The following is a 134391-nucleotide window of genomic DNA, read 5'->3' as shown; positions in this document are numbered from 1 at the left end:
CAGACAGAATAGTAAATGGTGGTCTGACAACACACAGGTAACCTATTCTTCTCCCGTCATTAGAAAGGGATAAACTTTCAGGTTCTTGGGTCTCAGAACTAAGACGAGTTAGTGATGATTGGCCCCTCTGTCTTTGGCCCAGGGGTCTTAAGTGCGCTTACCTGACCTATGACCCATAAGCCGTAGCCCACCACCTGCTCAGGTGAAACTGCCTGGAAGAAAATGTGCATTACGTTTGTTGGTAAAGTGCTAATTACTTCCCTAATTGAGTTGGAGTTGGTATAAGTATAATGACGGTCACTGGTTGACAACTATGATAGTTGTACATAATAGAAGGATGGGTCTTGATAGCCGGAGGTTTCACCACATCTGTCTACTTTTGTTTATCACTAGGACCTGAGGGGTTTACTGCAATGTAGGATCAATAAGTTAGCAAGCTAACTTGCATACATTTTCTGAAAAAAACGTTTTATATTTAAAAAAAGAGGAGCTTGAAATGGGTAGGGTCTAATTGACTCAACAACCAGAAACACATACCTAAGTTTAATGAACCAGAAAACCAATAGTTATTTCTAGTTGTTTATCAAAGTTAGCTGGCTAACTCGTTGATCCTGCTTTGTAGTGTTGCCCTCTGGAGGGGCCAAGTTTTATTGATTTGGTTAACCCGTTTTCTCCTTCTCCCTTGTTTTCTCTGGCCTTTTCCTTACCCCACCTGTAATGCTTAGTGTTATTGCTTAATTGACTGGCACAATGTTAATTTTCGACACCCCCAGTCAGTGTATTATAGGGACACAACCCTGTTTCATTTATCAACACTGAAAAAGATGGGCCTATGAACGTTAGAAAGTACTAATTTTAATACTGTGTATTGAATATAAGCCAGGAAGGATGTGTTTACTCAGGCCTCCCAATTCCGATCTTTTGCCCAATTATTTGCAAAACGTCATAATTGGGCTGCCTGTTTAAATGCAGCCAAAGTGTGTCTGAATCTAAATTTGTTCACTTTATTTTGTGTTTCACACAGTGAACATCATTTCATTGATCAAATGAATACAAACCTTCTTACAGCAAAAGAGGTAGGTAGTATAATACCTGTTACCAATTTTCCGTGAGCGCCTCTGGTGCAGTTTTAGGGGTTAAAGTGCCTTGCTCAAGGGCAAACCAATAAAAGATATCATCGAGGATACTGATTATGTTTCTTGTCCATTTATTGTCTATGTGCTTGTTTGTTGTACAGTACATTTGGAAAGTATTCAGACCCCTTCACTTTTTCCACATTTTGTTACATTACAGCCTTATTCTAAAATGTATCAAATATATATTTTTCCTAATCAATCTACACACAATTCTCCATAATGACAAATTGAATGTTTTCAAATCTATTAAAAATAAAAAACAAAAATAGCTTAATTACATAAGTATTCAGACCCTTTGCTATGAGACTCGAAATTGATTTGGAAAGGCACACACCTGTCTATATAAGGTCCCACTGTTGACAGTGCATGTCAGAGCAAAAACCAAGCCATGAGGTCGAACAAATTATCCGTAGAGCTCCGAGACAGGATTGTATCAAGGCACAGATCTGTAAGGAAGGGCACCAAAAACATTCTGCAGCTTTGAAGGTCCCCAAGAACACAGTGGGCTCCATCATTCTTAAATGGAAGAAGATTGGGACCACCAAGACTCTTCCTAGAGCTGGCCGACTGGCCAAACAGCAATCGGGGGAGAAGGGCCTTGGTCAGAGAGATGACCAAGAACCCGATGGTCACTCTGACAGAGCTCCAGAGTTCCTCTGTGGAGATGGGAGAACCTTCCAGAAGGACATCTATCTCTACAGCTCTCCACCAATCAGGCCTTTATTGTAGAGTGGCCAGACGGAAGCCACTCCTCAGTAAAAGGCACATGACAGACCGCTTAGAGTTTGCCAAAAGGCATCTAAAGACTCTCAGACCATGAGAAACAAGATTCTTTGGTCTGATGAAACCAAGATTTAACTATTTGGTTTGAATGCCAAGCGTCACGTCTGGAGGAAACCTGGCACCATCCTTACGGTGAAGAATGGTGGTGGCAGCATCACGCTGTGAGGATGTTTTTCAGCGGCAGGAACTTGAAGACTAGTCAGGATGGAGGGAAAGATGAACAGAGCAAAGTACAGAGAGATCCTTGATGAAAACTTGCTCCAGAGCGCTCAGGATCTCAGACTGGGGTGAAGGTTGATCTTCCAACAGGACAACGAACCTAAGCACACAGCCAAGACAACACAGGTGTGGCTTCGGGACAAGTCTCTGAATGTCCTTGAGGGGCCCAGCCAGAGGCCGGACTTGAACCCGATTGAACATTTCTGGAGAAACCTGAAAATAGCTCCCCATCCAACCTGACAGAGCTTGAGAGGATCTGCAAAGGTGCTTTAACAAAGTAAAGGGTCTGAATACTTATGTTAATGTGATTTAAAAAAATCTTTGTCGTTATGGGGTATTGTGTGTAGATTGATGAGGGGAATTTTTTGTTGTTGAATAAGGCTGTAATGTAACAAAATTTGGAAAAAGTCAAGGGGTCTGAATACTTCCCGAATGCACTGTATGTGTGAAGCCCCACTATATCACTTCTATAATTGTCCTAAGGGGGGAAATTAAGTTGTTTGAATTTAATTTAAATGATGCCAGATACTGAAATACCTATAACATTGATTCAATTTTCTCAACCACATCAAGAGAGACCTCTGGAAAGGCTGGCGCCAAGACATGTGTGTTAACATCTGTCCCCCAATTAACCTGTGAATGAATTCAAACTACTTAAAGGTTCAGATGACCAGAACACTCACTGACAGAGGCATAGCTCCAGATCCCCTTAAAACAGGTTGGCATAGTGCCACTCTTCAGCTATAGTCTAGTCCTCACATTCCACTTTCTCCACACACACCTTATCCACTGTGATCTCCCTGGCCTGACACACATTCACCCCCACTTGTTTTGTCCATCCATTCCTATTTTAAAGAGTGTTTTTTCCCCCTGGGCTGGAACTATACTTCTGTTTAAGTGTTTCAACAGCACCCTCAACTCTCTGAGCCAGTAAAGCTGCTGCCCCAAGACCGAATACAATCTAACCTTCGCTCTAAATGAAGGTTTAAGCCTAGTGGGTGGCGGGCCGACCGTGCTAACGAAGGGATCTTTTGATTGACGAAGAGACAGAGGGAGGAGAGGTTAAAGTGATGGCTTATGCCAGGACGGAGCGGTGCCAAAGCGATCTAATGGCCATGCCATCCATCTGTCTGTATGTCAGATACATGCCATGATAAATATAGTGAGGGGTATGAAAAGAGCTGGCAATTAGATCACAACAATGGAACATGGAACAAACCCGGGCAGGACAGGCTATATAGGCAGGTTAACTCTGCTCCCGGCGGACCTCAGACTGCAGGCTTTTGTTCCAGCTCTTAAATACCGGATTAGACTGATCATGATCTTCATTTTAGGCCATGATTAAATTGAAGACCATCATTGATTAATTCAATCAGGTGTTGATGCTGAGCTAGAACAAAACTCTGCACACACTGCGGCTGGCCCTCCTGGACCAGAGTTGCCCTCTTATAGAACTAAAACTACATTTGACAGGACAAATCTAATTTCTCTTCTTCCAGGAGAGACCATTTTCTCTCCCCCGCCTTCTATTAAGCCTGTTGTTGTTTTTAGTATGATTGTACTAAATACTTCTTGCCAGGTTTACAGGATATGAGTTGATTGACGGTATCCTCTGAATAAAATAGCATTAAACTTAATTTGAGCCCTCTCAATATAAAGCTAATGATGTTTTGTTTAAGTAGTTTAAAAAGCTCCCATTTGCTCTTCTTGGCATATTGAATTGTGGTCATAACACATCACCTAGAAAATAGAGTACAATTATGAATATCTATCTACACATAGTAGTAGGCAAAATAGTCACCATACATACTTGCATTGGTGTATCTCTACGATGGAATATGCATTGTGTGTATGTAAGTTCTTAAGTGTGTTTAAATGTATGCTGTGTGATTTGGTTGAATAAGAGTATCAGTCCAAACAGGTCTACTGGTACATAATGTACATACTCTCCTTGTGGGGACCTGAGAATAAATATGTTTGTCTCCATCTACAGTTCACTGTAGAAACTGTCCCAAAATAAGAGCACAGCAAGCGGGAATGGTCAGAGAGACTGAAAATACTACAACTGCTGGAAGTGTGCCTACTTGAAATGTAAAGCGCAATGGATCACAGTTTGTGACAAGCAATCAATATTTCAATTCCATCTAAATTACTTACATTACTAGTACACCTCGAAACATTTCCAAACTTGAAAGAGCCCGAAGAGGCTCTTCACACAAGGAAACATACATTTTCAAAATAATTATAAGAAAAAGATTGACTGTAAGACCACACAAGAGATGTCAAATCACATCCACCAATAGCATCCATGTAACAGATGAGCATTATTAAAGAAATGTTTCGACATTACTAGTTTGTAATATTTTACCTGTATTTAACTAGGAAAGTCAGTTAAGAACAAATTCTTATGTTCAATGACGGTTTACGAATAGTAGATTAACTGCCTTGTTCAGGGGCAGAACAACAGATTTTTACCTTGTCAGCTCAGGGATTCGATCTTGCAAACTTTCAGTTACAAGTCCAATGCTCTAACCACTAGTGTAAGAGCTGTCGCTCTCCTCATCCTCAGATGAGGTGAGGAGAGAAGGATCTTCTGACCAAAATGCGGAGTCTGGGAAATATGCCATCTTTATTATAAATTACAAACGATGCAGATGGCAACACGAAAACTAAACAAAACACTTTCAAACTACAAAATAACAAAACGACATAGAACGAAAACCTGAACATAAACTTACATAACTGAAACGTAAACTCACGAACAGGCAACAGACGACATCGAAACAAAACGAACAGCCAAACAGTCCCGTTTGTGAATATACATCGAATAACGACACGAAGACATCACAAGAGACAATCACCCACAAACACACAGTGATAATGCCCTACCTAAATATGACTCTTGATTAGAGGAAAATGCAAACCACCTGCCTCTAATCAAGAGCCATACCAGGCACACCGAAACCAACATAGAAACAGATAACATAGACTGCCCACCCAAAACACATGCCCTGACCATAAACACATAAAAAACAACATAAAACAGGTCAGGACTGTTACAGTACCCCCCCCTCAAGATGCGCACGCCGGGCGCACAAGCACAAAGTCCAGGGGAGGGTCCGGGTGGGCAGTTGACCACGGTGGTGGTTCCGGCTCAGGACGCTGTCCCCATACCACCATAGTCACTCCCCTCTTCTTTCTACCCCTTCTAATGCCCACCCTAACACTACCTTCCCCTAAATAAACAGCTAGCACCAGGACAAGGGGCAGCACCGGGACAAGGGGTAGCACCGGGACAAGGGGCAGCACCAGAACAAGGGGCAGCACCAGGATAAGGACCATCACTGGGACAAGGGGCAGCACCGGGACAAGGGGCAGCACCGGGACAAGGGGCAGCACCGGGACAAGGGGCAGCACCGGGACAAGGGGCAGCACCGGGACAAGGGGCAGCACCGGGACAAGGGGCAGCACCGGGACAAGGGGCAACACCGGGACAAGGGGCAGATCCCGGCTGAAGGACTCTGGCAGGTCCTGTTTGGACGGCTCTGGCAGGTCCATGCTGGCTGACGGCTCTCTACGCTCATGGCAGGCTGACGGCTCTTGACGCTCATGGCAGGCTGACGGCTCTCGACGCTCATGGCAGGCTGACGGCTCTCGACGCTCATGGCAGGCTGACGGCTCTCGACGCTCATGTCGCTCTGACGGCTCTGGCTGCTCATGGCTCTCTGACGGCTCTGGCTGCTCATGGCTCACTGACGGCTCTGGCTGCTCATGGCTCTTTGACGGCTCTGGCTGCTCATGGCTCTTTGACGGCTCTGGCTGCTCATGGCTCTCTGACGGCTCTGGCTGCTCATGGCTCGCTGGCGGCTCTGGCAGATCCTGTCTGGTTGGCGGCTCTGGCAGATCCTGTCTGGTTGGCGGCTCTGGCAGATCCTGTCTGGTTGGCGGCTCTGGCAGATCCTGTCTGGTTGGCGGCTCTGGCAGATCCTGTCTGGTTGGCGGCTCTGGCAGATCCTGTCTGGCTGACGGCTCTAGCGGCTCCTGTCTGGCTGACGGCTCTAGCGGCTCCTGTCTGGCGGATGGCTCTGTAGGCTCATGGCAGACGGGCGGCTTTGCAGGCTCATGGCAGACGGGCGGCTTTGCAGGCTCATGGCAGACGGATGGCTCAGACGGCGCTGGGGAGACGGATGGCTCAGATGGCGCTGGGGAGACGGATGGCTCAGATGGCGCTGGGGAGACGGATGGCTCAGATGGCGCTGGGGAGACGGATGGCTCAGATGGCGCTGGGGAGACGGATGGCTCTGTAGGGAGGAGAAGGAGAGACAGCCTGGTGCGTGGTCTAGGCACCGGCTGCGCTGGAGAGGAGGAAACAGCAGGAGAGAGAACCCGGAGAGACAGCCTGGTACGGGGGGCTGCCACCGGAGGACTGGTACATGGAGGTGGCACCGGATATACCGGACCGTGAAGGAGGACACGTGCTCTTGAGCACCGAGCCTCCCCAACCCTACCAGGTTGAATGAACCCCGTAGCCCTGCCAGTGCGGCGAGGTGGAATAGCCCGCACTGGGCTATGCAGGCGAACCGGGGACACCACCTGTAAGGCTGGTGCCATGTACACCGGCCCGAGGAGACGTACTGGAGACCAGCTACGTTGGACCGGCTTCATGGCACCCGGCTCGATGCCCAACCTAGCCCTCCCAGTGCGGCAAGGTGGAATAGCCCGCACTGGGCTAAGCACGCGTACTGGGGACACCGTGCGCTTTACCGCATAACACGGTGTCTTACCAGTACGACGCCTACTACCTCCACGGTAAGCACGGGGAGTTGGCTCGGGTATCCTACCCGGCTTTACCACACTCCTCGTGTGCCCCCCCCCAAGAAATTTTTGGGTCTTACTCACGGGCTCCCAACCGCGTCGTCGCGCTGCCTCCTCATACCAGCGCTCCTGGGCTGTGGCTGCCCTCTTCTCCTCCTTAGGACGGCGATATTCCCCTGGTTGAGCCCAAGGTCCTCTACCGTCCAATATCTCCTCCCAAGTCCAGAAATCCTTATTGCTCCGTCGAGCATTCCCATACCGCTTGGTCTCTGTATTTTGGTGGGTGATTCTGTAAGAGCTGTCGCTCTCCTCATCCTCAGATGAGGTGAGGAGAGAAGGATCTTCTGACCAAAATGCGGAGTCTGGGAAATATGCCATCTTTATTATAAATTACAAACGATGCAGATGGCAACACGAAAACTAAACAAAACACTTTCAAACTACAAAATAACAAAACGACATAGAACGAAAACCTGAACATAAACTTACATAACTGAAACGTAAACTCACGAACAGGCAACAGACGACATCGAAACAAAACGAACAGCCAAACAGTCCCGTTTGTGAATATACATCGAATAACGACACGAAGACATCACAAGAGACAATCACCCACAAACACACAGTGATAATGCCCTACCTAAATATGACTCTTGATTAGAGGAAAATGCAAACCACCTGCCTCTAATCAAGAGCCATACCAGGCACACCGAAACCAACATAGAAACAGATAACATAGACTGCCCACCCAAAACACATGCCCTGACCATAAACACATAAAAAACAACATAAAACAGGTCAGGACTGTTACAACTAGGCTACCTGCCGCCCCTATACAGGGGACATTACATGTTAGGTGAGTGCAGTCAACCCTATGGCATAAAACACTGCTATAATTACCCATCAAACACTAATACTGCTGGACTCAAGTCTCAGAAGAAAATGTAAAATACTGCACTAGAACAAGAACTATTGGAGTGGTTCAATGTGAGGGGAGATCGGGGGTAATTGATCCATGTCTGGCATCCATCCACCAACGTGAAGATGGAAAGCCTATTGAAAGAAGAGAACGAGAGGTTACAGATCAATTGCATGTCATTATTTTACATGTTGCAGAGTAGATGCATCCCAATTAGCATGTCTTGGCATGTATTTATTTTATTTAACCTTACTTTTAACAGGGAATCATGCTGTCTCTTTCACAGATGAGCCCTATACTGTATGTATAATTTAAAATATGTTTGAGCCTATAACCCATAATTTAAGTCCCGATAAGTAACTAACCTGCTTTTATGGAAAGTCACGGCCCTAAGGTCCCTGGGGCGATGGATATGCATCTTGCGGCTGAGGGTGCGGGCCAATCGGTCAACAGTGGTGCCAATGTGGCCCAGCTCTTTGCTGGAGGCAAGGCCGTCAATGTTGCCGCTGTACCACTGCACCCAGAGACATGAGCATGAACAGTGCCCCTGTGTACACCAGGAGATCCCCAAAGTCTCTGCTATTGATATCCAGAGGGACCAAATCAAATCAAATCAAATGTATTTATATAGCCCTTCGTACATCAGCTGATATCTCAAAGTGCTGTACAGAAACCCAGCCTAAAACCCCAAACAGCAAGCAATGCAGGTGTAGAAGCACAGTGGCTAGGAAAAACTCCCTAGAAAGGCCAAAACCTAGGAAGAAACCTAGAGAGGAACCAGGCTATGAGGGGTGGCCAGTCCTCTTCTGGCTGTGCCGGGTGGAGATTATAACAGAACATGGCCAAGATGTTCAAATGTTCATAAATGACCAGCGTGGTCAAATAATAATAATCACAGTAGTTGTCGAGGGTGCAACAAGTCAGCACCTCAGGAGTAAATGTCAGTTGGCTTTTCATAGCCGATCATTAAGAGTATCTCTACCGCTTCTGCTGTCTCTAGATAGTTGAAAACAGCAGGTCTGGGACAGGTAGCACGTCCGGTGAACAGGTCAGGGTTCCATAGCCGCAGGCAGAACAGTTGAAACTGGAGCAGCAGCACGGCCAGGTGGACTGGGGACAGCAAGGAGTCATCATGCCAGGTAGTCCTGAGGCATGGTCCTAGGGCTCAGGTCCTCCAAGAGAAAGAAAGTGAGAATTAGAGAGAGCATACTTAAATTCACACAGGACACCGGATAAAACAGGAGAAGTACTCCAGATATAACAGACTGACCCTTGCCCCCTGACACATAAACTACTGCAGCATAAATACTGGAGGCTGAGACAGGAGGGGTCAGAAGACGCTGTGGCCCCATCCGATGATACCCCCGGACAGGGCCAAACAGGCAGGATATAACCCCACCCACTTTGCCAAACCACAGCCCCCACACCACTAGAGGGATATCTTCAACCACCAACTTACCATCCTGAGACAAGGCCGAGTATAGCCCACAAAGATCTCCGCCAAGGCACACCCCAAGGGGGGGCGCCAACCCAGACAGGAAGATCATGTCAGTGACTCAACCCACTCAAGTGACGCACCCCTCCTAGGGACGGCATGGAAGAGCACCAGTAAGCCAGTGACTCAGCCCCTGTAATAGGGTTAGAGGCAGAGAATCCCAGTGGAGAGAGGGAAACCGGCCAGGCAGAGACAGCAAGGGCGGTTCGTTGCTCCAGAGCCTTTCCGTTCACCTTCACACTCCTGGGCAGACTACACTCAATCATATGACCTACTGAAGAGATGAGTCTTCAGTAAAGACTTAAAGGTTGAGACAGAGTTTGCGTCTCTCACATGGGTAGACAGACCATTCCATAAAAAAAGACTCCCACCAGCAAGGCGGCATCACCCAGCAAGTCCATCAGCACAAGTCCTTTTACAGTGGGACAGGCCATTACAGAGCCTCATGGTCACACCTGAATGAGCTAGGGAATCAGAAATCTGCCACAATTTTTTTTTAAATAAATGCTAATATGAAATATGATATAATTTATCATCTACATGAGTGGGAAATAAAAGTGGTTGGTATTAGGTAACAAAAATGTAAACACAATGTTTGTATGTTATAAACAGGAATCCACAGGGCAAAAACTGGTTTAATCAACGTTGTTTCCACTTCATTTCAACCCAAAAAGTATATGTAATGAAGTCGAATCAACGTGGAAAACTGTTTAGAATTGCAAAATGTAATCAAAGTAAGAGAATTTCGTATTTTTTTCACCCAACAACCCAAATCCAACGAGTGTGAAATTCTTGGTTGAATTCACATTGAATTCTCGTTAGTTGACAACTCAACCAAATGTAAATCAAAAAGGTGCCCTGTGTGAAGGTACTATTTTCTAATCCCAGCATATCTAAACTAATTAGATTTTCACTCCAAAGCAACAAAGAAAATAGTAAAGCTAGGCAGAATATATTGTTAAACATGCTTTTGAATGTCGTAGACTGACATTTAGTTGCGCTTTATCATGTTTTACACGTTTGTTTTTAAATTGCCCAGGTGACACTGATGTCGACTCCGACACCTTTTAATGTCGTTATTTATTAGAACAAATTATTTTCTATCTGGCCAAGTTTTGTATTCTCCCGGAATTGTCGAATTCAAACCCATCTTAAATTTATTTTTGTGTTTTCTCAAAAACGATTTTATCCCCTCCCACAATCTCACCTGAGCTCCTCCCACACACAGTATGCAAAGATTGTATGAAATTATTATCATGGTAGGCTATAATATGCAAATGTAGTAGTTGATGTAGGTTATTTGAAGACACGATGAAGTAGGTATTAGATTAGTTTCACTGTAATTATTATACATTCTCATTAGCCATCGAAGAGGAAGTCCGAAGCGTTACACCCCCTACGCAGTAATTACGCACGTGGCTCGATTAGAAAAGCTGTTGAATTCACTCCATTTCACCTGATGGGAAGCGGATGGTTATTAACTTGCTTATTAACTTACGTCTCGTTTGAAGAACGGGGTAACAACTAATACAAACCATTCACTGACATTTCATGCTAAAACATCAGTTGTTTTTACCTGTATTCGTATTGCATTCTACATTGATTAGCTACATTTCAATTTCGGAGCAGGTGAACTTACTAGATACCACTTATATGGCGAAATCGCATTGGGGGTACCTTAATTGTTTTACAGCTGGTGACATCACCGTCTCGACGGACTAATGGCTGTTTTAACACTTTTCTTAACGTATGATCCACGATGGTGCTTATTATAATGTTACAATGTTGCCATATGTATTACAGATTTGCAGAACAGCACTCAACCCACGAAGGATGACTGATCGGACAAGCACGAGGAATGCAACGGGTACTTTCATTTGTCCTCCTCCGAATAGGCTTTATTGTTATTTTACAAAATTACTGCATTTACTTTGCAAATGTTTAAAAGCAGAATTAGCTTACTCAATGCCCTTCCATTTAAACAGTATATTTATCAAATGTTTATTATTTGTCACTCATGTGTCACTACCATTGACTGTTGTCCCTAAAGGTCTGTATAATGTTGTGGATGAATATGAAGTCTCCTTCCCCTTTGAGGAGAACCAGGGCCGGTCTGCCTATCTGAACCAGAGTGAGCAGATTTTGGAAGGTACATTTGGGCATAATACCAGTCAGATAGATATATTTTTTGTGTGTGTGTGGGGGGGGGGGGGTATTGGTTAACAACCAGGCTTCTGTATTAACCATTTTACCTGTCTCATACAGAATATTAGTAAGTTAAGCAACCCTTTATAAATGTGTTCTCCTATCATGACAATGTCAGATAGTTCAGGGCTACTCAAACCCGAGCAACGTGATCTACAGTTTATTGATTGTCACTAATTGGACAGACATTCCATTCACCTGGAGGGTGGAGGTAATTAAATTACCATCCCTCATGAATAGTGCCCTGCATAATCACCTCTTGATACCTTATTAGTCAACTAAATGAATAATGTAATTATGGTGTCATAAGTCAGGTGGTCAATAACTTATCAGGGCCTACCCATGTATGACCAATGCCTCAAACAGTCAAATAATGACTTGCACCCTTCCAGAGGCGGCTTCTGAAATGCCTCCGCACTACAGCCCGTTCATGCTGATCACCAACCTGCGCACCCACCTTTGTGTGTCCCTGGAGAAGAATTCGTGGCTGCAGAAGCGCATCGAGGACCTGGAGGAGGAACGCAACTTCCTGCGCTGCCAGCTGGAACGCTTTGTCTCCTCCATGAGGACGCCGGAGAGCAACCGTAAAGACTGGGGTGTTGGTGGTGGGGAGCACTTTTCTACTGACTTCCCACTGGGCACAGATGTCATTTCAGCATCTATTCCAGGTTGGTTCAATGTAATTTCATTGAACAACGTGGAAACAACATTGATTCAACCAGTGTGTGCCCAGTGGGTTAGTACTTGACTGTACATTCTATTGAAGCACTGTTTCTTATCTGGTCACACTTTCTATTTAGTGCACTGTTTGGAAACATAATACAAGTTAATACACAACTATATAAGCTGATACATGGAGAGAGGTGAAATTGAGGTAGAGGGGGAAAAATAATTTCAAAATTGGAACTCGTTTAAAAATCGATTATCCTCTCCCCTCTATTAGATGTTTATCCCGAATCCCAACACACTAGTCTGAACTACACTACTCTGAAACCTCCACCAGAGAGAGCTCCAAGCCCTCCTCCTTCGCCCATGACCACCAGGTCTGGAATGCTACGGAAACACGTCCAGAGCCAACCTCACACATGTAGCAGCAGAGTACCTGGTGAGAGGGAAGCAGAATAGAATTTGGGTGGGATGGCTTTTTAGGAGTGGGAGAGTCATACGGCTTAAGCTAGGCTGTAGTGTCAACCGTCATCTAGTGTCTTGAAGTTTACAAGGATACATTTTGTCACTGCAACCCCCCCCCCCCCCCCCCCTAGTAAAACAGGAGGTGCGTGTGATCGAAGAAGATAAGTACTTTGAGGAAGACGGTTATATGGAGGAAGAGGAAGTGGAAGAGGAGGACGATTCATCGGACGAGAAGATGTCCAAGAAAAGGGGATCCAAGAATGGTGGGGAGCCAAGAATGAAAATGAGACGGGTTTTCCGGATTACTCGGGGCAAGGAAAGACAAAGAGGTAATCAAGTCAGTTTATTTCTATGTTATTTCCTATGTCTGGTGCATTTCTGCTGCATCATAATATTCAATTGTATGTTGGAAAAAATTGTTTCCTTATCACACTTTTGGGGGAAATTCCTATCAACTGCTAACTAAAATGGCTCCTCTCCTTCAGTGAAAGACCCTGACGGTGTGCTCCATCGGTACCAGAAGATCCTCCTCACCTACCAGCGCCTGAGGAGCATGTCCAAGGCCTTCCAGGTCCACCGGGTGGACCGCAACACTATGGCCTCCACATCCCCCATCGCCGAGCTGCTGCTGGTAGCCCCAGAGAAGGTGGCCGAGGTGGGCGAGTTTGAGTCTTCCAAGGAGAAGCTCCTGGACTACGCCCGTCGCTGCTACAAGGCCCTGGACGAGCCCATGCACGCCAAAGTGGCAGCCATGAAGAAGAACCACCTGCTTCTGCCCATCTCCTACAGGTTCAGAAACTAATGGAAGGTCCTTTCCTCCTATAAGATTAGACATGGAGGGAAGGTAGACTGAAAAGTTATTGACCTTAATGGGGAGTCGCATACCTAAGGCTTCGTTAAGAACCATTTGGCTCTAGCTTCCGATTATTATAATTTTTTTTGTATTTATTTTTTTACCTCTTCTCTTGAAGTATCTTATTCATTGTGTTTGAATCATCTTCTGAAGGGCTAATTGCAGGATTACTGCATTGGGGGCACCAAGAGTAGTTTTTTGTTGTTGAGCGAGAGATATGTTTACCCATCTTTTTTTATTGCAAGGAAAGAGATGGAATTTGTGTAAAAGGTTGTAGTCTGTCACTGTATTCACTTTTGTGACGTAGCCTATTACAGCAGTTACATAGAAAAATAATGTTGGCTCCATCCTGCTGTTCATGGTAATTGGATGAAGTTTTTATAGTCTTTGATTCATGGCTATCTTTCATTGTCAGGTGGCACAGCAGAATGATGATCTGCGGTGTGAGTTTCTGCATGATTCATGAATGGTAGAAGCACTGGCATACTGCAGACACTGTATTCCTTCCTTTGAGAGCCCTGCTAGTTTTTGTAGATGACTGCCATTCAGGGAAATATTTTCTACAAGTTTGCGGAGTCCAAATTAATGGAAAATGTGAAGAATTTGAGCATACATCAAATGTTGTTTTGATGGTAAAGACAGTTAATGGACAGGCACACCGTTCTGAGCCGTGGGTTTAAAGAAACTCCACCTGTACATGTTTATTTGTTTTCATTGTTGAACCATTTGTTAATACCTGATCCACAGCTACAATATTATTTTGTTAATTTATGTATTTATTGACATTTTCTTTCCACATTTCGATAGTATATTGAGTTCAGTGAAAGCAGTGTAACCCATCTGCTGTACAATAAAAAAACATTGTTTGCGCAAAATGCAGTTATGCGTTTTAGTAGTTGGTATCTGTCTTCCTAGATAATACATTTAAGAAATATGTCTGTCTTTTTAACTGGCCTCTGTTCCGCACAATGCCTCTGTTCCGCACACACTAGAGCAGTATTATTCCATGCCGACAGAGGGCGTCCTAATTTCCTGTCTCCAGTCTTGATTCAAACAAGCTGTGTTTATTTGTAGCCTTGGTAGCTAAACTAACAAGATAAGTCATCTAATCTAGGCCTAAAATGTCGGATTTTGATGAATTCGAGAGATTGTTGACTGAAAATAAGAAAGGTGAGTGTTGCCCATTCATCCTATAGTAAAGGTTAATTTGACCGGCTAGCTCTTAGAGATTATTATAGCGAGCTAGCATAACAGTAGCTCGCTGTCACTACATTGCTGTCAGCTAGCTGCTTGCACTAGGCCTATGATTTGTTAACCAAAACAATATTAATTTATGACACATACAGACTCACTTGCTGGCACGTCTGCTCGCAATGTACGACAAAGGGCACTGATTGACCCGCTAGCCATCACAGAATAGCTAGTTACATCTGCCTGATTAGTGTTTTTTTTTTCTTTCCGGGAGAGAATTTAAAGAAATGTGGGACCTGTCCATGACTTCTGCTCTTATTAACTGCACCACGCTCACCATCAGTTATCTTAAATAAAGGGTACTATACCAGGACACGTTTATGCAATGTAGAATCAGGGAATAGTGTTACAGATATGCCTACAGATGTGCTTTCTCTGCATGTTGACAGCGTGAATGGCAATTGCCTTTTAACTCTAACGTTAGCTATAACAGGAGTAGTAGTATATACTTGTGCATATTACTTTTTTTTAAGCAGTATACATAAGGATTTTTCTCTCCTGCTGCAACTAAGGGATCCTGTGACTTTGTCACTGTGACTCTCCCCTGCTCGCCGCCTCTTCCTCCCTCTTTCCCCCTTCAGAGCGGGACAAGGAGAATCGGCATGGGTGGCGTACTTCGTCCCGCAGTCTCAGCCGAGAGAGGAAGAAGAGGTGCCGGGAAAGCAGGAAGAGCAGGGAAAGCCGCAGCGACAGCAAGGAACGCCGTCGACACAGGCGCAGGTGGATACTGTACAAGTATTTGAAATGAGTTGCACTTCCATTTTGTGTGAATAGCTTTCTGTGGATCATTGACTGGTTTCAACTATTTCTTTCCCCACCTTTATGCAAGCATTAACAAAACACCCTTGTTTTAACTGTTATTTCAGCATACAGACTCAAAAACAATCCCAAGAGACTGCTGTGAGGTACAGTATTACAGCAGACAGTGACGTGCATGACACTATAAAAGTTGAACTGCTAATTATGAGTCAGCTGTCCATCTGTTAGTTAAGTAATATACTTGGTGGTTGTTGAGTGTTCTAATGTTAGAATGGTTCTTAATACAAACAAGGTCAAGGTAAGGGGAGACGACTTGGATCTATAATGGTCAGAGGCTTGCTTTGAAATCGGGGCTTATATTATGGTAAATGTCTGATGTTTAAACCATATACAAATGGGAGCATGTAGATGCCAGGTAGATAGTTATAACACATTGCTCTTCGAACTCTATCAATCCAAAATGTATTTTTATATCCCATTGATTCCCATACTTTTGTGCTATCCATTAACCTCCGTCCACACGGTCTCTGCATTGCAAGGCTATATGTCCATCTCTCCTGTCCCCTCCTGTCTCTCTCCTACAGTCGCTCTCCAGCTCTGCACAGAGAGAAGAAGAAGAAAGTGAGGAAGTACTGGGATGTCCCGGCACCAGGCTTCGAGCATATCACTCCCCTGCAGTACAAGGCTATGCAGGGTCAGTTTGTCAGTACTTGTCAGCACTCACTATAATAGTGTCACATCATGGTCCGTATTATTTTTGCTCAAAAGCAAAGGCTGTTAATGCGATTTTGTATGAAAATATTAAACTCAGTCCCTCTCACTTAATACGTACACAGTTGAAGTCGGAAGTTTACATACACCTTAGCCAAATACATTTCAACTCAGTTTTTCACAATTCCTGACATTTAATCTGAGTAAAAATTCCCTGTCTTAGGTCAGTTAGGATCACCACTTTATTTTAAGAATGTGAAATGTCAGAATAATAGAGTGATTTATTTCAGTTTTTATTTATTTCATCACATTCCCAGTGGGTCAGAAGTTTACATACACTCAATTAGTATGTGGTAGCATTGCCTTTAAATAGTTCAACTTGGGTCAAACGTTTTGGGCAGCCTTCCACAAGCTTCCCACAATAAGTTGGGTGAATTTTGGCCCATTCCTCCTGACAGAGCTGGTGTAACTGAGTCAGGTTTGTAGGCCTCCTTGCTCTCACACGCTTTTTCAGTTCTGCCCACAAATGTTCTATAGGATTGAGGTCAGGGCTTTGTGATGGCCAATACCTTGACTTTGTTGTCCTTAAGCCATTTTGCCACAACTTTGTAAGTATGCTTGGGGTCATTGTCCATTTGGAAGACCCATTTGCGACCAAGCTTTAACTTCCTGACTGATGTCTTGAGCTGTTGCTTCAATGTATCAACATCATTTTTCTTCCACATGATGCCATCTATTTTGTGAAGTGCACCAGTCCCTCCTGCAGCAAATCACCCCCGCAACATGATGCTGCCACCTCGTGCTTCACGGTTGGGATGGTGTTCTTCGGTTTGCAAGCCTCCCCCTTTTTCCTCCAAACATAACGATGGTCATTATGGCCAAACAGTTCTATTTTTGTTTCATCAGACCAGAGGACATTCCTCCAAAAAGTATGATCTTTGTCCCCATGTGCAGTTGCAACCCGCAGTCTGGCTTTTTTATGGCGATTTTGGAGCAGTGGCTTCTTCCTTGCTGAGCGGCCTTTCAGGTTATGTTGATATAGGACTTGTTTTACTGTGGCTATAGATACTTTTGTACCTGTTTCCTCCAGCATCTTCACAAGGTCCTTTGCTGTTGTTCTGGGATTGATTTGCACTTTTTGCACCAAAGTACGTTCATCTCTAGGAGACAGAATGCGTCTCTTTCCTGAGCGTTATGACGGCTGCGTAGTCCCATGGTGTTTATACTTTTGTACTATTGTTTGTACAAATGAACGTGGTACCTTCAGGCATTTGGAAATTGCTCCCAAGGATGAACCAGACTTGTGTAGGTCTACAATTTTTTTTCTGAGGTCTTGGTTGATTTCTTTAGATTTTCCCATGATGTCAAGCAAAGAGGCACTGAGTTTGAAGGTAGGCCTTGAAATATATCCACAGGTACACCTCCAATTGACCCAAATGATGTCAATTAGCCTATCAGAAGCTTCTAAAGCCATGACATAATTTTCTGGAATTTTCCAAGCTGTTTAAAGGCACAGTCAACTTAGTGTATGTAAACTTCTGACCCACTGGAATTGTGATACAGTGAATTTATAGGTGAAATAATCTGTCTGTAAACAATTGTTGGAAAAATTACTTGTGTCAAGCTTGTGGAGTGGTAGAAAATGAGTTTTTTAATGACTCCAACCTAAGTGTATGTAAACATCCGACTTCAACTGTACATAAATACAATGTATTTGGAAAGTATTCAGACCCCGTTGCCTTTTTCCACATTTTGTTATGTTACAGCCATATCCTAAAATTGATTACATGTAATTTAAGAAAATCCTTATCAATCTACACACAATAATACCCCATAATGACAAAGCGAAAACAGGTTTTTAGACATTTGCAAGTTTATTAAAAATTTAAAACAGAAATACCTTATTTACATAAGTATTCAGACCCTTTTCTATGGGACTCAAAATTTAGCTCAGGTGCATCCTGTTTCCATTGATCATCCTTGAGATGTTTCTACAACTTGATTGGAGTCCACCTGTGGTAAATTCAATTGATTGGACATTATTTGGAAAGGCACACACTATGTAAGGTCCCACAGTTGACAGTGCATGTCAGAGCAAAAACCATGCCATTAGGTCAAAGGAATTGTCTGTTGAGGTCTGAGACAGGATTGTGTCGAGGCACAGATCTGGGGAAGGGTACCAAAACATTTCTACAGCAGTGAAGGACCCCAAGAACACAGTGGCCTCCATCATTCTTAAATGGAAGAAGTTTGGAACCACCTCAGACTGGGGCGAAGGTTCACCTTCCAACTGGAAAACGACCCTAAGCACACAGCAAAGCCAATGCAGGAGTGGCTTCGGTACAAGTCTCTCAACCTGAGCTTGAGAGGATCTGCATAGAAGAATGGGAGAAACTCCCCAAATACAGGTGTGCCAAGCTTGTAGTGTCATACCCAAGAAGACTCGAGGCTGTAATTGTTGCCAAAGGTGCTTCAACAATGTACTGAGTAAAGGGTCTGAATATTTATGTAAATGTTATATTTTATTTGTTATTTAAAAAATATATATATTTGCCAACATTTAAAAAAATATTTTTTTACTTTGTCATTATGGGGTATTGTGTGTAGGTTGATGAGGAGAAAAAATAAGGTTGTAACGTTACAAATTGTGGTAAAAGGGAAGGGGTCTGAGTACTTTACGAATGCACTGTATATAGTCATACATACACTGAGTGTACAAAACATTAAGAACACCTTCTTAATATTGTGTCCCCCCCCCCCCCCCCCCCAAATGTCCTTTGGGTGGTGGACCATTCTTGATATACACGGGAAACTGTTGAGCGAAAAACCCACCAGCGTTGCAGTTCTCGACCCAAACCGCTGCGCCTCGAACCTATTGTCATGCCCCGTTCAAAGGCACTTAAATCTTGTGTCTTGCCCACTTCACCCTCTAAATGGCACACAATCCATGTCTCAAGGCTTAAACGTTTCTTTAATCTGTCACCTCCCCTTCATCTACTCTTTGACTTCAATAAGGGATCACAGCTTTCACCTGGAGTCCCTTGGTCAGCCTGTGTCATGGAAAGAGCAGGTGTTGAGTTTTTCTTCTCCGTTAGACTCATATCTAACTTGAGTCCATGTTCCTCTCTCAGCTGCTGGCCAGATCCCAGCCACGGCCCTGCTGCCCACCATGATAACTCCAGAGGGGCTGCCCCCCGCCCCCACCTCTGTACCAGTGGTGGGCAGCCAAATGACCAGGCAGGCCAGGAGGCTCTACGTAGGCAACATACCGTTTGGCATCATAGAGGTAGGTAATGGGGAAACTGCTACCCTTTCTACACTACTGAGCAGAGCCAAGCTGAGCTGTACTGTGCTGGCCTGGTTAAGCATTCAACATAGTTGCAGTACGGTTTGGGTTGGCATGATGGTGTGAAAAGGTTATATAATTCACATGAAGCAGACTGATGTTTTTTCCCCACCGATCTTTACTAATGACTTGCCACTGGCTCTGAGTGAAGCCTGTCTCTCTGTATATGCTGATGACTATACACATCAGCTACCATAGCAAGTGAAGTCAATGCAACACTTGACAAATAGCTGCAGTCTGCCCTAAAGAACACAACCAGATTTATCAATTTCAGATCCAGTTACTGATTGCATATATTATTGCATATATTATTTACCCAATCTAATGTACAGTTGAGGTCGGTTTACATACACCTTAGCCAAATTAAATTTATACTCAGTTTCACGTTCCTGACATTTAATCCTAGTAAAAATTCCCTTTCTTAGGTCAGTTAGGATCACCACTTTATTTTAGGATTGTGAAATGTCAGGATAATAGTAGAGAGAAGGATTTATTTCAGCTTTTATTTATTTCATCACATTCCCAGTGGGTCAGAAGTTTACATACACTCAATTAGTATTTGGTAGCATTAAATTGTTTAACTTGGGTCAAACGTTTCGGGTAGCCTTCCACAAGCTTCGCACAATAAGTTGGGTCAATTTTGGCCCATTCCTCCTGACAGAGCTGGTGTAACTGAGTTAGGTTTGTTGGCCTCCTTGCTCGCACACGCTTTTTCAGTTCTGCCCACAAATTTTCGATAGGATTGAGGTCAGGACTTTGTGATGGCCACTCCAATACCTTGACTTTGTAGTCCTTATGCCATTTTGCCACAACTTTGGAAGTATGCTTGGGGTCATTGTCCATTTGGAAGACCCATTTGCGACCAAGCTTTAACTTCCTGACTGATGTCTTGAGATGTTGCTTCAATATATCCACATAATTGTCCTGCCTCATGATGCCATCTATTTTGTGAAGTGCACCAGTCCCTCCTGCAGCAAAGCACCCCCACAACATGATGTTGCCACCCCTGTGCTTCACGGTTGGGAAGGTGTTCTTCGGCTTGCAAGCCTCCCCCATTTTCCTCCAAACATAACGATGGGCATCATGGCCAAAAAGTTATATTTTTGTTTCATCAGACCAGAGGACATTTCTCCAAAAGTACGCTCGTTGTTCCCATGTGCAGTTGCAAACCGTATTTTGGCTTTTTATATAGAGGTTTTGGAGCAGTGGCTTCTTCCTTGCTGAGTGGCCTTTCAGGTTATGTCGATATAGGACTTGTTTTACTGTGGATATAGATACTTTTGTACCTGTTTCCTCCAGCATCTTCACAAGGTCCTTTGCTGTTGTCCTGGGATTGATTTGTACTTTTCACACCAAAGTACATTCATCTTTAGGAGACAGAACGTGTCTCCCTCCTGAGCGGTATGACGTCTGCGTGGTCCCATGGTGTTTATACTTGTGTACTATTGTTTGTACAGATGAACGTGGTACCTTCAGGCGTTTGGAAATTGCTCCAAAGGATTAACCAGATTTGTGGAGGTCTACAATTTTTTTTCTGAGGTCTTGGCTGATTTCTTTGGATTTTCCCATGATGTCAAGCAAAGAGGCACTGAGTTTGAAGGTAGTCCTTGAAATACATCCACAGGTACACCTCCAATTGATTCAAATGATGTCAATTAGCCATCAGAAGCTTCTAAAACCATGATATAATTTTCTCGAATTTTCCAAGCTGTTTAAAGGCACAGTCAATATTAGTGTATGTAAACTTCTGACCCACTGGAATTGTGATACAGTGAATTATAAGTGAAATAATCTGTCTGTACATTTTTTTGAAAAAGTACTTGTCATGCATAAAGTAGATGTCTTAACCGACTTGCCAAAACTATAGTTTGTTAACAAGAAATGTTAGAGTGGTTGAAGAATGAGTTTTAATGACTCCAACGTAAGTGTATGTAAACTTCCGACTTCAACTGTAGCCTAACAAAAATATAAAAGCAACATGTAAAGTCTTGGTCCCATGTTGCATGAGCTGAATTAAAATATCCCTAACATTTTCCATATGCACAAAAAACTTATTTCTCTAAAATGTTGTACACAAATGTGTTGACATCCCTGTTAGTGAGCATTCTTCTTTGTCACAATAATCCATCCACCTGACTGACAGGTGTGGCATATCAAGAAGCTGATTTTAAACAGCATGATAATTACACAGGTGCACCTAAAAGGCCACTCTAAAATGTGCAGTTTTGTCATACAACACAATGCCACAGATGTCTCAAGTTTTGAGGGAGCATGCAATTGGCATGCTGATTGCAGGAGTGTCCACCAGAGCTGTTGACAGAGAATAGAAGGTTAATTTCTCTATCATAAGCCGCCTCCAACATCGTTTTTAGAGAATTTGGCAGTACCTCCAACCGCAAATCACGTGTAACCACGTCCGCCCAAGACCTTCACATCCGGCTTCTTTACCTGCGCGATTGTCTGAGACCAGCCACACGGAAAGCTGATGAAACTGTGGGTTTGCACAACTGAAGAATTTCAGCACTTTAAGAAACCGTCTAGGGGATCTCATCTTAGTACTCGTCGTCCTCACCAGGGTCTTGACCTGACTGCGGTTTGGTGTTGTAACCGACTTCAGTGGGCAAATGCTCACCTTTGATGGCCACTGGCACGATGGAGAAGTATGCACTTCACGGATGAATCCCGGTTTCAACTGTACCAGGCAGATGGTAGACAGCTTGTATGGCGTTGTATGGGCGATGTCAATGTTGTGACCAGTGTGCCCCATGGTGGGGTTATGGTATAGGCAGGCATAAGCTACGGACAAAGAAACACAATTGCATTTTATCGATGGCAATTTGAATGCACAGATACCGTGACAAGATCCTGAGGCCCATTGTCGAGCCATTCATCCGCCGCCATCACCTCATGTTTCAGCATGATAATGCACGGGCCCACGTCAGAAGGATCAGTACACAATTGCTGGAAGCTGAAAATGTCCCAGGTCTTCCATGGCCTGCATACTCACCAGACATGTCACCCATTGAGCATGTTTGGGATGGCTTTTGTTTTTAAAGGTATCTGTGACCAACCGATGCATGTCTGTATTCCTAGTCATGTGAAATCCATAGATTAGAGCCTAATCAATTTATTTCAATTAGCTGATTTCCTTTAATGAACTGTAACTCTGTAAAATCTTTGAAATTGTTGCGTTTGTTCAGTGTAGCTGATCGGACATAAGGCCTAAAATACAGTTAAAGACTAACGCCTGTGGTGGCATATTTCTGCTTTACCAAATGAGGAGAATTACAAACTACACACCAGTCAGAGTTATACTTAAACTACATCTTTAATAATAATAAGCTTTGCAATAGCATTTGACTTTCAACAATTCACTATTTCTAATGAACCGTTGAGAAGTACCACCAGAAAAGTACAAAAATCTTTTATAGCCAAGATTACACCCCTCTCAACTTACACTGACGAATCACAGATCTTAGGAACAGTTCACAAAGAAATACTTTTTCTTGAGAAAGGAGTATCCCTTAGCCAGATAACATTTGCTATAAATTATCATTCAGTTTGGCCCCTCAGACGAGGTTCTAATCTTGTTCCTTGTACTTCATAGTACAAAAACACCAACTCATCCAATGGCATATATCAATTATCAACTCTAAATACTCTAGATACTCCATCTCAAGTAAACCCCACTCCTGGACAAGCTCACTGAGGGGAGTGAGCCTCCAGGTCATAAACTATCCCAGGATAAGTGTAAGATCAGAGAGAACATACAATGTTTCCAGACACTGCCATACACCTCCCCCCTATGGGAAAAGGACTGTGACTGGCGCACAGACATTGTGGAGACAAGTAATTGGTTCCCCATTAATCACGCCATTCCTTCACATGGTTTAAGAATAGGTAAAGACACATTCACATATGAAGACAATGTTCCATTCTGTCCTCTTCCCTTCCTGATATTCTGCATAGCACCAGGGACATGTGAAAGACAAGCCTGACCTCTCCCCTCTCTGGGCCCCAGGTGACTGAGCCCCAGCTTAGGGGTGCAACTGTGTGCAACTGCCAACACTATAGTCCAAAAGGATACATTCTAATGACAAGTATCTCACATAAGCATATTATGCAAATAAAACATCTTAATTATCTATGTTACCCAACTAATTCTGATTCATCCGCCACACACCTCAACCCTATGTGATATGGTTAAAAATAACTGCATTTCATCATCACTACTGTGTCATAGAAGGCTCTCGACCAGGCTGATTCTGTGTATTTCTGCCTTCCCCACTGAAAAACGTATAAGTGGTCGTCCATGTTGTGTCAATAGGAGGCAATGATGGATTTCTTCAATGCCCAGATGTGCCTTGGCGGACTCACCCAGGCCCCTGGCAACCCTGTTCTAGCTGTACAGATAAACCAGGACAAGAACTTTGCCTTCCTCGAGGTGTGTGCTCAACTAAAGTGTATTTAGTATAAACGTGAAATGGCATAAAATACATGTAGATCATGGATGGCAGTTATTAGCTAACTTGCATTGCCCGCTAACAGTTGCCGTCCTGAGTGCTGAAGTATCGTTGAGTTCTGCATGCTTCTGCAATAGCACGTCATAATGTTGACCTTCTCTCTACCTGTTCCTCTTCCAGTTCCGCTCAGTGGACGAAACGACCCAGGCCATGGCCTTTGACGGCATCATCTTCCAGGGTCAGAGCCTGAAGATCAGACGGCCTCACGACTACCAGCCCCTGCCCGGCATGAGTGAGAGCCCCAGTGTCTATGTACCAGGTGGGTCTTTCAAAAGATTGTTGACCCAGTTGAATCCTCTGATTTTCAATCAAAAATGTCTCAAGCCTATTTCTCACTGTTGCTTGGATTAGGAGTGGTTTCGACCGTGGTGCCAGACTCAGCCCACAAACTCTTCATCGGTGGCTTGCCAAATTACCTTAATGATGATCAGGTCAGTCCTTTCTAACTTATTCAAGTCCTTCTTTCCAAGTCTCTAGAATGATCAATACATTTCGTACTACTGTTTATTTTTGTCAATCATCAAGGTCGAGAATTAATTTGTTTTAGTTCAGACAATATTACTGATAGAGCAATCCATCCCCTCATATTATTTTGTTATTTGTTTGTGTTTTCCTGTCCCCCCCCCCCTCCCCCCCAGGTAAAAGAGCTATTGACCTCCTTTGGTCCTCTGAAGGCCTTCAACCTGGTCAAAGACAGCGCCACAGCCCTCTCCAAGGGCTACGCCTTCTGTGAATATGTGGACGTCAATTTGAACGACCAGGTCAGCGTCAGATATTGCACCTGTATTGCTGTGTGCAATATGTTTCTTGTTATAGATATGAGGTTAACATAAGGCCACAGACTGTTGGGCTGCATGTCAATAGTGCAACGTGGCTACCCTGTCTGTCTTTAATCCGCACTGATCTGATATACCTGGCCAGGTGAAAGCCAATCTCATAGTAGTCGTTTTCCATATTGCTGTCACCCGTCCAGCCTTAGCAGATCAGCGATGTTGAAGGAAAGGAGATGTGGATAGGAAACTAATTTTGACTATTGTGATGCATCCCTCTGTTCTAACTCTGTTTGCTGTCTCAGGCAATTGCAGGGTTGAATGGGATGCAGCTGGGGGACAAGAAGCTCCTGGTCCAGAGAGCCAGTGTTGGGGCCAAGAACGCAGCTCTGGTGAGTAGCAGAGATGATAGACTACAAGTAGAGGCACACTTTACAACTGGGTGCTGTTCAAAAGGAGCAAACGGTAGAAAACGTTTTGAAATGGAAGACGGAATGAGGGAAAAATGTGTGAGTAAGGCACAAAACGTGGGAAAACATGAGTGTGCAAAGCTGTCGTCAAGGCAAAGGGTGGCTACTTTGGTTACTACATGATTCTATATGTGTTATTTCATAGTTTCGATGTCTTCACTATTATTCTACAATGTAGAAAATAGTAAAAAATTAAGAAAAACCCTTGAATGATTCGGTGTCCAAACTTTTGGACTGGTACTGTAAATACACACACACACGCGCACATACAGTGCATTCAATTGAGTGGACATGATTGGGAAAGGCACACAAGCCATGAGGTCGAAGGAATTTTCCGTAGAGCTCCGAGACAGGATTGTCGAGGCACAGATCTGGGGAAGGGTACCAAAAAATGTCTGCAGCATTGAAGGTCCCCAAGAACACAGTGGCCTCCATCATTCTTAAATTGAAGGAGTTTGGAACCACCAAGACTCTTCCTAGAGCCGTCCGCCCGGCCAAACTGAGCAACCAGGGGAGAAGGGCGTTGGTCAGGGAGGGGATCAAGAAAACGATGGTCACTGACAAAGCTCCAGAGTTCCTCTGTGGTGATGGGAGAACCTTCCAGAAGGACAACCATCTCTGCAGCACTCCACCAATCTGGCCTTTATGGTAGTGGCCAGATGGAAGCCACTTCTCAATAAAAGGCACATTACAGCCCACTTGGAGTTTGTCAAAAGGCAACTAAAGGACTCTGACCATGAGAAACAATATTCTCTGGTATGATGAAACCAAGATTGAATTCTTTGGCCTGAATGCGAAGCGTCACATCTGGAGGAAAACTGGTACCATCCCTACGTTGAAGCATGGTGGTGGCAGCATCATGTTGTGGGATGTTTTTCAGAGGCAGGGACTGGGAGGACTAGTCAGGATCGAGGGAAAGATGAACGGAGTACAGAGTACAGAGAGATCCTTGATGAAAGCCTGCTCCAGAGCGCTCAGGACTTCAGACTGGGCAAAGGTTCACCTTCCAACAGGACAACTACCCTAAGCACACAGCCAAGACAATGCAGAAGTGGCTTTGGGACAAGTCTCTGAATGTCCTTGAGTGGCCCAGCCAGAGCCCGGACTTGAACCCGATCGAACATCTCTGAAGAGACATCTTGCATAGCAAGATGGCGCCAACAGACATAGCAGCTCTGCTTCTAGCTCCTAAACAACTTTGCAGTATTTTGTTTTTTTTATGTATTATTTCTTACATTATTAGCCCAGAAATGGTTTTGTGTTATTACATACAGCCGGAAATAACTTTTTGATATCATAGCGGCGGTAACTTTCCAGCATTATGACCAGAAATACAACTTTCCTAAATTGGATCCTTTGTTCGTACCCCCCAGAGACTGCTTCAAGTCGCCGCCGGTGGAGAAGAGGTAATTAGAGTGGACTTCTAGTCCGACTCAGGAGGCGGGTACACCATCCACTGCTTCTGAGTATATTACTTGCTAATGTTCAGTGTATGCCCTCAATGAACGACACTGGACTCAAAGCAAATTTGAGGAAAATGCTACCGAAGTTCTATCAACACATTGACTGTAGTACTAGTTTAGGGAAAACACTAGATCACTGCTACTCGCCTTTTCGAGATGCCTACAAGGCCCTCCCTCCGCCCTCCCTTCGGCAAATCAGATCATGACTCGATTTTGCTCATCCCTTCCTATAGGCAGAAACTCAAACGGGAAGTACCCGTGCGAAGGTCTATTCAATGCTGGTCTGACCAATCGGAATCCATGTTAAAAGATTGTTCTGATCACATGGACTGGGATATTTTCTGGGTAGCCTCTGAGAATAAAATGTACACTTACACAGTGACTGAGTTAATCAGGAAGTGCATAGGGGATGTTGTTCCAACGGTGACTATTAAAACCTACCCAAACCAGAAATTGTGGATAGATGCGAACCACAGCATTTAACCATGGCAAGGTAACTGGGAATATGGTTGAATACAAACCATGTAGTTTTTCTCTCTTTAAGGCAATCAAACAGGCAAAACATCCGTTCCGAGACAGTGGAGCCACAATTCAATGGCTCAGACACGAGATGTGTGTGGCAGGGTCACAGACAATCACGGATTACGGACAATGATGTCTTGCTTCCAGGTGAGCTAAACACCTTCTTCGCCCGCTTTGAGGATAATACAGTGCCACTGACGCGGCCCGCTCCCAAGGACCGTGTGCTCTCGTTCTCCGTGGCCGATGTGAGGAAGACATTTAAGCGTGTTAACACTTGCAAGGCTTCCGGCCCAGACGACATCCCTAGCAATCTGTCCTTATCCCAGTTTGCTGTCCCCACTTGCTTCAAAATGTCCACCGTACCCAAAAAGGCAAAGGTAACTGAACTAAATGACTATCGCCCCGTAGCACTCACTTCTGTCACCATGAAGTGCTTTGAGACGCTAGTTAAGGATCATATCACCTCTACCTTACCTGACACCCTAGACCCACTTCAATTTGCTTACCGCCCCAATAGATCCACAGACGATGCAATCGCCATTGCACTGCACACTGCCCTATCCCATTTGGACAAGAGGAATACCTACGTCAGAATGCTGTTCATTGACTATTAACACGACTCGGGATAAGACCCAGATGCAGACACAGGAGGCAGACCGTTTGAATTTGATGTTTATTACAAAACAGGGGGCAGGGTAACGGCAGGTCCAGGGCAGGCAGAGGTCAGTAATCCAAGACCGCACAATAAGGGACAGAACGGCAGGCAGAATGGTCAGAACCGGGAGGATAGGAAAACATAAACTACAGATACTGGAAAACGGGAGAACATTCTGACAAGACCAGAAGAACTGGCAAAAGACAAACAGAAAACACAGGTATAAGTACATGGGAGACAACTGGTGGGGGGTGGAGACAAGCACAAGACAGGTGAAACAGATCATGGTGTGACAACTATAGCCCAGCGTCACAAAAGTACCCTCCAAGCTCATTAAGCTCGGGGCCCTAGATTTGAACCCCGCCCTGTGCAACTGCGTCCTGGATTTCCTGACAGGCCACCCCCAGGTTGAGACGGTAGGAAACAACACGTCCACTTCGCTGATCATCAACAGAGGGGCCCCACAAAGGTGCGTGCTTAGCCCCCTCCTGTACTCCCTGTTCACCCATGACTGCGTGGCCACGCACTACTCCAACTCAATCATCAAGTTTGTAGATGACACAACAGTAGTAGGCTTGATTACCAACAATGACGAGACAGCCCACAGGGAGGAGGTGAGGATCCTGGCAGAGTAGGGCCAGGAAAATAACCTTTCTCAACGTCAACAAAACAATGGAGCTGATTGTGGATTTCAGGAAACAGCAGAGGGAGCACCCCCCTATCCACATCGATGGGACAGCAGTAGAGAAGGTGGAAAGCTTCAAGTTCCTCTGCGTACACATCACTGACAATCTGAAATGGTCCACCCACACAGACAGTGTGGTGAAGAAGGCGCAACCGCACCTCTTAAACCTCAGGAGGCTGAAGAAATTCAGCTTGGTACCTAAGACCCTCAGAAACATTTACCGATGCACAATTCAGGCACACTGCCTGCCCTCCAGGACACCTACAGCATCAGATGACACAGGAAGACCAAAAAGATCATCAAGGACATCAATCACCAGAGCCACTGCCTGTTCACCCCGCTACCATCCAGAAGGCGAGGTCAGTACAGGTGCATCAAAGCTAGGAACGAGAGACTGAAAAACAGCTTCTATCTCAAAGCCATCTGACTGTTAAATAGCCATCACTAGCCGGGTACCACCCGGTTACTCAACCCTGCACGTTAGAGCCTGCTGCCCTATATACAGTGGGGAGAACAAGTATTTGATACACTGACGATTTTGCAGGTTTTCCTACTTACAAAGTATGTAGAGGTCTGTAATTTTTATCATAGGTACACTTCAACTGTGCGAGACGGATTCTAAAACAAAAATCCAGAAAATCACATTGTATGATTTTTAAGTAATTAATTTGCATTTTATTGCATGACATAAGTATTTGATCACCTACCAACCAGTAAGAATTCCGGCTCTCACAGACCTGTTAGTTTTTCTTTAAGAAGCCCTCCTGTTCTCCACTCATTACCTGTATTAACTGCACCTGTTTGAACTTGTTACCTGTATAAAAGACACCTGTCCACACACTCAATCAAACAGACTCCAACCTCTCCACAATGGCCAAGACCAGAGAGCTGTGTAAGGACATCAGGGATAAAATTGTAGACCTGCACAAGGCTGGGTGGGCTACAGGACATTAGGCAAGCAGCTTGGTGAGAAGGCAACAACTGTTGGCGCAATTATTAGAAAATGGAAGAAGCTCAAGATGACGGTCAATCACCCTCGGTCTGGGGCTCCATGCAAGATCTCACCTCGTGGGGCATCAATGATCATGAGGAAGGTGAGGGATCAGCCCAGAACTACATGGCAGAACCTGGTCAATGACCTGGAGAGAGCTGGGACCACAGTCTCAAAGAAAACCATTAGTAACACACTACGCCGTCATGGATTAAAATCCTGCAGCGCACGCAAGGTCCCCATGCTCAAGCCAGCGCATGTCCAGGCCCGTCTGAAGTTTGCCAATGATCATTTGGATGATCCAGAGGAGGAATGGGAGAAGGTCATGTGGTCTGATGAAACAAAAATATAACTTTTTGGTCTAAACTCCACTCGCCGTGTTTGGAGGATGCCAAGACGCATGAAAGCTGTGATTGAAAATCAGGGTTATTTCACCAAATATTGATTTCTGAACTCTTAAGATAAAACATTAGTATTGGGTTGAATATGAACTTATTTTCTTTGCATTATTCAAGGTCTGACAACACTTTTTTGTTATTTTGACTAGTTGTCATTTCCTGCAAATAAATGCTCTAAATGACAATATTTGTATTTGGAATTTGGGAGAAATGGTGTCAGTAGTTCATAGAAAAAAACAAAAATGTTAATTTTACCCAAACACATACCAAAAATAGTAAACCAGAGAAACTTAATATTTTGCAGTGGTCTCTTAATTTTTTCCAGAGCTGTATGTATATATATAAAAAAAAAATGCGTTGGGGGGGCGACTGACCTAGAACATCAAGCTTTGTTTCAAAACTTAATGAGGACAATCCAGAGCTGACTACGGATTGACTAAGCATATGCACAACTGCAAAGTAGACGCATTATTATTACAAAAACAAATTGGCAATTGAACAATGTTTTAAAAAATTCTTACGTTTTCTAAAAGTGCTCATGTTCTTTCAACCTTCCCAATCGCCAACCCCTCTCCCCACCCTTCCCCCATCAGACAGGTATGAACCAGACCCCGGTGACCCTCCAGGTGCCAGGCCTGATGCCCACCTCCATGGCTTCGCTGGGTGGCCTACCCACTGAGGTCCTCTGCCTGATGAACATGGTGGCTGTTGAGGAGCTGCTGGATGACGAGGAGTACGAGGAGATCGTGGAGGACGTCCGGGATGAGTGCGGCAAGTACGGACAGGTGAAGAGCATTGAGATCCCCCGGCCTGTGGATGGCCTGGAGATCCCAGGCACTGGGAAGGTGAGATGAGCAAGGGGAGGGGTAAAGGAGTACCTGGGTGTTAAGATGGGAGGGGATGAGGGGTCATGATGCATGGGGGAGTTTGTTGAGAGTTTGTGTGGTGTGCATTCTGAAATTGTACAGTTTTAAAGTGAATCCGTTCAGGTTAAATTATTGAATTCCCTGGTCTACCGAGTGGCGCATAGGTCTAAGGCACTGCATCGCAGTGTTGCGGCGTCACTACAGCCTTGGGTTCGATCCCAGGCTGTGTCATTACCGGCCTTGACCCGGAGTCCCATAGGGCAGCGCTCAATTGGCCCAGCGACGTCTGGGTTAGGGGAGGGTTTGGCTCATCACGCTCTAGTGACTCCTTGTGGTGGGCGCCTGCAGGCTGACTTCAGTAGTCAGTTAAACGGTGTTTCCTCTGACACATTGTTGGAGCTGGCTTCCGGGTTAAGCGAGCGGGTGTTAAGAAGCGCTGTTAGGCGGGTCATGTTTCGGAGGACGCATTACTTGACCTTCGCCTCTCCCGAGCCCATTGGGGAGTTGCAGCGATGAGACAAGATTGTAATCACGAAATTGGGGGGAAAAAGGGGGTAAACAATGTTTGAATAAAAAATGTAATTCATTGAAGAAATTTGCCTTTCACCTCCCATCAAACAAGCATTTCATAACACTTTTGCCTAGGCTTTAGATAAGTTTCCAATGCAATAATTCCTTTGTGTATGTGTAAAGATTTATCATAGTTGATTGCTGTAGAATTACATTTAACATGGTTGTCTGAGCCATTCTGTATGGAACATTCACCTACTCTCCTATCCTTTTCTTTCCCTCTCTCAGATCTTTGTGGAGTTCATGACGCTGTTTGACTCCCAGAAGGCCATGCAGGCGCTGACAGGCAGGAAGTTTGCCAACAGGGTGGTGGTGACCAAGTACTGTGACCCAGACGCTTACCACCGCCGAGACTTCTGGTAGACCTGAGAACCAGAGAGAGGGAGAGAAGCAGAGTTTTATGTAATGATATGAATATTTATGAGCATCACAACACTCCCAACTTGCTTTTTTTTTTTTAAAGAGACAAAGTTTGAATTTAGCTACTAGAGAGGCAGACTGGAAGACTTGTTACAAAGATTATTCCTATATTGTATTATAAGAATGAGAGGTACATTTTGTACAGCAAACTGGGTCTGGCCAGTGGCTAATATGTATTTATTTGGAGTATTTATTTATTAATTTATCACTTTGATATAATGAGTAACAGAGGCCTATTGAAGTTAATTTAAGGCCACTTATCAGCAGAATTGGTCAAATTCTGACTTTTCTCCTATTAATCAAGTTCAATCACGATTTTAACCATTTTGTTTTGTCCATACCTGAGCCAGGTATTTGTTTTATGTTCTAGCTCTCCCCCCAATTTTCAGAACATCAATGCCACTTATTGTGAAGTCAGCACTGACTTAAGTCTGAGGGGACCTTCAAGTATTGTAAGTGTCTTTGTGTACATTTAACTTAGCATCACCGCCCTCTTTTGATAACAAAATGTCTGAAAATGATGCAATGTGACTGTCTCAGTGGGCAACCCCCATTCCACAGAAAACAATGAGACCTCCAAAATGGCAACTGCATTGATATACAGGCCAGTATATTAACAGGAAGTACCTGCTGAACCAGGCCAGATCCAGAGCCTGTAATAGAAGGCTCTCGACCATGCTGATGCTATGACACAGCGGTGATGATGAAATGCAGAGTTTTATTAACCATATCTGATAGGGTTGTATGTGTTAAGTCTTTAACTGTATTTTAGGCCTTACTATATGTCCAACCAGCTACATTAGATTGGATGCACTGCATATATTATTCACCCAATCAGAGGTACTGTAACTAGATACATTTGGGTCGTGTTCATTAGGGCATACCATAGCAAAATGTTTTGCGACTGAAAAAATAAACATGCATTTCTTATTGTACAAGTTCAGGTAGTTCAGATCCCTCCCCGTATCAGTCCGTTTTCTTCAGTTTGGTACCTAATGAACACGACCCTGAACTCTCCCCTTCCACAGCTTCCCTCTCTCTCTCTCTCTCTCTCTCTCTCTCTCTCTCTCTCTCTCTCTCTCTCTCCTCAGACAAACTGCTGTACAGCCCGAAAGAGTTATCACTGCCCTGCCTCGACCCTTGGTTGGTTTTGTAAAACAACATTGACACAATGTTATTTAATGTTATTTATTTCACTGTAAAATCATATCTGCTCTTTTTTGTAGTACGTTTTGCCTCAAAGTGATAACTTTAGGACCAAAAAAGGATGTGGATATGCACCTGTGAGGCTTTCTGGTGGATGACATGGATTCAGGTTCATGACAGGCAATAAAATAGAAAAGTCAAGATAATTTGCAGGCGTGGGTGGGCCCTATTAAAATGATGTGAAGAGTTCAATTACATACCCCTTTGTTCCACTTCTACTCCTCTTTCTTATTCAATTGCTTTCGATTTTCTCTTTACAACAAGGATGACACTTGGAAGAACCTGTCTGCAATTATTTTCCTTTCTATTCCCATCCCTAAGACTTCCCGTTGCTTCGAGTTTCATAATGGACTTTTATTTTGGCAGGTTTGCGTTTCAAATGCTGTAGTCTCCTGAGGATCTTTTAGATGATTTGCATTACCAAAGCTTCTCCACGTCTGAGATTGTTTGTGTTCCTAAACAGGTTGAACGATTATGTAAGAGAATGGCTTTGATTCTGTCCACATACTGTCAACAGGTTAGCAGGTGAGAATTTTTGCACTCCGTCACTTCCCTCTACATTGTAAGGTTGTTTACAGAAGGTCTGACTGATCTCATTAAAACATATTTAATGTACTCTGATGTCTGTCTGATCTCTGTTTAATGTCTACAGGATATTGAATCAGAATTTGAGTGTGCGTGTGGCTCGTCCTTGGTATTTTATGGAGCCAACTATCTGAGATCTGCTCCAAGGCGGAATATTTCTGATGGTGGATGGAAAAGGGGTAATAGAACATTTCTATTACGTGTTCCCAAATGGGTTAAGGCTTGAATCGGTCGGTCTTTAATTTCACAGTGCCTCCCAGTAGGGTTGGGAAAAAAAGACAATGCCAGCCCAGAGTTCTATTCAGTGAGTTTTGATAACTACACTGAACAAAAAATATAAACGCAACATGTAAAGGGTTGGTCGCATGTTTCATGAGTTGAAATAAAAGATCCCAGAAATGTTTCCTATGCACAAAAATGTGCACCTTGTGCTGGGGACAATAAAAGGCCACTCTAAAATGTGCAGTTTTGTCACACAACACAATGCCATAGCTGTCAAGTTTTGAGGGAGTGATCAATTGACATGCTGACTGCAGGAATGTCCACCAGAGCTGCTGCCAGAGAATTTAATGATTTTCTCAACCATAAGCCGCCTCAAGTCATTTTTGAGAATTTGGCAGTATGTCCAACCGGCCTCATAACCACAGACCACGTGTATGGCGTCGTGTGGGCGAGCGGTTTAGTGATGTCAACGTTGTGAACAGAGTGCCCCATGGTGGCGGTATGCGCAGGCATAAGCTACAGACAACGAACACAATTGCATTTTATCGATGGCAATTTGAATGCACAGAGATACCGTGACAAGATCCTGAGGCCCATTGTTGTGCCATTCGTTCCCCGCCATCACCTCAGGTTTCAGCATGAAAGTGCACGGCCCAATGTCGCATGGCTCTCGTCCACAATTCCTGGAAGCTGAAAATGTTCCAATTCTTCCATGGCCAGCATACTCACCAGACATGTCACCCATTGAGCATGTTTAAGATGATATGGATAGACATGTATGACAGCTTATTCCAGTTCCTGCCAATATCCAGCAAGTTCGCACATCCGTTGAAGAGTGGGACAAAATTCCACAGGCCACAATCAACAGCCTGATCAACTTTATGCGAAGGAGATGTGTCACGCTGAATGAGGCAAATGGTAAATACTGACTGGTTTTCTGGTCTACAAATGGTAAATACTGACTGGTTTTCTGGTCTACGCCCCTAGCTTTTTTTAAGGTATGCATATCCGTATTCCCAGTAATGTGAAATCTATAGATTAGGGCCTAATGAATTTATTTCAATTGACTGATTTCCTTATATGAACTGTAACTCAGTAAAATCTTTGAAATTGTTGCATTTATATTTTTGTTAAGTGTATATATTGTAAATAAGAATTTGTTCTTAACTGTCTTGCCTAGTTAAATAAAGGTACTTTTTTAAAATTTTAGTTAAGATGTTGTCATCAATCTAATTTCAGTCAAATGTATTTGTCACATGCGCCGAATACAACAGGTGTAGTAGACCTTAAAGTGAAATGCTTACTTACAAGCCCTTAACCAACAATGCAGTTTTAACAATGTAGGCCATTTGATTAATGAAAGACAGCATTTCATTATTTCGTATTGCACTGCAATTAATAATATACATGTCAGTCTACACTTGGACTATTACAGCTCATATTATCAATAGGTTTTCTGTCAGCTCAGTTTACTATCATGTTGTTTTCTTGACATTTTCTGGTCAGTGGTTAGGGACAGGAACCAAAACATGAAGGGGGTGAGGTGTTCTGAGAACTCATGTTTACCTTTCACCTTTCAAAGTTAACCAATCATTGTGCGACTTGTGCGGAAGTGGGAAACCTGTCCCTCCAGACTCCAGAGTGACAGGCAGTCTAGCCAATGGAAGGCGTAGAATTAGGGTGAGGATCGAATCGCTTGCAAGGGAGGCGGTCCTCCAGTCCATCAGTGCAACAGCAGAGGAGGTGTTCCTGGTAGCCATCTTGGATGTGCGGAGTGATTGTTTGGCGAAAATAATTAATATAATTTTGAAAAATAGCGTGAGGACTTAGGCAAATACGATTTAAAAGAGTGGTGTCAACTAAGAACAGAAAAGATAAATCGGAAAATCCAGGTAAATAAATTGTACGCTAAAACAGATCTAGTTATGTGCCATTATCTTCTCCCTTCCAATGTCTCACTAATATCTTAGCTGGTGGTTATCCACTAGCTGGCTATCAGCTACAGAGCCAAATTGACATGGGTTCGCCTGATATATTTTCCAAGGAAATTCATACATTTTGCTATAATGCACGGCAATTATGTAGCCGACAAGTTCTTGTTACTCAGGTGTTGAAGTGGTATACTTGTTTGCTTGTCTCTGACAAATAGAAACAGCTTATAAAGTCATTAGCTATGTTGCTTGTAAACATTTAATGTTTCTTTATTACTGCTCACTTTTTAATTAGCGATCGTTGCCCCCAAGCCAGATATGGAGACTAGTCTAGCTGGCTTGCTGGATCTGTTGAGAAAGTCTAGTGTCGGTAACATTTGTTAAATACATGGTCAAAACTCACTGGCTGAAGTGATGGTAAAATGACCTTATCAAACGGTGGTTGCGTGGACGTGAAAAATTGTTGCAAAAAGTATTAAGTGATGCTCAGCGAGTAACCTGCCATGCGCGTTACATTGTGGAATTCACGTGAACCGTCAATGTCAAATTATCCAGACCAGACTGCACTCAGTGGCTACAATGTTTCAAGTTTTCATGTAGGCAGGCTAGCAAGTTACATCAGTTAGCTGCAATCTACTACCACTTGTGATATTTACTCTTGTATTATAGTATTAATTGACAGAAAAAATACTTTAGCTAACATTTTAGTTAACATTTTCCAGTGGTGGAAAGTACCCAATTGTCATACTTGAGTAAAAATAAAGATACCCTAATAAAAAATGACTCAAGTAAAAGTCACCCAGTAAAATACTACTTGAGTAAAAGTCTCAGAGTATTTGGTTTTGAATATACTTAAGTAACAAAAGTAAATATAGAAGTACAGACGAACACATTTTCATTTTTTATTTATTTACAGATAGCCAGAGGCTCATCCTTTACAAATTAAGCATGTGTTTAGTGAGTCAGTAGGGTTGACCAGGGATGTTCTCTTGATAAGTGTGTGAATTTTACAATTTTCCTGTTCGGCTAAGCATTCAAAACGAGTACTTTTGGGTGTCAGGGAAAATGTATGGAGTAAAAAGTCAAAGTAAAAATTGTCAAGAATATAAATAGTGAAGTACAGATACCACAAAAATACTTAAGTAAACATACTTTCAAGTACTACTTAAGTACTTTACACCACTGACATTTTCTCAAGAAACATGGTTAATGTTTATTTATGTTGAGACATTGAGTATTTAAAAGATTTCTAAATTCAAAACTTCAGGCTAGTTCTTTACAGTACTTTAAATATCAATGTTTCTCTTATGCCCCCCTTGAAAAGTCACTTTCCCAGAATGGTCAGAAATGCCTTGTTGAATGAATCATGTCTAAACCCAATTACATGCACCATTCTACCAGGAATTTACTGTGTGTGTGAGAGGTCAACAAGTCAGACTGTCAACTATGGTCTATCCACTACTCCTTAATAACTATAAGAAACTTTATGATACAATGTATTTTTTTTAATTGAACCTTTATTTAACTAACCTTTAAGTATTTAACTAATGTAATGGTGATGCCTCCAGGGTAGTAAATTATTGAGCTGAGTATGTCTCGTTCAAAATGCTTTTTAATGTCATTAGCTTGAGATGAAAGTGTAATACTGTACCATTTAGAAATGAATCCAAACTTTTTTCTGCGTGCTGGCAGTTTTGAAGTGGTAGCCTAATGTGAAAACCATGTAGCTGCACCATGCATGCTCTCACGATACATCTTCATCACATCGAGCTGTGACAAACATTCTCCCCAGGTGGAAAGCTGGGTTGTATTCATTAGGCATCAAGTGGTAGAAAGCGAAATGAAACAGGCAGCAACTACCTGAACATGTCCAATAACAAACGCTCGTTTTCATTTTCTGTTGCTAAACATTTTGCTATGATGTGCCTGTGCTGTAATGAATACAACCCAGGGTTTCACACTGCTGACTTCACTGGACTTGGCTGCCGAGCTAAAATGCTATGAAAAAGTAATGTAGCGTAAAAAGGTTGCCAGAGATTACGGTTATCACACCTGTTATTTTCCTCTACAGTGAAAGAAGGCATGAAGACAGCATCCTAGTCAACAGTCATGGCTGATAAAAGGAAACTTCAAGGTGAGGTTACCAAATGGTCGACCAGATGGTACCCCTGCCAATGATCCACAACCCAGTCCATCACTATATTCCCTCCCTTTTCTCTATGAAGCATGTCTATCCAACAGATGGAATGTCACTTAATTTCTCTATCCATTCATGATGTAGAGATTGTCAAATTGTCCTGCACGGAATATGATCGCAATAAGAGAAGTGCTGCACTCTATTACTGAAAAGGGTTGTGACCTGTGAAACCAAAAATAAGAAGCCAGAAGCCAGGCTTGTGCAAGGCTGCACAAGGCCAAAGTCAGACTTAGTCTGCAGAGACAACCTTCTTAAATTAAGACTATATACCATACCCTGTTGCCAGTGCCCGTGGTGTTGCATTTTTAAACAGGTTTGTGGTGACACATTTAGGTTTTACTGCATGTATCTTTGATAAGGCTGCCAGCCACAGTTGTAAAAGCAGTGCTGCTTATGGGGAGAGGGAGAGCTCCGCATTTTGACTTTACATTATTCATCCTGATGTGATGCGTGTTGAAGGATTTTTTTTAAACCACGGCTCTTTCCAAAACATCCCTGTTATTCTATGCCCTTCCCCAGGTGAAATAGATCGATGTTTGAAAAAAGTAACAGAAGGCGTGGAACAGTTTGAAGACATTTGGCAAAAGGTAACATGCAGGGAGGGTGGTGGTTCGTACAGCTTGAAATCAAAATGGATTAAATGTATGTTTTTTTTTCTCACCCTGTCTACACACAATACCCCATAATGACAAAGTGAAAGTGTGTTTTATTTGCACATTTATTGAAAATTAAATACAGAAATATACATTTACGTAAGTATTCACACCCCTCAGTCAATACTTTGTAGAAGCACCTTTGGCAGCGATTACAGCTGTGAGTCTTTCTGGGTAAGTCTCTAAGAGCTTTCCACACCTGGATTGTGCAACATTTGCCCATTTATTATTTTCAAAATTCTTCAGGCTCTGTCAAATCGGTTGATGATCATTGCTAGACAATCATTTTCAGGTCTTGCCATAGATTTAAGTAAATGCTGTAACTCGCCCACCCCGGAACATTCACTGTCTTCTTGGTAAGCGACTCCAGTGTATATTTGGCCTTGTGTTTTAGGTTATTGTCCTGCTAAAAGGTGAATTAATCTCCCAGTGTCTGGTGGTAAGCAGACTGACCTACATTTGAAGTCGGAAGTTTACATGCACTTACGTTGGAGTCATTAAAACTTGTTTTTCAACAACTCCACAAATTTGTTGTTAACAAACTTTAGTTTTGGCAAGTCGGTTAGGACATCTACTTTGTGCATGACAAGTAATTTTTCCAACAATTGTTTACAGACAGATTATTTCACTTATAATTCACTGTATCACAATTCCAGTGGGTCAGAAGTTTACATACACTAAGTTGACTGTGCCGTTAAACGGCGTGGAAAATTCCAGAAAATGATGTCATGGCTTTAGAAGCTTCTGTCAAATTATGTCAAGTAGCCTGAGTCAATCGGAGGTGTACCTGTGGATGTATTCCAAGGCCTACCTTCAAACTCAGTGCCTCTTTGCTTGACATCATGGGAAAATCTAAAGAAATCAGCCAAAAAATTGTAGACCTCCACAAGTCTGGTTCATCCTTGGGAGAAATTTCCAAACGCCTGAAGGTACTACTTTCATCTGTACAAACAATAGTACGCAAGTATAAACACCATGGGACCACGCAGCCGCCATATCGCTCAGGAAGGAGACGTGTTCTGTCTCCTAGAGATGAACGTACTTTGGTGTGAAAAGTACAAATCAATCCCAGGACAACAGCAAAGGACCTTGTGAAGATGCTGGAGGAAACAGGTACAAAAGTATCTATATCCACAGTAAAACGAGTCCTATATCGACATAACCTGAAAGGCCGCTCAGCAAGGAAGAAGCCACTGCTCCAAAACCGCCATAAAAAAGCCAGACTACGGTTTGCAACTGCACATGGGGACAAAGATTGTACTTTTTGAAGAAATGTCCTCTGGTCTGATGAAACAAAAATAGAACTGTTTGGCCACAATGACCATCGTTATGTTTGGAGGAAAAAGGGGGTGCTTGCCTACAAACCTGACTCAGTTACACCAGCTCTGTCAGGAGGAATAGGCTAAAATTCCCCCAAATTATTGTGGGAAGCTTGTGGAAGGCTACCCGAAACGTTTGACAGTAAGTAAATTGTTTAAAAGGCAATGCTACCAAATACTAATTGAGTGTGTAAACTTCTGACCCACTGGGAATGTGATGAAAGATATAAAAGAGTAAATAAATCATTCTTTCTTGTATTATTCTGACATTTCACATTCTTAAAATAAGGTAGTGATCCTAACTGACCGAGGACAGGGAATTTTTACTAAGATTTAAATGTCAGGAATTGTGAAAAACTGAGTTTAAATTTATTTGGCTAAGGTGTATGTAAACTTCCGACTTCAACTGTATGTTTTCCTCTAGAAATTTGCTTGTGCTTCTCTCCATTCCTTTTCTTTTTTATCCTGAAAAACTCCTCAGTTCTTAACGATTACAAGCATACCCATAACGTGATGCAGCCACCACTAAGCTTGAAAATATAGAGTGGTACTCAGTAATGTGTTGTATTTATCCCAAACATAACACTTTGTATTCAGGACCAAAAGTTAATTGCTTTACACATTTTTTTGCAGTATTACTTTAGTGGCTTGTTGCAAACAGGATGCATGTTTTGAAGAAAAAAATATTCTGTACATGCTTCCATTTCACTCTGTCAATTAGGTTAGTATTGTGGAGTAACTACAATGTTCTTGATCCATCCTAAGTTTTCTCCTTTCACAGCCATTAAACTCTATAACTGTTTTAAAGTCACCATTGGCCACATGGTGAAATCTCTGCGCGGCTTCCTTCCTCTACGGAAAACGAGTTAGGAAGGACGCCGGTATCTTTGTAGTGACTGGGTGTATTGATACACCATCCGAGGTGAAATAACTTCACCTTGCTCAAAGGGATATTCAATATCTGCTTTTCCCCCCTTACCCATCTTCCAATAGATGCCCTAATTTGCGAGGCATTGGAAAACCTCTGAGGTTTGTGGTTGAATCTGTGGTTGAAATTCACTACTTGACTGAGGGACCTTACAGATAAGATGTGTGGGGTACAGAGATGAGGTAGTCATTCAAAAAATCCTGTTAAACACTATTATCGCACACAAACTAAGTCCATGCAACCTATTGTGACTTGTTAAGCACATTTTTACTCCTGAACTTATTTAGGCTTGCCACAACAGAAGGGGTTGAATACTTAGACTCAAGACATTTCAGCTTTTCATTTTTAATTCATTTGTAAAAAATGATGGGGTATTGTGTGTAGGCCAATTTTAATCCTTTTTAAAATTCAGGCTGTAGCACAACAAAATGTGGAAAAAGTCAAGGGGGGTGTGAATACTTTCTGAAGGCACTGTATGCAAGTTCAGTGCTACCGCCCTAACACTGGTTGTTGGAACGTTTTGTGCTGACCTTAGGAAGGTCCACCAAAATGATTCACGTGTAACATCCGTTGGGTAAGCAGGGGTCTTCGATACGGCATCACACGTTGATTGGTGGGGTTGTAGCCTTTCCTATTCACGGCCGTGGGGATGGAGAGGAGACCCATTGTTCGTGTGTTCCGCACAGCCGAAGAAGAACAAGGTTTAAAGGCACACGCCTGAGTTTGTGTTTCGGCCCATTGGCACTTGGTTCTGTTGAAAGTTGAGGGATGAAACTGGAGGGGAATGTAGGCCAATCACTCAAATTTCTAGGCGGAGGCTGAGCTACGGTTGCTAGGACTGACAGTCCATGATACGCTAGTTTTAGACGTATTTTGAAGCTATAGGCTACATGGTTTACGTTGTTTACTAAGACTATATGCAACATGTTTGGGAAAAGATACTGATTGTCTGAGTGTACTCTATGACTGTACCCCTCCAAACCACAGCTTCACAATGCAGCCAACGCTAACCAGAAGGAGAAGTATGAAGCCGACCTCAAGAAAGAGATTAAAAAACTACAGGTGGGACACCGACAACCCTATGACTCTTAACTGTTATGTGGCTTGAGGGCACATGGTTTTGCGATGTTCCTCAAATGTTTGTTTACTAGTGTTATATGGTTACGCCTGACCACAGGTAGGGGGGTTTGTACACATGCGAGAGGGCATCTATGTGCTGATGATTAAATATGAGGGTCAGCTATCCTTAAAACCAAGTGAAAGTGTCTGTGTGTGCATTTTTGTTTGTTTCTTAACTTGGCCATGTGGACATATCCTACCCCAAGCCAAGCTTGCTTACGTGTGTGCGTGTCAACCATACTTGACTTCAGGGCAAGCCACCGCATGCCTTCACTAAGAGAACTTATCTCTTTCTTTCTCCATTTGTTCCTCTCCTTCACCTTCATCCCCCAGCGTCTTCGAGACCAGATCAAGACGTGGGTGGCCTCCAACGAGATTAAAGACAAAAGGCAGCTAGTGGAGAATCGCAAACTGATTGAGACGGTGAGTGTGTGGAACACGTTCATTAGCGGCGTACTGACGAAACAATTGGTATAAAACACCTGTGGTTAGCAGGGCTTACCAAGCCACATAGTGCACTGAGGTTATTCAGACAGCTTCAACAACAGCACCTGCTAACACAATGAGATGGATGGGTCATCTTAGCCTATGGATCTTAATAGGGTTTTTATCGAGGGTCTCGTATCTAAGTGTGAGCATCTGTGTGATTTTGGTTGACCTGAAACATGGTGCTACCAAGCCAAAGATACATGGGATAATGGTGAAAAGGACACTTGGAATATCAAGACTCTTGATGCGACTTTTGTATTGTGGTGATTGGCCAATACAAATGCAGAAACAAACAATGGTGACTTTTGCTAATATTATCTTTGTTAGTATTCATGTCAAAGTATTCATTGTGAATACCATTATCTCTGTTAGCAGTAAGGTTTAAATCAGGTGTAGGCAACTAGATTCAGCCGGGGGAGTTTTGTTGGAGCTGATTGGCGTGAGGGGGCAGAACATAATTTGTACACTGCAAATTGACCACAACTAAGCCCGAAAATATTTAAAAATAACAATTATTTCATACCTTGATTACATTGCGACATGATCACATATCTCTTTTTTTTTGTGGCAATACAGATTTAGTTAATGTAACAACATTTTTGCTTTGCCGGGCCAGATAAAAATCACTCACTAGCCAAAACCGCCTGCTGCAGACCCCTGGTCTATATTGAGTCTACTGCAGTTCTTTAATCATCTGCTTTTCACACCTGTGGCACTGTTCTTACCTAAGGACAATTAGAATGTATGCCAAACAAAAACCATTGGTTTCCAAGTTTAACAAAGCATACACCTCTATGCACAAGGACTACTTCGAACAATTTCCACTGAAAAATGTATAAACTAATTTAGTGGAAGAGTCAGGATGCCAACTTTGATAATGGATTCACCGTTAAAATCTCAGGTTTCTATGCGACCAATTTTTCTAAAATCTCATAAATATCTGCTCCGAATTAAAATGAAAATATGTCTGCAGAAAGAATGGAGTGTCAGCTATGGCATGGTATCTTGAGTTTTGAAAAATCGATTTTTGTTATTGAACTACAGTAAGTGAAATGGCTTTACACCCGGCAATGGAATTACATCATAGGTCCCTGATCTGTACGACACGGAAATGCATAATTATGGATATTCTCATGTTTCACAAGTTTGGACATCGCAGCAGAGCACAGTGCAGTAGAGCAGAGTTCAGTACAATATACTGTACACTACTTTTCTTTACTGTACTTATTGTACTGTACTCGCTGTACTATACTGTCCAAACTTGTGAAACGTGCGTCTTTGATAGGTTCAGATTTGGTCCGGTCCGTCTGTAGATGTCAAGGCTAGGGTGGACTGATCAAATTTCAAATACTTTTCAATGCTCATGGACACCCAGTGTTGGTCGGCGCTCAGTGGGTGAGGATGCTGGTTAAAGTAAATGGAAAGAGGGGGGCTTATGGGTAGGTGTCAGTAAGAGCTGGGATAGGTGACTTTAAGCTGCAGAGTGAGAGAGAGAGAGGGTGAGGAGTTGTCCAGAGTTAGACTGTTTTAACACTCTTGGTTTGACCACCAAACAGAAAGACAAAGAAAACCGTTATGAGCTGAACATAACAATTCCGTTACTGATTTTGGGGTAATTCCGTTACCAAGTTTTAACCACTTAATTCAGAAACAATTGATATCAGTAAAATCACTTTAACGAATAATTGGTAGGTCTACCATTACTTGTTACTTCTGTGAACTTTCATTATCCTCCCGCATGGGAAGGAATATTAGAAAATATCTTAAAGAAATGTGAGTTTTTGGTAACTGAATTAAAAGGCACCAGGCAATATTTCTTAAACTTACAGAAGCCTAACAAGTGTTGATATTAGTTGGCAAGGGTCTTTACTTCAACATTGTGTTATCATTTGTAATACCTTTTAAGACTTTCTGGTAGATATTTTCTAAGAGCCCTTTTCCATCTGTTTATCCAGAAATCAAAGCCTTTACTTATTCCAAATTTGTAAGTTGGAAAATGGTTAAAATGTATCTATGCCTTCATTTCCCCAAAATATAGACTCTTGGCTTTCATTTGACACCCAATTTAATATGCTCCTATACAGGGTTGGGGTCAATTTAATTTTAATTCCCGTCAATTCAGAAAGTAAACACATGCAATTTGAAATGTTCCTAATTGAAATGTATTGAAGAGAATTGGAATTTCAGTGTACTTCCTGAATTGACTCCAACCCTGCTATGAATTTCACATTGGTGCTCATGGGTCCTTTGACGAAAATGCATCGAAGCATAATGTGCTTCCATTTTATTGCTGTCCCCCCCCCAGGCTGGCGCTCAACTTCTAGACTCGGACAATATCGGCGTTGCTTTAACAAGGGACGAAAACTAAACTGATCATTGTTAGTGAAATCTATGGCATCACCATAGCCCAACGTATGGTCCGCAGATATGAGTAACAAAGGAAGTTGCTCCATAGCACTTATTGAAGACTGATTGTCTTGTTCGTCCCTCAGTATTTGAGATGTATTGTAGTTTTGAGGTTAGGGTCCTAGGAACTTAGGATAATTTGGCGACACCTGGCAGCTTGCCACTTTGTCTGTGTTCCAAATGGCATTAGGGTACAGTTTAGGACGCAGCGTTTAGGTTTCAGGTCCGCAGAACCCTACACTGATCAAGGATTCAGCAGTCCACGCCAGTGCTGAGGCAGAATAAAAACCCCAGCGGAGACTCCATCCACAAACACGACCCCCCCCTCTCAGGAGAACAATTAGCCACATCAGCACTAAAAAGCATTTAGCATATACTCACCGCTCTGCTAAGCATTCACAGGCTTCATGCCAGGGCTTTAATTTAGCTTCTTGTTATGCTGTTAACAGATTAACACAGGGGGACTATCAATCTTATGTACAAAGGTGCTGCTGGGATGCTCGTGTGGACGACGCATATTACTACACTTACAGGGGCAGCTGACTTCTAGGGCAATGCATTGAAACAGTGTTGCGCGTTAAAAAAAAAAGACGCTGCATAGTCAATCCGACATCTGTATTGGCCGTGCAGCATTCGCAGGGATAAGGCCTCTGCAGAAGTCAGGGCATTCATACTTCTTGCGCTTCACGGAGCAGAGCTGTTGTCAAGGAAGTGAGTTTGTGTTTATACAGGACCGACCGTCCCCCACCGACCGTCAACCAATCCTGTCAATGCGGAGCTATACGGAGCCCTCTGTATTGTTAAAAGAATTCGGGAGGCGCATGGTGATGCGGTACGGAGCTCGATTTGGCCTCCGCATGCCTCTAGAGGCTCCGCGATTGCGTCACACCCTCCGTAGGGAGCCACTGACCACATCTTTGGATCAAGCATCAATTGGCTTTTAGGCTGGGTTTACACGCCTCCAAGCATTCTCCTCTGGCATGCATCAAAATCTCGGTGAACTCTGTTGCGTGTGGAAGTCAGAGGTTGTGGAGTCTCTACTGAGAACACCTAGGAGAGCGTAGACAGCGTTACTAGTCAAGGAAGCACACACAGGTGTCTCAACTTAGTAATCACTGGCCTGATTGGGAGATGTGTACACCTGCAACAGTCATCCTGAACCGTTATATTGGATGGCTTTAATTGGTGAGGTCTCAATCTCCACCAACAGTGCCCAGCAGGTACACGTTCAGTAGGTCTGAAAAGGCGAGGTATTATCTGAACTTGACCAATTAAAAAAAAAAAAAAAAAAAAAACACTCCCTTTCATTTACCGCTAAAAAACTTTTTTGAAATGTTTTGCTATGGCGCGTCCTAATGCCCTTATATGACCCTTCATTGATTGGCAGCTAGTCCAATGATTTGACATGAGCAGTTGGCTCTGGCATAGCTAGCATATGGTCAAAAGAGAACCTGTCATCTGTAGTGATTTATAAACCAATTCCTGCTCTCTCCCCTTTTAGCAAATGGAGCGGTTCAAGATCGTGGAGCGAGAGACCAAGACGAAGGCGTACTCGAAAGAGGGGCTGGGCCTGGCACAGAAGGTGGACCCGGCCCAAAGGGAGAAAGAGGAGGTCGGCAATTGGCTAACGGTGAGCACTACTTTTGATTGAAAACCTTTACCCCAAAGGGAATTTGTTTCACACATGAGCACATTTCAATAATGTGGTCTGATGACATGACAATAATGACTTAGCGATTTCGTCATGCATGCTAGGCCTTTCAAAGTAGATTGGGGGAAAAATGTGCATTTACTTTTGTTTCACTGCATAGTTTCTAGGGCTGGGACGATACCAGTATCGCACATTTTTTTCCATGGCAAAAATGAAAACACGAAGCAGACGGAAGTCTTTGGTCCTTTAAAAACCTGCTGTATGTAAAATATTGTGTGCTTTAGCTTGGAAAATTATGTTTGTTTCCAACATTAGGGCTGTTTTCGAAAGTTAATAACCGCTTCGTGTTTTGTTTCCTTGCCACGGTACTAAAGTGTATCGCAATACTGGTATCGTCCCAGTCCTAATAGTTTCACCTATGAAATAGGTTATTATGCAGTGTGGTCCATACAGATTGTGGTTGTGGTGTGATTATGGCTGTTGTGTTGGTGTAAATCATGAATGACCTCTTGTGTCTCTCCCCTGTCGCCCATCAGAATACAATAGACACTCTGAACATGCAGGTGGACCAGTTTGAGAGCGAAGTGGAGTCCCTCTCAGTCCAGACTCGAAAGAAGAAGGGCGACAAAGAGGTCAATAGTCTTTTTGCCGCGCCATATGGCTATCTTCTCTACTTCCTCTTTCTCTCCCTGTTTCCTTCCGTACTACTTGAATCTTTTCTCTTCAGATGCTGTCATTCTAACTCCAAATTCATCTCTTACCCTATATGTCTCTCTTTATTTTCTCGGCACGCTGCATTACCCAATGCACCAAATGTAAAGTAGGTACCATCTACTTTACCATCTATGTGTTCCACTTCCATGCCTCTACACATACATATAGTAGATTTGAGATGTGTTAGCCCAAACATACAGTGAGTTTTAAGCACGGACTTACACCCGCATCTCTGCTATAGAAACAGGACCGCATCGAAGAGCTGAAGTGCTTCATCGAGAAGCACCGGTACCACATCCGGATGCTGGAGACCATCCTGCGCATGCTGGACAACGACACCTTGCCGGTGGACTCCATCCGCAAGATCAAGGACGACGTGGAGTACTACATGGACTCGTCGCAGGACCCCGACTTCGAGGAGAACGAGTTCCTCTACGACGACCTGGATCTGGAGGAGCTCCGTAAGTGCTGCTTCATCGTGGTGTTGTCGCGACACTCAGTATCGCGCTACTGATACGACAAAAGTATCACGGCAAGGAAACATAACAGGGAGCAGACTGAATTTCCTGAGGAAGCAATCCTGATGTAGGAAAGAGTCACCCAAAAGTCCCAACATGTGTTTATTTCCTACACTATAGCGCACATTGTTTTCCCTAAAGCCGGTTCTTAAAGAACCATGGCGTATCGGAAGTATCGATGCTGTGTCGAGACATCACTACTTGTGTGTTTATTCCTGAATATTGCGTTTGTACTGCGTATCTTAGACTGCATGTGGAGGATGTATAGCCTCAAATGGATGATAGCTTGGTTATTTAAAAAAAAAAATGGTGTGTAGATCAGCTTTGACATTGGAGATAGTGGCTTCTATCAATGTAATTGTCTGCATAGCTTGGTTATTACAATACTGTAAATTCTATCATTTCTGTTCCTGTTGTCTCTGTATAACTGCCCACTTAACTTTTTCCATGTGCAACTTTTTGTTTTTATGTAGCTACCTCTCCGTCTGTCTCCCCCCATCCATCTCTTGTCTCTCTAGCCGGGTCGCTGGTGGCCACGTCCCCGCCGGGCCAATCGCTCCTGGACGACGATCTCTTCCATCAGATCTCCAGCGGCACGCCTACCTCCACCACTTCCTCCTCGCCCATCCCTCCCTCGCCCGCAGCTTACACTACGGTGAGGGAACGCCCCGCTACTTCTCACTCTACAGCCTCCATTGTATCCCCTACTTGCTCTCCCATTCTTTAGAACCACCCACTCTCAGTCTGTAATTAGGTCTTGTGAATGTTCCTGGGTTGGAGTGGGTGCTCAGTGGTCCCTCGCTCTCAGATCAGAGGGGGTTTGGAGCAACGAGGATGAAAGCGAGAGGATTATGATGTTGACGTTTGATTTGAAGTTTGTGTTGAGCCTTAATATGAACAGCACTTGTATGAATTTTGGTACAAAACATAGCATGCGATTCAACATGTTTTGCGTTGAATTAGAACAGATGGTCGTGGCTGAGTGCTTATAGGAGGTATTTCTTTGTCCCCCCCCCCCCAGGAGAACTCTGAAGATGACAAGAAAAGGGGACGTTCGACAGACAGTGAAGTCGGTCAGGTAAGATGAATTCCGATGGGAACAGTGCTGTGTATGAGCCACTTGCATTGATTTGGGTCTATGGTCTTAAAAATCTCACAACTTTCCATCTATATATTTTCAGCTGTGCTGCACCAGGAGTGGTTTTGAAGTAATGCCTTTTATAACATTTCAGTCGCCTGTCAAGAACGGCAACCCCTCTTCGTCGTTGTCCTCCTCCTCCTCTTCATCCTCCTCCTCTTCATCCTCTGCCTCCTCGGGAGCCTCCTCATCCTCGCTGGCGACCATCGCCGGGGGTTGCCTGCCTGTCACTGGGGGCAACAGCCTCCTGGGCAACATGGGGGGTCTCCTCTCCAACTCTGGCAGCTACAGAGACGCTACCCAGCAACAGCAGCTGCAGCAGCATTACCAAACCCAGGCCAGAAACTCAGTCATCTCCTCCAACACACCCTCCAACTCCAACCCGTCGAACAACATCCTCCTCCCCAGCCCCTCCGCTTCCTCACCCGCCAACTCTAGCACGACCCTCCCCCCACTCACGCCCAACACCCAGTTGCATGCTCCGTCAAGGCCTTCACCGTCCTCCAGCTTGGGGCTCGGGTTGGGCTTGGGCCTTGGTAAAGGCGGCATTATAGGGTCACCGGCCGTCAGCCAGATGTCGGGCCTTGGCTTGTCGGGGATGCCGGCATCCCTAAACACCATGGCCGGGCTCCTGGCGGGCTCAACTTCGGCCCCCTACGCCACGGCAGCAGCAGGCTCCGGAACCATCGGAAGCCCCCTAGCAGGGAAAAGCGGCTGCAGTAGCAGCCCTAACTCCAGCACAGTGGGACCGGTGGGCGGGAACACTGTCGGCGACAGATCCACGGGCCTGTTGGGCTCTGCGCCCGGTGCAATTGGTGTCAGCGGTGGGATCCTCAGCCTAAGCGGCCTTGGCTCAGGGCAGTTGGCGGTCCAGGGCCTTCCCCTGGTGGCCCCCAGTCCCATAGGAGGCATGTCCCCTGGAAGCAGCCTGGGAGCCATAGGAAGCATTGGAGGGAACTCTGGTTCAGGTTCAAGCAGTAGCGTGGGCATGGGAGGAGGAAGCTCGTCAATCACAAGGCCACCCAGTGGACAGAAGCAGAATGGTAGCACTAGTAAGCTTGAATTACTATCCACTTATATTGTTGTTGATTGGTTGTATCCACCCATGCCCTTATTTGGGTATTTGTTTTGTTCCATAGTAGTTGTTCAACCCAGCATTGGGTTATACAGATAAGGTAGAGCAAACCAAATGTATATCACCTATCTATGTATTATCAGAGTTCTGATTCCGTTTGTAAGCCTCCCTCTCAATCTCCTCTGTCCCAGGTTATAGTGCTGTAGTAGCAGACAGCACACCTGATTCCGCCCTCAACAGTGCCAGCCAATTACAAAGCAGCCAGCCCTCGTCTTTGACCTCCACCACCAATCAGCCGTGAGTCAAATATAATAAAAAATGTCCTATAGTATCTTGGATTGTGACTCTCACTGTACAATGTGTATGGTCAGAATTAGTCAAACGTAAAAGCACATCAACCAATGTCTCTCCTCTCTCCCACCCTCCCAGTAAAGACAGTGGCCCCAGCCTCTTAGGGCCCATGACTCTTCCCACCAGCTCTCCCTCGCCCTCCTACAGCGAGAGTAAACTTCCAGGCAGCGGTATGCTCAACGGGCCACTCTCCTACACACAGACCTCTGAAAGCAAGGTGAGGGAAAACACAGGTAGCTTCATGTAGTAATTGCCTTGCCCTGAGCCATTACAGGGAGATCTTCTTGGGACTCAACCTGAAGCAAGATTTCCTGATCTCTCACCCAGTCGTTCTAACCTCTTTCCTCTCTTTCAGCCCCAGGAGCCTCTGAGCACTCTAAAGTCTATGGCAGAACGAGCGGCACTGGGCTCAGGAATGGAGGGAGAGATGCTCCCTCTGCACCTCACCACAGGTAAGCAACCGACTGGACGAGAAGGCTCAAAATTGGGCCATGGGGGATCCGTCTTGGAATGAGACCAGTTTGTATTTGTTATAGATCCCCATTAGCTGCTGACTTTCTGGTGTCCAGCAAAATAAAGGCAGTGTTATATACCATTTTAAAAACACTACAATACATTTCACAACACTTTGAGTGCCCTCAGACCACTACTCTACTACCACATATCTTCAACACAAAATCCTTGTGTGTGTGTATGTTATTTTGTGTGTATGCGTGTGCCTGTGCCTGTGTCTCTCTTCGCAGTCCCTGCTGTTTCATAAGATGTTTAAAAAATAAAATAAAATCTGATTCTACTGCTTGCATGTGTTACTTGTTGTGGAATAGAGTTCCATGTAGTGCTGTGAAAGCCTCCCATAGTCTTTTCCAGTGTATGTGACAATAAAGCAACTTTTTTGGGGGGGGGGGTTTTCACACCAGACTCTCCTTTTTATAACAATTTTTCCCCCTCTCTCTGTGGCTTCAGACATTTTCCCCAGCACTACATTGCCCCCGGGGCCTCCCTCGGCTCCCCAGCAGCCCTCGCTTTCAGAGGTCAGCATCCCCCCATCGCTGGGCGTGTGCCCACTCGGGCCTGTGCCCCTGTCCAAAGACCAGCTGTACCAGCAGGCCATGCAGGAATCGGCATGGACGCACATGCCTCACCCCTCCGACTCGGAGAGGATCAGGTACGAACCGAGCCGCAATCTGAAAAAGGTCTCCAGGGTTGAATCTCAAGTCTTCTTGCTTCCCTCTCACATTTTTCGCAAAGCGAGAGGACATGAGGTATCAAGGAAAATACTTTTGAGATTCACCCCAGGTCTACATTTGGGTAATTTCTTTATTATTGCTTTTGAGACTATAGGCGTGTAGATTTTTCCTCAGCATTACTCCATGTATTAATCCCCTATTGTGACTGTTTTGGTCCTCCAGGCAGTACCTGATGAGGAACCCATGTCCCACCCTGCCTTTCCACCACCAGGTGCCACCCCCCCACTCCGACTCTGTAGAGTTCTACCAGAGACTGTCCACAGAGACACTGTTCTTCATCTTCTACTACCTAGAGGTGTGTGTGCGTCTGACAAAACAAGCTTGACTGTGTGACTGAGACGCTGATCATTTCTATGGTTTTACTTTTGAAGATGGCGGTCTGCGTCTTTTCAATCTTCAGGCCCAAGCCATGTCATGTTTTGGATATGATTGTGCACTTAATAGTAACAGATTCCCTTCTGGGTTCTTTCCGCAGGGCACTAAGGCCCAGTATCTGGCAGCCAAGGCCTTGAAGAAGCAGTCGTGGCGGTTCCACACCAAGTACATGATGTGGTTCCAGAGGCACGAGGAGCCCAAGACCATCACAGATGAGTTTGAGCAGGTGAGTTTGGTGCCCCTCCACACACAGCTCCTTGGACCGCAACCTGGGTCGTGTTCATTTGGACACCAAACGGAAGAAAGCGGGTTGAAAATGGGAGCGATTACCTAGACTTGACCAATAATAAACACTTATTTTCATTTTCCGTTGCAAAATGTTTAAATGTTATCCGTTGCATGCTCCGTTAAAATGTAGTTTTCTTTGAAGATTGGTCAGAATTTTGTCTTTGTGATTTGTTGTTTTACTTTTTGTGCGCTAACATTACTGTGCTTTTCCCAATGTATTTTAAAGGGGACGTACATTTACTTTGACTACGAGAAGTGGGGACAACGGAAGAAGGAGGGATTCACGTTTGAGTACAGGTACCTTGAGGACCGAGACCTCCAGTGACATAAGGCAGAGGAGGAGAATGAAAGAAGGGTGGACTACCGTCGACATTCCTGGATTGAACTCAACACACTGGGAAGAGGAACGGATGCAGACGCCAGACTGAGCCAGTCTTAGCAGAGCATAATGCATTTGGAGCTTCTCCCTCTTTGCCCTGCGAAGCCACACCCCCTACAGTGATAAACCCCTCCCTCTTTCCCATAAGGCAGTTTTGATTTAGATTGAAGCTTTTTATCTCTTACCTGAACTGGATCCCTTTTTATATATATATATTTTATGTTTGGTTGATAACACACTCCTTTATTATTATTTTTACTCACCTACCACTCATTTGAGAGAACCAAAGATGATTGGTCAAATCTGTTTTAATTCCCAGCAGTATGGCAGTCCAATTTTAAAAAAGAAAAAGGAAAAAAAAGTGACAAGATGAAGCGAGAGGCCAATCAAATGAGCCCTTGGGGGATGGTGGGTCAGAGGGGGGTGGGTCCAAAGCCTAAAGCAGTTCACAGCAGTCCGAGGTCATTGCTGGGTTGTACACAAGCTAAAGACTAGAGGGGAAACGGTAGCATTTCCATGTTACAATAAGGGCTTTTTGGGGTGACTCCATGTTTTAGCCCTAATGAATAGACTCTTCATGGTCACCAGCCCACCCTAATGTTAAACTAATAGCTTCCTCTTGGGTACACCCAGCATTGACCAGACTGCCATAAAGACTGCTATAATAAAATATGGTAACCCAGCCCTCCTCCATCCCTCCATTCATTCTTATCCCAAGTTACAGCATTACGTTTATATTGCTGTGGTCAACAGCAACAGAAACCACACCAGCACTTAAGCGTCTCGTCTGTAGAGTATGTTTACAAGTGTTTTAACCCGAGAGGTGGGCTTTTACAATAAACTCGACCGCCCTAGTAATAACAATTCATTATTTTTGTTCCTGCCACTTTGATGATAATGTACAAATCAGTTGTGATTGCACTTCCAAAATTTACTTTAACCTCCAGGTAGATATTTCCTTTTCTCAGGAAGTGTTTGATGGATCATTGTGTGAGGAAATATACCAGTTCAGGAGCTCCATTGCAGCACAAAAACCCCACAGAGATCAGACCGACATCGCAGGCAATTTTTTGGTCCACCCCAATAGGGCTTTCTATCCCTTTTAATGGCCATTTGTTTAATTTCAGGCTTTAAAAAAATAAAAAAATAATAATATCCTCCAATGTTTGGAGTGCAATCTTAAATTTGTCATTTTCGTTTGCCTGTGTATGTCATCTCAGAGATGGAAAGCATTTCAATCCGAAAGTGAGACCCTGTTTTTTTTTTAAAGAAAATAACTTGTCAGGGTACCATTTACTGACAAGCCTGCTGTTTTTAATGTTACCTTTACCTATTTGGCAAGCGGAAGGGAAGTCATCCAGAGCTGACATGTGAATCTCTCCCCCTCTGAAAGGGTGTTGTATAGACTGTCCTTTTCATCCTTTTTGATTGTCGTCGTCGTCTTCTGGAAAGCATGATCAATGACACTTGCAAAGTGGAGCTGAGAAAATTAAGTAAATATGAAGCATAACCATGAATAAAGGATTGTAAAATATTAATAAAATAATTACTTTTCAGAAGTATTGTTTTTTTTAGTCATTGATAAAGCTTCTGGGATATTTTAAAGCAGACGTGTATAATGCATTATTACTTGTTATAATAGTGTTACAGTATTACTACAGTAATACAGTTCCTTTTGTATTACAATACACATTTTTAGGACCACACATAGTTGGTCCAATAGGTGTACTGAACGCTATGATATTTACATTTACCACGTGCAGTGTATGCAGGGCCAGTCTCCCAAGAGAGCCTCGGCAGCCGTCTTGGGAGACTGGGGGCGGAAACATAGGCGCTCAATGGAGCAATGTAAATACAATGAAACAGAGGGGGCAGCCGAATGGTTGACATGGTAACATTTGACTTAAAACCCTGGTATGATACGGTTATAATGCATTAAAAGACTTGTCATAAGTGTGCACGGGTTCCACTCTTACGTTGTAAGCAATACACGTGGTCACACCTTTAAACGGATTACGCCTCTACGACTCAATGTAATATTCATGGGATAGTTCTACCGTTTTTTGGAAGTGACTGGTGCTTTTTTAAACTTGAGTAGAGTACTCTATTCTACAGAGAGGATAGGTGTCTACCGAGGTAACAATAGAAGCAGTTACCTGCTGTTCCAGATTTAGGAACACTGCGTGCTGATGCTAGGTTTAGGCACTTAACTCACGCTGCTCTAGGATATGCATGGCATATGCACTAATAAGCAGCGTGAAAAGGCTTGCAGCAAGTCTGTACGAACAAGCTCTTTAATGGGGAAATCTGCAGTTGCTACATTTGTACTTGTACAATCTACCCATTGATTATTGAAGAATTCAACTTATAAATGTTTCATGAGGTTAGTTCTGCCTTACACCATCCGAACCCAAAATACAAGCTTGTTTTACTCCAATGTTTGTAAGCAATTAATTGTAAACAAACACTACAGTGCATTCGGAAAGTATTCAGACCCCATGACTTTTTCCACATTTTGTTACGTTACATTCTAAATGTATGTATATATTTTATAATCCCTCATCAATCTACACACAACACCCCATAATGATAAAGCAAAAACAAGTTTTTAGATATGTTGGCAATAAAAAATAGTGAAATATCACGTTTACATAAGTATTCAGACCCTTTGGTCAGTACTTTGCTAATGCACCTTTGGCATTGATTACAGCCTCGAGTCTTCCTGGGTATGACGCTACAAGCTTCGCACATCTGTATTTGGGGAGTTTCTCCCATTCTTCTCTGCAGATCCTCTCAAGCTCTGTCAGGTTGGATGGGGAGTGTCACTGCACAGCTATTTTCAAGTATCTCCAGAGATGTTCGATCGGGTTCAAGTCCGGGCTCTGGCTGGGCAACTCAAGGACATTCATAATTTTCCCGAAGTCACTCCGGCGTTGTCTTGGCTGTGTGCTTTGGGTCGTTGTTCTGTTGGAAGGTGAACCTTAGCCCCAGTCTGAGGTCCTGAGCACTCTGGAGCAGGCTTTCATCAAGAATCTCTCTGTACTTTGCTCCGTTCATCTTTCCCTCGATCCTGACAAGTCTCCCAGTCCCTGCCGCTGAAAAACATATCTCCACAGCATGATGCTGCCACCACCATGCTTCACCGTAGGGATGGTGCCAGGTTTCCTCCAGACGTGCCGCTTGGCCATAGAGTTCAGGCCAAAGAGTTCAATCTTGGTTTCATCAGACCATAGAATCTTATTTCCCATGGTCTGAGAGTCCTTAGGTGCCTTTTGGCAAACTCCAAGTGGGCTTAGTCCTGCAGAGGTGGTTGTCCTTCTGGAAGGTTCTCCCATCTCCACAGAGGAACTCTAGAGCTCTATCAGAGTGACCATCGGGTTCTTGGTCACCTCCCTGACCAAGGCCCTTCTCCCCTGATTGCTCAGTTTGGCAGGGCGGCCAGCTCTCGAAAGAGTCTTGGTGATTCAAAACGTATCCGATTTAAGAATGATGGAGGCCACTGTGTTCTTGGGGGCCTTCAATGCAGCAGATTTTTTTGTACACTTTTTTTGTACACTGCCTTGACACAATCCTGTCTCTGAGCTCTACGGACAATTCCTTCAACCTCATGGCTTGTTTTTTTTCTCTGACATGCACTGTCAACTATCGGAACTTATATGGACAGGTGTGTGCCTTACCCAATCAATTGACTTTACCACAGGTGGACTCCAATAAAGTTGTACAAACATCAAGGATGATCAATGGAAACAGGATGCACCTGAGCTAAATTTCAAGTCTCATAGCAAAGGATCTGAATACTTATGTAAATAAGGTATTTCAGTTTTTTACTTTTAATAAATGTGCAAACATTTAAAAAAACTGTTTCCTGTTTGTCATTATGGGGTGTTAGGTGTATATTGATGAGGATTTTTATTTATTTAATCCATTTTAGAATAAGGCTGAATGTAACAAAATGTGGGAAAAGGGAAGGGGTCTGAATACTTTCCGAATGCACTGCATATAGCCTCAAAACATGGTTAAAACTATACATTTTATCTCATGGTCATGGTCAGTGTTTGCATCAATAGCTTTGTCTATGAATATGATAATGGTTACATTTCTGCATCTCCATTCCTCAGCTGTGGACCACAAAGTGCAGTGTAGAACGCTTTGTTATTGTTTGAATGACATGATTTACCTGGTCATGGACTACCGCCTGAAGATGTTTGGGAGCCAGGAGTGCTTGGCCCTGTGTATCTGAAGTTGGTTTGTGTTTGTGTGTGTGTGTGTGTGTGTGACGCACTCCGACTCCATCCTGTCCAGAGGACACTTTGAGTCATCCTGCTCTGTTGACTGAATAGAGGTCTGGCAGGTCTACTACTGAGAGACCTGCATAGCGATGATGACGATACTTCTCTTTTGCCCTCAAGACGTGGAATGGAGGAAGTGACGCAAGTGGCAAGGAAAGGCTCCGTATGCCGTAACTCTCTCCCACGTCACATCTGGGAGCTTGCTGTTAGCTCTCTGTCTCCATGTGACCTAGATTTGATCCTTTAATACTAATTTTTTCAATGGTTCATATACTGTATACATCCATATGCTTTGTAGTTACGCCCCAAAAGATGCATTCAGCATGTTGTATTACTGTGTAATACTTTGGACTGTCACTATTGCAGTCTAATAAAAAAAAAAGACATTCCGCAGCAATAGCCCAATCAAATGAGCCCTTGGGGGATGTTGGGTCAGGAGGGGGCGGGTTCAAAGCCTGAAATTAGTAATAAGTCTGCCATTACTAACTTCCATTACAGTACGCTTTCGACCAACATACTCTGTATTCCAGTATCATTTTGGCATAGCCACCAACAGACTCTTGTAACGCCATCAAGGACTAGCCAAACACGTCTCTTTATTTGAATCTAAGAGTAATACTACTAAACAACACATTGTAACACATTGCCCGAAGTCTACACATTGTCATTGTGAGGTGCAGTCACTCAACACCAACACCCTGTCAGCTTCATATGGGTGGGCTTGCCCATTGACTGTGTAGATATCCCTGAGAATTCTCCATTTCCTGTTCAGGTGGGGAGCATTTCCTGTGGCTGGTTCACAGGGGTTCTCGTTTAGCCTGTCCTCAAATGGCTTTTATGGAGTGGAAAGTGAGTTTCTGGACATTTCAATCAGATGCAATTTGCTAAGCTTTCTGTCAGCAATTACCTTTGTTGTTAAAATTACTATTTGCATATTTGTTAGTCTTTTGGAGACAGTATTGATTGTCTGTTTGGTTAATTCATTGATATATTGACGTTCAGAGGAATCACTGGCGAGAAGTGGTTGACTAACCCTGGCTCAAAGAGCCACCATGTGCCATGTTATAGAAGACCATCTGTGTGGCCCCAGACACCATGCAGTCCTGCTCCTGTTCTGGTACAATGATTGAAATAGCTGCCTCTGTCACATAATAATGCTTTCCCCAATGGTGGACTTTATGGGAGCCTTTGATGCATATTATTTTCTAATCGTCTCTGTTCGGTTCTATTTTATGTAGCACACAGGGTACTGTAATTTATGTCACTGAGGAAGGCATGCCTGAGAGATTTTGGAAATAGTTTGTGTGACAATTTGAAGTTAGTGAATGGGGCAATGACTCGGGAAGAAGGAAACAAGCATCTACTAATTTCCATCAAATTAATAATTAGCCGAAATACAGGGACACGGTTGTCAAGGCAACCAATGTCACTGCATTATCATAGACTCTTCCCTCTCCATCTTTTCCACATGAAAAACTGTAAAGCGGTGTAATTTTCCCCCAATCACTCTGCTAATGTTTTAGGAGTTAAACATTCCACTGTTAATTGCAATGAGCTTTGTTCGGCACATTGAATAGACAAATTGGCCCTTTTGAAGGTGTCTGAGTGTTCGCTCTTGTTGCATGCGTTTAAACTATTCCATTCCATCCCCGGTTGTAAACCAATGGTTCCTGGAGAAAAATATCTCATTGGGAATAAAGTGTGTCACCGATTGGTAGATACTTTGTACACTTAACAAATGGAAACGTAGACAAATACCATATTGGCCAATCAATGAATGAGCACCTAGTGTGGCGGACCTTTGTGAAAGCAATCACTTTTTGCGAATTTCATCAACGCGGTAGAACCTATTTAGCAAAGGGGGAGCGCATTGAGGATTATAGTCACCGCTAAAAGGAAATTGCAATGTGTGATGGTCTAAATTATAGCAGAACATATATTTTCAGACGCGCTCCCTCTCGTTTTTTAAATTATTGTGCCATTTTATATGTCTATTCAGAGAAAAATGTCTTTCGAGACCAATTAATGTCATCCTCACCTGGATTTACAATGAAAATGTAGGCATGGTCAATTATTTTCCGGGAATCACAAAGATCCAACGTTGGTGAATGGACAACTAAGACAACCGGTAAAGCTATCTTTTGAACACTTTTTAAGAACAAAATCTGATTCATTTTCTCCTCTGCATAACTTCAAAGATTGAAACGGATTGAAACCTCATTCGACTTGATAGATTAACATGATTCTCGCAATTTAGGATGGAAGTAAATTATTAATTGAGTGCAGATTTTCTCCTATTTATATAACAATTCTTTTGACCATAAGACATACAATTTGGGTGTAATTTGAAAGAGACGAGCGCATACGCCTGTGAACTCCAATCTATGCGCTTTTATTGTGATGCAGCGTAGTGTAGGGCCATTTTTGATCAATGCATATTTGCATTCTTGTATTGGCATCAATCTGCAACAATTGATGTGCGGCAATATTTGTTCCTAGTTTAATTTCAAATAAACATGGTGACGGGCCTGACGGCCGCATCTAAATAAGGATCATCATCGTATTGCCATTCTGAATACAGCCAGCGACACATAGGTAAGACGTTCCTTCATTTTGTTTCTGTTTAGTGCTGCAACATTGCCCAATGAAACGTGCACGTGAACAAGTCTCGCTCTTTGCGCCTCGACCACCATAACATACCCTCCCATTTTGTGTCTGTCTTGTCCGTTTCCCCCATAAATTAAGTCCCTAGCATCAATGGAAAATGGAAGTGTGTGAATTGGCCTATACCACAACGCCACATGAATGCAAATGTCGACACACCAACCGTGCTATAATGTTCATGGTCGCTCATGTGCAGAAGTTAGAATGGATATGGTTTTGCTTTGACAACATTGTCACATAGTCACCTGTTTGCTGCCCAAAACCTCAGCTGTGGGAGTCTTGTCCATATATAATCTCCCACAAATAGTCTATAGACTAAGCTCAATGAATGCTACATGATATGGCACATTGAGACACAGCCACAATAGTTTAATAATTGTGCAGTTATACTATATTATGGCATTTCCCAGTATTAAAGGTAATTATCGTTCACTATCAAGGGAGTCAGTAATAGGTCTACGGTAATTACGTTGCTTCCATAATTCATGATGTCTTGTCTTCGGAGGCCTATGAATGCTGACACCTAATTACAAAGGCTCACTGTCCTAGTGCACTGCGTTAAGAACCAGCATGCTTCAGTTCAGAGAAAGACAGGGAGAAAAGGTAGGCTGGGTGATGGATGGACGGATGGAGCAGTGAGGTGGACAAACATCTGACACTGAGCATCATGGGAGGAGGGCGAGATAGATGGAGAGATCTTTGGGAAAGGAGAAGAGGTGAAGCAAAGCCCATTGTACAACGAGTTGCATTGCTAAGACAATAGACGTATGTATATATATATATATATGTATGTATATAGAGAGAACAGTGGAGGACAGTGTTGCTCATTCACTTTCTTTCCCTCTCTCGTTCAATGCTGCAGTGCTATTCTGAGAGAGCCTGCTCAAGCCCACTCACTGGCAGAGAGAGAGAGAGAGCGGGAGGGAAGTGGGAGCGAGGGGGGTCAGTGTAGAGCTAACACGCTGTGTGTCAGCGTTTACACTGTCTCTTTAAGACCTGTGCTCGGCAGGGCCAGGCATCAGCAGATGCTCAGGCAGCATATATGTTGGGAATGCTCTGTTCCATATGCACCCGAACAGACTCATAAACATCTCACTATTTGTGGCCAGGCCGAGCGGTCTGTCTGTCAAAACGATGTGTTTGCCTAGAAAGCTTCACATTCGAGGAGATCAGCTGTCGTCAGTAGCTTCTTAATTGCTGCATCAAGGAGACGTAATGGAAATGGACCCCAGGGCAGTCACTGATTTGAAAGGCACCCTTAACTTTCCAGCACCGGAGACTCCACTTTTAGGGCCCCCAACCCAGCATTGCTCCCTGTTTTCCTCTTCTCATCTCGACAGGATACTCCCATTCAGGGCAACCCCCCCACTCTGCTCACATCTGTGGCTTCTCCGCTCCTTTCTCTCCTCTCGAGGCCTAGTCTTTACCACGAGACCTAATCTTCTCCCCTGACACTCGTCTCTCGGTGTCAGTACTATCCACACGGTGTCTCTCATCATCATCATGTCCCATCTAGCTGTTTTTCTTGAAGTCAAAACATGTCTATTCTCTCAAAGTTGATGTTAATGTCGTGTGAGCTCGCAGGCCCTTATCTGACAAAGGAATGTATGAGACGATGGTTCTCAGGTGTCTACGATCGGGATATTCAAGGTCTGGTGTGAAAGGATGAGCTTTTCCGAATCGTATTATGTTACAAATTTGTTGACAGTATAATGATTAGAATAAATTCAATTGTTGGTTTTAAATGAATGCAATAATGCCAACATGCATTGTTCTTTTTACACCATGGATATCAGTTAATCTGAAATATGAATCGATTTAGCCAAACAGAGGGAATGTTAGTACTTGCTAATTACTGCTTATTTCAGTTATTAGCCAACTGTTTATGTAGGAGTAATCATGTATGCTTGTTCAATGTTGGTATTACCAGTGCTATTGTATGTCTTGTACCTAACTCTCCTAGAATAGAAACATTTTGGCTAAACTGTGGACTAAGAAAATGTCATCCATTGATCAGCTCTTCTTCTTATTGCAGTGTCAATTGAGAAATAAAGAAGTAAAGAAGTCGAAGAAATTTGAAAAGGGCAAAGAACAAAAAGAACCTCAAACCTGGATTACATCATCATCACTCTTGGCCAGGTGGAACAACTAGGGGGATGTTCTACCCTGTCTTGGCCAGGTGGAACAACTAGGGGGATGTTCTACCCAGTTTTTGATCCAGAGGGTGTTTGCTAATTACAACAGCCTTTCTACATCCCTTTTTTCGTTTTCTTTCTTTTTTGGGGGGGGTTGGATTTTGGACCTTAATTTGCACAGACTGTTTTTCTTTGTTCCCTGTTTTGTTTTCAAGAGAGACCAAAACCAGTGCCAAACGGACTGCGCCAAGAAAAAAGCTAAATATCGACAACAACAAAGCTATCAAAAAGTCACATTTTTCATTCATACCTGATTCAATATCAAAATGCACATTTTTAATTAGTCTCCCTAACACATAAAATACACATTTCAGATCCCTATTACATCAAAATAGCATTGAAGCTCATGGCATACAAACGCAAAACATATCAATTAAAAAGTAGTTAGAACCACATTGTGGAGAGTTAGCCTAATGCCTGTAGAGAGGTGTTAAACGTAAATTCCTTTTCCGACGTCAGTGTTAAAAAAAAAAAAATCTGCTCCTATAATCTTTCAGATTTGGATGAATAGTGCATTATTGGTCCAAAGTGCTTTATAAACAAATCTTTAATGGTTGGCCTGCATCTGTTTGTAGTGCATTAGCTGGAACATGGTAAGCAGTGCTAACTCACAAATTTACTCGGGCTCTGACAGCTCGGTCCCAGAGCGATCAATCGAACTGGGCTTTGACTGACTGATGGGCATCACAAGTCACATATAACGAGATAAATTGACCTTGCTGCTATTCTGTCGCTCCTTTGCTTATCCATCGCTCCTCGATTTTTTTTCTTCTTATTTTCTGTCAGAATCTCTCCAGCATTCTCCCATACAGTGCATGTAGGCACGCCACATTAAACAATTTGAAAAGCCCCCTTTTCCTTTTAACCCGAATGATATTCAAACCCTTGTGTCCTCTTTTGTCGAAACATGCAACACAGCCCCTGAGCGTATTGATGTTGTCTGTCAAAAGAGATAAACTTGAACACTTACTAAAGAAACAATTAAGCCATATTATACCTGCCGTACTATGACCGAACATTTTGAACTATCATCTCACTATGTTTAAGATTTCTTTGTACTGACAACATCTCATATATTGACTTTCAACAATAGGTGGGCTCATACATTCAGGGATACAGTGAAGAGATTATATGATACTAGGATACCATTTCCATTTTATTTATAAGACAATAGCTTATAAAGCTATTCACATTAGATTGTTCTACGTTTCTTTCTTAGGTCACAATTACTATGTATCTGTAGTCATCAGCCCAGGTTAGGTTAGGCTGGAAAGTGACCATTTCGTAGTGTACGTTTCCTCCACATATTCTGCATTGAACGAATGAATCCAGACATTTTCATGTCTGTTCTGTGGGCAGAGCCGCGCTGTCCTGCCAGAACCGGGCCCAAGCCCACCTTCGTTCTATTCTGTTGGGCCGAGTTAAACTCAGAGCAGAGACACTCACGCAAGGGGATCAAACGCACATAGATCCTTAGCCCCATTTCGTCCCTCCTTCCCTCTCTCACATTTTCCTAATTCATCAAACAATTGTTGTACTATCTCCGGCTGCCTTTATTCCTTTTGTCCATCACTCACTGTGTTATATCTCAGTTTTCCTTTTCTCACTAAGTTAGGTGTGAATTGTGTGGTCCCAGTCTGTCTCAACTATATATGCTGCTTGGTACAATTCTGCAGTACCCACTTTCACCGGAACTCGTGACAGGCCTTTGTGATTGGTCCTTGTCTCATAGCGCAAACCTTGTAGACTTTCAACCGCTGTATTTGAGTCCGAATTAAGAATCTAAAATCTCTCCGAATAATATTTCCTCAATTGACCACGCAACCTCTATTTCATTTCCCTAAAGAGTTTTTATTTGTGAACAAATAGAAAGTTCAGTGCAGAAGAAATTGCCGTAGCAAGCTAATACTGTTAATAAACAGTGCCAAATCTGTTCAAGCACATTTATTGATATGATGAATTACAGACACCTAAAGCTGCCAGCAAAATTGTTTACAATTCACGCAAAGAGCTAGAAATGGATTTTGACTAAAGTGTTACAGAAAGGTTTTTATGGGTCAAATACCTACAACAGAAAACTGATGTGCCAATTGCAGTGATAATAGGATTAAGCGTAGGTGAAAAGTACTCAAATAAAAGTTACATGCAACGCTTAATGTTTACAGAGTACACCTTCCCTTCAAAGAGGATTCGCTAGCTACATTATTCATAACTTTGTGCCATAGGTCAGTTGAGTTCAAAAGACTCCGAAGGGTTTGAAACGTTTACACATTGATTTTGTTTACAAGACAATACTGCCTATCACAAAGAAAGACAACCCACACTTGCCATTTTAGTGAGGTCTGCACAGTAGAGACCACACAATTATCAAGAAACTCCAAACATTTTTCTTACCATTCCGTAAAATAACACTTTGTTGACTGGTGTTTACAATCTGTACATTTTCCAGCATCCTTATCATTCTGTTTTGTTTTTGTGTGCTAAGTTGAAGTTGTCGAGACAAACTTCAAATAGTCCTTTCGCAAGTATAGCCATAATATAGGCCTAAAACATAGAACTATAGAACCTCAGAGTTTACATGAAGCTGCTTACGCACAATAATAGATTTGTATTGAGAGCCTGAGAGATATGTTTACATAGATACATACAAGTGACATGCCACACGTATTGCTTGAACAAGCAAAAGAAATCCCTCAACTAAGTGAAAACCTCCACACTATTGTATGTAACGCACATGGAAGCACTAACAAAGGATTCGTTTACCGTATTTAGGCTGAAATCTTGAGTGTAAGCGTTTAATATTTTTACACTTAACACGTAAGTGAAATTCAAAGAAGAAAGGAGAAGAGAACACTATCCCTCTTGGAGGAGGACCTTCATATTTGAATTCTTGACGAGCCTTTTATTTTTTGAATTGGCTCAGAAACGCTGAAAAATGAGGCCTAGAACCTACAAAAGGATGTTCAGCACCTCCCTCATATTTTTCTTTGTGTCCGGCCTCGTCCTTTCCGCCGTGACCATCACCACAGAGCGCCGCTCATCCAACGGCGGCCCCAGCGGCACCACCCTGTTCCTCCTCACCGGTTTTGGGAACAAACCGATGCCGCCGCCCCCGGGGGGGCCAAAGGTGGCGCCTAAAGCGGCTGAAATGGAGGACGCTCAGGACAGTGAGCCGAAAGAACCCGAAACGCTCCCAAAGCCCCTCCCCCAAATCAAGCTCCCTCAGAACATGACGGCAGCTGACGCCCTCAAACCTCCGCTGGGGGCCGCCCAGGTAGCGCCACCTCCCCGGCGCCTGGTGGATGTGGACGTGTGCCGGGCCTACTACGACGTCATGGGCCAGTTGGACAACACGTTCAACTGCTCCAAGGGGACCTACATCTACTGCTGTGGCACCTGCCACTACCGCTACTGTTGTGACCACCAGCGTAGCCGCCTGGACCAGGAGTCGTGCAACAACTACAAATCACCCGGGTGGCTCGACACACCGCCGACGAACACCCCGCCCCCGGGGAACCGGGGTGACCCAGACTCGGAGCAGCTGCAGCAGCAGAGCAACAGCACGGCGTACGTGATTGGCGGGGTGATCTCCTTTACCCTAGTGGTGGCAGTGGGCATCAAGGTGGCCTTCCACAAGATATCCCGACGACCCCGGAACAGAGACATCAACATGCCCAGGTGAGAAAAGAATGGAGAAGTGTCTTTGAATAGAAGATCAGTAAGCAGTGTCTGAAAATGACCATATGGGTGTACGTGGATCTGTCAGTGGGTTGTAGTCTTAAATTCTGCACATTACTGCGAAGCAGGTCACAAGCCACAGACCAAAGGGGTGATGAAACTGAACCACAATCAATGAACAAGTAACACATTTACATTGGTGGTAAACTAAATTGAATGCTACATCTTTTTTTCTTTTATTCTACTGTCTCGCCCTTGTCTATGATTTTCCATTCCCCTCCTCTCTTCTCTCCTCTTTCTCCCAGAGCCCTGGTGGACAGCCTTCGGAGTCAGGCCAGCCCAGTCCAACAGGGGGAGAGGAACAACACCACCGGCGACATCCTCGGTCGTCCCCCCAAGAACCTTTACACCCCGGTGCTCCAGAGCAAAGACAACCGCAGTGAGTGACGCCACAGAGAGCACGGGACAATAACAACACTGTAATGACAATGTTATAACTTTGTTAGTATAATAACACTCTTATAACACTGCTATTACGTTGAAATAGTAATAGCCTGTTTTAGCCTGTTTTCAGATATATGAACCATTACAGTGATGATGGTGGACAGCGGTGGTGGATGCGATAGCCTAGTAATGCGGACTGTATGGGGTCACGTTCAACATACTCGCACTCTTAAACACGCTCATGTAATCCCACAGCACACACACCACCACACACGCATACGAGTGGCAGTACCATCAGTGTTCGCTGTGCTCTCTTGCAGTTGGCAACTTGCACCACAATTTTATCCAGGTGTCTGGTTCCAGTCCCAAACACTCGGCTACTATGGGTAAGCCGAACTAGCTAACACAGCCGGCGGGTGTGTGAGTTGGCCTCATGAAACGTCTGTCTGGTGTTGTATATGTACCATTGGGTGTGTTTCCTTAGCACAGTCGCTGTTTTCTTAACACAGTCGCCGTTTCACTACTCCCACTCATTCTGTGTGTCACCCTCGTAAGTGTCTCGGCATGCACTATGTACTGTATCCGTTTGTATTGTAAGCGTGCTTACTTACACTGTGGGCCTGGGCTTGAGTGAAGTCAGTGTGTTACTGCACTTACCGAACGAAGCCTGTTACTCCACAGTGGTCAATGTCTCCCGTGTGCTCGCTCAGTGGTTATAAAGACATTATTGGCTGTCATTGCCCATTATTGTACATGGTCAATGACCAAAGTGTCAGACAATCATCTTGGCTTGTTTTATATATTAGCTCAAGGGACCTTTGTAATAGTCGTCCTAGAATGACTTGAAAACGTACAAATGACAAATTGGCAGCAATTTCTTAAGACTAATAATTTTTGAGGAATTGGCACGTTTCGTCAATTGTATATATACCTTTAAATGTAAGGCCATTTTAAATGTACTTATACATGTTGGCCCATTATTAATGTAGCTAGTATGTGTGTTAGGTCCTTGTAAATGTACTCATATATACAGTGCCTTTGGAAAGTATTAAAATCCCTTGACTTTATCCACATTTTGGTACGTTACAGCATTATTCTAAAATGGATTAAATTAAAATAAATAATCCTCAGCAATCTACACACAATACTCCATAATGACAAAGTGAAAACAGGTTGAGAAAATTTTGCTAATTTATTTCATATAAAAAACAGAAATACCTTATTTACATAAGTATTCAGACCCTTTGTAATGAGACTCGAAATTGAGCTCAGGTGCATCCTGTTTCCATTGATTGGAGTCCACCTGTGGTAAATTAAATTGATTGGAGTCCAACTGTAGTAAATTAAATTGATTGGACATGATTTGGAAAGACACACACCTGTCTATATAAGGTCCCACAGTTGACACTGCATGTCAGAGCAAAAACCAAGCCATGAGGATGAAGGAATTGTCCATAGAGCTCCGAGACAGGATTGTGTCAAGGCACAGATCTGGGAAAAGGTACCAAAACATTTATGCAGCATTGAAGGTCTCCAAGAACACAGTGGCCTCCATAATTGTTAAATGGAAGAAGTTTGTAACCACCAAGACTCTTCCTAAAGCTGGCCGCCCGGCCAAACTGAGCAATCGGGGGAGAAGGGCCTTGGTCAGGGAGATGACCAAGAACCCAATGGTCACTCTGACAGAGCTCTAGAGTTCCTCTGTGGAGATGGGAGAACCTTCCAGAAGGACAACCATATCTGCAGCACTCCACCAATCAGGCCTTTCCAAATCATGTCCATTCAATTCAATTTACATTACATTACATTTAAGTCATTTAGCAGACGCTCTTATCCAGAGCGACTTACAAATTATTGTACTAGGCAAGTCAGTTAAGAACAAATTCTTATTTTCAATGACGGCCTAGGAACAGTGGGTTAACTGCCTGTTCAGGGGCAGAACGACAGATTTGTACCATGTCAGCTCGGGGATTTGAACTTGCAACCTTTCGGTTACTAGTCCAACGCTCTAACCACTAGGCTACCTGCCGCCACAAGTGGACTCCAATCAAGTTGTAGAAACATCTCAAGGATGATCAATGGAAACAGGATGCACCTGAGCTCAATTTCGAGTCTCATTACAAAGGGTCTGAATACTTATGTAAATAAGGTATTTCTGTTGTTTTTTTTCTTCATAAATATCAAATATTTCTAAACCTGTTTTTGCTTTGTCATTATGGCATATTGTGTGTAGATTGCTGAGGAGTTTATTTGATCTATTTTAGAACAAGGCTGTAACGTAACATAATAGAGAAAAAGTCAAAGGGTCTGAATACTTTCCGAAGGAACTGTATGTTAGGTCCTTAATATATACTCATATATATTATGTTAACATGTCAATCTAAATGTAGCCCTATATACTGTATGTGTTAGGTCCTTAACTAATGTACTCATATATATTATGTTAACATGTCATTCTAAATGTAGCCCTATATAATGTATGTGTTAGGTCCCTGGTTAATGTACTCATATATATTATGTTAACATGTCAATCTAATTGTAGCCCTATATACTGTATGTGTTAGGTCCCTGGTTAATGCTCCCCTATGTCTTCCTCTTCCAGAGCGCGTGCCCCGCATGAACAACGCCCAGCTAGCCTCCACGGGGACCCTCCTCACCAGCAAGCACAACAACAGCTCCGGCCTGCACTTGCACCCACAGCCCGCTTTCTCGCACTCCTTCCACAACCTGGCCCAGCTGCCCCCCTCCTACGAGGCGGCCATGCAACCTGAGATCAACCGCTACAGCTCCCTGAAGAAGCTCGGTGAGGAGGGGAGCGGTGGGGGAGGGGCAGTGGGGCGGGGGCTGGATGTCTGGGTGGCAGCCGCTGCTGGGAGGAAGGCGACTGGAGGCGGTGGCTAGAGAGAGCTCCAGAGATATGTGTGTGTGGAAGAAGGCATAACAGGCGAGAGGCAGCAGCCGATGATGTGTGTCAGATGTATTACCTTTCGATGTGCCTTAATGTAGGCTGCTATAGTCTATAGAATGGGCTTCGATAAAGGCTTGTTTGTCTCAAAACGGGTGCCCCTGAAAGCTAGATTATATGAAGGATGTATTGGGGGATTGTAACGGTTGCCTAAAGGTCACATTTAAATTGGCTCTCAGGGAGCTCAGTCCAAGGATAGTCTTTAAAGACGAAGGTGTTCTAAGGGAGAGAAATGTTTAACACTTTTTTTCACCTTATAATAAATGAATTTCACTAACTGTCATTTCAACATTTCTTTCTGTCATCCTCCCTCTTTTTTTTTTTTTTTACTCAACCCCCCCCTCCCAAAAAACAGAGAAAGAGCTGGACGACTACTCTGGCTACTACACATCAAAGCGACGGCCTAACAACGCCCCTCCGTCATTCCATTCCTCCCAGCACCACCTCCACTGGGGCGGTGACTACACTCTCGGAGCCAGGGGCACCCTCCCCTTCCACTCCTCCCGGCCACGGATTCACGTGCCCACATCCACCCCCAACCCCTACCCTCTGCCAGCCCAGTCGTTGGGGTACCAGCCCGCCTTCGACAAGCCCCCGCGGAGGGTCATGTCCCAGGACCAGCTCCTGGCCCTTGGTGAGGGCAACACCCTCTCCAGACTCTCCAAGAACCAGCAGCACCAGTACTACAAGGCTATGACCACCAGCAAGAGCTCCACCTCACAGACGCTTCGCAAGTCCCACGAGAGACTCCTAGTCTCGCCCGACCGTCTGGAGGAGAGGATGGTGGGCATGGGCATGCCAGGGTTGGGCGGTATGGTGGGTATGGGGGGCATGGGTGACTTTGGGGGGATGGGGGTCCCGACCATGGGATGCCTCAGCCACAAAGCCCAATCACAGCAGAACGTCTGCGTCACACCCTCGCTGGACCGCCATCACATGATCAAGATGAACTCCCACCCCACATCGGGCCACGAGCTGGAGATGAGCGTGGCGGGCTATCCGGCAGGAAGCTGGGGGGACCCTCATGGGCACGGATCAGGGAGCGGGGCGGGGACCATCGGGGGCCACAACGCACGGAGGATGGCATTCGCCACCAAGAGGCAGAACACTATTGAACAGCTCCAATACATCCCTGGGGGAGGAGGAGGGGGAGGGGGCCAGACATTGAGAACGGCTAGTAAGAACGAGGTGACCGTGTGAGAGAGTAGAGACAACGGAGAAGGAGTGATGAAGGTCGCGTTGAGAATGTTCGAGCTGAAAGTGTTCACACAGAAAGAAGAGAAGAAGGAAAGGTCAATTGGGGCATGATGGAGAGAAAGGTGAATAGAAGGAGAAACAAGAAGAGAGACATGGGCAAGCTGATGAGAGAGAGAGAAGGATAGTGCGTCCCATCAACCGCCTCAGATGAGTGTGTTGAAGACCAGAGAAGGAAAGACGTGAGAAGAGTGGATGCCATTGTTACCTGTTGCTAGGAAACACAGAAAAGGGCAATGATAGAAAGAAATGATAGAGAAAAATTGAATTATTAGAGAGAATTTTGAATGAAGCCCATTGATTTGATTCTTGGGAAAGAGAATATTCAGCCATATTGTTGAGGCAGAAAGAAAAAGGGCCATGTATAGAGCAAAAAATGAACAATTTCAAAAAGTTTTTTGTGCAATTGAAAAAGGATCCTAGGACATGATGACTTTTACTTGTGGATCCTGCTTGGGTCAAAATTATTAAATGGTTATTGAGTTTCTTGTCATGAAGCCTCTAGCTGCTCTGACAGAGAACAAACCTGTCTTTGAATCTGAACAGACACAGATGTCAATGGAGTACAGAACAATGTGATGGTTGTTTGACTTTTGTAGAAAATACAAGACTGTAAATTGTTTTGTTTTTTGTAAAAGAATAAAGCCCCGTTGGACAGTATGTATATTCTGTGTGTTTATGCTATAGCCTGATGACTGAATGGCTGACACTGAGTGGACATTTGAGTTGCCAATCGTCACTTTCCTAATTTTTGATTGGAAGACTTGAAAATAGACAGATTTGGAGTACTGTTGCTAGATACCACAATCTAACACAACAGCCATAACTTAGTCTGCAGACATTTTGTATAAGGTCATGTATAAGTTAATCTCTTGATTATGGCTGGATTTTCTCAGTTATTATTATAATGATTTGACACAAACACCACTTTGCTGAATCACCTTTGCACCCTCGCCTGATTGGCTGGCTGGTTGACGTGACGGCTGTCACTCCCAAAGAGACATAAGTCACTAAAGAGCATTTTCACGGCAATGGTCAGTCCCTTCACAGCTCTGAGGTCAGTTTCCAAACTGTGGAGCTGATTCCAGTTACATTTATAGTCACACAGAAATTCTTTGACACTGTTATTCGACACACAATGTCAGTCATTGTTTTTAAGGAGATAAAGACCACCTGAAAGAAAAAAAGATGACAAAACTGTTGACCACATAAGATGAGAATGAAAGCTCAGTGAAGTTGTGTTCAATTTGAGGGACACTGCCATACAGTGGCTAATGCAAAGGCTTTGTTTAGCCATACTTGCCCATGGGTCTGTCCCTTACAACAATCCCCAAAACCAGTCAAGCTCCTGCTCGATTGATGATACTTTCTGAGCTGTTTACCACAGATTGTGAGGTAATAAATGGATTTGTCAGTAGTTAATATACACTACTCACAGTCTTCTCTGAATTCCACATATTATTACTGTTTCTGAAACTCCAGCTGTTTACAATATTTGGAGACAGGTTGGAAAGGGGGAACAGGGAACAATGGATGCTAAACACCAAGGGCTATTCTGAAAACTCTTTGTGTGTTTGTGATCTGTACTTTGCTGGCTTTTTACATTTTTCTGTGTCAATATTGGAGACAGTTTGTGAAACACTGCAGAAATGACAGACACATTTTGTAAGTGTGATGAAAACAGAGTCAATTCTGCAAAGCTGCTTTGTGCCCTTGTGAGGTTGACATTGAGTGTGACAAAAAGCCAATCATACCATCGTTTTTTACATTGCAGGGGTGGAGGTGGACATGTCATATTTTTGTACATTTGCAAAAGTAACATTTTTATTTTTTTGTGTGTTTCACAGTTATCTGGTTATAAGATGGAAGATGTGGTTTTTACTGTCCATTTTTAAAAGGGTTGGACTCTGCACTTTGATTGAAAGGATAAGGAGACCATTGTATTTACTTCAAATCTTTGTATAGTATTTCGGCTCTCCCCTTTAACTGTGAATGGATAAAGACAAAAATTGATTGATGGAACTTTCAGACAACGTTTTTAAAACTATGATATGTGTTTGTGTGTTTATAGTCATGATTATGTTTACTATAGATTTACTCAGATTATTATTATCACCATGGTTATTAGTTACCCCTATTGTTTTTTTTATTCTCTGTGAAGCTCAATGTTTCCTGGATTTTGAATATTGAACTTCCTAGTGGATTTTAACCTTTGTATTCTTGACGGAAAACCCCCCAGATGCAATCAAAGTCAAAAGACAAACCGCATGAAGATGTCAAAGCCAGTGTTGATGATGTCATAGTGCTGACTTATGACGTCATGGCGTGTATGTCTAATGTACATGCGTCTGTATTTGCCGTGTGTGTATTTCAATGTCTTTTCAGGAATGATGAATCTCACATTTGATCTGACTTGGGATATTACAAGTAAGACAATTGTGTTTTTCAGAAAATCCACAAACTATTTAAAACCCAAGGCTATGATCATATTATTCATATTGGCTTTTTGGATTCAAAAGCCTAATATCGCAAAGGACATGCATCACAGCTTTCCTTGTTAAGCTACATTCAACAAAGCAAATGTAACAAAAAAAAATGTTTCTCAAATTTCAAGTTGTAGAGCAAAAGCTATAAAATTACATTGTTAACATTTTTGGTGAAAATTTGTGCATTTCATTTTAAGATTACATTTATGTAACCGGAATGTCACTCTTTTCAAGAACTTTACTCTTTATTGTAGAGAATGGGGATTTTTCTAGAATAGTTTGGAGAATGTATTGTGGCTTGCCTTGTTGTTTGACATGATTATGGATAACCAGTTATAGGACTAGAATGGCCCAATGATTTTTACAGAGAGGAAACGTCAGATTCCATAACTAGAATCTTGTTAAACTAAAATGAAGAAAGGCTAAATATATTTGTCACACGAAGATTCAGTTATATTTTCAATGTATGTTTTTATTGTACATTTGGAGGTATACTGATGTTGTGATTATGTTTTAGTTGAGTACGTCCTCATTAATCGGTGTGCCTGTAAATGTACTGTTGATTAATGTGTGTGTGTGTGTGTGTGTGTGTGTGTGTGTGTGTGTGTGTGTGTGTGTGTGTGTGTGTGTGTGTGTGTGTGTGTGTGTGTGTGGAGGTAAGAGGGAGGTTGTGGTATAAAATGTTTGTTTTTGTGTGTGGCTCGTGGGGCGACAGTTAGTGGTGTGAGGTTTTTTAGAAGGAAGGAGTTGTGAGTAAGCACGAGACAGCTTCATTGGCCCTTAATTGTATTTCGGGGCGAGGAGGAGGCGGGGCTACATTGTATCCCCCAAGTAATTTGGCATACCTCAGAAAAATTTATAGGGATTCATCTAATACATAATCCCCATGTCTGTTTCCAAGAATATTAGGTGAAGCTCTTACTAGCGTGCAACCCATATTTTGGTTATTGGTCAATTCTCGCATTTGTAGAATCGTACTGTTGAATTGTTAATAACAATAAAAAAAATATCCACAATGACTCATTTTTGTCCACTGGGTTATTGGTGTTGATCAAATCAACACAAGTTATGATTGTGATTGTTCGAGTCAAATCACTTTGGCTTTTTGTCTTACGGTTGGACTGACTGATAAATGATGGATAGGAAACACACAAAGACAGACAGAAGATAGACAGACAAACAGGCAAACCGACAGGCAGATTGTCCCTCCCTTTACCCTTCCTAATCTCTGATCAGATATAAATGAACAGGTGATGCTGCAGCTATGTGGTGGTGCGGAGCCCTGTCTTTCACCTGTCCTAAAGTTAGGTCAGCAATTACGGGAGAGAAAATAAATTTTCAAATGTGCAATCTGCTAAATATTGCTGTTCAATATAATAAAAATGTATTATATGTATCCATTGATTCTTAAATAATACAATTTATCAAATGCCTCACGAATTGAATAGCCCACAATTGACTTACCCCATCATAACCCAAAATATGTTTGTAACAATGCCTTTGTAAAGAAACAAACATGTATTGCTTAAAAATATGTCGATTTCATGGACTGTAAAAGCTTGCATCCATATCTCCTTGAACTTGACAGTGGTTTCATTTATCCAGCCCCATCCCTTAGCGCTATAGCAAATCAAGTGGCAGGGCTGCCATTTGGATGAAAAATGGATTGTACCTTTAAAGTATTCAAACTGGATGTAAATTCTGAAAATGGCCCTATAATTACACTGTACTCGTTTACTTAAAATTCCAGGAATATAAAACTCTCTGGGCCAAATGCTCTGAACTAATTATTTATAATTGCTTTACCTCACATATGTGATGCACATCTGTTAAGTGTCTAGTAATATGTGAGCCACTTTGATATTGTTCTCTCAACCTTTCTTACACCAAAACATGAAGTAATTTGTTCTTTTTTCCCCCTTTGTCACCCTTGTGGATTCAGTATGAATGATGTCAGTATGAGCACACATGGTAACTAATCTGGCAATATTTCCTTTAAAAAATGTATTTACTCTATTTCCTAGACTAAAAATGTATTTGAATATAATAACGTTTCTGTTTTCTAATGCATAATTCAACTAAATAAATGCATTTAATTATGTATTTGTCAATGCCATGCAATGGCCATACATAGATTGGTTGGGTTAAACACGCACACGCACAACCAGATACAGCTGGTCGGACTTCTTAACCTGTGACACTACCCGGAAATAGAATACAAACCGGAAGCTACCATTTTAAGGAGAAGAACATTAGCAGCCGTAGCCCCTAGACGGGGACACATAAAATTGACACGGGGCGGAAAATATTTGAGCGAAGAAAAATAATGAAAATACGACAAAAACTCCAGAAAGGGCTCATTTGGAAGAGTTAACGATTCAAGCATCTGCTTCAAATAAGAGACATATCTGAATTAGCAGGCCAACCCAGCGGAAATAGTTTTTGTTAACAACGAGTCGAAAATAGCCCTCCTGGGCCGATGGAGAGGCAGGCCTTTGAAAATATTTTTCCCTGGATGAAGAAAAATGGCTATCTGACATAAAAAAAAAGGAGGCCGTTGTAGTTATCACGGCATTTCCCGCGCCCTTTTTATGATATTTTTTTTTCTTTAACCATTTTGGCAGGGGATTTGCATGCTAGATATGTTAGCTAAAACGACAGCTATCAACCTAGATATTATCTTTGTGGCTAGGTTAGCTTAGCTAGGTTGGCTACCTATGCAACCAGGCGTTCATACGAGAGTCTAATTTATTAGCTAGCTAGCTAACAACGACATGATTGAAAGACTCCTTTATTCAAATCCAAATAACTTTTTCTTGTTACTTTGGTTGAAAACTGTAGGCAGCCGCCTATATAAAAAAAAAAAACAAGGTAACGTTAGCCTGCTAACGTTAGCTGGCGAATGACGAACTGCACATTTTTTTTATTTTTGCCACCACCTGCAATTTTGTGTTTTTTTCCACAAGTTAGTCTAGTTGGCTGCCTACCTGAAGATCAATGGAAGTAGAGCCATTCGTTTCTACCTGTTCCCCCTTTTTGATCTTCGATCAAGAAGAAAGCGATACACCAGTCTCCAGCCCATATAGATCCCACCAAACCTGTTGGTAAGATGTTTTAAAATATATTGTTAGAATGGTAGCTACGTTACAACGTTGTAGTGGGGCAAGCAAGGTCTTCACAGACCAACAGGAATTATTAGGGAATACTGGGAACGTCACTGATAATTTACAAAGGATTGTATTGACCTAAAAATGTGTGAAAACACATTCTGTTATGTTTGATAATATCTCAACAGTAAGCAATTAGCACATATCAGGTAACGTTACAGGTCTAGACATGGCAGTGTTAGCGATCCTTAGTTTTGTCAATTTGCTATGCATAATGATGCACAGTATGTTATCATAAAATGAAATGCTGTGCATGCCTTTCACTTTGTTTTGCTAAACTTTGCACAATTATGTCACGTATTTATATTCTGGATTCTCGCTAATGTATCTACTTTTTGTTAGGTTTTTAGTTGGGTTGCATTTGCGGGACATTCTCCTGCAATGTTGGAGCTAGTAACATAAGCATTTCGCTGCACCTGCTATAACACCTGCAAGTCTGTGTACGCGACCAATAAACGTTGATTTGACCTAGGCCAAGGCTGCATTCTGTTTAGGCCTATTTGATTGCCTTCTTGTTACTTCAGACTTTAAAGTTCATCGTAGAGAATTTCATAACTAGCTACATGTATTTAATTTAATTTGCCTTTGAGGCTTTAGTGTATAGCCTACATCTGCAATTTGTGCATTCTATCAAAGTGCCCTCCCGAAAAAGAGTAAACGATCGAGAACAGAAAACCCGACCCATACATAACGTTACTGGTAACACTGGTAACACCTATGATATAGGCCTAGCCTAGGCCTGTATGTTATTCCATGAGAACAACATTAATATTTTAGACTTTATTTGGAGTAAATGGCCTACATTTGTTTTTAAAGTTTCATATGACAATACAAATAATCTATGGAGTAGGCTACTTGTTTGGTTATTATAAGTTGTACCAACTTCTGTTAGGTTATATGTTTCATCATTGCATTTTCTTGGCTATTATAATACCTAACTTGTTTGGTAGCAATAGGTTGGGTGATCTTATTGCCCTATAAGAAATATACAGTAATTGAAAATTACCCACAAGACAGTGCACTGTTTTTGTGTCTATTGTTATGGGGAAGGACACAATTAATTCATTGTTGTACTCTAGCATAAGTTTTACCCTGGGGTTCCTGTGAGATTTACTTTAAACCACTGAAGGTTAGGTGTAGCCCAGGGCCATGTTCAGTTGCAAAATGTTCTTGAACATTGCAGATTGAAACCCAAGAATAGAGCTGATGTGATTCCTTATTTCATGTAGGTTCAACGTTGCACATTTCTATCTCACCGTTCCAAAACATTGCATCCTGCTAAATATGCTGCTGGTGTTACCATATTGAAATGTAGCCTATGAATATTCTATGTGAGGTGGGTAGGTACCTGTGGCATTCCTCCAATTACCCATGTCTCTAACCAAGTCAGGAAAGTCACCTGGAAAAAGTTAAAGGAGGTGAAAGATTATTTTGACCATACTAGTGTTTCCCCCGACTATATTTATAGTTGGTTTTGTCCTTAGCTCAACTAGGCTAATCAAGGACTTGGTGGTTAATTGAATTAGTGATGGGCTAGAACAAAGATGTGTCCCCTCTGTGGGCCCCAAGGACCAGAATTGAAACACTGGCTTAGTGTGAGTTCTCTTGCACATAATTAACTGCACACTTTAAATTCACTTCTTCTCAAAGCAAACCTGTGGTGCATGAGGAACGTATGATTGGCTGACCTAATAGCTGGACGGTTCCATATGATTTCAATCACTTTTTGTCTGGATCCCTTTTGATTTGAACGAAACCTTCAATGTTTGCCCATGGTAGAAGTGGTCAGAAAGTTATCTTTTTGACCTGAATGCCAAAACATTCAGGAGATAGAGGTGCTCAAATTTGACCCATTTTTCAAACCCCACCCTACAATGAGACATCCATGTCTTCCTCACAAAAAAACTGTTGAGTTTATCATTTCAAATCTTTTTAACAACCCTGTTTGTATGATTTTTTAGGGGGGAAGCGTTTCTTTGGGGCTCTTTAACGTCAATTATCTAAACACGTGAACTCAGTTTTCACATTTTAGCGTATACCCTATTTTACGTCTGAGGTATTTGTTGTGCCTGCGATCGGTTGAGACGCAGCATACTGTCTTGCATGGTTGCTGTCATGCTTTTACTGATAAGAAGAAATAAATGAAAATAGTTTAAATTTAAACTTTCAAATGGTTGCAGTCAAATGTGTGTTTATATTTCCACACTGAGGTTGGAATAATATTGTGAAAATAACCATGTTTAATAAATATAAAAAGGACTTTTGTGATGAAAACAGGACGTTTCGGTACAATATTATAAATACAGATAGGTGTTTTGTTCATTTGACATGGTGGGATGTTTGTCTCGGATAAATGGCGGTGGAAATGCCTTTAATACACAAATGCTGATTTAATTACCAAAGCAAACTTGGCGATATGGTGTGTGGTCCTCTCAATACGACTTGTGAAACCATGCAGGCTACAGATGAAGTAAGTTATGATGAACTTCGCGGGGTGGTGAAAGTGCACGCTATGAGTTTGACGCTGCCTTCCAATAAATATCGAGGGTCTTATTCTGGTGACATGACTGATGGTTGACTGCCGTTTGATAATGCATCCAGTTGTGGCCCCAGGACCGAGTTTGGGAAACCCTGGGCTAGAGTGCAGGTGCCAAGGCACATTTGCTATTTTAACGCAACTGTTTTTGTGACAGCTATCGGTAGAGTTGAAAATGCAACAGAAACACATTGATCTAGATTTTTATTCTGTATGTTAATTTTTTGGGGGGGGGCAGTAAGCACAGATTTTCCTATGCAACAAGTCCGTTTGATGTAAACACCACTGAAGGGTAAATGCGCGTAACTGTTTATTCACATGCAAATCTGTTGCCAATTGGAGTTGATAATGCCCTTTTAGTGTAAGAGCTGTTTAAAACGACTGCCTGAAATCTCTGCCTGTTGTGTTAGGATGGCGTTTTGGCCTCCCTGGGGACATTACCAGGCGGTAAATGAGTTAATAGACCAATAAAAGTTCCAAAACACTGCCAATAATTAGTTTTCAGTTTTTTCTTCACTCCCAGACAGTCCTGGTAAAATTCTTGCTTGAGAAATTGCTCTTTGTTAAGAGTATGGTAATACTTTGAGAAGGAAATGCAAACTTTGCATGGTGGAGTTGAGGTACATTAATGGTAGTACATGTGGAACTGACAGTGTTTAGCAACATAATCTTAGTAAACATCTTTTCCTATACACCCCCAGGAGGAATTTGACAACTTAAAAAATATATATATATATTCTGACAACTGAGCACTTAAGGTCATTTTCACGTTTTCATAAATTCTACGGGTGTTTGGGAATGACGTATAGTCAAGCATTTGTGAAAAATCTATAGCAATATAACGTGGGAAAGCAGCTGTGTGTTTGCACAATTAAGACACTGCAGTAAATAAAACCTAATAAAAACATCTGTCTTGTCCAGGAGACCATTGCGCCATAGCCGATCCGAGCTACAGTAGGCCTGTGTGCAAATAAGCCATTTGACACACAGGCCTGTGTGTTTACAGGCAGTAACAACAGCGTGACTTTAGATCATTAGAACGCATTTGCCAAAAGTCACAAAATACACCTGAATGGATTTCTGCAAACATAAATACCAGGGGTGTCCTCTTACAGTTGGGTACTTCACAGTTCTATTGATCAAACAACAAAGAAAAGGTAGGCTCTCTCGCCTAGTTATGCACATCAACAACTATTGGTGAATCTTTTTCATATCTGCAAAATACACTGAACAGAAATATAAACGCAACACACAACAATTTCAAAGGTTTTACTGAGTTACAGCTCATAAGGAAGTCAGTCAATTGAAATATATTTATTAGGCCCTAATCTATAGATTTCATATGACTGGGAATATAGATATGCTTCTGTTGGTCAAGATACCTTAAATAAAAAAAATTGGGGCTTGTATCAGAAAATCAGTCAGTATCTGGTGTGGCCACCATTTGCCTCATGCAGCGCGGCATCTCCTTTGCATAGAGTTGATCAGGCTGTTGATTTTGGCCTGTGGAATGTTGTTCCAAACCTCTTCAATGTCTGTGCGAAGTTGCTGGATATTGGCGGGAACTGGAACACACTGTCGTACACGTCGACCCAGAGCATCCCGAACATGCTCAATGGGTGACATGTCTGGTGAATATGCAGACCATAGATGAACTGGGATATTTTCAGTTCCAGGAATTGTGTACAGATCCTTGCGGTGCATTATCATGCCGAAACATGAGGTGATGGCGGCGAATGAATGACACGACAATGGGCCTCAATCTCGTCACGGTATCTCTGTGAATTCAAATTGCCACCGATAAATTGCAGCTGTGTTTGTTGCCCGTAGCTTATGCCTGCCTGTACCATAAACCCACCGCCACCATGGGGCACTCTGTTCACAATGTTGACATAAGCAAACCGCTTGCCCACGACGCGAACACGATGCATACATGTTTTCTATCTGCATGGTGCAGTTGAAACCGCCATTCATCCATGAGGAGTACACTTCTCCAGCATGCTAGTGGCTGTTTAAGGTGAGCATTTGCCCACTGAAGTTGGTTACGAGTCAGAACTGCAGTCAGGTCAAGACCCTGGTGAGGACGATGAGCACGCAGATGAGCTTCCCTGAGACAGTTTCTGACAGTTTGCACAGAAATTCTTTGGTTGTGCAAACCCACAGTTAAATCAACTGTCCGTGTGGCTGATCTCATACAATCCCACATATGAAGAAGCCGGATGTGGTGGTCCTGGACTGGCGTGGTTACACATGGTCTGTGGTTGTGAGGCTGGTTGAATGTACTGACAAATTCTCTAAAACGGCGGAGGCGGCTTATGGTAGAGAAATAAACATAAAATTCTTTGTCAACAGCTCTGGTGGACATTCCAGCAGTCGACATGCCAGTTGCACGCCCCATTGAGGCATTGTGTTGTGACAACTGCCCATTTTAATGTGCTTTTATTGTCCCCAACACAAGGTGCACCTGTGTAATGATCATGCTGTTGTGATTTGAAAGGTGTGGCATATCAAGAAGCCGATTAAACAGCCTGACCACGTGTAAATACACCAGCCCATGACCTCCACATCCGTCTTTTTTACCCTTGGCTCCTGAGTAACGCAGCGATCTAAGACACTGCATCTCAGTGTTGGAGGCGTCACTACAGCACCCTGGTTCGAATCCAGGCTGTATCACAACCGGCCGTGATTGGGAGTCCCACAGGGCGGTGCACAATTGGCCCAGAGTTGTCCAGGTTTGGCCGGTGTAGGCGTCATGGTAAATAAGAATGTATTCTTAACTGACTTGCCTAGTTAAATTAAGGTTATATACAAATAAATTGTCTGAGACCAGCCACCCGGACAGCTATTTCTGTCTGTAATAAAGCCTCTTTGTGGGGAATTCGTTCTGATTGGTTGGGCCTGGCTCCCCAGTGGGTGGGCCTATGCCCACCTATGGCTGTGTCCTTGTGAAATCCATAGATTAGGGCCTAATGAATTTATTTCAGTTGACATATTTACTGTTACTAAGTAAAATCGCTGAAATTGTTGCAAGTTGCGTTTATATTTTTCAGTATAAATGATAACTTAATGTCTTTTTTTAATCCATTATTTTTTTTAATGAATCAGAATAGTTTGACAACCCTGTTTTGTAAGATTTCAAATGATATTGAACTCAATCGTTTATATTTTTCAGTGATGATGACATGGATGTCTCGTGGTAGGGTGGGGTATGCAAAATGGGTCAACTTTGAGCACCTCTATCTCCTGAATGGTTTGTCAAAAAAGGGTCCAAAAAGTCACGTTCTGGCCATTTCCACCAATGGCAAACATGTATGAAAGATTTTGTTAAACACAAAAGGGGTGCAGTCGGAAAGTGGTTGAAATTGTATGGAACGACCCAGCTGAGTTTTCCTTTGACAAATGAGTCAAAGGGTGCAATTGGGCTCTAGCCTATTCTGATGTCTTTGACATGATGCAAGCCAAATAGAGTTGCAATCTAATGGGTACCATTCATTTATTTTGTGTGAAGTAAAACTATAGTTGCATGCCCCTGATCACTTTTGATGACTTTTAAATATAAAATGCAGGTGAAATGGGTTTAAATGCATATTGTCTGTCTGTGTATATATATATATATATATATAACCAGTCAAAAGTTTGGTGACATCTACTCATTCAGGGCTTTTTTTACTATTTTCTACATTGTAGAATAATAGTGAAGACATCAAAACTATGAAATAACACATGGAATCATGTAGTATCCAGAAAAGTCAAACGAATCAATATATTTTAGATAGCCACCCTTTGCCTTGACAGGTTTGCACACTCTTGGCATTCTCTCAACCAGCTTCATGAGGAATTATGAGGAGTTCCCACATGCTGAGCACTTGTTTGCTACTTTTCCTTCACTCTGCGATCCAACTCATTCCAAACCATCTCAGTTGGGTTGAGGTCGGGTGATTGTGGATGCTAGGTCATCTAATGCAGCACTCAATCACCCTCCTTGGTCAAATAGGCCTTACACAGCCTGGAGGTGTGTTTTGTGTCATTGTCCTGTTGAAAAACAAATCATAGTCCCACAAAGCGCAAACCAGGTGGGATGGCGTATTGCTGCAGAATGCTGACACGGCGGTTGGAACCATAAATCTCTAATTTGGACTCATCAGACCAAAGGACAGATTTCCTTTAGGCTAATGTCCCTTGCTTGTTTCTTGGCCCAAGCAAGTCTCTTCGTCTTATTGGTGTTCTTTAGTAGTGGTTTCTTTGCTGCAATTCAACCATGAAGGCCTGCTTTAATTTAGGCCGATTTCATAACAATCGGTAATCTGCATTTTTGGATGCCAATTATGGCCGATTACATTGCATTCTACGAGGAAACTGCGTGTCAGGCTGACCACCTGTTGAGTCCTTCAAGGAGCCAGGTAAGTTGCTAGCTGGCATTAAACTTATCTTGTAAGAAAACAATCAATCTTCACTTAGTCACTAGTTAACTGCAAATGGTTGATGATATTACTAGGTTAACTAGCTTGTCCTGCGTTGCATATAATCAATGCGGTGCCTATTAAGTTATCATCGAATCACAGCCTACTTCACCAAACGGGGGACTACTTAACAAAAGAACACTCGCGAAAAAAGCACAATCGTTGCACGAATGTACCTAACCATAAACATCAGTACCTTTCTTAAAATCAATACACAGAAGTATATATTTTTAAACCTGCATATTTAGTTTAAAGAAATTCATGTTAACAGGCCGTATTAACTAGGGAAATTGTCGTTCATTGCACGCAGTCAGGGTATATGCAACAGTTTGGACTGCCTGGCTTGTTGCGAACTAATTTGCCAGAATTTTACATAATTATGACAACATTGAAGGTTGCGCAATGTAACATCAATATTTAGGGGTTGCCACCCGTTCGATAAAATACGGAACGGTTCCGTATTTCACTGAAAGAATAAAGGTTTAGTTTTTTTCGAACTTATAGTTTCCGGATTTGAACATGTTAATGACCAAAGGCTCGTATTTCTGTGTTTATTATATTATAATTAAGCCTGTGATTTGATATTTGATTGAGCAGTCTGACTGAGCGGTGGAAGGCAGCAGCAGGCTCGTAAGCATTCATTCAAACTTTCCTGCGTTTGCCAGCAGCTCTTAGCAATGCTTGAAACCTAGGCTTGAAGTCAAACAGTGCTATCAACTCCTGAGGTTAGGCTGGCAATACTAAAGTGCCTATTAGAACATTCAATAGTCAAAGGTATATGAAATAGTTGACGCGTCATAATTCCTATAGTAACTACAACCTAAAACTTCTTAACTGGGAATATTGAACCACCAGCTTTCATATGTTCTGAGCAAGGAACTTAAACGGTAGATTTTTTACATGGCACATATTGCACTTTTACTTTCTTCTCCAACACTGTTTTTGCATTATTTAAACCAAATTGAGCTTGTTTCATTATTTGAGACTAAATAGATTTTATTTATTTATTCTATTAAGTTAAAATAAGTGTTCATTGTTCATTCAGTATTGTTGTAATTGTCATATGTTGTATTGTCAATAATGACAATTACAACAATACTGAATGAACAATGAACATATATATAAAAATTGGTCGATTTTCGGTATCGGCTTTATTTGGTCCTCCAATAATCGGTATCGGCATTGAAAAATCATAATCGGTCGACCTCTAGTCTCTTACGTCAACTCTGAAGAGTTTCTTTGGGCTGCAATCTGTGGTGCAGTTAACTCTAATGAACTTATCTTCTGCAGCAGAGCTAAATCTGGGTCTTCCTTTCTTGTGGCGGTCCTCATGAGAGCCAGTTTCGTCATAGTGCTTGATGGTTTTTGCAACTGCACATGTAGAAACTTTCAAAGTTCTTGAAAGTGTTCTGCATTGACTGACCTTCATGTTGTTCCTCTTTGCTTATTTGAACTGTTCTTGCCATAATATGGACTTGGTCTTTTACCAAATAGGCATATCTTCTGTATACCACCCCTACCTTGTCACAACACAACTGATTGGCTCAAATGCAGTAAGAAGGAAAGAAATTCCACAGATTAACTGTTAACACCTGTTAATTGAGATGCGTTCCAGGTGACATCCCCATGAAGCTGGTTAAGAGAATGCCAAATTGTGTGCAAAGTTGTCAAGGTGGCTACTTTGAAGAATCTGAATTATATAAAAAATATTTGGATTTGTTTAACACTTTTTTGGGGTACTACATGATATGTGTTATTTCATAGTTTGAATGTCTTCTCTATTATTCTACAACGTAGGGCATAGTAAAAATGAAGAGAAACCCTTGAATGAGTAGGTGTCCAAACTTTTGACTGGTACTGTATATAATACAATTTTCTTGGGAATTTTATCCCCGATTTCGTGATATCCAATTGGTAGTTATGATTTTGTCTCATCGCTGCATCTCCCCAATGGGCTCTGGTGAGGCAAAGGTCAAGTCATGCGTCCTCCGAAAGATGTCCCGCCAAGCCGCGCTGCTTCTTAACACACTGCTCGCTTAACCCGGAAGCCAGCCGCACCAATGTGTTGGAGGGGACAACGTTCAACTGATGACCGAAGTCGCCTGGCCCGCCACAAGGAGTCGCTATAATGTGATGAGCCACAGAAATCTCCCCGGCCAAACCCTCTGTTAACCCGAACGCCGCTGGGCCAATTGAGCACGGTCCTATGGGGCTCCCGTCATGGCCGGCTGTTTCATAGCCTGGGATTGAACCCCAGGCTGTAGTGGTGCCTTAGCACTCCAATGCAGTGCCTTAGACAGCTGCGCCACTCGAGAGCCCTGAAATGCTGATTTCTAAAATCGAATGTGACCCCTGCTTCCACCATAGGCAAATATGTATAGAAAGCTTTTTTTATATCAAAAGGGGTGAGGTCAAAAAGTGGTTGAAATCAAATGGAAGGACCCTGCGGACAAGCAACTTTAGTTCTCTGGGGCCGTTGTCCTGTTTTTTGCTCTCTTTCAAATCAGTGTCTGATAATCACCTGAAAATGTAGGCCCTTTTGTATTTCAATAAAGTAAATGATTGTAATCCTTTAATACCTGCAGTTGGTTATATTACCAAATGCACCTTTAACAGAGTTGATGGCTGTTTTGGTCTACGCAACAGTTATTGTAAATAATCAATCTTTTGAAGGCACAAATGTTTGTTTACATTTTGATCATTCTTAAGTTGGAAAATGAAGGTCTCCAGAGTTTTGTCTAGCGATAAGTGGTCATGTATGTCAACACTGGGAGCTGAACATAATTTGAAATTATGCTTGGTAAATTCTCTGGGGGTGAGGCGCTATCAAGCTCCCGGCCTATTTATCTTAATCCGTGTTTCTGTTTTTCCCCAGTCTTCGAGATCGTGACATCAACGGGCAGACAACGAAGTGGAACACCTGTTCATCCTTCAACTCCCCAGCTGGGTGGTGACAGCTTCACATCTTTAGTGAAAAATAAAGACTACAACTATAGAAGGAATCTAAAAACACTACGTAGACTGCATACTATTTATACTTTGTGTTCTATACATTGTATTCCAAATTAGGAAAATAATTTATTATTTAAACGGACCTTTACCTGCTCTTCTTGGTTGTAACGTGCAAGCAGTAGGCATTAATCTGTATAAGAGGGGATCAGGGATAGACATTGGTAGCAGCGAGTCATTCTAGAGTTGTTCATGAAGCATTACTTCCAGTAGCTGTGGCTATTGAGCATTGATTATTATTGGTGCGATATTGTTGTGCTTCAACAGTAGGGCGAGTGACCCAGGAACAACCTCCCATCAGTGAGTGGGAGATGTTCCAGTTCAGTAAGTACCCCTTGGACATTCTAGATATGCTAAGTGGACACCAAGCCCACCAGTTTAAAGGCCTTGGATTGGAAAGACAGTTCCAGCACCAACAGCAAGTCCAACTTCAGCACCAGCAACAGCTTCAGCAGCAGCACCAACAGCAGGGGGAGTCCTCAGGGGCTCTTCTATCTGGGCTCGGTCTGGGGTCTCTTCAGGGGTCTAGAAGTAATGCTTTTGCTGATTCTTCATCTATATTTGCCAAAATGAGTGCCCCACCTCCACCAATATCACACCAGAGCCAGTCCTCATCCTCACACAGTTCACGGAAATCCAGCAAGATGAGCAGTAGTGTTAGTGGGAGCTCTGCTGCAGGATACCCACAATTCTTACGTCCGTTTCACCCTGCAGAAGCAGCACTAGCCCAGGAGCAGCTGCACTCTGGAATGGGACGTTTTGACTTTGGGGGTAGTAGCAGTGGAGGATCTGGTGTTATTGGAGGAGTGGTTACATCTGCTCCCCCACCGCCACCCTTACACCCTGGCCTCTCTGTTCCCCAAGCCTCACCTGGACCATCCTCCTCCTCGCCCTCCCCATCAGCCTCATCGTCCGCCTCTAACAACCCTGGCAGTGCAGTTTCCTCCCTAGGGCAACCACTCGTTGGGCAGCCTGATCCACGTAGCTTACATCAGCAGTTCAGTTGCATGCTTGCCGCCAATCAGTACTTTCTTTCTGGTGTCCCGACCAACAGCAGTCTGGAGCAGTTTCTGGTTCAACAAGGGGGTCATAATCATCTTGGCTTGGGTTTGGGCCAAGGAGCTAGTGACTCGAGCTCAGCCCTTGCCCCACCTCCAGCTCTTCACTCCTCTCACAGTCATAGTCACTCCACTCCCCAGCCTCAACAGCAGCAGCAACCATTGGCACCCCATGCTTTATCTCACTCTCACAGCCATACCCACCCACACCATCCTCTTCACCCAACACCTCAGCCGTCGTCTCTGGGTGGCTTTGATTTCCAAGGTATTCCAGTTCTCTCCTCCAATCAGCTGGCTTCGTTGATGCAACAAGAGGCTAGTGGTATGCCCCTCCCTCTACCACTCCATTTATCACTTTCAAAAGATGAAGGGAAAGGAGACAGTGGATCTGGTGGAAGTGGTGGTAGCAGGAGAAAGAAGGCTATGGCTGGCTACCTTCCCCAGAGAAAAGCAGATGGCACCAGTCACAGCAGTAGCAGTGGTAGTAACTGCCACAGCAGCTCCACTGAACACAGTCAAAATTCAACCATTCAACCAGGCCTTGTAGGAGGAGCCATAACCAGCCTTGGTGGTAACCATTCATCAGTCCTCTCTTCAACACAACAGTCCTCCTCAACGGTCTCCTCTTCCTCCTCAGCCCCTTCCTCATCCACAGCCTCTGTGCTGGTAGCTAATGATTCACAGCTACCTAAACCTGAAAATCTAAATCCCATGGCCTCCATGCCTTGTCAACCTGACCCTGAAGCCATCTACCACTGTGGTGAATGTGGGAAGACTTTCAGTCATCTTACAAGCCTTCGCAGGCATCTCCGTAGTCATGGTTTGACTTCTGAAGATGCCAAGCCAGACACTTCAAGCGAAGACAAAACATTCTGTTGCACCGAATGTGGAAAAGGATTCAAGAAAAGGGGGCACCTCCTCCAGCATGGTGTTATCCATTCAGGGGCTCGTCCATTTGCATGTGGTGTCTGTCAACGGTCTTTCAACCGCCGTGAGTCCCTCACCAGGCATGAGAAGATCCATGATGATAAGCCTTTCCGATGCCCTGCTTGTGGTCGCTGCTTCCGAGAGAGCACCTCTTTGCTAAACCATGCTGCGTCTGGCACCTGTGGTAAGCCTGGAAGGAATTCCCGGCCCAGACCAAGTGGTAGTGGTGAAAATCAAAGCTCATCAAGTGCGGGTAGCAGCAAAACTGTAATGGATGCTGGAGGCAGTGGTACAGGTCATTACCAACGAGATGGCGCGAGCAAATTTGGCACGGATTATTCAAAGAACCGGCCATCATACCAACCATCCTACAGCGTCGATGACTATCGACGACAGCAGGCTAACCCATCTTGTTATTCTGGAGAGAGCTCCCATGGCAGTGGGATGTCAAGCCAGACACTCAGAAAGGCACCACTGGCTCCTACCTTACACCCACACCCTCAAAGTCAACAGCAACACCATCTCCATCAACAGCAACCTCATCTTCCTCTTTCATCTCTATTGGATGACTCTGAGGATGAGGTCACTAGCAGTGCCATGTCTGCCATTGCCGCAGCTGCCGCTGCATCCTGCGAGATAAGTACTGTCGAGAGTCGAGGAGAGGAGCGAAGAGACATCATTGGAGGTTTGCTTGGAGGACTTGGCTTTGGGAATATGGGAGTCTCACCAGGTGGTCCATCATCTACATCAGAAATCGACAAGACCTACAGATCAGGAAGTGGCTCTACCATCCCTTTAACCCATCCAAGCCAGCAAATGATGAATGCTAAACCGAAAAAGCCCCGCAAGCCTCGGCAGAAGAGAGAGCCAGGACCTGATGGAATCATAGTTCGACAAAGAAGAAGTCGTGGAGAGGGAGAACGGCCATATTCATGCGGAGTTTGTGGTAAAGGATTCAGGAGACGTGAGACCCTACGTCGGCATGACCGTGTTCACACAGGTGAAAAGCCACACCGGTGTGATGTTTGTGGGAAAGAGTTCCGGGAGTACTTCCATCTTACTAAACATTCCACTGTGCATTCTGGGCAGAAGAACTACAAATGTGACCTATGTGGTAAAGAGTTTGCTTACGCTCAGAGCTTGGTGAGACATGGAAAATTACACACAAAAGTGGAATTGGATGGTACACCAGGAGGAAAAATTGCTAAAGGCCATGGAGGGGTCAATAATCTAGATGGAAATCAAGCAAACTCTCAATCTTATTATCCGTACCCTCAAGATAAGTCTCAGGGGTCCAGCTCATCCACTCAACCCCCTCAGCCCACTCAGAAGCTCTTTACATGCACAACGTGCTGGAAATCCTTCCACCATCAGTTCCACCTGACAGCCCATCAACAAACTGTCCATGGTGGTGGAATAAGGGGTGAAAAGAATTTCTGCTGTGAGGTATGCGGGAAGGCCTTTGCTTATTCTAACAGCTTGTCCAGGCACAGGCAATCGCAGCATGGATTGGGCCGCACCGGGTCAGCAAACCCACCAGCTAGTGGAACCCAACATCCTTCCCAAGCAGATCAGTACATCCCTCTTTTTGAATCGGGCCACCCCTTAACTTATCCGTCAGGCTCCTTCATGCCAAACCAATCCTCCCAAGGTCAACACCGCCCTTTTCAGTTCCAGTCCCAAGAAGGATGGGTTGGTGGCAAGAGAAAAAGAGAGAAAAAAAGGAGGGTTGAATATCAAAGTATAATGAGAGGGGGGCAACTAGTAGGGGTTGCCTTGAATAAGGCCACGAGCAGGAGACTCAAAGTGATGAAGCGGAAAAAGGGAATAATGCATGAAAAGCTTAAGCAAAAGAAACTGCTTGCCCAGCTCCTGAGGATGAGAGGAGGGTATAGAGTTAGACAATGGTGCGGAGGTGTGGTTAAAGTCAGTGGGCTGTCATCTATGGAAGTTCCCATAAAACGTTTTCCATGCCAGTACTGCCCCAGCACCACATTCGCCAGTCAGGCCAAACTTTTGCTCCATCGTTCTGTGAGGCATCCTCCAAGAAATAACGGCCACCAAGCCCGTCTGAAGTGCTCGGTCTGCGGAAAGCGTTCTCGGACGTTACGAAAAGCCCTCATTCATCGTGGACTTCACCTTTCCCAAGGGCGGTTCTCATGTCCCAAATGCCGCTCCCGCTTCTGGAATGGATCTCTCCTGGAGAGGCACAGCGTCGCATGCCAGGGTCAACCTCTGTTAGGTAGTGGAAACTGGGCCTTGAAAGTGAACTTGCCCCCAAGAGAGGTTGTTGAGAAGACAGCGGAAAAAGAGGGCCAGGAGGGCCAGCCTGGGAGAACAACAGTGGTGACTGAATACAGCCACTAATTATTTTCTAGTGTAGGATTTTTTTAAACTAAAAAGCAAGCAAGAACTAGCAATTTTTAAAGATGTGGACAACAGGCTTACATCCCATACAATCCTTAATATAGCAGAGATGTTTGTAAGAACTTTTAAAGGCTCACATCAAAAGCACCATCCACCGGTCTTTGCTTCCCCAAAGGGGAGAGAGTATTCTGGATCTGTGTGTTTGAGTAGCACCTCTTCTAAAATGCTTTCAACCACAGTATCGTTTTTGTTAGCTGTGTTTGCGCTGGGATTATGAATGCATACTAGTAAGAGTGGAGTACCAAAAGTACTGATGTTTTATGTTTTCTGTCATTATTCACAGTTAAACAGTATAGTCTTTGTCTCGTTCTGTACTATGTGTTTCTTTCTTTGTTCCCTGTAGAGATTATTTTTCATACAGATGTTTGGCCTGAAGCTAAAAATTGGCCGGTAAAACAGGCCAGTCATTCTAAGAAGCAATTTATCCGAAAAAGGAAGTCAATTAAGTCACTTCTGTTATGAAACTTGACTTACCAAATCACTTAGTGTAACTGGAGGTATCTTTTCAAACGTTCGGTTAAATTTTGCAAAACTGACTAGCTGAATAGGTTGAAATGGATCAGAATGGAATGAGAGAGCATTTTTCTGTAAACTATTCCATCATATATATATATGTGGGAAAACATTAATGGGACTTAGGTGTCAGGAATGGAAAGGGTCAATGGGAACAACCGGAGAATACTGTACAATTCGTATTATATTTTATTATATATTGTTTATTTGCATTTTTTTTTATATATATACTCCCAAGTATCATTTATTTTATCATTGTTGCTATTCTATGGGTGGGTGGGAATGAGTTTGGGGACTGTCTTTGTAAAACAATGGGATGATGACGAGTATATATATCGATGTGATTTTTCTCTCCCCCTTTTACCAACCCTTTGCCACAGTTAAGCCCTATCCCGTAACACGCATACACATTGTTCATTACCTAGGTCCTGTCCCCCAGTGTTTTCCTTTCAGTAAACTAAAACATTAAATATTATTACTAAATAACTATCCTTTTCTTTGCCTGAAGTGAATTGTTGAAACCCTCAAATCTAATAAAAAAAAAAAAATCTCATGCCTTTCCTTTTTATTTAAATCAGTGGTATTTGAAGTCGCCCCCTAGTGGGGACGCGAGGGAAATGCAATGGGGGTATAATTTGTATACAGGTAGACCAGAAACCCACATCCCTGATTGGAAGATTAGCGGCAACCTTGAGAAGCACCTGCTGCTCATCGGTTGTTCCCTTCAAATGCTGTTTTGAATTCAAATAACATTTTACCTACACAATGAAGAAGACTGGAAATCCTAAATGTCTCTACGTGCTATCCCTGATGTAGTAAAATGAATTGCAAATTGAAAAATTAAGTAGGCTTTAATGCAAATGTTTTAAGTGGACTGATTACACTATTTGTTTGAGTGGGTGGGGTTGGTAGAAATTCTGGCCCAAAAAATGGGCTCTGCGCTGATAAAGTTTGAATACCACTGATTTAAATTGAGAGCAATTTTTGCCAAAGCACAAATGACCACTCCTAAACAGTTAGCTGTTTCTTTACTTTTATATAGTGCTTTCGTAAAGTATTCAGACCCCTTGACTTTTTCCATATTTTGTTACATTTCAGCCTTATTCTTAAAAAATACACACAATATCCCATAATGACAAAGTGAAAACAGGTTTTTAGTAATGTTGGCAAATGTATATAAAAAAACAAACACCTTATTTACATAAGTATTCAGACCTTTTGCTATGAGACTTGGAAATTGAGCTCTGGTGCATCCTGTTTCCATCGATCATCCTTGATGTTTATACACCTTGATTGGAGTCCGCCTTTGGTAAATTGAATTGATTGGACATGATTTGGAATGGCACACACCTTTCTATATAAGGTCCTATAGTTGACTATGCATGTCAGAGCAATAACCAAGCTATGAGGACAAAGGAATTGTCTGTAGAGCTCAAAGACAGGATTGTGTTGAGGCACAGATCTGGGGAAGGGTACCAAAAGATGTATGCCCCATTGAAGGTCCCCAAGAACACAGTGGCCTCCATTCTTAAATGGAAGAAGTTTGGAACTACCAAGACTCTTCCTAGAGCTGAGCTGGCCGCCCGACCAAACTGAGCAATCGGGAGAGGGGCCTTGGTCAGGGAGGTTACCAAGAACCCGATGGTCCCTCTGACAGAGTTCCTGTGCGGAGATGGGAGAACCTTCCAGAAGGACAACCATCTCTGCAGCACTCCACCAATCAGGCCTTTATGGTAAAGTGGCCAGACAGAAGCCATTCCTCAGTAAAAGGCACATGACAGCCTGCTTGGAGTTTTCCAAAAGGCACCTAGAGGACTTGGACTATGAGAAACAAAATTCTCTGGTCTGATGAAACCAAGATTCAACTCTTTGGCCTGAATGCCAAGTGTCACGTCTGGAGGAAACTTGGCACCATCCCTACGGTGAAGCATAGTGGTGGCAGCATCATGCTGTGGGGATGTTTTCAGCTGCAGTGACTGGGAGACTAGGCAGGATTGAGGGGAAATGAACGGAGCAAAGTCCAGAGAGCTCCTTGTTGAAAACCTCCTTCAGAGGGCTCAAGACCTCAGACTTGGGCGAAGGTTTACCTTCCAACAGGACAACAACCCTAAGCACACAGCCAAGTCGCTTAATGTCCTTGAGTGGCCCAGCTAGAGCTCGGACTTGAACATTATGGAACATCTCTGGAGAGACCTGAAAATGGCTGTGCAGCGATGCTCCCCATCCAACCTGACAGAGCTTGAAAGGATCTGCAGAGAAGAATGGGAGAAACTCCCCAGATCAGGTGTGCCAGGCTTGTAGCGTCATACCCAAGAAGACTCTAGGCTGTAATTGCTGCCATAGGTGCTTCAACAAAGTTCTGAATAATTATGTTAATGTGATATTTATGTTTTATTTTTTAATCGAGTTGCAGAAATGTCTAAACCCGTTTTTGCTTTGTCTATATGGGGTGTTTGGGGTCACTTAGAAATGTCCTTGTTATTGGAAGAAAAGCAACAACAAAAAAGTTCATTCAAATGACATAAAATTGATCCGAAATACAGTGTAGACATTGTTAATGTTGTAAATGACTATTGTAGCTGGAAACAGCATATTTTTTATGGAATATCTACATAGGCGTAGAGAGTCCCATTATCAGCAACCATCACTCCTGTGTTCAAGTGGCACGTTGTGTTAGCTATTCCAAGTTTATCATTTTAAAAGGCTAATTGATAATTAGAAAACCCTTTTGCAAATATGTTAGCACTGCTGAAAACGGTTTTGATTAAAGAAGCAATAAAACTGGCCTTTAGACTAGTTGAGTATCTGGAGCATCAGCATTTGTGGGTTCGGTTACAGGCTCAAGATGGCCAGAAACAAATAACTTTCTTCTGAAACTCGTCAGTTATTACTCGTCAGAAAAGCTCAAACTTCATTAAAAAGTACCCTCAATACACCAGTCTCAACATCAACAGTGAAGAGGCGACTCCGGGATGTTGGCCTTCTAGGCAGAGTTCCTCTGTCCAGTGTCTGTGTTCTTTTGCAGATCTTTTATTTTTATTGGCCAGTCTGAGATATGGCTTTTTTTTCGCAACTCTGCCTAGAAGACCAGCATTCCGGAGTCACCTTTTCACTGTTGACGTTGAGACTGGTGTTTTGCGGATACTATTTAATGAAGTTTGGGCTTTTCTGTGAAGGTAGTAGTACACAGCGTTGTACGAGATCTTCAGTTTCTTGGCAATTTCTTGCATGGAATAATAGCCTTAATTTTTCAGAACAAGAATAGACTGACGAGTTTCAGAAGAAAGTTCTTTGTTTCTGGCCAATTTGAGCCTGTAATCGAACCCACAAATGCTGATGCGCCAGATACTCAACTAGTCTAAAGAAGGCCAGTTTTATTGCTTCTTTAATCAGAACAACAGTTTCATCTGTGCTAACATAATTGCAAAAGGGTTTTCTAATGATCAATTAAACTTTTAAAATTATAAACTTGGATTAGCTAACACAACGTGCCATTGGAACACAGGAGTGATGATTGATGATAATGGGCCTATGTAGACATTCCATAAAAAATCTGCCGTTTCTGGCTGTAATAGTCATTTACAACATTAACAATGTCTACACTGTATTTCGGATCAACTTTATGTTTTTTTTAATGGGCAATAAATGAGCTTTTCTTTCAAAAATAAGGACATTTCTAAGTGACCCTAAATGTTTGAACGGTAGTGTATATATTCCATTTTAGAATAAGGCTGTAATGTAACAAAATGTGGAAAAGTCAAGGGGTCTGAATACTTTCCGAATGCGCTGTATGTTGATCAGTTAACAGGTTCAAAAGAATGGCAGAAACGCCAGGTCCTCCACACTTGGTGCCCCAGTGCGCTGTCCTTACACTGCAGAGATGTTTATTGCTCACTTGTTGCACATTCCATGCTCCATTTAGAAACAGAGGGAAAAAATCCCTGAGGATGAGTATGGCTGTTTGTCAGACTCACAACCGGCTGTTCTGAAAGTTTCCCTAACTGGAAGATTGCTTATGTGTGTATTTGCTAGAATTCTCCTTTTAGAAAGTTCTTTATTTTTTGATATACTGTATTTTGTCACCAGTTTGCAGGGCATGCATTAAACACACGTTAGTTTCTCAGGGTAAATGGTGTGAATCTGCAGTCAAAACTGCAGATTAGATAGATAGATACACATTAAACGCACAGTAACATTTGATTACTGTTGGGAGAACAGCCATGCATCTGTGGTTAGAAAATTACTTGTGTAATACTATTCAGTGTCCTCTAGATGGCCATATGAGGCCCTTTTATGAACGCTTACAGAAGAAGCATGACCAGGGAGACGGAGGGGAATATTTTGTGTATGAGAAACATTGCAATTTACATAAAGAAATGAAGTTATAACATGCACATTGAAAGTATCCATCCTATAACGATTCACACCATATACACAAGTCAAGGAGTGATTCATCTGTGTGAATATTTTGTCCCATGTATTTTGAATGTGTTTTCGGTTTATGATATGTTTGCTCTTGAAAACCGCAGTATCACCTCCATCTAGTGGTTTGTAGGTCTAATGCATATTTTAAAATTTAAGTTTTAATAAATTGTGACAGGTTATTGTTTAATTAATGACACAATATAAAATCAAATGCATTAGGCAATTTTAACCACTCAAATTTGGGATTATCAAGGCAGACAATCCATGTTGTTCATTTAATTCAAATCCCAACATATCCCCTACTTTATTGAAAGGCCCCATGTGAATAGTAATATAAATAATACAAGGCATTAATGTCTGTCTTTTAAAAAAATGAATTGTTAGAGTTGTGATGTGGGTTTGATGATATGGTCTACTTTTCCTAAACACAGTTCCTCAGAAGCTGTTTTTAAATGATGTAAAATAGCACATCACACTGTTGTACTTCAGAAGTGTGACAGATAAAATGGGAAATGATTACTATCAAGACAAAATTCTATTTAACTTTCAAAGCAAGTATTAACTAGAGGGGTAGTTAATATAGAGAAGTACCTTCCATAGATATATTTTAAGTGTTGATGCTCATTATTAGGCTATAATGTATTAGTAGGGTCAAGTTTTAATAGCCTATTGTCATTATTGGAATACTATAATAAGGAAATGATCAAGCAAAACTTTTACACTGTGCGGTGGTCACCAATTACTTTAAAGCAAATTCCGTATGATCTCTGGATCTTGCTAAATTAAACACTAATCTGTTCAATCTCACTTGCCTGTTTTACTTCGCCTCTGTCTCACGCGGCCGTACCATGGGGAAATCTTTGGGCGGAGCCAATGACCTAGTTTTGTCCAATAACGTTCTGCGAAGGGCAGAGACTAACCTAATTTGAACCAATCGCTGGTAGGCAGCATCCGCGCGTGCCAGGGCCATGTGCTCCCTTCGAGTGCAGGAATCGGTTTTAAGGTAGTAGGGAGATAGATATTTTGCGTCGGCCAAACACAGACTTTCACATTTTTGGCGGATTAAATGCAAAAATATTGATAATGATGATTTTAATGATTTTTTGAATTTGGGATCCGGATCCTTGAAATTACAGAGATAGTCCACACCCCAAGTAGTCTACAAGGAATTAAATAGTAACATTTTTGAAAATAAATCAGAGGGTACTGGACATTGCAAAGCAATTCCATTCTTGTGTAGGTTTAGGATTTGTTACAGGTGTGGAGTTTGTGTGTAACCTACAGGACCCGTGATCTTAATCTCTTAATCAGATATGTACATTGGTCCATTCATCTCGTGGTTACTTTAATGTCAGCTTTATGACTGACATTAAGGTCAACCACGTGTTCCATCCATTGGTTACATTAAAAGTTATGCAGAGGGCGAATTGTTCAAGTCGGCGTGGTTTGGTTACAGTAATCGACAACTCACCCTGACTGGTTTGTTTAGGAAGGGGTGGTGCTCATTAATGTTGTTTTGGGCGTTTTAGTTGTAGATCATGAATATTGATCAGCCTCTCCCCCAGCGCCAATCCCCTGTGAGCGGTGATGTCACGAGAGCGGCCCGTGTTCATTCCAGCTGACTCTTGCCGCGCTCGGTTGCTTCCTTGCTCGTAGCCGACAGAAAGGCAGGGAAAGAATGTAAACGACAAAAATAACGAGAGAGAAAGACGGAGGGAGCGAGATCGACTAAGTAGGGAGAGGAAAAACAAGAGACCTCAACACCTATCCTACTCATGTTGGATATTATTTGACGAATACTTTTTTTTCCTCCTATCACCCCCCGCCCACACTTATTTTCTCTATTATTGGATTTCCAGGTATCGCTCCATAATCAATTTTACTCCATGGACAACCCTCAGGTTTGTTTGTTTTATTTTTGTCCAGGTCAAGAAGAAAATCAACTCGGTTTGATGCCTATTCTCAATTTAACGGACATCATCAAGCAAGGCGTTTTGGCGAAATCTGAGCGCTGACGTGCAACTTTGTTTATCTCATAGAGGCTGGGATAAGTGATTAACTCTTAAAGGGCACATTGCATCTGTTAAGGTTATTGAATAAAACACATTTTACCATGAACATATTTTTGAAGACATCATTTTCACTTTTGATTTTCTCATGGAAAGTTGGAAGAGCAATAGCAATAGTTTTTTGTTGATATCAAATTATATTTGTCATGTCGAATTTTACTATTATTCTCTAGCACTTAATGCATATTTAGATAGGCTAACATTCGGTGTTCGAATGAGGTAAATAACAGTCGGTCTAGCAGTGTGTCCAGCTGCCCACCTGTCCACCTTTTTAATCTTCACGTCACTGTGTTGTGAACCCGCTGACAGCCAGTCAATCGTTTTGTGGATTAATCGGATAAACTCCGCGCTCATACCACCGTGGGAATCAACGACCATCACAATCATGTCTAGGCCGCTCACACAGCTCCTACCGCCTGACCTCCCGGCTGGAGCGAGCCCACAGTTCGGCACGGGTAACCTTGCGGGCAGTGTCCCGACCGGTGGACACTTGAACTCCATGGCCAGCCTCAAGACTCTCCTACAGCTGCCCATCAAGGTTGACCAGCGAGCGAAAGACTGCTGTGTAATGAAAGGTGAGGTTTGTGTGTGTGGTGAGGGCAGGAAGGAAGGGGACAGTATATGCATAACACATATTAAAATAAGTGGCCTGCAAACTTTGTTTTCATTTCGTTGGCTTGGTTTCATGTTTTATAAATATAAAGCATTCTTCCATTAACTTGTATCATGCATTACTTATTATGGCAATAGGTTCATATTTTTGTTGCCAGAACAACACACACAGCATAGAACATGAGTGTGTTTATCCTTCATTAAGGACATATCTCGTGATATTGATGTACACTGAGTGTACAAAACATTAGGAACATATTTTAGTTTCACCCCCTTTTGTGATCAGAACAGTCTCAATTCGTTGGGGGCATGGACTCTACAAGGTGTCGAAAGCGTTCTATAAGGATGCTGGCCTATGTTGACTCCAATGCTTCCCATAGTTGGCTTGATGTCCTTTGGGTGGTTGACCATTCTGGATACACACAGGAAACTTTTGAAATGGGAAAACCCAACGGCGTTGCATTTCTTGACACGCTCAAACCGGTGCACCTGGCACCTACTACCATACCCCATTCAAAGGTCTTTCATCTTTTGTCTTGCCCATTCACTCTCTGAATGGCACACATACACAATCAATGTCTCAAGGCTTAAAAATCCTTTAACCTGGCCCTTCCCCTTCATCTATTGTGTGGGACGGCAGGTAGCCTAGTGGTTAGAGCGTTGGGCCAAAAGGTTGCTAGATCGAATCCCAGAGCTGACAAGGTAAAAATCTGTCGTTCTGCCCCTGAACAAGGAAGTTAACCCACTGGTCCTAGGCTGTCATTGTAAATAAGAATTTGTTCTTAACTGACTTGCCTAGTTTAAATAATAAATAAAATCTATACTGATTGAAGTGGATTTAACAAGTGTCCAAGAATCCAAGCTTTCACCAGGTCAGTCTATGTCATGTAAAGAGCAGGTATTCCAAATGTTTTGTACACTCAGTGTATGTACACGAGCTCTCAATCCAACAATCAAACACAGACTAGATACATTGTAAATGGTCAAATGCTAACTAAGGGTGGGGACAGGGAATGTAAAAAAATAGATGTACCCAAAATAAGTTATTTATCATGAGGGCCATAAGCAATATCTAATATTTACTGCTAGAAATATAACAATCTCACCTTTCTGGCAAGTAGTTATAAAATCCTGAGGTGTTCACAGTTGAAAATGTGAAAAATCATGTATGATTTATTTCCTATTCAACAAAATTTGGGATAAGGGTTTGAAATTATTAAAATGCATTCTAAATATAGTAACAATCAAATGATTAATGACTTATTTAATCTTTCATAAAGCTGTAAAATAAATATGATCATACTTCGTGACAGTACAAAATTGGCACCATTTCATATAACTGACGACGGAAAAGACGCCATTCAAACGCCTGCTAACTTGTTATAACTTCAACCTTAAGCACAAAATGATTAAGTTGCTCTGTGACCAAGAGAAAGTGGGCTTGTTTATATTGTTCTAAATTATTTTGTGTTTTTTCATGTTGAGAGCTCAAAGTCCATCCGAGAACATCACAGTGAGATATATATTTTTTTCTGCAGTCACCTGTTTCATATGCTGTATTCATTGTAAGTGGAGCTGCGAGCTTCACAGCCAGAGGAAATCGATCCTTTGTTTAGATAGGGAGCGACACATTTTCTGGCCTATGCAAATAAGGCGTCAGATTTCACATACTGCATCTCAGATGAGAGCAGCACGTGAAGCGGGACAACCAGAACTTTGAATCAAATCAAATTTTATTGGTCACATGCGCCAAATACAACCGGTGCAGACTTTACAGTGAAATGCTTAATTTAAAGGACATTCCCAACAGTGCAGAGTTAAAAAGACAAATATTTGCTAAATAGAAAAGGAAATAGTAACACAATTAAAACAATAACGATGCTATATACAAGGAGTACCAGTACCGAATCAATGTGCAGTAGTACGAGGTAATTGAAGTAATATAGTATGTACAAGTAGGTAGGAGGAAAAGTGACTAGTCAATCAGGATATATAATAAACAGAGTAGCAGCAGCGTGTGTGTGTGGCGTCAATATGCATGTGTGTGTGAGTGTATGTAATGTGTGTGTTGGAGTGTCAGTACAAAACAACTGAGAGATAAATAATAGAGGGCTTTAATGTAAATTGTCTGGGTAGCCATTTGATTAACTGTTCAGCAGTTTTGTGGCTTGAGGGTAGAGGCTGTCCAGGTGCCTTTTGATCACAGACTTGGTGCTCCAGTACCAGCTTGCCGTGCTGTAGCAAAGAGAAGAGTCTATGACTTGGGTGGCTGGAGTTTTTGACCATTTCTAGGGCCTTCCTCTGACACTGGCTGCATAGCGGTGGGAAGTAGTTGGGGTGGGGCTGGACTAACCTTTTTTGCCTGTGCTGGCACTGCAGACGGCTATGTTGGTCTGTTAATACAGGACTATTAAATGCACATCACTACTTTTCAGATTAAAAAATATATATATTTCAAATAGAATTTAGATTTTTTCAGGGGGGGCTGCAGCACCCTTAGCAACCCCCTACTTCCCGCGGCTATGACCGCCTGGTATAGAGGTCCTGGATGGTAGGGCGTTCGGCCCCAGTGATATACTGGGCCATATGCACTACTCTCTGTAGCGCCGTGTGGTCGGATGCCGAGCAGTTGCCTTACCAGGCGGTGATGCAGGCAGTCAAGATGCCCTCAATGGTGCAGCTGTAGAAGTTTTTGAGGATCTGAGGGCCCATGACAAATATTTTCAGACTCCTGCCTCCTGAGGGGGAAGAGGCATTGTCGTGCCCTCTTCACAACTATGTTGGTGTGTTTGGACCATGATAGGTTCTTGGTGATGTGGACACCGAGGGACTTGAAGCTCTCGGCCCGCTCTACTACAGCCCCGTCGGCAGACTTAATGATGGTGTTGGAGACTTGCGCGGCCACGCAGTCGTGGGTGAACACGCAGGGGGGTCAGCAGGGGGTTCAGCGTGGCAGATGTGTTGTTGCCTACCCTCACCACCTGGGGGGCAGCCCGTCAGGAAGTCCAGGATCCAGTTGCAGAGGGAGGTGTTTAGTCCCAGGATCCTTAGCTTAGTGATTATCTTGAAGGTCACTATGGTGTTGAACACTGAGCTGTAGTCAATGAACAGCATTCTTCCTTTTGTTCAGGTGGGATTGAGCAGTGTGAAGTGCAATAGAGATTGTGTCATCTGTGGATCTGTTTGGGGCGGTATGCAAATTGGACTGGGTCCAGGGTTTCTGGGATGATGGTGTTGATGTGAACCATGACCAGTCTTTCAAAGCATTTCATGGCTATGATGTGAGTGTTACGGAGCGGTAGTCATTTAGACAGGTTACCTTGGCGTTCTTAGGCACAGTGGCTACGTTGGTTTGCTTGAAACATGTAGGTATTACAGACTCAGTCAGGGACAGGTTGAAAATGTCAGTGAGGAAACTTGTCAGCTGGTTAGCGCATGTTCTGAGTACGCGTCCTGGTAATCTGTCTGTCCCTTGTGAATGTAAACCTGTTTAAAGGTCTTACTCACATCGGCTATGAAGAGTGTGATCATACAGTTGTCCGGAACAACAGGTGCTCTCACGCATGGTTCAGTGTTGCTTTCCTCGAAACAGGAATAGAAGGTATTTAGCTCATCTGGTAGGCTCGTGTCACTGGGCAGCTCTCGGCTGGGTTTCCCTTTTGTAATCCATTAAGACACATCCGATGAGCGTCAGAGCCGGTGCTGTAGGATTTGATCTTAGTCCTGTATTGACATTTTGCATTTTTGATGGTTCGTCGGCGGGCATAGCGGGATTTCTTATAAGTGTACGGATTAGTGTCCTGCTCCTTGAAAGCGGCCGCTCTATCCTTTAGCTCAGTGCGGATGTTTCCTGTAACCCATGGCATCTGGTTGGGAAATGTACGTATGACCACTGTGGGCACAACGTCCTTGATACACTTATTAATGAAGCCGGTGACTAATGTGGTAAACTCCTCAATGCTATTGGAAGAGTCCCAGAACATATTCCAGTCTGTGCAGGCGAAACAGTTCTGTAGCTAGTCCCCTAAAATGAGGAACTTAACGTTTAGGTTAAAGGGATGTCACAACTTGTCAGCTGCTGTTTGTACACAAACAACAATCACATTGACTAACAGCCTCCCCCTGGTGGCTATAGAGTTGAACAGCAGCCCTCCACCATTTCCATGGATGTCTTTGTGTAAAAGGTGACGCTGACCAAGACTGACAGCTCCTCCAATGGAGTCGGGGCACAAAGGACCTACCAGCATCAAGTTCACCATTAGAGCATGCATAGTTGGGGTGCATCACTAATGTTAAGGGATGGAGAAGGGTTTTATTACATGAGATGGAGTCTTGAGTGTTTTTTGCATCCAACATATTTGCTTGCCTGTGGCTTCGATGCATGATGCATTTCCCTTTGAACAGAAACAGTATATTTCTCTCCCTGGTCGGCTTGCTTGCTTGCTTTGTTCGACACCCTCATATACACCCACTCGCTGTGCGTATCTCTCCTCTCCTACCTCTTCTGTCCGCCTCTCCATCCTCTCCATCCTCTAGCACATTTACAAAATCCCCCTCATTCACTCCTCTTGCACTTGTCACATCTCCCTCAATCCCCCTTCACTTCTATCTCTTTCCTCATCCCACTTCTTTTCTTTGCATTGCATATCTCTCTCTGCCTATCCTTTTCTCTCTTCCATCACTCCTCCTATTTCCACTCTCTTCTTTCTCTTCTCACCCTCTTTATTCTCATCTCCTATATTTCCCCTCCTCCACCAATATCGCTCTGTCATCCATCTCTCCTTCTATTTGGATCTCTTTAGTCTCCTCTTCCCTTTCCTCTTCCCTATCTCCTCATATTCATTCCCTCTTTTTATATTTTCTGTCTCCATCCTCTCCTCCCTAATTACTCCTCTGTTCCATCTCTCCTCTCTCCTGTCTATTTATGATTTTTGAATTGCTTTTCTCTCCTCTCTCGTCTCTCCTCCCTTTCACCCCTCTCACTCCTCTCATGTCTCCTCCCTTCTCTATCATCTCTCCTGTCTGTCTGGCTTATTTTGCATTCCCTTTTTTTCTTCTCCTCTCTCTTCCCTCTTCATGTCTCTCTCCTCTCTATCTCACTTCCAAAACGGTGTGTGGGCGTGTGTGTGTGCTGACAATAATGTGCTGTGCTGGCCAGTACAGCCCTGGTGTGATCATCACACTATGAATCAGCCCTGTCACCCTTTTCCCTACCCCTTCAACCCTCTATCTAATCTCCTCTGCCTAGCTCTTAGCAGTGTCACACGGATAGTCATCCCCCATTTTGGAGCCCCCTCTCCTTGCTCATTAATGTGATGGCTCTCGCCTCCCCTTATTACCCTCGCTAAGCTGCCAACTCAACGGAGGGCTGAGACACGAGACGATGCCACCTCCACTAATAATGTTAGCGTATCATCTCACTCTTTCCTCATTATGTTAGCTTAGCATCTCACTCTTTCCTCATGATGTTAGCCTAGCATCTCTCTCTTTCCTCATGATGTTAGCTTAGCATCTCACTTCCTCTTCATGATGTCAGAGTAGCATTTCAGTTCACCTTCATGATATTAGCATAGCATCTCACACCCTTACATTTGTCAGCCAGCCTGTGTGTGGATGGGAAGACTGCTGGCACTGCTGGTGCAGCCATGTAATGGCGGTTGGTTGCCTGCAGAGCTGTTGAAGGCACAAGGCTCCCAGGCAGATTATGTGATGACAAGCAACAGCAGTGATGAACACTGAACAGGCTGGATTTTTGCACTCAGTGACCCTCTCTCTCTCTCCCCTTTTTCTCCAATTTTTCTCTTTCATTTATTCTCTCTTTATCTTGCTCTCTCTCCCGTTTTCCTCCAATTTTTCTCTTTCATTTATTCTCTCCATCTCGCTCGCTCTCTTTCTCCGTCTCCTTTCTATCTCTTTCTCCCCATCTCCCACTAACAGATAAAGACAAGCCCCAGGACTCAGACGAGGATTCAATGGTTGGGGGTCCAGGTGGCCGGCCTTCCCAGTCGGCCTTCCTGGGGCCCCATCTGTGGGAGCGCACGCTGCCCTGCAGCGACGGGGGCCTCTTCCAGCTTCAGTACATGGACCTGGAGGAGTTCCTGACTGAGAACGGCATGGCCATGCACAACAAAGGTGGCAACGGCTCCAGCGCCAGCGCCCAGGTGCCCTCGCAGAGCTCCCTGCAGTCGGCCGTGCCCAACCAGAGCTCCCAGTGCCCGCCGTCATCCCCTCCACCATGTTCTTCTTCATCGTCCTCCATGTCCTCCTCATCTTCCTCCTCCTCACTGCTGGGCCTGGACAATGTGCCGCTGCCACCAAACGGACTGCCAGGCATGATGGGAGGGCCCGAGTGCCTACATGGTTAGTAGGAGAGCTCTGCTACCTGACCCGAGCCCGATGGGCCCCAACGTTATACATCGGGTTAGGGCCTGTTTTTTTCATCAATAACAAAGGTACGAGTAGGGCTCGGGTATCGCTAAATTAATCACTAACGTTTTGAAGCTGAGACATTTGCTCGTGTTCTGCTGCGCAGTACAGCCATATCTGACTAAGATCATAACATGGTGTCAGAAGTCCTTTAACCTCGGCAAATATAAGACAGGATAAATAAAAAAAATTAAACACTTCCTTGAGTGTAGAGTGACCAAAAGTAGCTAACTGCTCTCTCATGTCTCTTCGTTCGCAGAGCAAAGCCAGAGATACTTTTGAGGAGATGGGGAAACTCCATTGGAATCGTATTGACGGCCATTTTGTACGTTGCCCATGCTACGTCAATGGGCCGTGCGGTGTATTCTGGGCGATTCCGGGACAAGGAGAGATCTCCTTCAAGGAGTGAATGAGAGTCAAGTGGGCGCTAGCTCCAAAACGCAACCTTAGCATGACGTCAGTCAACAAGAAGTACAACATTACAAATATTTTCCGAGATGTGAGATACTTAATGTAACTTGCTATCTGTAATATTGTAGAACTTTGGAATCGTGACATTACGTACTTTCAAGGAAAATAGGCACGTTTCTTGACTCATACCCTGACTTTGAGAAGGGATTGCGTCACGATTAGTTTAGCAATCGCATGATGCAGCATGACAATGTGAATGCGATTGGCCGAAAACTGCTGGGTGGGGCGTTATACGTTCCCCTATTCATTGGCCAATGGGATTCCTATGTCCTCCTTTCTCTAATATGTCTGGCAGAGCAGCCCAAGCAGAGTCGTTGCTATGGATACACAGACTCAAAGCCGCCATGAGCAGAACGCATGCAGAGTGAGCTGCGTGCGATCGAGTGACAGACAGAGAGGAGCCGCTAATGGCAGAAGCAATCTGGTCTGGGTATGGTAGGGCCTGATCGTCGCAGGTCGGGGCTTAAAATTCATGCTCATGCAGGGCTCTAGTTAGTGTGTGGTAAAAGAGGGGAGGGTGTGGGTGGGTGTAGGTATTGTAACGACCCTGGGTTTATAAGCGCGGAAATCGACTCTGCCGCTCGAGCATGCTTTTGCGGCACAGTCGATAGCGCGCCGGACCTCGGGCTAGGAGGTCGAGGGTTCGAGACCTGCTCCCTGCTGTTTCATTACAGTATGTACAGTATGTGTGTTTGTGTGATTGTGTCCATGTGAGTGTTTGTTTCTGTGTGTAGCAGGCGTTGAAACTGAAATTATTTTCCCATCGTTTCATTCTGAAGAGAAGCACTTTTTTTTCACGTTTTGTTCTGATCAGCGAAATAAAGTTTTGAGCTGGTTCGGCCCCCCAAAAAAGTATTGGTTTATTTTCTGTTCCTTTTTTAACCTGTCAAATATTTTTTTTTTTTTACATGTAGCTCATGAATGACTTCACCAATCGCTGAGGACACCGCAGGCAAGCTAGTTGTTCACATGCGTGATGGACAGACAAGTGTAGCCTATGGCGCAAGATGCAAATTACATGTTGCGGGTGGGGAGAGATCAGGTTGAGGAGGAGGCTTGAGGTGCCGGACATCTTATGACATGCGTTATCTGAATTAGGTCCACAGAATTCTGCCTAGGAGGAGCGGATTCTATGGACGAACTTTGAATGTCCTTTGAGCTAGCTAGCTAGCTAGCAAAATTAAAAACACGTCTTACCTTTTTGTAGTTAATAAATCCAACGTGAAACATGATAACTAGCCTAGGCCAATAGTATCCTTAACTAGCATTAAAAATTATTCTCTAGCTAATTAAAAATATCTCTCCCTATCTTCTGAATCACGTTTGGGGCGGCAGGTAGCCTAGTGGTTAGAGCTTTGGACTTGTAACCGAAAAGGTTGCAAGATCGAATCCCTGAGCTGACACGGTAAAAATCTGTCGTTCTGCCCCTGAACAAGTTCCTAGGCCGTCATTGAAAATAAGAATTTGTTATTAACTGACTTGCCTAGTTAAATAAAGGTAAAAAATAAAAGTTTGTAACGACAGTACAGTAGCCTATGCTGTCTGCCTGCAGCTTGAGTGCTTTGCATAAGTGCTTGGTTGCGGTTCCCATTCTTTTAAAATTACGGTTCTGTTTTGGAACAGTATGGATCACTTTCGCTCCAGGTTCCTTTTATATTTATATATATATATTTTGTATTTGTACTTTTACCCCTTTTTCTCCCCAATTTCATGATATCCAATTGGTAGTTAGTCTTCTCCCATTGCTGCAACTCCCCTACGGACTCGGGTGAGGCGAAGGTCGAGAGCCATTCTCTCCGACCAGGGAGAGAAATATACTGTTTCTGTTCAAAACGACTCTGCCAAGCTGCACTGCTTCTTGACACACTGCTTGCTTAACCCGGAAGCCAGCCGTATCAATGTGTCGGAGGAAACCCCGTCCAGATGGCGACTGAGGTCAGCCTACCTGCCACAAGGAGTCGCTAGAGTCCGATGGGACAAGGAAATCCCTGACGGCCTAACCCAGATTGTGCGCCGCCTCATGGGTCTCCTGGCCACAGCCGGCTGTGACACAGCCTGGGATCCAACCCGGGTCTGTAGTGACGCCTCAAGCACTGCGATGCAGTGCCATAGACCTCTGTGAGACACGCGGGAGGCCCAGGTTCCGTTTCTGTGCCTTGAACCGGTTCCAACCCCCGGTGTGTAGGTGAGGGATTATTTTTGACCGTATGTTTGCGTGTTTTGCATTGGTGTGTGTCTGAGCAATGTCACAAGATGACTGAAACTGTCATTGCAGTAGTTGCACCTTCCTCAACATGCCCCATGTCGGCATTGGTCGGTGGGGGAAAACACGGCAGTTTGTGAAGCTCCAAGGTAAAATAGAACTGCTTTGTGTTTTATTCCAAAGTACAAACGCCTCGTTGTGCATTGATAAATCCAAAAATCCCCTGTCTAGTGTGAAATTGGTGGCTTGATGCTAGCGGAAGATGATCAGGGGACAAAAACAAGCAGAAGCTAGACAGGGTATAGTCTCAAACAACTTGTCCAATAGACGATTCAGGGCCCTTTATTTTGACACTTGGTTTTATCGTAATTAAAACCTCTTAAACTGACGCCCTCTGGTGGCGTTTTCTAAACGACGCATAATATTGTATACTACCCCCATGAAGTGTATTTTGTTTCCAAAACTACAAACACATGCTTTACAATGTCCATCAGGGTGTACCCTTTCCATGACTAGACCTACATCGCATACTCTTATGACACCGCCAGCAGTAAGATTTGAGTTTGATTTCCAAAAAGACGAGGGCTGTAGCTTTCAAATAACGTGTCACTTTCTATTTTCTGACAAAACGTTCACGCCGGACCAAAAGAGATCTGCTGAATCCCTTCCACACAAACAGACTAACTTTACGAAGAACAAAATATGTAGATTAGTTACAGACCAGGGAATACAATCAGAGTGCTTAGAGAAATGATCAAATTCAGGAATCAATCGTAGAAATATTTAGCGCAATAAATCATTTTAATGACCCGTGGAGAGGAAAGGGTTAAGAAGGACTCTGCAATACAGTAAAAACGAGAGAGAGTCCATTTGAGTGTTCTCCTTGCATGTTTTAAAACCTCTCTCTCTCTCCCTCCCCCTTACTCCCTCTCTCACACGCTTGGGCCATGTGCAGGCGTTGTGTCACGTGCCGATGCAGAGAGCAATGGCGCGAGAGAGAGCAAGAGAAGGGAGGGGTTGGAGGGAGAGAGGCATAAAGAGGGAGTAAAGCAGAGAGAGAGATCTCTGGTGAGCCCTAGCATAATATTGCATAAGACTAGCCTTACATAAAGAAGCCGAGAGATTTACATTGCAGAGATATCCCCACCATGTCGCCATACCATTTTTACACACTGAACAACATTGTGACATAACATTTCAGAATGACATGTTGACATAAGGACTGAGGGAAAGACTGCTATGAAATGAAAGGTGAGGTTTATTGTGTGTGTGTGTGTGGTGGGGAGGGGGGGCGCTGTTTAGACAGCTGTGCTCTCTCTGTTCTTTTCTGAAGGAGGGAGGAAGAACGTGAGGCAGAGTGGTTTGTCCTATGGATACTTACGAAGGAAGGATTTTGTGTATATTTTAAATAGAAGATAGAGGGAGTATGGGGGGTGGGGTAGGGGTTGGAGGGGTATTGTAGGGAACTGTCTTTGTGGTGGCTATGTAGCGAGAGGACTGGGGAGAACATTTTATGTAACACTTCCTAAAGCACATTCCATTTCAGCATTTCCATTTCCTCAAGTGTTTTCTAAAAACAAAGCGCAATCAAACAATCGTTGCCAACAACCCTGCTCAGAATTGTTACCTGGAAAATGTACTTGTATTGCTATTAAGTGTAAAAAAAAAAATATATATATATATATATATATTAAAGATGTATTTTACAACTTGATGATTGTTCCTCGCCGTGAAAGTAATCTATGGCCCAGCAGATACTGTAATCAGGTTTCATTAAACAGCCACTAAAAACTTCAGCTAACTTTAACTACCACAAGCTAACAATCAATGGAAGTGATGGAGGCATGTGAGCGTGTATTTTTTTTAAATCACCTTTTAAGTAGCATCAAACCAAATATGGAGTTGATTTGAATTGATTTCAGATGATTTGGATATTCTTCTTAAACATGCTCACATACCCCCATCACTTCCACTGATTATCTTGTGAGGGCTAAGGTTAGCTGAATGTTGTAGTGGCTGTTTTAAAGAAAGACTGTAATCAATGGTACAGTTATCTTGGCCCATAGATTATTTTCAGGGTGAGCAACCATCTAACATCAACTACTTCTTTGAAGATCAAGCATATTTTACTGACTGAGGGTAAAATAGAATGACATTGACCAAATGTTAAAGAGGGGAGATGCCAAGGGCCATAAGAAAGCTTAGAGCTGCATGTAGAAGGTTGTTTACCCAGCAACACTGTTCTTGGATCAGTTTCAACCTTTTGCCCAAAATGGTTGTTATTAAGATTGGGCTTTGGTGACATCTTATCCTGGATCAGCCAGCTGCCAACTCAACCCCAAAACTGACTGAGTGATGTGGCCTCTGCTTCCACCTGGTGGCTGACCAGTAACACTGCAGCCTCCGTGCAGCAGTCTGTTTATTAACACGTCATGTGTTTATAAACAGAAATAGCTCATCCTCTATACCTTATTATCGGCATGCTTGAGGCTTTGACCTTTCACCCTGGCCATGGCGAGAAGTATGTGATCAACCACAAGTTTGTTTTTGTTGTCCTCTCTCCATATAGGTGGCCAAGTTGGGCCTCCTGACCTCTCGCCCTCCTCCACCACCACCTCTCCCTGTCCCCCCGGGCCGCCAGGGGGCCCGCCGGTCACCAGTGGCACTGCTGACGTCATGGTGAACTTTGACCCGGACCCGGCGGACGTGGCGCTGTCCAGCGTGCCGGGCCAGGAGGCCTTCGACCCCCGAAGGCACCGCTTCTCGGACGAGGAGCTCAAGCCACAGCCCATGATCAAGAAGGCCCGCAAGATGCTGGTCCCAGACGAGCAGAAGGTGCTACATTTCTTACAATTCTTGTCTTTAAACGTAGTTTGCACATAAGAAGCTTAATGGTAGAGTTAACAAAATGTCATCCTAAAAAGCAGGTCAACTTCCTGCTGAAGTGAATGACAATGTGGGCATGCCTCAAGGGAGGGCACACATTGGGAAGGGGCAAGTTTACATTCTGTTGATGTCTGTAGGCAGGAGGTCCTCCCCGCTGCGTGTGATGTCATATTGCTGAGTCTACCATTAATGCACGTGCAGGTTTTTTTTGCAGGCTGAATTCGATGAATTAAAACTAATTACGTAATTGAGCAGAAGAAGTAGTTATACATTCCTGATGGAACTGGCATGTAGATGTGCATGTAACACCATGGTAAGAATAAGGTAGGAAACTGTCATATTGCTGTCTGTAGAGTAGCTAATTGTGATGGCATTATTAGTAAGGCTCTGTGTATTTTTCAGTCATTTCAACACAAACGTTTATACAAATCTTTATATACATGCTTCAAGTGTGCAACTACAATGCTCAGTTGTGACCCCTCTCGCCCTGCCCCCCTCGCCATCACAAAACTGATCCTCCTTGCCCCTCTCCTCCTCTTTTCCCACACATCCCCACAACACGCCTCTACTTTGTGGTGACTTCTGCAGGACGACAAGTACTGGAGCCGGCGCTACAAGAACAACGAGGCTGCCAAGCGCTCACGTGACGCCCGGCGCCTCAAGGAGAACCAGATCACGGTGCGCGCCGCCTTCCTGGAGCGAGAGAACGCTGCTCTCAGACAGGAAGTGGCCGACATGCGCAAGGAGCTGGGCCGCTGCCGCAACATCCTCAACAAGTTTGAAAGTCGACACGGAGACTTGTGAGGAGGAGGAAGAGGAGGGAGGTGGTGGAGGAGGAGAGAGGGGTATAAGGCAACATTGGCAGCACTTTAGTTGAGGGGGTGCGCGTACGGCCTACGTAGACGTGGCATAAGCATCGTATGACACCTGGCGTAAGCATCCATGTTGCGAGTAGCCTGCAGTGTTGTAGTGAATGCAGCCTCCATTTAGTGATTCTGTGCTATGCTGGTTTCACTTCCCGTGTCTATTTGACGGGTATTGTCACTTGGGCGTTGCGACGTCATTCAGTGTTTTATATCAGGTGCATTGCAGTGTTTTTCCGGGTAATGCGCAGGGCCATACGTGCACCCGTTCAAATGAGGTGTTCAAATCATACAGATCACAAGACAACTAATGTGTTTAAGCTATAGACAAGGAGACAAGCCAGGGGAAGACAGGTGTGTTCTTTATTTCTATGACAAAACATGTATATTTTTGAACTGTACTGGGCAGGGAGGGAGACGTGGGCAAACTACAAAACACAGGATGAGCTACAATATATCTAGAAGAGGAGGATTAGGAGAGGTGGTTCAGGACAGAAGAAAGCAAAGAGATTTCAACATAACTGTATATTTTTATATTTGCAAAGACGGACAGTTCAGAGGCGATTTTGGAAATGATATTTTGTATATTTTATATATGGGTGAGTTTAGTATAGAGATGAGGGCTATTGGTAAATGGATTGGTGAATGATATATTTTGAACTCGTTAAAGATAAGAGGGGTCAGAGGTCGTAATAGAGAATGTATAATGGTTGTATCCAGGGATAACATGACGGCAAGAGAGGAGAATTATCTTAGTAAATGTTTGTGGACATAGACAGATCGAAGATGAAACAAACATTGTATCGTTTTAATTTAGTTCTGTTGGGTTCGTTGAAGCACTTAAAGGGAATTCTCAAAAATGTTCACTTCATGTTCATCATCTCCAGTACCGTTAACATGTGAAAATGGGGCATTTATGTTTTGTAGTAAAAAAAGATGTTTCCAATGAATTCATCAATCAATTAGTAGGCAATGCCCACTCGTAATTGGTTAAAATCACATGATGCACACCGATGATGTCATTGGAAACACTTTTCGCATATGTTGATGTCGGGGTGGTTCTGGAGATGATGAAAATGACATATTTCCTTTTTAAAAGGCAACTCTTCCTCTCTTCAACTGCATTATCATCTCCAACACCAACCCAGTGTTTACATATGTGAGAACATCACCTTTCTATCATCTGTGCTTAAAAAGATAAGAAGAAAGGTCCTAAAAAAGTGCTTCTCGATGACATCACCTGCAACAAGTTTTTAGCCCAAGTGAGGGTATTTTCTTGCTCCCCACGTCACTGCGAATCTCAGTGTTTGAAAATCACAGTTTTTAAAATGTTAACTTTTGGGTAGAACTTTTTAACTTAATTTTTTTTCTACAAATCCTAGAAATGCACCTTTTTCACATGCACTACATGGCCAAATATATTTCAGCCACACCCGTTGCTGACTGGTTTATAAAATCGAGCACACAGCAATGCAATCTCCATAGACAAACATTGGCAGTAAAATAGCTCGTACTGAAGAGCTCAGTGACTTTCAACATGGCACCGTCATAGGATGCCACCTTTCCAACAAGTCAGTTAATCAAATTTCTGCCCTGCTAGAGCTGCTCCGGTCAACTGCAAGGGCTGTTATTGTGAAGTGGAAATGTCTAGGAGCAACAACGGCTCAGCCGCGAAGTGGTAGGCCACACTAGCTCACAGAACTGGACCACCGAGTGCTGTCCTCGGTTGCAATACTAACTACCGAGTTCCAAACTGCCTCTAGAAGCAATGTCAGCACAATAACTGTTCTTCGGGAGCTTCATGAAATGGGGGTTTCCATAGCCGAGCAGCCGCACACAGGCCTGAGATCATCATGCACAATGCCAAGCGTCGGCTGGAGTGGTGTAAAGCTCGCCACCATTGGACTCTGGAGCAATGGAAACGCGTTCTCTGGAGTGATGAATCATGCATCACCATCAGTCCGTCGGACGAATCTGGGTTTGGTGGATGCCAAGAGAAAGCTAAACTGCCCTAATGCATAGTGCCAACTGTAAAGTTTGGTGGTGGAGAAGGAATAATGGTTTGGGGTTGTTTTTCATGGTTCAGGCTAGGGAAATCTTAACGTTATAGCATACAATGACATTCTAGACAATTCTGTGCTTCCAACTTTGTGGCAACAGTTTGGGGAAGGCCCTTTCCTGTTTCAGCATGACAATGCCCCCATGCACAAAGCGCTCCATACAGAAATGGTTTGTTGAGATCGGTGTGGAAGAACTTGACTAGCATGCACAGAGCCCTGACCTCAACCCCATCGAACACCTTTGGGATGAATTGGAACGCCGACTGTGAGCCAGGCCTAATCGCCCCAACATCAGTGCCTGACCTCACTAATGCTCTGGTGGCTGAATGGAAGCAAGTCCCCGCAGCAATGTTCCAACATCTAGGGGAAGGCCTTCCCAGAAGAGTGGAGGCTGTTATAGCAGCAAAGGAGGGACCGACACCATATTAATGCCCATGATTTTGGAATGAGATGTTCGAGGAGCAGGTGTCTACATACCCTTGGACATGTTATGTATGTTGACACTGGTATTGTGTTGGAGATAATGAAAGTGAATTTGAAAAGTGGTGGAGTTGCCCTTTAATTTGTTATCGTCTCTTTGATTCCTTTCTGGAATGAAATCGTTTTAATTGTGTGTCTGTCACCGAGGGAGGGAGAGAGAGAGAAAATAAATGGAAATGCTACAGTCAGTGATCAATCGTGAGAACAGCTGCAGCCGCACAGAAATTTGTGAATAAATATTGCTCAAATGTGTTGCCGGGTATTCATGTAGATGGGTGAATATGTTCGGCTCAGACACAGACGCACACCGCAAACAGACATGACAAGCCACACAGTCAAATAAGCTGGACCAGTGACTACATATGCATTTTTACATGAAATGACATGCATGCACGTACTCACACACACGCTCTCGCTCTCAAATGATCTCACACACACACACACACTTATTTGGCCCTGATAGCAAGCTGGACCTTGAAACGAAGGGCCATGTATGATAGCACACAACACTTCATCACTTTCTACAGCATCGCTCTCTCCCTCTCTTCTGATCCAATTTTGAATTGTGAAACCGAATTTAAACTGGTTTGGAATTGATGGCCCGGGTTAAGTTGGCAGTGTTCAGCATGCTGACCGTTAACAAACCTCAAGTTTGAGTATAATTCTTATTCTTATTATTAGTGCAGACTTTATTTGGTGCTCATCCTGATCCTCCATCTGAACACACACACACCTCAACACAGTAACTGAACTGCCTATACCTTATTATTTTTTTGGGTTTGTTCTTTATTTTGCGTATCGTGTCGTAAGAGGAAATCGTATAAATAGATTGACACACAGAAGAGTATGTCTATACCTCTCCTGAACAACTTTACCCAGTGAAACCATACACCCTAATGTACCATACACATGTACAATTAAATACGAAAACTAATCTCTCACTAGATATGTGTGTGTATATGATATATGCTTGAACATGTGACTATAGATGTAATAATATACATGGCTTGAATATATAAATGTAGTATAAAATGATTGGAATCATTGTCAATTTCTCAGGTGTTCTGGGGGATAAAAAAAAAAAAAAAACTCTTACGATAAATCTTGATTACTGAAGTTGTTCTTTATTTTTACGTTTTGACCGGGATATATTTCGGAGCTGGCCCTCTTTCGCAGTACATTTCGGTAAAATTAGATGGAATTGTACTGCGTACTACCAACTCACCTTGGTAGGGAGGTTGTAATTATACCAGTTCTGGATTTTAAGGTCTTGATTTCAGACATAGGATTCAATGTTCTTTTTTAATTCTTCTCTCTATTACAGTTATTATTGCTAGTATTATCGTCGTTGTTGTCGTTGTTATTATCACTACTCTTGTTTCTTTTCCTTGCTACAACTTTTTAAGTGGGAATGCAGTTCTCATTTTTTATCCCCCTTGTATGTTCCAAGACCATCTTTACTCTACTTTATTTTCCATGAGCCTATTCACTATCGGCACCATCCACTGAGACTATCTCCAGGTGCACTGTGGGGGCTGTAGTCTCGTCCGTGTGTGTTGTAATGTAACAAAAGCGGAAACGACCACAAACTATGGACTTGAGGAGAAAAAAAACTGGAAGAATTTGAGCTACACCTCCCAGCACAGGCTTCTAACACCACCCATCTTTTGATGGACGAAGAAGCAACTTTTTGATACCTGGGACTTGTTTGCAGAAGCTTATAAACTTTTAACAGCGGTATTTTTCTACATGTCTGTATACTGTATGATTACTACAACTTTTTGTGGGCATTTGTAGCCTATCCTCACAATGATGGTATGCTACTAAACGGCATTGCGGGTAATGTACACAGCCTATTTCCCCTTCCCCATGTGGATTATAAACTACTACCTGTTGTGACTGTTATAAATAAACTACAAATCCCATGAGCACACCACTACCCTATTGCACCAGTAATGTCTACTGATCCTGCCTATATGGATGCTGGGGAATGTGGTCTGGCTTTTCTGAAATCACCAATAAAGATTCATCCTTACTCACTGAGAAAGCTTTTGTGGTGTCTTGTATGTTGTCATAATTTCATATCTTCTCTTTGTGTGAAACTACAGTGAATCGAACTCTCACAGCATCAGAAAGTACAACGAAGGCACTAAGGCCATTTAAGATGGTGCTACCCCCGAGACCATATTAGACATCATAAAATGGCGGCCCACTGCCACCTGTGACCAGTGGGCTGGTTCAGCTGTTCGTCAACATGGATTGCTTCAAGCAGTTCCCTCTCAACTCCGTCTGCCATCTGTTCAGTCAGTAGTAGCAGCATGGCATCGCCCAGGTGTTAACTAACATGGGTTCAAATGATAGATCCACATGGACTCCCGGAGCATCTGTTTTCTGACCACAGTATCCATTTCACCATGGAAAGTTTGATAGTGTTTCAGTGCTCCACTTGATACAAATATGTAATGCTCTGATTTCCCAGGTGAAGTAAATGATGAATGAAAAAGTTAATGTTAGGTTGTACATTTGATATGTTTGCAGTTCATTAAAGACTGTAGCACAGGTGGATTTCACGTCTGACAAAGAACCCTCCACAAATCCTGGATGTCATACATTACAATGTTTGTGTATGCTTTGGGGCTCGAAAAATAGTCTGGACTAAGTCATTGATTTTCCCCTAAAAAAGGATACATTTCTAAAAAATAAAATAAAAAGTAATTGATCTCGATCTAGCAGAGCATGTGTTATAGTATTAGATTTAGGAATACCCGAATCGGAGCCTACTCGATAGGAGCAGAGCCAAAGGCAAGTTTTCACGCTCATCACCAGAGCAGTGATTAAGTGGTGGACACACTGCAACACCTTCAATTACCATGGCCTCACAGTGTCCTTGACAACACTGCCGGAGGACAAATGTGTTCCCTACCATTAGAGGGAGACGACGCTGGTTATGTCCCATATGGTACCCTGGAATAGCGTGCCATTTAAGAAAGAAATGTGAAAGTGAATGAAATAATAGAGGGTAGAGAACAGGAAGATTACATGAGGGAAATTATTGTACTGTCTTACTGCGAGGATGAGTGGAAAGTGTGTTTGTGTGTGTGTGTGTGTGTGTGACTCAGAAGACAGTCTAATCATTTACAAAGAGAGAATGCACGTGTGTGCGTGTGCAAGAGTTTGAGCCTGAGAGAATTGAAGAGAGAGAGAGTGCGTGCTTGAGAGTGTGGCAGTGGGTAATGTAATGTCTTTACATGTGTGGATGTCCGTCTCTGTGCTCTTCAAAGCCTCCCTAAGCTCCCTACAGAACTGGGTGAGAGGTCCCGTTCATTACGGCTGTGTGATGTGCCAAGCCTCAATGGAAAACAGATGTAGTGCCCCTCTCTTCTCTTCTCCAACCTCCACCACTCCCCTGCCTCTTTCTCTCTCGTTCTGTACCCCCATCTCCTTACCCCTATCTCCACCATTACTTCTCTCCTCTCTCACTTTTTCCCCAATCCTCTCTCTCCTCTATTTTCGCCTCTCCTCAAACCTCCACAAACAACGCCTTCTGTCTCTCACTTTCTCCCTCTCTCCCCGTCTTTTTCACTTTACCCCCTATCCTACTGAACACCCCCAGCCCCCCACTAACTCCTCACCCCCTCCCTCTCTCTTTCACCCCCGCTTTCTTTAAGAACCATTTTGACAGCCAGGGAAGATGGCTCCCCTCCTCCCCTAGCCTCCCTTTTTAGGACATTTTCATCTCCCTGACAACCAAACCTGTAGCACTATGCTATTGGGTGTGGGTGTGTGTGTGTTGGGGGGGGGGGGGTCAAGCTGGGTAGCCTGTCACATCATAGCCCCGAGACTCAGCGCCGCCGCACGAGAATGTCACTCCAAATGTCTCGGTGTGGCCTTGCACAGCACAAGCAAACACCTCCCACCTGAGCGTGCCAATGGCCCTATGAGTGATCGTCGTGGTGGCGTGGGAGGCCGGCATATCTGACAGGTCTGGAAAAGCTGTCGCGATACCGAACGAGCCAAATGTCACGGGCATGCTGATTACCGAATCAGCCGTGTAATTGTTCCGGGGTAGTATCGAGTTCCGTGCGGAATCAGATTCAAAGGCCGACTGGCATTAATGAGCGACGGTTGTAGTTGGAGATATGAATCCCACTGATGTATTCTGTGATGTGTGCCTATTCAAGCCCGGCTGTAATGTAATGTAGGCAGTGTGAGTGATCACCAGTGTGGTGGATATATATGGTGCAAGCCTGTCTGATGTGTAGGGCTTGTTGATATGTGGCTCCTGACATTTGTAGTGTATTTCGCCGAGAGTTGACAGCAAGGTGTTTCGATAAGTAATGAGGGTTAGGATATAGAAGACACTGGTGAATAACCAAGGAACACAACGGCGTGAAGGTCATACGCTGGTTATTAACTGTTATAACTCGTTTATTAACCATTTGGTCAGCTGTTTGTAGATCGTTGTGTCTCCCTTTTCCCTTTAAGTATCAACATGATTAAATACATCTAAGCTGCGGTATATTAAAAGGGCAACACACTCCATACTTTCCGTGTCCTGCAGTTACGGCAAATGTCTCCCATTTGTTTTGGAAGAGGGTTGTGATATCTGTGGAGATACACGTTTTTTTTCCCCCAGTTTTTTTTTTTACTGCGAACAACGGAGATGAAATAGGTCTTGATTGTGTTCTCAAGTTCGACTTGTCTGTACAGTTACATTTCAAGCTTAGGCACAGCATATCAACCCACCGGCTGGAACATATCAATGCACCCGGCTGGAACATATCAACCCACCGGCTGGAACATATCAACGTAGCATTACTCTGTCGATCTATACAACAGAAAATAGTGGCCCAATAAAATTGATGCGTCACATGTCAGTGTAATTAACAGCGCTCCGTGTGACTAAAATCAATTGTCCTATTGCAGTCTCCCAATGGCATGGTGGCAAACCAATGGAACAGCTTTAAATGGCGGGAGTGAATCTCAGTTTTTGTCCCTGAAACACTGAACTGTCAAAGGAGGCCAAGTTTCCAGGAAATTGGTTCTTCTGGTACGCTGTTGAATAGACGTGTCGCTAGTTACAGCTGTAATCTATATAACCACCCCTCCCAGAGGCCTGCTGGGCCAGAGAAACGTTCCATACTATCAGGATGACATCACCAGTTAGCCTACAAACAGGCCGGGATTCAATCAGATGCATTGTCCACAAGCAAACGGCACTGTCGACAAAATGCCTTTTAAAGGCGTTTTTTCAGACATTCGTGGAGTTTTCGGTAAACGTAAATTTCATTTGAAATGTTAACTGCAGTGTGTTTGTCAACACTGTGCCTTTGATTGAATCCCGGCAACAGGCAATTTGACTAAGTGGTGGAACCCAATTAAAGGCATGTGCCTTTAGGTCCTGACTCTAATCTAGGTATAGGCTGTCTGCACTGTATAAGCCGTCATAACACATTGACAGTTACGTAGAGTATAGGCACGTGGAGATTTGACAGTTATTCAGTGGTGTGGGGTGTGGAAATGGAAACTGTTCTATCTACCCCCCAAGTCCTTTCAGCAACCTCTCACTTCTACACCCCAGCTCTCCTCTCCTCTTCTCTCCCTCTCTCTCTTCAGGTTCGATTTGACCTCTGCTTTCCGGCCCGAGCCCCAGAGCATTTTTCCTCTCCCTCTCTCACCTGCTCCTTCACTCTCCTTCTTCTACACCTCTCCACTCCTGGAATTCCTCTGCCAGTTCTGCTTTAAAGATGACTGACTCTTTTTCCCCCTCAGCTCTGGATTGGCCGTCGCTATGGAGACTGGTGCTGGAGTGCTGCGGGGAAGGCTAGTTCCTCCGCAGAGGTAGGTGAGGTGAAGCTTTCTCCTGTGATAATGTGTGTGAGTGTGTGTGTTCTAGTGTGTGCTGTCTACAATATGTTTGTCCGAGAGGCAGAGAGTGTGTGAGTGAAGTAAAGCCGGCAACGAGGCTCCTGCTTGTCAGCTGGTGTAGCTGCCTGTTCCCGGGAAGGAATTCTCCACACTCCTGGTTGCCTAGCAATGTGTACCATCCTGTGTGAGTGTGTATCACAGTTGTATTTCTTTATTCAGTCCACTGTACACGTGCCTTTTGTTTTACTCTAATCATAACTCTGCAAATAAGCTACAGTGTGTGGTTTCCATGTAGTGGCAGAGTGTGTGTCAATGTGTTTCTGCACTGTGTGGGTGGCAGCTGCAGTGGAGGCGAAGGTTCCGACTGTTCCTTTTACACACTGGAGATCAGCTCAGCTCATCTGGAGCCCTGGGCTCCTGGCTGCTGCAGGGGGAGTGCACCACAGCCCCCTTGATTTGGCTCATTTCCTACAGCACGGATCAAAGTTAACAGGCACAGGACTAGGGTGAGAGGGAGGGAGAGAGGGGGTAGCAGGGAGGTGACAGAGCGAGCGAGAAAGAGAGTGAGGGAGGGGATAGGGGGAGAGAGGGAGAGAACGAGAGAGAGGCATATGCTCTAAATCTTTATGTGCAGTGACCAGAGAGACCAAAGAGAGAGAGAGGGAGAGGGATTTGGACAGGCCGTGGTCCAAACCTCTCTGCAGTGACACGGGAGAGAGAGGGGGGGAGGCAGAGGCACCTTATTAGTATGTGCTGTGATGCAGATAGAAACTCAGTATGAGGTCCAAGAACCCAGCCACTGAGGCCAGAACACCGATAACAATCGAGCAGAATGGGTACTCAAGCCAAAACAAGTGTTCACTCTCTAGAGCGTGTTAGGTGCTAGGGAAAACACATTTTCAGATGGTGCAATAGACTTCGTATAGGTGAAATGAGGTCTTTGGTGTTCATAGGAGCATGTTGTGTTGGAGCTAGACGGGTGATGAATGTCCTAAAATGGACACCGTAGATGTGATCAAGTAGGGCCTATAACTTAAATCAAGAGGGTCTATTGAATAAGTGCATGGTGTATTGCAGTGGATTGCAGTTTACCGGTCCCAATTCAAAAATAAATTCATTTTTATAGCTGTTGATATTTATCTGCTCTGGTCTAGGGCGTCCATTTACAGCAGCCCCAGTCATTACATTCATTGGGAGATGACCATCTCCCAATGAATTATTCTTGGTTTGAACAGTAGTTGGTTCCAGGTCATGATGTCTTTTTGTTACATCAAAGGAAACATATAATAGGTTTGCATACAAAGTAGACTCCAATTTCTTCCTTTTGCAGTTTTAAATGTCTCTTTTTTTCTTGCAGTATTGCAGCTGGAAAAGCTTGACACAGATGTGTTGGTGTGTGTACTCAGTGTGTTGCATCAAAGACCATCATTAGCCGGCTAGTGGCTGCTGCCCTAAGTACATAGACATGGAATCACTGGTCACTTTAATAATGGAACACTAGTTACTTTAATAATGCTTACATACTGTTTTACTCATTTCATGTGTATATACTGTATTCTAGTCAATACCGCTCTGACATTGCTCGTTCTAATATTTATATATTTCTTAATTCCATTCTTTTACTTTTAGATATGTGTGTATTGTGGTGAATTGTTAGATACTTCTACACTGTTGGAGCTAGGAACACAAGCATTTCACTACACCCGCAATAACATCTGCTAAAGATGTGCATGCGACCAATAACATTTCATTTTATGTGATTTGAAGGAGTAGTATTGCAATACGACTCCATTGTTTACAACCACATTTGGATAACTAACAGCCACAGATTTTCCCTAAATGCTTACTGGTGAATTAACAATCCCCCCTGGTTGGTAAGGTCTTTACTGAATGTGGTGGCTTGTTCCGTTTTTAAATGCCACAGAGTCAGAATCAGATCTGGGCTCCAACACTATTTTTCGGAGGCTATTTGATAGCAGCCTGCTGTTAGCGGCTTAACAGTTTGTTGCTATGCTGGCTCTAGCCAGATGACCAGTAAGCCACTGGCTGTGAATTGAGAAGCATTTTAAATTTGTTCAGATTGCATATCCTAACATTTTAGCTTTTTGTATTCCCTTTATGGCCTAAATTGCCTAATAACATTTTAACAGCACGTAGAACATCAGCTTGGGAATGATTTGACTCTCTAAAATCCACTGAAACACCCTTTCACCCATTTTAGCGAGATTGAAACAGACAGTGTCTGTAGGCTATACATAAAATATCTGCAAAAGAATACATGTTTTACAAACCTTCTCTCTACTGTACATGAAAACATCTGAGAACCAACATGACCCCGTTCCAGTTTATTTCATTTCCCTTTTTGGAGCCAGGAAAAGCAAGCTTAATTAATTTTAATCTGTTAAGTAGCAGACTCTAGGTGCTATATTTAGATGTTGCATATTTGAACTAAGCCCGAGTGAACCCTTTCAACCTCCCCTCCATCCCCGCCCTCTCGGAGTATCAAAGTATTATTTCAAGCATGTAATCGTTAGCATCTCATTGGTACCTCTTTGGTACGGCATGTAGCATCGACCGCATTACTGCTCACTGCGTTTTAATTGGGCTATGCCACGCTATGCTATGCTAGCCTCATTTGCCCGTCTTGTTGTGCATATTTATGTGGCTGGTTTGCCTGGCTGAGCATGGAGAGTCTGGCAACGTAGGCCTAAGATCTGTTGTTTTCATGTTTCTGCTCAGACCTGCTTAATCTAACAACATCATGATATTATAATGCAATATGGAATCTGATGGGGATTACCTTTTATTATGGAAAAAATATGGTTGACTTTTTTAGTTGTTGAGTGATGGTGGTTTGTAGGCAGTGGGCTCTCTCCTTGAATATTTGGGACAGTACTGATCTTCAAAGTGCATTCATTTCCTGCTAGATTATTTCACAACTCTTTCATCTCTCTTTCCTTTCCCTCTTTCTTCCTCTTTCTCTCCTGCACACTCATTTACGGTCTCTGTCTCTTTTTTCTCTCTCTCTTTCTCTCATCCTCTCCTCTCTCTCCCTCCATCTGGCTATTTCTGTGTGAGTGTGAGAGGATTTATCAGTAAGGCTGTGAGTGCCCCACTATTGCTAAATGAAGTAGCCATGTGGAGGGTATTGCCCAATGTCTCCAGATGTTTGACACGTGTTTCAGACACTCATTGCTGATAAATTGCCTCTCTCTCCCTCTCGCACAGCTGTGCCGCGATTGCTCTCAATCCTTTCTGACATGAAAGCACATGCCTGCACGCACTCACATGTGTACACACACACACACACACACACACACACACACACACACACACACACACACACACACACACACACACACACACACACACACACACACACACACACACACACACACACACACACACACACACACACACACAGTTGAAGTCGGAAGTTTACATACACCTTAGCCAAATACATATAAACTCAGTTTTTTACAATTCCTGACATTTAATCCTAATAAATATTCCTTGTCTTAGGTCAGTTAGGATCATCACTTTATTTTAAGTATGTGAAATGTCAGAATAATACTCGAGAGAATGATTTATTTCAGCTTTTATTTCTTTCATCACATTCCCAGTGGCTCAGAAGTTTACATACACTCAATTAATATTTGGTAGCATTGCCTTTAAATTGTTTAACTTGGGCCAAATGTTTCGGGTAGCCTTCCACAAGCTTCCCACAATAAGTTGGGTGAATTTTGGCCCATTTCTCCTGACAGAGCTGGTGTAACTGAGTCAGGTTTGTAGGCCACCTTGCTCGCACATGCTTTTTCTGTTCTGCCCACAAATTTTCTATAGGATTGAGGTCAGGGCTTTATGATGGCCACTCCAATACCTTGACTTTGTTGTTAAACCATTTTGCCAGAACTTTGGAAGTATGCTTGGGGTCATTGTCCATTTGGAAGACCCATTTGCGACCAAGCTTTAACTTCCTGACTGATGTCTTGAGATGTTGCTTCAATATATCCACATAATTGTCCTGCCTCATGATGCCATCTATTTTGTGAAGTGCACCAGTCCCTCCTGCAGCAAAGCACCCCCACAACATGATGCTGCCACCCCCGTGCTTCACGGTTGGGATGGTGTTCTTCGGCTTGCAAACCTCCCTCTTTTTCCTCCAAACATAATGATGGTCATTATGGCCAAACAGTTCTATTTTTGTTTCAGCAGATCAGGGGACATTTCTCCAAAAAGTACGATCTTTGTCCCCATGTGCAGTTGCAAGCCGTGGTCTGGCTTTTTTATGGTGGTTTTGGAGCAGTGGCTTCTTCCTTGCGGAGCGGCCTTTCAGGTTATGTCGATATAGGACTCATTTTTACTGTGTATATAGATACTTTTGTACCTGTTTCCTCCAACATCTTCACAACGTCCTTTGCTGTTGTTTTGGGATTGATTTGCACTTTTCACACCAAAGTACGTTCATCTCTAGGAGACAGAACGCGTCTCCTTCCTGAGCGGTATGACGGCTGTGTGGTACCATGGTGTTCATACTTTATACATTCCCAGTGGGTCAGAAGTTTATATACACTCAAATAGTATTTGAGTGTATGTAAAGTGTAGCTATTGTTTGTATAGATGAACGTGGTACCTTCAGGCGTTTGGAAATTGATCCCCAGGATGAACCAGACTTGTGGAGGTCTACAATTTTCTTTCTGAGGTCTTGGCTTATTTCTTTTGATTTTCCCATGATGTCAAGCAAAGAGGCACTGAGTTTGAAGGTAGGCCTTGAAATACATCCACAGGTACACCTCCAATTGACTCAAATGATGTCATAATTTTCAGGAATTTTCAAGCTGCTAAAAGGCACAGTCAATCTAGTGTATGTAAACTTCTGACCCACTGTAATTGTGATACAGTGAATTATAAATCAAATAATCTGCCTATAAACAATTGTTGGAAAAATTATTTGTGTCATGCACAAAGTAGATGTCCTAACCGACTTGCCAAAACTATAGTTTGTTGACAAGAAATTTGTTGAGTGGTTGAAAAATGAGTTTTAATGACTCCAACCTAAGTGTATGTAAACTTCCGATTTCTCTGTATACATACACGCACGTGCACACGCTTCATCCAATTATCTCATTCCTTCTAGCTACCTTAGGCAGATTTGTCATATAGCAGCGCGCGTGTGTGTGTGTGTGTGTGTGTGTGTGTGTGTGTGTGTGTGTGTGTGTGTGTGTGTGTGTGTGTGTGTGTGTGTGTGTGTGTGTGTGTGTGTGTGTGTGTGTGTGTGTGTGTGTGTGTGTGTGTGTGTGTGTCAGAGATAGAGAGCCAGTCAGATCTGATTCAATGTGATTTGTTTACCTTTACTCATCATTACACTAATCCTTTAAATGCCTTTCATGCTATTTTCCAAGCCTATCATGAGTAATGCCAAATCTCACAGCTTCATATCTGATCCACACATCCAAAAGGATTTTAATCACACTGAAACCATTTACTTACCGTACATTGGTCTTAATTTGGTTCATAAAGGTTTTAGATGAAACGGGAAATGATGGTATTGATGAGGAAGGAGAAACCGAGACCCCTCTCTGCCCACACAGGCAATTTCCCAATTCAATTTTCTTCAATTCAAATGAATGAAAACAAATGAAGAAATGTGATTTACATGACAGATCTGAACACAACAGGACAATAGGACTATAGGACAGTTTACTATCAGGCTGTAGCAGGCTAAGCTGGTTGGTCCCTGGGATATACTTTACACACAGTATATGTGTATTGTCATAGAGGTATGACTCATAATTGACAACTATAAAATGAATCAAAGTTGACAAACTGTAAAATGAAATACTTTATTACCATTTATTACCATACCAATTTACTTAAAAAAATGTATAATTTGCTGTGACACGTCTAACATAAAATTGGGACTAATTTCGACTAGAAGCTTGTGCACAATTATGACCACACAGCCTTAGTCATGCAGAAGTGCTCTCTACAAAAAATGACATTGCATGTAAAACATTCTACACTTAAACGAGAACGTATTAGCATGCAAATTGTCGCGCCTCGTCGTCCACTGATTTGCATTGCTAACTGTGCAAAATACATGTGTCATGAATATGTCACCAAGGTTGTCATATCAAAGCCATTAGCTAAAGAGAGGCTCTTGATCTCCCCCTCTCTCATCTCTATCTTCATCTCCCTCTTTTCCTATTGTCTCTGTCTCCGTCCGTCTGGTTAAAGGGATAGTTTGCGGCATCAAGTTTTGTCAGGCGTTATTGTTTGTGAAAAACTGACTCGTGGATAGCTCATATTTTATTAGTCTGTCTGTCTGTCTGTCTGTCTGTCTGTCTGTCTGTCTGTCTGTCTGTCTGTCGTCTTCTGATCCCTGTGTGTCATCATCAAATCCCATCCCTTCTTCCTGCGCTCTCTCTCACATATCAGATTGTTGGACTCTGTCAGGTGACCGGGATCTGGCAGTGCCCTTGTCCCATCTGTTAGACAGAGTCTGGGTGAGTGAGAGAGAGAGAGGAGAAGAGAGAGGGGCGTGTGGGATGTGTGTGTGTGTGGACGTGTTTAACTATAGTTGTGGGGACCAGAAGTCCCCTCAAGAATAGGAAACTTTTTTTTATTATACCAGCTGGGGACATTTTGTTAGTCCCCACAAGGTAAAATACTATTTCTAGGGGGTTTAGGGCTAAGGTTGGAATTAGTGTTAGGGTTAGAATTAGGTTTAGGGTTAATTTTAGGGTTAGGTTTTGGGGTTAAGGTTAGGGTAAGGATTAGAGTTAGTGTTAGGGGTTAGCGAAAATAGGATTTTGAATGGGACTGATTTGTGTGTCCTCACGAGGTTAGTTACAGTGCCTTTGGAAAGTATTCAGACCCCTTGACATTTTCCACATTTTGTTAGATTACAGCCTTATTCTAAATTACGGAAATAGCACATTTACATAAGTATTCAGACACTTTACTCAGTACTTTGTTGAAGCACCTTTGGCAGTGATTACAGCATCGAGTTTTCTTGGATATGACACTAAAAGCTTGGCACACCTGTATTTGGAGAGTTTATTCCGTTCTTCTCTGCAGATCCTATCAAGCTCTGTCAGGTTGGATGGGGAGTGTTGCTGCACAGCTATTTTCAAGTCTCTCCAGAGATGTTCGATCGGGTTCAAGTCCGGGCTCCAGCTGGGCCACTCAAGGATATTCAGAGACTTGTCACGAAGCCACTCCTGCATTGTCTTGGCTGTGTGCTTAGAGTTGTTGTCCTGTTGGAAGGTGAACCTTCGCCCCAGTCTGAGGTCCTGTGCGCTCTGGAGCAGGTTTTCATCAAGGATCTCTCTGTACTTTGCTCCGTTCATCTTTCCCTCAATCCTGACTAGTCTCCCAGTCCCTGCCACTGAAATACATCCCCACAGCGTGATGCTGCTACCACCATGCTTCACCGTAGGGATAGTGCCAGGTTTCCTCCAGACGTGACGCTTGGCATTCAGGCCAAAGAGTCCAATCTTGGTTTCATCAGACCAGAGAATCTTGTTTTTCATGGTCAGAGAGTCCTTTAGGTGCCTTTTGGCAAATTCCAAGCAGGCTGTCATTTGCCTTTTACTGAGGAGTGGCTTCCATCTGGCCACTCTACCATAAAGGCCTGATTGGTGGAGTGCTGCAGAGATGGTTGTCCTTCTGGAAGGTTCTCCCATCTCCACAGAGGAACTCTAGAGCTCTGTCAGAGTGACCATCAGGTTCTTGGTCACCTCCCTGACCAAGGCCCTTCTCCTCTGATTGCTCAGTATGGCCAGTCAGCCAGCTCTAAGAAGAGTCTTGATGCTTCCAAACGTCCATTTAAGAATGATGGAGACCACTGTGTTCTTGGGGACCTTCAATGCTACACAGAAATGTTTTGGTACCTTTCCCCAGATCTGTTTTTCGACACAATCCTGTCTCAGAGCTCTAAGTGGAATTCCTTCAACCTCATGGCTTAGCTTTTGCTCTGACATTCACTCTCAACTGTGGGACCTTATATAGACAGGTGTGTGCCTTTCCAAATCATGTCCAATCAAATTAATTTACCACAGGTGGACTCCAATCAAGTTGTAGAAATATCTCAAGGATGATCAATGGAAACAAGATGCACCTGACCTCAATTTCAAGTCTCAAAGCAAAAGGTTGGAATACTTATGTTAATTAGGTGTTTCTGTTTTTTATTTTTCATACATTTGCAAACATTTTTGTTTTGTCATTATGGAATATTGTGTTGCTGAGAATTTTTATTATTTTGAAATCATTTCAGAATAAGGCTGTAACGTAACAAAATGTGGAAAAAGTCAAGGGGTCTGAATATTTTCAGAAGGCACTGTATACAAGACTGTGTGTGTGTGTGTGTGTGTGTGTGCGTGCGTGCGTGCGTGCGTGCATGGGAATTTGTAAATGTATTTGTGTGTGTGTATCGGAATTTGTAAATGTGTGTTTATTTGTATGTAACCTTTATTTAACTAGGCAAGTCAGTTAAGAACAAATTCTCATTTACAATGACGGCCTATCCCGGCCAAACCCTAACCCGGACGACGCTAGGCCAATTGTGCGCCCGTTGTGATACAGCCTGGAATCGAACCAGGGTCATGCACACACACACATTTGAACGAGGCCCGTGGTTGCTGTTCTGTGAGTGTACTGCACTGATGTCAACAGACTGCCAGAGGCAGACAGGGTACACCCTGTCCCCGGGACATGGAATAAACTGCTCTGCTCACAGAACGGCAACCACCGGCCCCGTTCAAATGTTTTAAACGTGCGTCCTTACTTTGTCCTGTAACACTGAGATGAGATGCAGTGCCTTAGACCGCTGCGCCACTCAGAAATGCAAGTGTGTGTGCATGAAAGTTGATGTTTGATCATGTGTGTGCAAATGCAAGTGCACCAATGGGATCCTTAGGCTAAATGGCAATATCTGTGTATGTGTGTGTGAGACTTTATGTTAGTGTGTGTATGTTCATGGTAAATGATGTGTGAGCGTGTCTGTGGTTTGTGTGAGTGTGCATGTGCCCGTACAATGAGATTGTGTGCACGTGGACATTTCTAAGTGTCTAAGTGTTTATGCGGTGAGTTTACACCAGGAGATAGAGAGGGGAACTGTGTCTGTGTGACTCCATGAGAGCCTATGAGGAGCCTACAGCTCCTCTCTCACTAATCAAACACTGAGAGGACAGCCTGCAGGGCGACTAAAACAACAACAACACAGTGCTTCCACCTGCTGTTCACCAGCTGTAACTGTGGGCTGATACAGTAACTGCAACTGCACTGATGTCAACAGACTGCCAGAGGCAGACAGGGTACACCCTGTCCCCGGGACATGGAATAAACTGCTCTGCTCACAGAACGGCAACCACCGGCCCCGTTCAAATGTTTTAAACGTGCGTCCTTACTTTGTCCTGTCCCTGAGGTAATCTCTGATTAGAAATGGCGTGATAGGTGAAAGCCATGGTGGAGCACTCTGGAGCCCCTACGTTCACCTGTACCATCAGGAATTAGAATGGGGCCAGTGTGTGTCCGTGGGAAAGGGGAAGTAAAAATACAAGGTCCATATTTGGTCCATATTGCAGTGAGGCGTAACGCGTTTAAGGCATGGTATTCAAGGTGTCGGATCTCAGAAGAGTTACTATACATACTCTGTATGCTGGTTCTCACTCCATATGCCCACATAATTAGTTCCTAATTAATCTTAGATACCAACGGCGCCAATTGAATGCAAATCAGTATGATAGCAGCAAGGTTTCATTCCAGGTTCGCTCCAACAGCAAATGGGTTTAACTGAGATATTAGGTAGGAGATAGAAAGGGGAGTCTAAAATTATCTTAGGCCAGAAATGAGATCATGGCTTGATTATGTCTATTGCAAATGAATAGACTCATGATTTTTCTCCATTTCCACATACCATGAAGATAAGCACATTTCTGGGTTCTGTGAATCCTAGGGAAAATGTTGGTTCTTTTCATTAAATAGTTAAGAGTATATAAAGTGGCAACCTTCTTATTTTTTTTGTTATAAGCACTTCTTTAACAAGAACATTGTCACATAAAAGCATAAAGTGAAAATACGACAATAATGTGTTAATTTATATGCTTGTCCAAAGCACACTGTGTTGTGCTGATCATTGAGTATTATGCAGTAGGCCTTTAAGGCTGCAGGTGCCATATTGCATTAAGCTAAAGCACCATTGTTTGGAGAGAGGCTAACATTGTTTGCTATTAAGAGGGATTTCAGGGGTGTATTCAGTAGTCGGATTCCGTTGCAAAACGTTTGGTTGGAATGGTTTACCGTTTACTTTAAGCACCAAACTGAAGCAAATAGAGCAAACGGAATGAAACAGGGAGGGACCTGAATTTGTCCAGTAGAAACTTGTTTTCGTTGCAAAACGTTTTCCGTTTGGAGTAAACAGTTTCCGTTGCAATTTTTTTTTGCAACAGACCAAACGTTTTGCAACAGAATCCGGTTAATGAATACAACGCAGGAAAATAGTTGAAAATAAATATTGAGTAGTTCACTTTCTGTTGGATTATTGACATAAAATTTGGGATTCCGTCGGGACTATTTATTTTATTGCTTTTGGTGGGTTTTACCAATGGATTACAAATATTTATTTGGATTTCAGACTTTATTTCAAATACTCAACCAAAGGTTCTGGGAAGACTAAGTTTTTCCAGTTACAGTATATAGTAAATTTGCTCATTGGACTGTGTGGCTGTGACTATTCATTAGCTGAATGAATCATTCTTGATAATTGCGTTTTTTTATTTTGAAATACTTGTATTTTCCTATCCATACACTATTATTGCACGTTTGTGGTTTATGCAAGTTTGTTTCCAACATATTAGATCTAATAATTAAACAGAAGCCACATCCAAAAGTTCCCATTAAGTCTTGATAAAACAAGCGGTCTGATTTAAATATACACAAACAAAAAGGCTAGGTCACCTTTACCAGAGTTGAGACCCTACCAGAGAGTGTCCTGAATACAAAGCCCAGTCATTAACATGCTGAAAAGTCAACAAACAAGCAGAAAAGTTCTCAATAGCAAACAGAAATGCTAATTCTCCTGAAAAATATCATGGAACACTGATCAGCCATTGAATATCCCAAAATGCCGTACATCCATGGAATTCAGCAGACAGTGAACAGATCCATCCAGGTACAATGAGGCTCTATATGATCTAAACCAGTCTCTCCTGGGCTACATTCTGGGAAACTGGTATTCATCTTAACCTTGTTCTATCAATGAATCAAGTTTATGACATACATTCAAGATGAGATACTGATTTTCACATTAGACCTTGATAATGTCTCACAGTCATCCTATGTGAGTCCTACAGACTAGTGTGAATAAAAAAAACAGCAATGTTCAAGGGCACATCAGGACCTGGTTTGGGACTAGCTAATCTAACCCAAACTACTAATGCATCCCAATCTGAACTGCATAGGCCCAACACAGTACATAGTACAGTATATTGACTGTAAGTCATTTCGGGCGACAGTCCAATATCTCTGGTGGCGCATGTAAAAGTCCTCTGACTCATGACAAAGAACTTGACCAGATGTGTGATTAGACTTTTCTTTTCTTTGATTTGACTTCTCTCTGATTTTCCTCATTTTCGGCCACTTAAATGGGCTTGGGGAATAGATGAATATGTACTTTGATTCACAGGTGCGTAGAGGTAGCCTTTATTGAATCCATTCCGACATGATGTTCATTATGATTGATGAGCGGAAACCGCCAGGAGGAAACGATGTCCAACTATAGAGTCAACCATGCAAATAGAAGGAAGTCGTCGTGGGCTTGTGGCGCAAAGATTAAACTCACCAAGACTATAAAATTGGAGAGGATTTCAGTTTCACGCCGCATTAGGATACCTCATCCACTGAGTGGGCGGGGTCAAAGGTTATTAGCTGTATTTACAGAGTTTCTAGGGTGTCTATCTGTCTATCTTTCAATCTTTGTCTTTCTGACTGACTGTCTTCTGACCTGTTTACCTCTTTTTACCGTCCGTCTGTCCGTCCGTCGCCTGGCTGGCTGCCTGTCTGCACTTGAAAAAACGGAATTGATAAGTGCATATTGAATTCATTTTATTTTAACATAAATTCAAGGGATGAAGACACTGATTAGACTTTCAGTGAAACTTCTATTTCAGGTCGGGAACCGAAGAAATTGCAGCCGTCCTTATCAGGGAGATGTTGAGATTCTGTGATTGGGAGGTCTGAAAAATGACATTTCAATGATTGGTTGTGATAAGAAGCAAATTTCAGATGATTGAAAATAATGTGACTTAATCACGGAGAGGGAATATATACAAGTGATCTGACAAAAGCAGACAGGCTGAGATTCCTATAGCTTTTGCAGAGTTAATATCCATTTTGTTGCCCAAAAACCAATGTTGTTCTAAAGCTGATATATATACACTACCGTTCAAAAGTTTGGGGTCACTTAGAAATTTCCTTTTTGAAAGAAAAGCATATTTTTTTGTCCATTTGAATAACATCAAATTGGTCAGAAAAACAGTGTAGGCATTGTTAATGTTGTAAATGACTATTGTAGCTGGAAACGGCAGATTTTTTATGGAATATCTACATAGGCGTACAAAGGCCCATTATCAGCAACCATCACTCCTGTGTTACAGGAATGATGGTGTTAGCTAATCCAAGTTTGTCATTTTTAAAGGCTAATTGATCATTAGAAAACCCCTTTGCAAAACTATGAAATAAAACATATGGAATCATGTAGTAACCAAAATCAAAATATATTTTATAAGTAGTCACCCTTTGCGTTTATGACAGCTTTGCACACTCTTGGCATTCTCTCAACCAGCTTCATGAAGTAGTCACCTGGAATGCATTTCAATTAACAGGATGTGCCTTGTTAAAAGTTAATTTGTGGAATTTCTTTCCTTCTTAATGCGTTTGAGCCAATCAGTTGTGTTGTGACAAGGTAGGGTTGTTATACAGAAGATAGCCCTATTTGGTAAAAGACCAAGTCCATATTATGGCAAGAACAGCTCAAATAAGCAAAGAGAAACGACAGTCCATCATTACTTTAAGACATGAAGGTCAGTCAATCAAGGAAAATTTAAAGAACTTTGAAAGTTTCTTCAAGTGCTGTCGCAAAAACCATCAAGCTCTATGATGAAACTGGCTCTCATGAGGAATGCCACAAGACAGGAAGACCCAGAGTTACCTCTGCTGCAGAGGATAAATTCAGTAGAGTTACCAGCCTCAGATTGCAGCCTAAATAAATGCTTCACAGAGTTCAAGTAACAGACACATCTCAACATCAACTGTTCAGAGGAGACTGCGTGAATCAGGCCTTTTATGGTCGAATTGCTGCGAAGAAACCACAACTAAAGAACACCAATAATAATAAGAGACTTGCTTGGGCCAAGAAACAAGCGCAATGGACATTAGACCTGTGGAAATCTATCCTTTGGTCTGATGAGTCCAAATTTGAGATTTTTGGTTCCAACCGCCATGTCTCTGTGAAACACAGAGTAGGTAAACGGATGATCTCCGCATGTGTGGTACACACCGTGAAGCATGGAGGAGGAGGTGTGATGGTGTGGGGGTGCGTTGCTGGTAACACTGTCTGTGATTTATTTAGAATTCAAGGCGCACTTAACCAGCATGGCTGCCACAGCATTCTGCAGCGATACGCCATCCCATCTGGTTTGCGCTTAGTGGGACGATCATTTGGATAAGATGGCGCCAAAGAACATGGCTGACGTTTTACATTCTCCCAACCATTTGTGCAAATTTGTTAATTTTTTTGCGTTTTATGTAACTTATTATTTTACTTATTATGTACATAATGTTGCTGCTACCGTCTCTTATGACCGGAAAGAACTTCTGGACATCAGAAAAGTGATTACTCACCACGGACTGGAAGAAACTTTTTCATTTAACGAGTCTGACGAGAAGGATATCCTGCTTTCACTGGAACAGGTCCAGATCCCCGCCTTTTGCGTGATAAAAAGACGCCGGAAAAGGGGACGCAGATTGGAGATCCTTCTGAGAAGCATGCGAGCGAGTAAACTCCCAATGCCTTCCATTCTCCTTGCTAACGTGCAATCGTTAGAAAATAAAGTTGATGACCTATTATTAAGACTATCCTACCAAAGGGCATTAAAAATGGTAACATCTTATGTTTCGCCGAGACGTGGCTGAACGAAGAAACGGACAATATAGAGCTGCCGAGATTTTCCATGCACCGGCAGAACAGAGACGCTACCTCTGGTAAGATGAGGGGTGGAGGTGTGTGTCTTTTTGTCAATAACAGCTGGTGCACGATGTCTAATATTAAAGAAGTCTCGAGGTACTGCTCGCCTGAGGTAGAGTACCTTATGATAAGTTTTCGGCCACACTATTTACTAAGAGAGTTCTGATCTGTATTATTCGTAGCCATCTATTTACCACCACAAAGCGAAGCTGGCACTAAGACCTCTCTCAACCAACTCTATAAGGCCATAAGCAAAGAAGAAAATGCTCACCCAGAAGCGGCGCTCCTAGTGGCCGGGGACATTAATGCAGGCAAACTTAAATCAGTTCTACCAAATCTCACCGCCCTTTCTCACCTGGACAAAAGGAACACCTATGTGAGAATGCTGTTCATCGACTATAGCTTAGCGTTCAACACCATAGTGACCACGAAGCACATAATTAAGCTAAGGACTTTGGGACTAAACATCTCCCTCTGCAACTGGATCCTGGACTTCCTGACGGGTCGCCCCCAGGTGGTAAGAGTAGGCAACAATACGTCCGCCACGCTGATCCTTAGTACTTAGTCCCCTCCTGTATTCCCTGTTCACCCATGAGTGCGTGGCCAAATATGACTCCAACACCATCATTAAGTTTGCTGATGACATAACAGTGGTAGGCCTGATCACCGACAATGATGAGACGGCCTATAGGGAGGAGGTCAGAGAACTGTCAGTGTTGTGCCAGGACAACAACCTCTCCCTCAATGTGAGCAAGACAAAGGAGCTGATCGTGGACTGCAGGAAAAGGCGGGTCGAACAGGCCCCCATTAACATTGACGGGTCTGTAGTTGAGCGGGTAGAGAGTTTCAAGTTCCTTCGTGTCCACATCACCAACAAACTATCATGGTCCAAACATACCAAGACAGTCGAGAAGAGGGCACGACAAAACCTTTTCCCCCTCTGGAGACTAAAAAACTTGGCATG

General features: G+C 43.2%; 6 protein-coding genes across 11 annotated transcripts; all 6 read left to right on the top strand.

The window, feature by feature from the left end:
* The first annotated feature begins 10609 nt into the window (after nucleotides 1–10609).
* On the top strand, nucleotides 10610–14435 carry LOC129830563 (coiled-coil domain-containing protein 106-like). 3 transcript variants are annotated; one of them, XM_055893134.1, is made up of 7 exons: nucleotides 10610–10884; nucleotides 11171–11234; nucleotides 11418–11516; nucleotides 11965–12177; nucleotides 12516–12677; nucleotides 12835–13032; nucleotides 13189–14435. In XM_055893134.1, exons 2-7 carry the CDS (start codon nucleotides 11201–11203, stop codon nucleotides 13503–13505), a joined length of 1023 nt encoding a protein of 340 aa, XP_055749109.1. In that variant the 5' UTR covers nucleotides 10610–10884; nucleotides 11171–11200; the 3' UTR covers nucleotides 13506–14435. The 3 variants fall into 3 exon arrangements, with proteins under 3 accessions (XP_055749109.1, XP_055749111.1, XP_055749110.1); XM_055893135.1 differs by having other exon boundaries at nucleotides 10612–10884; nucleotides 11965–12156; XM_055893136.1 differs by lacking the exon at nucleotides 12516–12677 and having other exon boundaries at nucleotides 10611–10884; nucleotides 11965–12156.
* Nucleotides 14436–14567: 132 nt separating this feature from the next.
* Nucleotides 14568–33777, top strand: LOC129831293 (splicing factor U2AF 65 kDa subunit-like). The gene is made up of 12 exons (XM_055894552.1): nucleotides 14568–14726; nucleotides 15389–15527; nucleotides 15674–15712; nucleotides 16151–16260; nucleotides 19409–19563; nucleotides 23951–24067; nucleotides 24267–24405; nucleotides 24498–24577; nucleotides 24785–24907; nucleotides 25222–25308; nucleotides 30694–30945; nucleotides 31765–33777. Exons 1-12 carry the CDS (start codon nucleotides 14678–14680, stop codon nucleotides 31897–31899), a joined length of 1425 nt encoding a protein of 474 aa, XP_055750527.1. The 5' UTR covers nucleotides 14568–14677; the 3' UTR covers nucleotides 31900–33777.
* Nucleotides 33778–35697: 1920 nt separating this feature from the next.
* On the top strand, nucleotides 35698–54306 carry LOC129831292 (CCR4-NOT transcription complex subunit 3-like). 2 transcript variants are annotated; one of them, XM_055894551.1, is made up of 18 exons: nucleotides 35698–35861; nucleotides 37972–38034; nucleotides 38617–38684; nucleotides 41985–42059; nucleotides 42450–42539; nucleotides 46513–46641; nucleotides 47199–47294; nucleotides 47618–47837; nucleotides 48368–48549; nucleotides 48916–48972; nucleotides 49127–50084; nucleotides 50299–50404; nucleotides 50537–50675; nucleotides 50814–50910; nucleotides 51422–51623; nucleotides 51868–52000; nucleotides 52181–52306; nucleotides 52595–54306. In XM_055894551.1, the coding sequence occupies exons 2-18, from the start codon at nucleotides 38010–38012 to the stop codon at nucleotides 52691–52693; spliced, it is 2802 nt and encodes a 933-aa protein (XP_055750526.1). In that variant the 5' UTR covers nucleotides 35698–35861; nucleotides 37972–38009; the 3' UTR covers nucleotides 52694–54306. The 2 variants fall into 2 exon arrangements, with proteins under 2 accessions (XP_055750526.1, XP_055750525.1); XM_055894550.1 differs by having other exon boundaries at nucleotides 49076–50084.
* A 4545-nt stretch (nucleotides 54307–58851) lies between these two features.
* Nucleotides 58852–73741, top strand: LOC129831291 (protein shisa-7-like). Of its 3 annotated transcripts, XM_055894547.1 has the most exons (7): nucleotides 58852–59164; nucleotides 59536–59631; nucleotides 61736–65573; nucleotides 65879–66012; nucleotides 66338–66403; nucleotides 68620–68820; nucleotides 69338–73741. In XM_055894547.1, exons 3-7 carry the CDS (start codon nucleotides 64831–64833, stop codon nucleotides 70180–70182), a joined length of 1989 nt encoding a protein of 662 aa, XP_055750522.1. In that variant the 5' UTR covers nucleotides 58852–59164; nucleotides 59536–59631; nucleotides 61736–64830; the 3' UTR covers nucleotides 70183–73741. The 3 variants fall into 3 exon arrangements, with proteins under 3 accessions (XP_055750522.1, XP_055750521.1, XP_055750523.1); XM_055894546.1 differs by lacking the exon at nucleotides 59536–59631; XM_055894548.1 differs by lacking the exon at nucleotides 66338–66403 and having other exon boundaries at nucleotides 58852–59631.
* Nucleotides 73742–74934: 1193 nt separating this feature from the next.
* On the top strand, nucleotides 74935–91310 carry LOC129831288 (uncharacterized). Its single transcript, XM_055894544.1, has 2 exons — nucleotides 74935–75826; nucleotides 85761–91310. The coding sequence occupies exon 2, from the start codon at nucleotides 86206–86208 to the stop codon at nucleotides 90244–90246; it is 4041 nt and encodes a 1346-aa protein (XP_055750519.1). The 5' UTR covers nucleotides 74935–75826; nucleotides 85761–86205; the 3' UTR covers nucleotides 90247–91310.
* A 5518-nt stretch (nucleotides 91311–96828) lies between these two features.
* Nucleotides 96829–115361, top strand: LOC129831290 (hepatic leukemia factor-like). Its single transcript, XM_055894545.1, has 4 exons — nucleotides 96829–97888; nucleotides 103863–104285; nucleotides 109595–109860; nucleotides 110500–115361. The coding sequence occupies exons 1-4, from the start codon at nucleotides 97699–97701 to the stop codon at nucleotides 110713–110715; spliced, it is 1095 nt and encodes a 364-aa protein (XP_055750520.1). The 5' UTR covers nucleotides 96829–97698; the 3' UTR covers nucleotides 110716–115361.
* The last annotated feature ends 19030 nt before the right edge of the window (nucleotides 115362–134391 follow it).

Source organism: Salvelinus fontinalis, chromosome 32, assembly GCF_029448725.1.
Source record: "Salvelinus fontinalis isolate EN_2023a chromosome 32, ASM2944872v1, whole genome shotgun sequence".
Lineage (NCBI taxonomy): Eukaryota > Metazoa > Chordata > Actinopteri > Salmoniformes > Salmonidae > Salvelinus > Salvelinus fontinalis.
Note: the sequence above shows the minus strand (reverse complement) of the source record. Positions and strands in the feature narration are given on the sequence as shown.

Excerpts from the sequence above, each read along its gene's own strand:
- LOC129830563 (XM_055893134.1), top strand. The coding sequence starts at position 11,201 with ATGACTGATCGGACAAGCACGAGGAATGCAACGG. Across the intron at positions 11,235-11,417 it reads AAGCACGAGGAATGCAACGG|GTCTGTATAATGTTGTGGAT; the intron begins GTACTTTCATTT and ends TTGTCCCTAAAG. Across the intron at positions 11,517-11,964 it reads GAGTGAGCAGATTTTGGAAG|AGGCGGCTTCTGAAATGCCT; the intron begins GTACATTTGGGC and ends GCACCCTTCCAG.
- LOC129831293 (XM_055894552.1), top strand. The coding sequence starts at position 14,678 with ATGTCGGATTTTGATGAATTCGAGAGATTGTTGACTGAAAATAAGAAA. Across the intron at positions 24,406-24,497 it reads CCCCAGTGTCTATGTACCAG|GAGTGGTTTCGACCGTGGTG; the intron begins GTGGGTCTTTCA and ends TGCTTGGATTAG. Across the intron at positions 30,946-31,764 it reads AGATCCCAGGCACTGGGAAG|ATCTTTGTGGAGTTCATGAC; the intron begins GTGAGATGAGCA and ends TCCCTCTCTCAG.
- LOC129831292 (XM_055894550.1), top strand. The coding sequence starts at position 38,010 with ATGGCTGATAAAAGGAAACTTCAAG. Across the intron at positions 47,295-47,617 it reads AGAAGAAGGGCGACAAAGAG|AAACAGGACCGCATCGAAGA; the intron begins GTCAATAGTCTT and ends TCTCTGCTATAG. Across the intron at positions 50,676-50,813 it reads CACAGACCTCTGAAAGCAAG|CCCCAGGAGCCTCTGAGCAC; the intron begins GTGAGGGAAAAC and ends CCTCTCTTTCAG.
- LOC129831291 (XM_055894546.1), top strand. The coding sequence starts at position 64,831 with ATGAGGCCTAGAACCTACAAAAGGATGTTCAGCACCTCCCTCATATTT. Across the intron at positions 66,013-66,337 it reads CCAGAGCAAAGACAACCGCA|TTGGCAACTTGCACCACAAT; the intron begins GTGAGTGACGCC and ends GCTCTCTTGCAG. Across the intron at positions 68,821-69,337 it reads CAGCTCCCTGAAGAAGCTCG|AGAAAGAGCTGGACGACTAC; the intron begins GTGAGGAGGGGA and ends CCCAAAAAACAG.
- LOC129831288 (XM_055894544.1), top strand. The coding sequence starts at position 86,206 with ATGTTCCAGTTCAGTAAGTACCCCTTGGACATTCTAGATATGCTAAGT.
- LOC129831290 (XM_055894545.1), top strand. The coding sequence starts at position 97,699 with ATGTCTAGGCCGCTCACACAGCTCCTACCGCCTGACCTCCCGGCTGGA. Across the intron at positions 97,889-103,862 it reads AGACTGCTGTGTAATGAAAG|ATAAAGACAAGCCCCAGGAC; the intron begins GTGAGGTTTGTG and ends TCCCACTAACAG. Across the intron at positions 104,286-109,594 it reads AGGGCCCGAGTGCCTACATG|GTGGCCAAGTTGGGCCTCCT; the intron begins GTTAGTAGGAGA and ends CTCTCCATATAG.